This window comes from Molossus molossus, unplaced genomic scaffold (genome assembly GCF_014108415.1).
Source record: "Molossus molossus isolate mMolMol1 unplaced genomic scaffold, mMolMol1.p scaffold_m16_p_12, whole genome shotgun sequence".
NCBI lineage: Eukaryota > Metazoa > Chordata > Mammalia > Chiroptera > Molossidae > Molossus > Molossus molossus.
Genome location: NW_023425347.1, coordinates 16,963,055 through 17,107,233, shown reverse-complemented (window position 1 = coordinate 17,107,233; position 144,179 = coordinate 16,963,055). Strand labels below are relative to the sequence as shown.

General features: G+C 39.8%; 2 protein-coding genes across 5 annotated transcripts in view; one reads left to right on the top strand and one right to left on the bottom strand.

Moving 5' to 3' along the window:
* The window catches only part of F3 (coagulation factor III, tissue factor), a 10,396-nt gene extending 6,911 nt beyond the window's left edge, over positions 1–3,485 (top strand). The window contains exons 5-6 of the mRNA XM_036256403.1: positions 198–357; positions 2,430–3,485. Coding sequence (XP_036112296.1) covers positions 198–357; positions 2,430–2,563 — 294 coding nt within the window. The 3' untranslated portion in view covers positions 2,564–3,485. The remainder of the gene's footprint in view (positions 1–197; positions 358–2,429) is intronic.
* Positions 3,486–28,409: 24,924 nt separating this feature from the next.
* Positions 28,410–123,008, bottom strand: ABCD3 (ATP binding cassette subfamily D member 3). 4 transcript variants are annotated; one of them, XM_036256153.1, is made up of 24 exons: positions 84,834–84,909; positions 83,582–83,618; positions 75,937–76,079; positions 73,760–73,858; positions 69,242–69,330; positions 63,128–63,197; positions 61,734–61,831; positions 60,779–60,902; positions 57,379–57,435; positions 55,317–55,459; positions 53,070–53,139; positions 50,773–50,842; positions 50,586–50,683; positions 50,382–50,473; positions 48,462–48,553; positions 48,305–48,377; positions 48,114–48,177; positions 42,756–42,833; positions 42,587–42,652; positions 42,157–42,246; positions 41,568–41,687; positions 35,047–35,151; positions 32,453–32,509; positions 28,425–29,939 (listed from the first exon to the last, which is right to left on the bottom strand). In XM_036256153.1, exons 4-24 carry the CDS (start codon positions 73,832–73,834, stop codon positions 29,862–29,864), a joined length of 1,809 nt encoding a protein of 602 aa, XP_036112046.1. In that variant the 5' UTR covers positions 73,835–73,858; positions 75,937–76,079; positions 83,582–83,618; positions 84,834–84,909; the 3' UTR covers positions 28,425–29,861. The 4 variants fall into 4 exon arrangements, with proteins under 4 accessions (XP_036112049.1, XP_036112047.1, XP_036112046.1 ...); XM_036256156.1 differs by lacking the exons at positions 75,937–76,079; positions 84,834–84,909 and adding an exon at positions 122,847–123,008 and having other exon boundaries at positions 28,410–29,939; XM_036256154.1 differs by lacking the exon at positions 75,937–76,079 and having other exon boundaries at positions 28,410–29,939; positions 84,834–84,896.
* Between the last annotated feature and the right edge of the window lie 21,171 nt (positions 123,009–144,179).

Below are 144,179 nucleotides of genomic sequence, written 5' to 3'. Positions count from 1 at the left end.
TAAAGGGGCTCATTGGATTGAGGGTCTTGGAAAAAGCATCCTCAGCAGTTATCACAGGGAACTATTTAGCACAGTCATTTCTGATCATGTGTGTGTCAGATGTGTCCATGTAGGTTTTTACTTCCGTGGTGATTTAGTGAAAGAGAAAGAACTCACTTGGAGCCCCGGTGAATTAAGAACTCTTTATCTTTTAACAGAAAACAGCCAAGACAAACACTAATGAGTTTTTGATTGATGTGGATAAAGGAGAAAACTACTGTTTCAATGTTCAAGCAGTGATTTCATCACGAAGGGCTAACCAGAAGAGTCCAGAAAGCCCCACTGAGTGCACGAGCCAGAAGAAAGGCGTGTCCAGAGGTGAGTGGCTCTGCCCGCAGCTCAGATGCACAGCTGCCTCCCAAGGACTAGCTCCTCCCTCAGAACAAGGATGTACTTTTTTTCTTAATCCTCACCTGAGGATATCCTTCCATTAATTCTTAGAGTAGAAACGGGGTGGCGGGGGAGAGAGAAACATTGATTTGAGAGAGACTCATCGACTGGTTGTTTCTCACATGAGCCCAACCAGGGCCCGGGATCAAACCTGCAACCCAGGTACATGCCCTTTGGTCTGTGGGCTGACGCTCTAACCACCGAGCAAGCTGTCCAGGACAAGGATGTACTTTTGTTGAGAGGAAAACTGGCCTGGTTTTTCTTGGTTTTGTGTTTTTGGGAAGTTACTCATAATCTTTAAAGCATTACAGGAGAATTGTTTCAATTGAAGTGAATGCCAGTCAGAGTACCATGTAGCTCCTAAATCAGTGCTTTGAGTGTGTTCCTCTGTAAACGCAGGTCAAATTAACTTTACAGTAACAATAAAGCAAAAATAACTACATAGCAATAGTCTACCACTGCCAAAAGGGTAACGAGGTCACAGATATTTCATCCATCCCAAGTTTCCAGCGATCATGAGTTTAGGTTTCTAGGAAGCCCTCCCCTCAGACTTATGGAACCCAATTGGCACACTCCTGCACACTCGCCTTCTTTCCCATAAAGAGGGAGGAGTGAGGTGCACTTTGAATAGGCTGGTAGACAGCAGCCTGGTGGACAACTTCTCCATTTTTCCTGGGCAATTTGGGTTGATTCTGTAAATCCTAATATGGCCAGAGGAAGTCATCTTTCAGGTAGGCAGTAACTGACCCCTCTGCAGGAGATGTTGTTTATGCCTTGTTTTGTTTAAATTGTGAGAAACCACACTTTAATAAGTAAAACCACGCTTTTAGAAATGTTTCTATGTTGTTCCCTTATAGTAGCAAGTGTTTTCTTGAGCACCTACCTTGTGCTCTCTGCTGAGTACTGGGCACACAGTCCATGTTTGGGGTCTAGCATCAATCTCAGATTTCTCTGGACACGTTTTCATACTTAAATTCTAATCTTCAGGGTTTGGAGGGGAGCATCCGGACCAGCTGTGAGCACCCACAATGGGCTGTTGCCACCCACAGAGGATATAAAGTCTAACCCATGAAGGGAAGGGATTCAGTCTATCACATATACCCATGTCTGTGTGTACATGCATATGCACAGAGGGGCCCACACACAGTGAGGAGTGTTCCTAATTGGAATTGCTGTGTGTTCAGACACGTACCCGAGGCTGAAAGCCTAGGAGTTTCCCTCCAGGCCTTGTCAAGAAAGTGCTCTGGGTACTTTCAGGGATAAAAGTCAAAGGATAGTAATGATGACCTAGCTCCTTGCTAAGAAGAGATTTAAAAATTTAAAAACACTTCAAAATAAATTATCTTCCATTTATTGACATTGACAGAAGGAAAGGACTCTCCTTCTCTCTGGTCCTGCAGCCTTCGGGCCATCACACCCACAGCCTTCACATCTGTCTTCCTAAAGCCAGCTCGAGTTCCGCTGCCTCTGTCTTCACGCACACCCCGACCGCTGCTTCCCAGGCCTCTCCCTCTATCTGCTGAAGTCCGTCCTTTGCGAACCATTGCAAATACCACCTCCACCAGGAAGCCTTCTTATTGCCCCCAACTAGTTTTCATCTGTGTTCACCTGAATTCGGGTGGCACTCGGTGTCTCTTTGCACTGATAGTTCATCTTCTACTGTAAGCGTGGCCGCCAAAGTCAGCATTATTCTTGGCCACGTTTCTAACAGCTGTTCCTACTTCACTCTGTGCGTACCTTCCCTAGACCATGGACACTATCCAGTTGACTAAATGGCTCGTTTAATGCGTTTGGGCCACTGTCAATTGCCCTAAAACATCTAGGGTGTGACAAATTCTTTCCTAACCAAAACGCGTTGTGGTGGGAAGAGTGGAGGAAAGAAATGTCAAATTACACAAAAGCAGGATGGTGTAATTTGGAGTGAAGCCCTCAGTTCTGTCCGTGGAGAAATGGGATCTGAGCTGTCTCTCCATATTGATTTGGCACCTTTTATTTTTCAGACATGTTCTTCATCATCGGAGCGGTGGTGCTCGTGGTCATCACCTTCATCGCCACCCTGTCCCTGAGTCTGCACAAGTGCAGGAAAGCCAGAGCAGGGCGCAGCGGCAAGAACGCCCCCTTCGGTGTCGCATAAAGCACGTGGCGTCGGAGCTGCCGACTTCTGCAGAGTTTACATTGCACTGTGACCAAGACCTTTTACGAGAAAGGATATATGGAAACAAAAATGAATGTTTTGGAGCATGGAGACCCTTGGGCCCAAAGAAAGTTCTTTATCTGACTGTTCTCACGATTAGCATTCTGGTTTCAACACCAGCACAAGTCACTTTGGAATGTAATGAACGGTACACCCAATTCCAAGTTTTTTAAATTTCTTTTTTTTAACACTATGGCACCTTTTGCACATATCATGCTTTAGACTTTATGTTCTATACTCAAGATGAAATTAGGTCATCTAAGCAAAAACAAATGAAAACATGCCTTAAAAAGTTCTGGGTGGACTTTTGGAGAACTTTCAAGAGGCTGACTTCAGATATGTGGGAGAGTAAAATGGAAATTGGGTGGACTTTTCTAAAATAAGTCTGTCCTTTCTAAATGTGGTGTTTAGGTTCTCTTTTCTTTTTAAGAGTTCTTTTGGAGGTTCAAAGCAGTCAGCAAACCTTTGCATGACTATGTTCAATGCAGGAGACTTCTACTTCGGGTACGTTCCTAACTCATGACGGTTTAGCACTTTGAAATGCTGTTGACAGCTAGCTATATTTTTATAAGACTACTATACAAACTACATAAAGTATATGATTTAAGGTACTTCAAGCTTATATGGTCAACATTGTATATATTTATGTGATATTTTTAAATGTTATTTGTCGATAATATTACAGATACCCCCCAATATCTCCCCTTTACTCCCTTTATCCCAGCCCCTGCCCCACCCCAGGCTATTTATATACATTTTTAAAGGTTTTGTATGTGAGGGTTTTCTATTTATAGAGGTAATATAGTTCTGTTTGTATATACTGAGATAATTTATTTAATATACTTTTATATAAATAAAGGTGACTGGGAACTGTGACTATTGCATTTATTGTATCTTCCATTTATTGTTCTTGATTTGGTCTTTGTATTCGTTGGCTCAGCTACAGTAACAAAAGACCCTAAACTTCTCAATGGCTTATGACAACATTATTTTTATATTATTTTTATTTCTCACATTAGTTTGGTGGCTGTGGGTTGGCTGCAACTCTTCTCTTTCTTTAAATATTTTAAAAATTCTCACCAGAGGATATGTTTTTATCAATTCTAGAGTGAGAGGAAGGGAGAGGGGCAAAGAGAGAGAGAAACGTCAGTGTGAGACAGAAACACTGATCGGTTGCCTCCACACACATCCCAGCCAAGGATTGAACCCAAAAGTTAGGCATGTGCCCTGACTGGGAATTGAACTTGTGACCCACGAACCCACTGAGCCACACCAGCCAGGGCAGCAGTTTTTCTCAATGTCTTCTCATTCTAGGACACAAACTAAAGTGAAGCCTGTACTGAGATCCGGGCAGAGGAAAAGCAAAAAGAGCTGGTAGAAATAGGGCAGCCGCATCTTCAAGCTTTAAGCCACTTCTTAAAATGTGTGCTCCATACCGGCCCATGGTCACTTCTCGCATGACACTGGCCCAAGCAAGACACATGACCAAGCTTGACAACACTGCCCACAGGGAGGGACCACACGTCCTGCGACAGTGGGCAGGGACGTGGTGTTACAGGGAAGGCAGAACTTACACAGTCTACTGCGGATTCAGAGGGAGAGACTTCTTGCCATAGGCCCTAGTTTGAGTCACAGATAAAGGTTGGAGAGGAGAAAGGAAGATCAATTTTTATCTTCTTGTCTTGAAAAAAAATTGGGTGACAGGGCGACAGAGAAAAGTAGAATGGAGTCTCTAGAATTAAAACCTCTTTGCGGGCAGAACCGGGTCCATCTCGTGCTCACAGCTCCTTTAAGTGGCGGTGCCAATGGGCACACGGGCGTTGGTTCATGACTTCCCTCTAGAATGTGAAAACAGTGAGTCCTCCATTCAAATACGGATAAAACATAGCAGAACAATCTTGTTCTCTCAGCTGGATTGAAAGAGGATTCTAACTGGAGATGAAGATGCGGCTCCTGGCACCTACGTGGGCACAGCTGTATCTGCTTCCTGCCGGGGACGCTGGGCCCGCGCGGTCTAGGAGAAGCATCCAGGCGCCACACCTACCCGGCCACGTTCCCACAAGGAGACGCTGAGCAAACATTAACATCTGCAAAGACTCGGTTCCCTGTCCAGCCGTTCATACATTTTAAATGCATTTTGTTCCTTTGCTCAAAAGAACTAAGTAAGAATTGGTAACAAGCCCTGGCCAGTTGGGCTCAGTGGCTGAGCGTCGGCCTGTGGGTCACAGAGACCAGGGTTCAGTTCCCACTAAGGGCACGTACCTCGGTTGCAGTTTGTTCCTGGCACCAGTTGGGGTCATGTGGGTGGCAACCAGTGATATGTCTCTCACATTGATGTTTCTCTCTCTCTCTTCCTCCCTCTCTCCCTCCCACTCTATCTAAAGATAAATGCAAAAATGTCCTGGATGAGGATAAAAAAAAAAATGGTAACAAAACCCTAACCATGAAATGTTCAATACAACATTACGTTCTAAGGAAGAATGAGCAAAACAAACCTTTCTTTGGTGTTCCCTAAAAATGGCAATGCAAAAGGAAAAAAAAAAAAAAAAGGTAAACATTTTGGAGAAACTAAGGGAAAAAGAGCAGTGGTTGACCAGGCCGGTACTTTCGGTGGGTATGCAGTATCAGTCTGTGTGGGTGCTGAAGAGGATGAAAGGGCGAATCTTACTCTGTTTTGTTGTATGTTGCGCCAGAAAAAAGGGGGTAGGTTTACAGTAGAATCAACAGAAGAGGCTGAATGGGGCATGTCCGGGAAGAGGTGTGCTCTGGCCATTGCCTTGAATTCCTGCTCAGGTAGGGCTCCAGAGACAAAACGCTCAGCACTGCAGCGGGTAGACCAGGCTCCCTCCGGCTGCATCAGGGGGTAGAACAGGCTCCCTCCGCCGGCATCAGGGGTAGACCAGGCTCCCTCCGCCGGCATCAGGGGTAGAACAGGCTCCCTCCGCCGGCATCAGGTAGACCAGGCTCCCTCCGCCGGCATCAGGGGTAGACCAGGCTCCCTCCGCCGGCATCAGGGGTAGACCAGGCTCCCTCCGCCGGCATCAGGGGTAGACCAGGCTCCCTCCGCCTGCATCAGGGGTAGACCAGGCTCCCTCCGCCGGCATCAGGGGTAGACCAGGCTCCCTCCGCCTGCATCAGGGGTAGACCAGGCTCCCTCCGCCGGCATCAGGGGTAGACCAGGCTCCCTCCGCCTGCATCAGGGGGTAGACCAGGCTCCCTCCGCCGGCATCAGGTAGAACAGGCTCCCTCCGCCGGCATCAGGTAGACCAGGCTCCCTCCGCCGGCATCAGGTAGAACAGGCTCCCTCCGCCGGCATCAGGTAGACCAGGCTCCCTCCGCCGGCATCAGGTAGAACAGGCTCCCTCCGCCGGCATCAGGTAGAACAGGCTCCCTCCGCCGGCATCTGAGCGGCATTTCCATCCGGCTGCCAGGAATCAGTACAGCTTTATGTAATCCTGAGGCCTCACAATCTATGGAATTTTAATGGTCCCACTAAAGAAAGTTCTGGCAAAGTGAAAGGTCTGAGTCGTAATGAGAGGCGTCTGGCTGTTCACAGGAAAGGAATTCACTGCAGACCGAAATGAGGCCGCATTGCAATGACCGTAAGCTTCGAGGCTACAAGCGTTGACCCTGCCCGGTTGCCTCACCTCTCCTTATCGCCGGACAACAGCAGTAGTGAAATCCACCCGTCCTATCAGCCGCTGGTTGGTGCCCAGAAACTACCGCCCTCCAGTAGGCCACATTCTGCGGCATCACCTGCTCTGGTCCTGAAGGAGCCCATAAATCTAATGGTCATTAAATTTACATGCTTTGAAGAGAGATTTTTTTTTACCATCTCAAATTATTGACCAAGTTTGACTTGCATATAAGAAAGTAGAATCGAAAGACATTTACCCTCGTTACTGCTGATGGCCTCCAATCTAAGTTCCTGTCTCTTGGATAAACAAAGGAACAGTGATCTCTATCCATCTAATGGTAAATACATTCATTTCCAAATGTAATTTTTACCTGCTTTAGGATAGGTGTATTTAGCGTGTGTTATTTTTCTCCAGCGGTTGCCTGAGGTTTATTACTGTTACAATGTGACCTTTCATTCAGACAGAGTGGAGCTTAGTCCTTCCCCTAGCCCTTGCTTTTCGGCTCCGTGTCAGGGAGACTCTGGCTTTGCTGTTCACCGCTTTCCTTTCTTGCGGCTGTGGAAATTGGTTTGGGGGTCGGTGCATGAACTAACCTAGTCTAGGAAGGGTGAACTTTGGGGCTTTTTCTGGGAATATTGGAATACTCTTTCTTAATGAACATAATGAAGAAACGTAGCCCCAGGAGCTGCTGGCAAGTTGTCTTGAGACCATAAAGCAGTGGTTCTCAACCTTCCTGATGCCGGGACCCTGTAATGCAGCTCCTCCTGTTGTATGTGGGCGTATCTGCATGTGGGCGGACCCGCCTGGAGACAGGAGCTGTGTCTCCGTTCCTAAGACCATCGGAAGTATGTGTTTTCCGATGGTCTTAGGTGACCCCTGTGAAAGGGTCCTTCGACCCCCAAAGGGGTCGCGACCCACAGGTTGAGAACCGCTGCATAAAGGGAGCAGTCTTAACTGGAGCTGACACATTGGAGAGCAATGCAGAGTAATGGAAAGAAACTAAGTCACCAAGCCGCTGGATCAAGCCTTACCTGAGCTTATCACTACCGGTGGACTTCTCACTGGATATAAGCCAGTTAATTGTTTGCACAAGCTTGATTCGGGTTTCCTTGACCGTTTTGACTTTCAGTGAAAAGCACCCTAACTGACGCTGTGTAAGCATTGATCACGGAATATAAACATTGAGGAAGGAGGTACCTATAATGTCAGCTTATAACGTAAAATAACATTCCATTCTCAACTAAAAGATTTTACACTGAAATTATCCCCTTTTCAGTACTATCAGACTATTCTTTTCTGTTCAATCATTCCTACAGAACACAAACATATTGTATTATTTTCCCTCTTTAAAAAATAATCTTCGCCCTGGCCGGTTTGGCTCAGCGGTTAGAGCGTCGGCCTGCGGTCCTGAGAGACCCGGGTTCGGTTACCGCTAAGGGCACGTACCTCGGTTGCAGTTTGTCCCCGGCCCTGGTCGGTTGTGCGGGTGGCGGCCACTCGATGTGTTCCTTTCACATCAATGTTTCTCTCTCTCTCTGTTCCTCTCTCTCCCTCCCACTCTACCTGAACAAAAAATGGAAAAATGTCCTCGGGTGAGGATTAAAAAATAATCTTCATTTGACCTTATAAAAGCCCTCATCCGGATTTCCTCCTCACTCACCATTCCTTGGATACCATCCTCTTCTCTCTGACTTCTTTCTTTTTATCCTCACTCGAGGACATTTTTTGCATTTATCTTCAGATAGAGCGGGAGGGAGAGAGGGAGGAAGAGAGAGAGAAACATCGACGTGAGAGACACATTGAGTGGTTGCCACCCACACGACCCCAACCGGGGCCGGGGACAAACTGCAAGGGATGTACGTGGCCTTAGCGGGAACTGAACCCATGACTCTCTGGTCCACAGGCTGACGCTCTAACCGCTGAGGGCTCTCTGACTTCTAAATGTTGGATTCCCTTAGTGCTCCAACCCATTCTCTATCAGTAATCACTCTCTGGGTGATATATCCAAGTCCGGCTCTATCATCAAACTCTATCATGCTACACACCCCCTTCCCTCTATATGCTGATGACTCGCAAATGTGTATCTCAGCCCCCAGGCTCTTTCCTACACTCCAGGCTTGCACTGTCGATCCAAGTATTCACACAACATTTCACGAGGATGTCTAACAGGGATTTCAATTTTAATATGGTCGAAGAGAGCCGTGGTCGGTTTGGCTCAGTGGTTAGAACATCAGCCCTCGGACCAGAGAGTCCCAGGTTCGGTTCCCGCTAAGGGCACATACCTCGGTTGTGGTTTGTCCTTGGCCCCAGTTAGGGTCGTGGGGGTGGCAGCCTCTTGATGTGTCTCTCTCACATCAATGTTTCTCTCTCTCTTTCTCCCTCTCTCTCTGAAGATAAATGCAAAAAAAAAAAAAATGTTCTTGGGTGAGGATAAAAATAAAAATAAAAATAAATAAAATGCACTTAAAAAAACAATAATATGGCCAAAGAGAACCTATTCCCCCCCAATCCCAAAACCTGATTCTCCCCTAATTCTTCCCATTTCAAGAAATGTTACCACTATTGGCTCAGGCTAGAACCCTTGGTGTCATCATTGACCTTTTTTCTTCTCCCACGCCACATTCAGCCCATCAGCACAGCCTAACTCTACCTCTAAACTACAGCCCAGTTCCAAACCTCACCTTCTCTGCCACTCCTCTTGTTTGAGGCTCTCTCGTCTCTGACGGCATTATTGCAATAGTGTCCTGGCTGGCCTCCCTGTGTCTACATTCGGTCCCCTGCAGTCTGTTTTCCTCACTGCAATCAGAGTAATCCTTTAAGAATATATAAATTATGTTTTTATGGATACTGCTCTCAACCCTCCAAGAGGGTTCTGTGGGGGATTTTGCAGCGTGTCAGCTTGGCTAACCTGGAACCATGTCTCCCTCCATGGCTCTAGAGTTAACCGAAAGAGAAACGTACACAAGATTTGAACAGAAGTAAAGCAGCAGCACTAGAAGGTTGGCATGGTTACAGGTGGGGCTGCGCAGATGCAGAGGTCCCAGCAGATTCCAGAGCTTCTTCCTCTCCTCTACTCTGCCACAGGCTTGCCTTCCTGACATTCCCACTGGCCAGTGGCCTCTGCACCAGACGCAGAGAGAGCGATTTTCCATGGGCTCTTCCACTAGGTCCTTCTCTGGGAGTCCAAGGAGGGAATGATCACCTTCTTCTGTGGGGACCCACAAAGGCTTTGAGGAAGAGGGGGGTTGAGCTGCCACCGTTCCTTCCTTCCACGGTCTCCCCAGCTCGCAGAGCAGAGCGCTCAGTCCCTTGGTGGCTGCCCTGGCAGTGTGAGGACCCAAAGCTGCTGACAGAGGCCAGCCTGTGCCCTGCAGCCAGCTGCCCAGCCCTTCACCACCTGGCCTCAGCCCGTACTCCGAGCCATGAGGCCTGACGCCATCCTGCACACAAGGCCTGTGTACTGGAATAAGTGACAATACATAGCCCATGAACACAGTCATTGTAACTTGCTTCATTTTTCTAACACTTGGTTTAATTTTTAAATTTAGGTTCCCTTTCCACCAGATGATAGAAATCATCCCAAGCAATTTGGAGATCTCCCCGAACATCCACATTTTCCCTAGAGTTGTGGTCAAGTTTATCACCTCAGAACCACGGTTCCTCCCTCCAGCCCCCTCCACATCCCCTCCAACTGGCCTCTCCCACCAGCTTGGAAAAGCCTTTCCTAGTCGGGAGGCGTTGGGCTGGGGCGGGAAAGCCTCACTTGTTGCCATTTTCTTTAAATCCTCACCCAAGGATATATTTTTCATGGATTCTAGAGAGAGAAGGGAGAGAGAAAGAGAGAGAGAGAGAAAAAAAAACACTCATGTGAAAGAGAATCATTGATCAGTTGTCTCTTGCACGTGCCCTGGCCAGGGATCAAACCCACAACCTGGATGTGTGCCCTGACTGGAATTGAACCCTCGAATCTTTGCTCTAATCAGCTCTAACCAGCTGAGCCACGCTGGCCAGGGCTTTTTTATTATTATTATTTTATATTTGTTATAGGTGTATCGCATAGTGATTAGACAATTACATAATTTACAAAATGATCCCTTGATAATGCTAGCATACATCTGGCCCCCACACAGTTATTAAAATATTATTGACTATATTCCCCATGCTGTACTTTACATCCCATGATTATTTTTTAACTACCAATTTGTATTTATTAATCCCATTACCTCTTTCATCCAGTTCCCCAACCCTCCTCCTCTCTGGCAACCACCGGTCTGATTTCTGTATCTATGAGTCTGTTTCTGCTTGGTTTGTTCATTTATTTTGTTCCTTAGATTCCACATATAAGTGAAATTATATGGTATTTGTCTTTCTATATCTGACTTATTTTACTTAGCATAATACCCTCTAGGTCCACCTATGTTGTCATAAATGGTAAGATTTCATTCTTTTTTATAGCTGAATAGTATTTCATTGTATACATGTACAAACATCTTCCTTATCCAGCTGTCTATTCGTGAGCACTTCAGTTGCTTTTATACCTTGGCTATTGTAAATAATGCTGTAATGAACATAGAAGTGTATGTATCTTTTCAAATTTGTGTTTTGAATTTCTTCAGAATTCCAAAAGTGGAATCACAGGGTCATAAGGTAGTTCTATTTTTAATTTTTAAAGGAAACTCCACAGTTTTCCACAGTGGCTGTACCAATTTGCAATCCCACCAACAGTGCATGAGGGTTCCCTTTTCCCCACATCCAGGCCAACACTTGCTGTTTGTCGATTTATTGACTGTGGCCATGTGACAAGTGTGAGGTGATATTTTATTGTAGTTTTAATTCGCATTTCTCTGATTATGGGTGACACTAAGCACCTTTTCATATGTCTGTTGCCCATCTATATGTCCTTTTTGGAGAAATGTCTATTCAGGTCTTCTGCCAATATTTTAATTGGATTGTATGAGGTGTTGGTTTTGTTTTGTTTTTGTTTTTGTTTGTTTGTTTTTTGTTCATCCTCATCTGAGGATATTTTCCCATTGACTTTTAGATAGAGCGGAAGGGAAGGGAAGGGAAGGGAGGGAGGGAGAGGGAGAGGGAGAGAGAGAGAGAGAGAGAGAGAGAGAAATATCTGATAGTTCGTTATTGGTGTATAAAAACACAACCTATTTCTGAATGTTTATTTTGTATCCTGCTACTTTCCTGAATTCCTTTATCAGTTCTAATTGGTTGTTTCTCTCTCTCTCTCTCTCTCTTTTTTTTTTTTTTTGGTGGAAGTTTTCGTGTTCTCTATATATAGAATCAGAGTAATCTGCAAATAGTGACAGTTTTACCTCTTTCTTTCGATTTTGGATGTCTTTTTTAAAATATATTTTTTAACTGATTTTTTAGAGACAGGAAGAGAGAGAGAAATAGAAACATTGACGTGAGAGAGAAAAACCTATCAGCTTCCTCCTACACACCTCCAACTGGAGATCAAGCCCGCAACCTGGGCTTGTGCTCTGACCAGGAATCAAACTGGGACCTCTCAGTCCGTGGGATGATGCTCCATCCACTGAGCCACACCGGTAGAGCCCATTTTGGATGTCTCTTTCTTCTTCTTCTTCTCCTTCTCCTTCTCCTTCTCCTTCTCCTTCTCCTTCTCCTTCTCCTTCTCCTTCTCCTTCTCCTTCTCCTTCTCCTTCTCCTCCTCCTCCTCCTCCTCCTCCTCCTCCTCCTCCTCCTCCTCCTCCTCCTCCTCCTTCTTTTTCTTCATTGCTATGGCTAGGACTTTCAATACTATGTTGAATAAAAGTGGTGAAAGTGGACAACCTTGTCTTGTTCCTGATCTTAAGGAAAATGCTTATAAATTTGACTATTGGGTATGATGTTAGCTGTGGATTTGTCATATATGGGCTTTACTACATTGAGGTATGTTTCCTCTGTTCTCACTTTGCTGAGAGTTTTTAATAATAAATGCTAGATTTTGTCAATAGCATTTTCTGCATCTATTAATATGGTCATGATTTTTATCCTTCATTTTGTATATGTGGTATATCAACTTAATTAATTTGCAGATATTGAACCAACCCTGCATTCCAAGAATAAATCCCACCTGATCATGGGCATGATCGTTTTAATGTACTGCTGGATTTGGTTTGTTAGTATTTTGTTGAGGATTTTTGCATCTCTGTTAATCAAAGATATTGGTATATTATATATATATAAATATATATATAAATATATATAAATAAATATATAAATATAAATATATATATATATATATATATATATATATATATATCTCATTGTCAGATTTTGGAATCAGAAAAAAATGAGCTTGGAAGGCTTTCCTCCTCTTAGATTGTTTTGAATAGTTTGAGAATAGTAGGTGTTAATTTTAAATGATAGCCTTGCTGGATAGAGCAGTCTGTTTTAGGTCCTTGTTTTGCATCACTTTAAATATTTCATGCTGCCTGGCCAGTGTGGTTCAGTGGTTGAGCATTGACCCATGCATCAGGATGTCACTTGTTTGATTCCCAGTCAGGGCACATGCCCAGGTTGTGGGCCCAATCCCCAGTAGGAGGTATACAGGAGGTGGCCAATTGATGTTCTCTCTCATCAATGTTTCTATCTCTCTCTCATTCTCTCCCTTCCTCTCTTTTTAAAATCAATAAAGAAAAAATGTTAAATAAATAATTATTTTGTGCCAATCCCTTCCAACCTTAAAAGTTTCTGTTGAGAAATCAGCTGTTAGTCTTATGGAAGCTCCCTTCTAAAGAACTGTCTTTCTCTTGTGGCTTTTAAGATTCTCTCCTTGTCTTTAACTTTTGTAATTTTAATGATGTGTGTTGGTGCGGGCCTCTTTAGGTTCATCTTGTTTGAGACTCTCTGTGCTTCCTGGATTTGTGTGTCTGTTTTCTTTATCATATTAGGAATGGTTTTAGTCATTATTTTTTCAAATACATTCTTGATTTCTAGTTCTTTTTTTTTTTTTTCCTGTGACTTCAATGATGCAGATGTTGTTATACTTTATGTTGTCGCAGAGGCTCCTTAGAATATTCTCATGTTTTAAAAAACATTGCTTTTTCCCTGGCCAGTTTGGCTCAGTGGTAAAGCATCAGCCCAGGGACCAATGAGTCGCAGGTTTGATTCCAGCCAAGGGCACGTACCTCGGTTGTGGTTCTTCCCTGGCCCTGGTTGGGGTCATGGGAAGGCAGCCAGTTGATGTGTCCCTCTCACGTTGATGTTTCTCTCCCTCTCTCTCCATCTGAAGATAAATAGAAAAATATTCTCTGGTGATGATTAAAAAATAATAATAAAAAACATTGCTCTTTTGCTGTTCTGATGGGATATTTTCTGCTACCCTGTCTTATAAAGTGCTGATTTGATGCTCAGCTTAATCTAATCTGCTGTTGATTCCTTTTAGTGTAGTCTTCATATCAGTTGTAGACTTCATTTCTAATGGGTTCATTTATTATGTTTTCTATGTCATTTTTTATGCTACTATCTCTTTGTTGAACTTCTCACTAAGTTCCTTGAGCATCTTTATAACCAGTATTTTGGACTCTGTATCTGGTAGACTTTTTGCCTCCATTTCATTTGCCTCTGTTTTGGGAGATTTCTCCTGCTCTTTCATTTGAGACACATTTCTTTGTCTCTTCATTGTGGCTGCCTCTCTGTGTTTATTTCTATTTATTCGGTAGATCTGCTACATTCCTCAGTCTTGGTAGGGTGGCCTATGTGGTAGGTGTCCTATGGGATCCAGTAGTACAGTCTCTCTGTCCACCTGAGCCAGGTGCTCCAGGAGTGTCCTGTGTGTGGGTTTTGTGTGCCTTCCTCTTGTGGTTGAGGCTTGATTGCTGTTTGCCTATCAATGGGTGGGGTTAACCCTCAGGCTGACTTACTGTGAGGGTCAGCCACAGCCACAGTGTATGTGCTGCTGTGGAGGACCTGACACCGGGATTCACCTCAGAGTAGTCTGTGGCCTGCTGAGATCTGCTTTTGGGTGTGCCACTTGTGGAATTAATTGGGTGGCGTTCTATTGTGGTCTGATGCTGACCATTGAGTGTTTTGGTTCTGGGGCCTCTTGGGAGGGACTCTGGTTCAGGTCGATATCAGGTGCTGCCTGTGACCAGCCTGGGATTACCTATTAGGAGCTACAAAGTGATAGTGATTGGTAGCTGCCCGTGCCGGGCCTTGATGTGTGTGGGAGGGGCCATGCTGCAAACTGAGGTCCCACCAGTACAGAGCCTGGGACAGGTCAGTAAAAGGACCAAGGTACCCTGTGACCTGCCACGGTCTGCCAGCTGCGTATAAAGCTCAGTTGCTGAAAGATCCTCCAGGGAAATGCGAGTTGTGTAAGGCAGGTGTTGGGGAGCCATCGGGGTGGAGCTAGAGACGTTCACCAGCTAACACAGAATTCGGTCTGGCTACATGGGCAGATGACCCTACACAGAGACAATGGTGGCTGTCCCTCCAGCCCTCAACCTGAGGCCGCACAGTTCAGTTTTTCTCTTTGTGTTTCTGGCATCCCCAAGCTTGACCAGAGTTGTTAAAGAAAGACTGCAATGCAGGCCCAGCCTGGTTGCCCCCAAAAGACACTTGGGCCATGAACAAGCTGTGCGGGGAGGGATCTGAGGGATTCATTAGAACGGAACTAGTGAAGTTCACCAGGCTAATGAGGGTTCAGATTTGGCCACTCGGCAAGGCCTCGACACAGGAAAAAGGCACCCTTCAGCCATGTGGAGAGAGGGCTCAACAACAGGGACAACGGCAGCCATCCCTCCAGCCCCACCCAGAAGTCACCCAACTCAGCCGTTCCCTGCAAGTCTCCAACACTCTCAGGTTTGACCAAAATTTCTCAAGTGTTTAAAGAAAGCCTGCAACATGAGCCCAGGCTGGTTGCCACCACTGGTAAGTTGGGTGGGGTGGCGTCTCAGAGAGTCACCAGGATGGAGCGAGCAGAGTCCACCAGACTGCTGTACGTTCAGATTTAGCTGGTCGGGGTTGGGGGGTGCCCGGCACAGGGAAGATGGCGTCTGTCAGCCAAACAGGAAGACAGCTCAACTCAGGGACAGTCATCCCTCAGTCCGTGCACTGAAGCCACACAACTTCGTCTCCCCTGCATGTCGCTGGTGCTCCCCTTACACCCTGAGCCACGGTCCCTCCTCCAGAGCCAAGGTGAGTACCTGTGAGGGAGAGTTCATGCACTGGCCTTGTAAGAGGGTGCCTGGCTTCCAGCAGCCTTCTGTCCCACGGGGACAGACAGAGGAAGCCCTGCTAATGGGGGCTTCTCTTCCTGGCACTGGTGTTCCAGGCCGGGAGGACAGGGTGGGGATAAGACCCCTTGCTCCTCAGGGGGGACCACTGCAGCTGAGACATCCCTCTGGATTCCCGACCTCCCCATGTGGGAGTGGGGCCAGGCCATTTCATGTCTCCATCGCTCCTACAGCCTCGACGTGGCTACTTCTTTATACCCTTAGTTGTAGGACTTCTGTCCAGCTGGTTTTCAGATGGTTCTCCAGGTTGATTGTTCCATGATTTAGGTGTAATTTTGGTGGGGGAAGGTGAGTGAAGCATCCACCGATCCCACTGTCTGGACTGGAACCTCCATAAATATCCTTTTGCCATGTTCTCTTCTAAGTCTGTTATCCTGCCCTAATCCTGTCCTGAACCAGGGGAGACTCCACTTTTCTCTGCTCTCACCGCCATATCTCTTCCCGGGACAACGGTCGGGTAATCAGAAGGGTGGTGGGTAAAAGAACAGACCAGGGGAAAAGCATAGACTGATGTTTCAAAGGACATCCTTCCTCCATTCCAACTAAAGAAAAGATTTAAAAATCACTCGTGTTAAAATGTCAATGGCTCATAATATTTTACCGGAAATCATACTTTTCAAATAAAAAGAATGAGAGAGTAATGGTGGAATTGCACTCGTGGTTGTTGAGAGAGGGTTTGGTGGGAAGACAGAGGGAGCCATCTCATCGCTGAATCTGAACTCATGCTGTGGGGCAGGCCATGCCTCCCTGGAAACCCTCCCCTGTACCCTTGATCCTGCTTACATTGCACACCACACTCGGGGTCCCGCTCGTCCGTCCACACTTTTCATATCCTCTTACTTTCCCTCTGTGAAGAGCTAAGCCATGCTATTTTCTTTTAAAGGAAAGCTGTCTGCGTGGTGGCAAAGATTAGATCTTGGGTCCGTATCTGATTCCCTGAAGAAATGTGTTCATTTTCCCGGACACCAAGCAGCTGCTCTGTTACATTGTTAGTTCAAGCCAGTGGCTCTCCGTGCAGTCCCCTGACTGCATTCGCATCCCCTGGAGCTCTTGGAAAAGCACCTTTGTAACCCCGACCTCAGTTTACTGATTTAGCAATCCGTGTGTGTTTGTTCAAGGTTTGAGACATAGTTGCATACATCGCTAAATCTAAGGCTTGCGGCATGATGGTTTGATTTACACATACAGTGAAATGATCACAACAGGTTTATTTAACATCCCTCATCTCATACAGATACAGTCAAAAGAAAATTTCTCCTTTGATGAGAACTCAGGATCTACTCTCTTAACAACTTTCCTATATATCACACAGCAGTGCCAACTATAGTCATCACGCTGTACGTTTCGTCCCTAGTACTTACTTATCTTATAACTGGACGTCTGTACCTTTGGAATAACTTCCTCCAATCTCCCCTGCCCCCACCTCCTGCCTGTGGTAACCACAGATCTGGTTCCTTTTTTTTCTTTTCTTTCTGTGCTTGGTGTGGAGTTTTGTTTGTTTTTAGATTTCACATATAAGTAAGATGATACAGTATTTGTCTTTCTGTGTCTTACTTATTTCACTTACTGCTTTCAAGGTCTATCCTTGAAGATGATAGAATTTGTTTTTGAAGATGATAGAATTTGTCCTGGCCAGTTTGGCTCGCAGTTAGAGCGTCAGCCTGCGGACCAGAGAGTCCCGGGTTCGGTTCCCGCTAAGGGCACGTAACTCGGTTGCAGTTTGTCCCCAGTCCCGGTTGGGGTCGTGTGGGTGGCAACCACTCGAGGTGTCTCTCACGTCGATGTTTCTCTCTCTCTTCCTTCCTCTCTCACTCCTGCTCTATCTGAAGATGAATACAAAAATGTCCTCGGGTGAGGATAAAAAAAAAAGAAAATGGTAGAATTTCCTCAATAACATTCCTGTGTGTACATATATAATATATATCTCAACTCTTCTTTATCCTTCCTCTACCCATAGACAGGTTGTTTCCATGTCTTGGCTATTGTTTAGTTTTTTTTAATAAAAAAAAAAAAAAACATTGTTTAAATCCTCAACTGAGGATATGTTTTTATTGATTTTTTTTTTTTTTAGAGAGATGAAGGGAGAGAGAGAAACATCAGTCAGCTGCCTCCTGCATGCACTGGAACCGGGGATCAGACCCCCACAGGACGGCGCTCCAACCAACCCAGCCACCCAGCCAGGGCCCATGTCTCGGTTACTGTAAATAATGCTGCTATGAACATGAGAGTGTAGATATCCTCTTGATGTACTCCCAGAAGCACAATTGCTGGATCATATTGTAGTTCTATTATTAATTTCCTGAGGAACTTCCATACTGTTTTCGAAAGTGTCTGCACCAGTTTACAATGCTACCAACAGACCACAAGGGTTTCCTTTTCTCCACATCCACACCAGCATTTTGTTACCTTTGCCTTTTTGATAATAGCCATTCTAACAGATGTGAGGTGATTTGCCATCGTGGTTTTTTGTTGTTGTTGTATTTTTTTGTTAATCCTCACCTGAGGATATTTTTTCATTGATTTTTTAGACAGAATGGAAGGGAAGGAGGGAGGGAGAGAGAGAGAGATTGATTGCCTCCTGCACAATCCAAACTGGGGCCAGGGATTGAACCTGTAACCCAAGTACATGCCTTTGATGGGGAATCAAACCTACAACCCTTCAGTCTGTGGGCTGATGCTCTAACCACTGAGCCAAACTGGCCAGGGCTCATTGTGGCTTTAATTTGCATTTTCTTAATCACTAGTGATGTTGAGCTCCTTTTTATCTGTCTTTTGGCCATACATATATCTTCTTTAGAAAAACATCTGTTCGGGTCGTTTACATGTGCACATTTTAAAATTGAATACTGGTGGGGTTTTTTGCTACTGAGTTAGTTGTGTGAGTTATTTATATGTCAGATATATGGTTTGCAAATATTTTTTTCCCATTCCATAGGTTGACTTTTCACTTTATTGATGGTTTCTTTTGCTGTGCAGAAGCCTTTTGTTTTTATGTAGTCCCACTTATATTTTATTCTGTTGTTTGTGCTTTAGGTATGCTTCCCAAATTCATTACTAAAAGCCATGTCAAGGGGCTTTTTCCTATGCTTCCTTTGAGGAGTTTTCATGGTTTCAGGTCTTACATTTAAGTCTTTAATTCTTCTCAAGTTAACTTTTGTGAGTGGTGTAAGATGGGGGTCAGCAGTCTGTGTTCAACAAGAAGCCCTTCCAGGGATTCTCATGCACAGTGAAGTTGGCGAACCACTGGCTGATGGTATCATTTACTGCCAAGAGCGGCTGGGGCATTCCAGGCTGTGGAGTCAGAATGCAGCCTGCTGTGAAGCCAAAATCAGACTCAGAACACACAAAGCACAGACAGGCTTCTCGGTCGGTAGACTGCACGTAAGAGTCTGTGAGGATTATTCCTGTTGCAAGGAATAGAAGCTCTTTCCCGAGAACTGAAGCAAAACTGGAAAGACTGTTTTCTCTTCCGTCAAGTGCACTAATTGGTCTAAAGCTCCTAAGCCCCTCTTAGCCTAAATTTCATCATTATACTTCAGAGCATCAATAATTAACCATTAAAAATAATACTTTCCCTGGGGAAAATTTCTAGAAAAATTTTAAATCCAGGAATTTTGAAACTGAGAAGTTGCAATTCATCTTGAATATACAAAATTTAATAAACTTTAAAATAGGGTACTAAAATTAGATTGTTTATATGTATCACAACCTTCGCATTCAGTTGTCTATGGACGGGCACTTAGGTTGCTGCCATATCTTGGCTACCGTAAATAACATGCAGTGAACCTGGGTGCATATATTCTTCTGAATCAGTGTTTGGGGTTTCTTCTAATATATTCCCAGAAGTGGAATTGCTGGGTCATAAGGCAGTTCCATTTTTCATTTTTTGGAACTGTTGGAATATTACTTGGCCATTAAAAAAAGAAGAAGAAGAAGAAGAAATCTTCTCATTTGCAACAACATGGATGGACCTAGAGGGTATTGTGCTAAGTGAAATAAGTCAGAGAAAGACAAATACCACATACTTTCACTTATATGTGGAATCTAAAGAACAAAAGTAATGAACAGAATTGAAGCCGACTCATAGATACAGAGAACAGACTGATGGTTGCCAGAGAGGAGGGGAGTGGGGGACTGGGTGGGAAGGTGAAGGGATTAAGGAGTATATATTGGTAGTTACAAACAGTTGCAGGGGTGTAAAGGACAGCATAGGGAATTTAGTCAATAACATTATAACTATGTATGGTGCCAAGTGGGTACTGGAAATATTGGGGGCATCACTTTGTAGGGTATGATTGTCTAACCACTATGCTGTACACCTATAACTAACACAATTTGAATGCAAATTGTAATTAGAAACTAAAATTTAAAGTTCTTTAAAAAAAAAATAGGGTTCTAAAAGAGCTTTTTAAAAAAGTTTCTTAACATAATCTTTTTTCAGCCTGCTTTTCAAAAACCACCGACTAACTATGCTCCATCTGCAAAGTAACATGTCTTCTCTGGCGAACACCAGGCCAGGGAACACGAAGTGTAACATTCGCAGGACAGGACGATGCTTTTCCTTTGCAGGTTAACCTCTGGGACGGGAAGTGTCCTTTATAACTAAGAACGTGGCGCCATCTTCAGTCCCTGCAGTGGATCGACAACTCAACCAGAATGCTTAGATGGGATTATAAAAGTAGAGGAATTATAAAAACAAACAAACAAACAAAAAGTAAGACCTGTAAATGATCAAGAATGAAGGAATACGGCAGGAGGAGGGGCCCGAGTCACTGAACCGGAGAACCATTTCCAAGTTGCTGCAACTCGACCTGTGAGGGTCTCTTAGTCCGCAGTTAGATCTCCCACCCCAGATCCGTTTCCTTAACAAGTGTGGTCTGGGGACAGCAGCTCTGGTACGATGAGAGCTGGTTGCAGACGGACATTCTCAGGCCCCGCCAGGCCCTACTGGAGCAGAACCTGCATCTGCCAGCTGAGGCGTGTGCTTGGGAAGCGAGAAGCTCCGCTCTTCTCCGCGCCTGTCCCCACCACCTAGCCGGCTGTTCCCGACTTCACAAAAGCAGGGCAGGGGGTGGGGTGGAGAAGGAACACAGACACCAATGGACAGAACTGCACAGCCTTGATAAGACGATGGTATTTATTTATTTATTTATTTATTTATTTATTTATTTATTTATTTTTATCCTCACCCAAGGGTATTTTTCCATTTTTTTTACAGATAGAGTGGGAGGGAGAGAGAGGAAGGGAGAGAGAGTGAGAAACATCGACGTGAAGGGACACATCAAGTGGCTGCCACCCGCACGACCAACCAGGGCCGGGGACAAACTGCAACCGAGGTACATGCCCTTAGCGGGAACCGAACCCGGGTCTCTCCAGACCGCAGGCCGACGCTCTAACCGCTGAGCCAAACCGGCCAGGGCGACGATGGTATTTATTAAACTTAACTATCAGCAAGTTAATAACCTATTACAAAGGTAAAAGCAGAGCCATGAGCATTCTGCAAATACTACACATTTCCCGAAGACTTTGACAACCTCTGCCTCCATCTGCAGCTTCCTAAAGACCAAAAAGTTCTACTGCCTCAATTCCACTGATTCACGTGCCCTGCTTCTACTTACCCCTCCTTCCAGACCATTCATAGTGCCCCCTGGGTCCCACCCAGGACCTCTCCTCTCCCAGATTCCCCGCGTCCTCCTCCTGCCTCCTTACCACACTCTCAGCTCCTCCTGCTCTTAATACTGTGCGGAATAGTTCTTTACCTGTCGTGGCCCCTTGACTAGATCATAATTTCCTTGGCAAGGACAATGCTTATGCATTTCGATTCACGCATTTATTCATTATTTTATTCTAATACTAAGCACATACTATGTGTCAGGCATAATGGATTTGATGAAAATACAACGGGCATAATCCCAGCTCTCTATGTGAGCTCATGTATGGATAAAATGACAAACAAGTAACAAGAATAGAAGAGAAATATTATGGGGTGTTTTGGGACAGTCACATAGGCCATCGAGCTTGGCCTTGGAAAGGCCATCTGAACGCCCAGCTGAAGGTCACGGGGTTAGTCGGCAGAGGGGGAGAGGAAGAGGGAAGGATGGGAAGTGTTCATCAAAATCTTACCTTGGGCGTAGGATAATACCAAAAATATGTGTGTTTGACAAAGTTTGGCGTTTTGTGTTGCCTCAAGCATCTAAAAGCCAAAGCTATTTGGGAAATGCCCTTGGCTAGAGAGAGAGCTGGACCGATTAATTTATCTTTTCCAGAAAAGTCAGCGTTTAAAGTACAGTCTGCTTGGAGACGACATGGAGGGACCTGGAAAGTATTATCCTAAGTGAAACAAGCCAAGCAGAAAAAGACAAATACCACATGATCTCACTTATATATGGAATATAATGAACATAACAGTCTGAGGAATAGGGTAGACCCAGAAACATGGAAGTGGGGTACAGACTGACAACCCTCAGAAGAGGTGATGGGGGAGAGATAAACCACAGAACTTATATGCATGTTTGCATAACCAATGGACATGGACAACAAAGCTGGGGACGGGACGGGGGTGGGGTGGGGAGGACGGTGTCAATGGGGTAAAAAAGGAGAAACATCTGTAACAAAAATAAAATTTTTTAAAAATAATCAAAATCATGAAACACAAAATAAATAAAGTACACTCTGTACCTATTTTTTATTTAGGATGATTGCTAATTTTTAAAAAGCATTTTCAGAGAACCACATGACCAGATCACCGAGTCTCCTCTTCCACTCTAAGAACTAGCAAAAGCAGCTTTACCCGAGTCAACGCAAGTTTAAGTCTAAGAAGTTAGACATGGTGCGTGTGCTCCACACAATCACTGAGACACGACTCCAACCACATTGCAGGACCACGGCCCCGTTATTCCTTTTGTTTTCTGAAATACATTATCTCCTTTATTGCTAAAATGTGCCATCTAACGTGAAAAAATACGTAAATATAGGGACTTCAAAAACACTACATGGACTTCCAGTTAAAGATGAAACACGCGTTTCTCCTCTCCTTCCTGAGACCCTACTAATAAGACACTAAGTAAACTTAAAATGTTCCAATCCGTAGGGACAAAGAGAAGAGAGGAAATGAATGGACTAGCGGTTTCAGTAAACAATGAACAAAGAAACAGAAAGGTGCACATGGAAAAAGGAACCACCTTCTGTGTGAGAGGAGGAATGGGGAGGATTGGTTTGCCTTCTTGGAGAGCAGGGTCCTTCCAGGTGCGGCAGAGGCACAGGAATTAGAACACTGGCCTTTTCAACAGCAGCCTGGATATAAGAAAACAAATAGAAGAGGGACAGGACTATAAAAATTTAAGGGAAAATGATCTTCAGGTTAAATTCAGCATTCCAGCTACACTTCCCGAGTGTTACAGAAGAAGGTATGTTCAGACACACAAGACTTCAAAGGATTTCCCGCCGGGCAGCCTTCCCCAGGAAGCTCTGTGGGCCGGGTCCAGTGCACAGAGTAGACCCCACGCAGAAGATGTGGGTGCAACGCAGAGAGTTCCCCTACAGACCGGAGTGGAGGAGGACAGAAGACCCTGGGAAGAACATCTCTGGGAAGAGAGAACGTTGATATGACGGCACAATGGAAAATAATTAAGAATTATGATCTGTTATGAAATTATGGCAGAGAGAGCAAAGCTTTTTTTCTTAAAAAAAAAAAAAAAAGGGCTAAGGGCCCGTATCTCGGTTGCAGTTTGTCCCCGGCCCTGGTCGGTCGTGCGGGTGGCAGCCACTCGATGTGTCCCTTTCACGTCGATTTTTCTCTCTCTCTCTCTCTCTCTCTCTCTCTCTCTCTCTCTCTCTCTCTTTCTCTCTCTCCCTCCCACTCTATCTGAACAAAAAATGGAAAAAATGTCCTCGGGGGAGGATTAAAAAAAAAAAAGGAAGGCAGAGATTAAAGGGAAAAGACTGTAAGAAAGGAACACACTTCACCCTGGCTGGTTTGGCTCAGCGGTTAGAGAGTCAGCCTGCAGATCAGAGTCTCGGGTTTGATTCCGGTCAAGGGCACGTACCTCAGTTGTGGTTCGGTCCCCGGCCCTGGTCAGGGTCATGCGGGAGGCACCCAGTCGATGCGTCTCTCTCACATCAATGTTTGTCTCTCTCTCCCTCCCACTCTGTCTGAAAATGAATGGGAGAAATATCCTTGGATGAGGACTTAAAAAAGAAGAAAGGAACACACGATCGGGAGGAGGGTGTCAATGGGGGAAAAAGGAGAAGCATCTGTAACAAAAATAATGAATCTAATTTTTAAAAATAAAATAAAATGTCATGCAAACACAAAAAGGAGCACAGTTCTCTACTTGGCTGTGCCAAGACAATATTATAGAACAGCCCCCCCTTATCCACAGGGGATACCTGCCGGGATCCCCAGGGGTGCCTGAAACCACAGCCAGCACCAAGCCCCATGCAGCATCTGCTCTCTCTTCCTACACATTCACACCTTTGCGCGCCAGGGAGCACTTGACGGCTCTCCCTGGCACGTCTGAACCGCCAGCATCCCTGCTCTTGCACTTTGGGGCCATTGTTACACAGAACAGGGGTGACTTGAACACGAGCACTGCGATGCCTCCAGCGTCGGTCTGATAACTGACGGCTACCGAGTGGCTGACGGGCGGGTCGAGTTTAGTGCGCAGATGAGGGACAAGGGGGTGATTCAGCCCTGGGGGGGGGGGGGGCAAGCAGGATGGTGCAAGATTTTATCATGCTACTCAGAATGACACACAACTCAAAATTTATGAAGTTTATTTCTGGAACGTTCCATTTAATATTTTTGGACTGCAGTTGGCAGCATAACTGAAACTGTAAAAAGCAAAACAGGGATGGGGAGGGGAATACTGCACACTCATCAAAAAGCAAACACTGATTGTTCATTTTAAATGATTTAATGGAACTTGCCCTGCATTCTTTTGGTTGCAGAAGTATCCTAGATGGCCTGGAGACCGTCCCTCTGTATTAGCCTATACTGGCCCCCATGGTGTTTACTTCTTCACAGCAGGCTAGGACCGTGAGCCCAAACCCAAATCTTCACACACCCAACTGCTTGATAGTCCAAAACACCATATGCCTAGCCAATCAGAGCCTACCTGTTTTACACACCCCACAGAACTGAATCGAACATCTGCTAACCACAGACAGGACAACCCTGTAGCTGAAAAGACCCCAAATCACTGCTGTCCTTCACAGCAATTGTGCTGGGCGACATTACCTGGACACATGGGCCCCTCTTTCTCCTGGGAGTCCCCTTGTTCTATTCCCCTAATAGGTGGTGTCCCACGCCGACATCTCTGTAACTGTTTCCCTAGTTCTGTTTGTATGTGTTCTGAGCCGATGTTACTGGGAGGGACTTCCCCTCATGCAATCCTGTCCGAATACCACCCAAAGAAAGTTTGTGTTACTGCCTCTCATGATCCCATCTCCTTCTTCGTCAACTGCCAGACCCCCGAACTTACCACAAGAAATTACAGGGGTTCCAGGTTCAAGGGGAGGCAATGTAGACCTGACCTCTCCACAAAGGATGCTGATACCACACCGTAACAGCGTGTGGGATGGACTGTCTCTTCAGGGCACTGTCCTTGGCAAACACTCTGTCACTAAGGTCAATCTACAAAAATTAACTGCATTTCTCTTCCGTAGCAACCATTAGAAAATAAAATGTTAAATAGGTACAATTTACCCTAGAATCAACAAACATTGAATACCTAGCAGTAAAGCTAATGACAGAAAACTAGAAAACATTCCTGGCAGAAATGAAAGTAGACGGAGGCACGTTACCATGTTGGGACTGGGAGAATTCTGCAGCTGCAGGGCATGCAAGTCAATTAAGCTGGTTACTACACTGAAGTATTGATATGGGTCTTCATTTTTTTTTTTAGTGTAATTGTTGGATCAATCTTTTTCGCCATTTCCTTAAAGCCTACCTTGTCTGACTTTAGAATATTTATCTAATAAAAAACTCATATCCAGAATATATAAAATGTCTGTGATACCAGGGCCAATTTATAAACAGGGACCCGAAGATTTAAATGCCCATTTCAAAAAAGAGGATACACAGCCCGGGCCAGTGTGGCGCAGTGGATTGAGCATTGTCCTGTGTAGCAACAAGTCTTCAGTTCAATTCCTGGCTGGGGTTGCGCTCGATCCCCAGTAGGGGGCGTGTAGGAGGCAGCCACTCCATGTTTTTCTCTCACATTGATGTTTCTCTCTCTCAAATCAATAAAAACATTATATATTTTTTTTAAAAAAAAAAGGAGGACATACAAACGACCAGTAAACATGAAATGAGTTCAAGCTAATTACTGATCAGGGAAATGCAAATGAAACCAAATTTTACTATTGATGGCTAAAAATACGTAAGTAAAATAAAATAACACAATACCAAGTGTTGGCAAGGACTGAGAAAACTGGAAGTCTCATACATTTATGGCAGGAGTGTAAGAATGGTACTGCTTTGGAAAACAATTTAGTAGTAAATAACAAAGCTGAGTATGTTCCATTCCAAAAGTGCATACATGTGTGCACCAACAGACACGCATAAGAATGTTTATATGGACCATTCATAACAGCTCCACACAGAAGATCCAGTGCCCGTCATTGGTGAGATGAACCAAGTACGGCCTATCCATGTAATTAAATATGAGTCAGCAATAAAAGTGAAGGAACTCTCACCACATCTACCATGGAGCAGTTTCAATAAACTGAGGGGCAAAGGGTATCTAATACATATGAAGTTCAAAAACAGGTAAAAGAATGAATGTGGTAAGTCAAACTAATGGCTTTTCAGGGCTAATCACTGGAAGATGACGTAAGAGGCCTCTGGGGTGCAGCAGTGTTCCTCTTCTTGATTTGAGGACGGGGGGAGGGGTGGTAATGAGCATGTGCACTTTGTAAAAACTTACGGAACTTTTCTGCATTATGTATTATAGTGCAATAAAGTGCAAAAATTTTTAAATTACTTAACTATATGTGGGAGATGAGGCAGAAATAGGGGCAGTAGGAATGTCTAAACTGATAGATCAAGTAATAGCTATACAGCATATTGTTTAAAAATAAAAAGTAATGAACAGAATTAAAACATTAGTGATATTAAGAAAAATAAATAAAAAACAACTGCCACAAAACAAGAGTTAAAATGACTGCCCCAGGGGGTGGAAAGGGCTGCTTTTCAGGAATTTTTGGTACCAGATGTTTTTTGTGACATATATATGTTTGTAGGTCAAAACATTTCAATTCTCCACAAAGAAAAAATTACTGATGTGGGTAAAAACATACAGTTTCCTACAACTAATGACGCTAAAGTCTGTCTGATAGAAGAAAACCTCACTGCTTTTAGGCAAATTATAGTTTTAAACACCGAGTTTAAAAGTTAAGAAATTATATAAGAAAATGATAGATACTATAATATCACCTCAGTTTAAAGCCAAATGCTAATTAAGAAAGGGGAAAAGAGGTGAAGGGTGGCAAAACACGCCACCCCAAAATATGCCACTTTGGTATAAGGACTATTTTGAGCTAAAGGCACTTAAAATAATAAATAGGTAATAAATAGCAGGTAAAAGAAGGGCACTCTGACTCTGCTCTTTCTTCCTGAAAACAGGAGATAAAACCCCCATATGGAAGATGCCTTCCCTGTACCAGAAGAGAAGTAATGTTCTTAACATCAAGGACAGGATGTTGAGACTCAGAGAATTCTATACAAATCTCATTAAAATAATTCTTACCTTCCTTTAGCCTCCTCACAGTTCACTTTTCCACAACTGCCTCTCTTTGCTCCACCAAGTATAACCTTTAGGTTCTGCTACTTCTCTAGGTCTTTATTTCCTTCTGAGGGCGCCTGTGTCACATAAAACTTAAATAAACTTGTATGACTTTCTCCTGTTTGTCTGTCTCATGTCAACTTAATTCTCAGGCCCAGCCACAAACCCTAAGCGGGGAGAAGCAGAATACTGTCTCTCCTGCAGAGGCAAACCCTCGGCACATTTTGTTAAAGCACAGCAAACAAGCTGCGTTGTCTACATCCCTAGTTCCTCACTGGCATGCAACACAGAATGATACACTTCATATGCCATGTGTTGCTCATGGATGGAGTTTCTAACTCTTCAGTTCATTCTTCAGATTAAACTTCAATTTCCCAGTGCACTTGATACAAGATGCTCATAGGAATTAAGGAGAAGACACTCCATGGTCAATCATGTTTTGGAAACGGATTCCTTCGTTGAGGGCCTTCTTGGAAACCAACACCCTTCTGCTACTGTATGCACTGACTCTCAGGAGGCGCTTCCTCCAGGACTCCAGGGGTGAGGCACCTGAATATTTGTTAAATTAAAAAAGAGTCTGGCCGGTGTGGCTCAGTGGTTGAGCACTGATCCATGCACCAAGAGGTTGCTGGTTCAATTCCTGATCAAGACACATGCCCAGATTGTGGGCCTGATCCCCAGTGGGGGGCATGCAGGAGACGACCAATCGATGTTCTTTTTCATCGATGTTTCTATCTCTCTGCCTCTCCCTTCCTCTCTCTCTAAAATCAATAAAATAAACAAAATTTAAAAATAAACAAACAAAAAAGAAAGAAAATAATTTAATGGTAAGAATCCATTACAGAAGGAATTGGGAGGCAGCTATTAGTAGGTTTAGAGTAATCTAGAAATCTGAACTTCCCTCATGCCTTAAAATCTTTCCCACAACTAATAATATATTTTAAAGTCTCCTTGCTATTTGGCAGCATTTGTGAGGTACACTAAAGGTTTTAACTGGCTTTTCTAAAAGAGAAATTCATTTCATTAAAACCACGTTTGACGCAACTTTTCCAAACAAAAAAGAGACATTGGGTGCAAAAACAGCTTTCTGAATGTTAATTTATTTTTGTATTTTTCAAGTCAAGACTGTATGAACTACCCATTATTTAGATACCAGAGTAAAAAGAATAAGTAAAGGATGTATAGGATATCTTATTTTTTAAAAATCTGAGCTGAAATTAAGTATACAAGTTTGTTAAACAGAGTGGTAAAATTGAACATTATGTATTATGGAATCAGTCCATCAAGTTGTACCTCGGGAGCCGAGAATTCTTAAAACTAATTCTGCAACAAAACCAAACCAGTTATGCAGAAACAAAAATTTAAAAAAGTCCCTTTCTGAACCCCAGTTTCATAAGACTGATTTCATATCTAGCTTACTGATAACATTCCATTTCCATTCTCCCTGTGTAAATAACACGTGCAGTCATCAATGGAGGTCTGGTGAGGTGAAGCTGATCTCTCTTAGGATAGCTCAACATAATAACCCAAATATTAAGTTACAAAAGATTCATGGAGCTAAACCAGTACTGAGCAATCATAATTCACCCATGTGTATAATAGTTTTATATGTTTCTACACATAAAGTCACATAAGACAGTGATAACGTTGCATATTCAGTGCATGAATTCATGTAGTGCATTCCTTTAGCTCATTTGGAGTTTGACACCATGTAACCGCATTTCTAATGAACGGGTTGTAATGTATACAAATCCACCCAATTCTTTAAAAAAATATAAATATCTTGTAAGACCTTGAACTTGACATTAAGCACTTTGTATTTTAATATCCCAAATGCTGGGAAGCTAAGGTGTGAAAGAGCCACCTCTTGTAAGCAAGACTCGTATGCTAGTGTATCACCACAAAGACCCCTCAGAACAACGCAACGCTGCAGGCTGAGAGGGACACATTTATTATTTGGCCAAAGAAAATTCAAATGGCTTTCCTGGAGTCAAATGTACCCCAAGACATATACAGGAATGAGTATACCTGTGGCAGCTAAAGAAACCTGCCACTGTGTGATAGATGCGATTATGTAAGGATGCTGTACATTTGGATAATACACTATGATCTGTTGTGTCCCACCATCATGGGGCACAAGAAAATGAAACTCAAGACTATCTTGTTACAACAGGACATGTGATGACCCCAGTTTTAAACAGGGTTCTTCATTGAAGGAAAAGACAGAGCCATAAGAGTCAAATTAGCTGACTTCCAATGGCTTACATCCCAGGATGAATCAAGTTACACTGATTTAAGCCCAATTTAATTTAGGCAGTTTTCAACCACAAGATAAGGTCATTCTTAGTACATATTAATAATTAAACCAACATATACACAATTAGCAATATCCTATATAATATTAAATGTTTTAACAACTTGTTTTCAATTACTTTATATTTAGTTAATTTGTTGATTTGTTTTTGTTTTTTTTAAAAAAGCTCAACATTATTTTACAATGTACTTTGCATTTCTAAGTGTGTTCTGTAATTATTTCATCGAAGCTGGTACAGTTCTCTGGATTCTAAGAGCCAAACTCAACTGTATCTTCTGTTATCCGTTTAAATTCATAATTGCCTCTGCCATCCATATGCAGGTAGTACTATAGGAAAGAAGGGGGGAGAATCAATGAGTAAGTTTCAGCCACTAAAACTTTTAACAGTTTATACACAGAAGTGCATATAGCTCTCCAAGGTAAGACTAAATAAAGAAGTCTCTTCTCTTAAAAAATAGCAACAATATAACTCTGCTTGGAATTGAAACATTAGACTTCCTCACTGTTTTAAAGGAATAAAAGTTATAAACATCCCACAAATCAGAATGTTTCTATAATTCCACAACCAAGGATCTGACCTCCCTACCGTGGGTCAAACTGCGTGAAGTACGAGTCTGTTCAGTCAGGTAGTCTTTCCTTCTTTCCTTCTTTCCTTCTTCCCCTCCCTCCCTCTCTCCCTCTCCTTCTTTCTCTCTTGCTCTCTTTCTCTCTCTCTCTTTTCTTTATTTTAGTGTGGATTAAGTCAACTTTTTAATTAATTTTTTTTAACTCACCTTTATTGTTGAATGTATTACTCATGTTTCCCCCTTTTTGCCCCATTGACCCCTCCTCCCCAATCCTGCCCCCTCCTGCCTTCCCCACACTATTGTCAGTGTCCACTGGTCACACATATATGCACAGTTCTTTGGTCTACCTCATCAGGCAGGCAGTCTTTAATACGTCCTAATAACCTTTCCTGAATCAGCTCTACCTAAAGGCTTTTTGTGTGTTTCTGGATTTGGCAGAGGAGGAAAAAAGCTATACAGGGAGCCTGTGTTCCCACCCTATGAAGACACTCAGGACAGTGATTCATAAAGCCTTCTTTTTAGTTTTATTTACAGAAAAGACCTTTGTTTTCCCATTGTCTGTATTGTTATTTCTTAGCTATTCTGGCCTATAACTTTGCTGTTCTCCCTGTCACCCTCCTTCACATGATCACTGGCCCGGTGGTTATTCTGCAATTTGTCTATAGGTACCTCCAGAAGAAGAGGAGAGGTAAAACCCAAGTCCTCTCACTGTCCTGTGGCTGTTAGGTTTGAACTTCTAAGAAAATACAAAGGCTTGCCCTGGCCGGGTGGCTCGGGTGGTTGGAGCATCATTCTGTACACCAAAAGGCTGTGGGTTCAGTTTCCGATCAGGGCACACACTTAAGTTGAGGGTTCAATCCCTGGTTGGGGTGCATATGGGAGACAACCAATCAATGTTTCTCTTTCTCTCTATCCCTTCCTCTCTCTCTAAAATCAATAAACAGAACCTCTGGTGAGAAATAAACACACACACACACAAGTATGGATATATTTTAAACTGCACTGATTTCTAGTTATTCAATTTCTTATTCAATTCATGAAAATATGGGCAAATTAAAATGCTGTAAGATAATAAAAACTGTTTTAAAAAGTCACACAGCTGCCCTGGCCAGTTTTGCTCAGCGGTTAGAGCGTCGGCCTGTGGTCCAGAGAGACTCAGGTTGGGTTCCCGCTAAGGGCACGTACCTTGGTTACAATTTGTCCCCGGTCCTGGTTGGGTTGTACGGGTGGCAGCCACTCAATGTGTCCCTTTCACATCTCTCTCTTTCTCTTTCTCTCTCTCTCTCCCCCTCCCCCTCCCATTCTATCTGAACAAAAAAATAGAAAAATGTCCTCAGGTGAGGATAAAAAAAAAAAGTCACACAGCTATAGCCTAGCCAGTGTGGCTTAGTGGTTGAGTGTCGACCCATGCACCAAGAGGTCGCCAGTTTGATTCCTGGTCAGGGCACATGCCCAGGTTGTGGGCCAGATCCCCAGTGGGGGGCAAGCAGGAGGCGGCCAATTGATGTTCCCTCTCATCGATGTTTCTATCTCTCTCCCTCTCTCTTCCTCTCTCTCTAAAATCAATAAAGAAAAAAAAAAAAGTCACACAGCTATAAAGAATTTCACTGTGTTTATTGAGTCCTTCCATATAGGCATCCCTCTGACCCTCGAGGTAATCAATCTATGAGAAGCAGACAGGGGTCAGTAACTTTATCACACAAAGGAAGCAACTGATGCCAGAAGCAGTGGTGTCTCGACCCAGGTTTTCTGACTTCAGTCCCCTGCTCTGCATGTGACCGTTGCACAGTGTCATCACAACCACAGGTCCTTGAGGGTGAAGACAGTACTCTGTATCCTCAGACACTTGGCCCAGTACTTGGCACAAAATGTGCTCATTAAGGTGTGTATTTTTTTTAAATCCTTACCCAAGGATATTTTTCCATTGATTTTTAGAGAGAGTGGAAGGGAGGGAGGGAGAAACATCAATGTGACAGAGACACATCAATTGGGCTGGAATTGAACCCAAGACCCTTCAGTGCACAGGCCAATGCTCTAACCACTGAGAAAAACTGGCCAGGGCGATCAGGTGTGTATTTCCTTTATCATTGCTCCGGCTTTTCTCAAACCCTTTCTTTTACCTAAAATTTCTGTATCATTTAGAAAGGAAAGAGGGAAGGGAAAATTTTAAAAAGAAGGAAATAATATACACCAAGAAATCTCAAACCACAATCCCCTGAATTTACATATTTAAATAAACTTTCACTGTATCATTCAATGTTAAGAAGTACAAACCTCATGATGCTTCCAAAGAGACTTCCTATGTGACACGGTGAAGAGAGTGATGCCGACCTAATACACAGAAGATGACTTAGGTTTCTGTCAGTGACACAGAGTACAACTGAAACACTCTACATATTTTAAGCTATTAAGATAAGTCTTCAGTTGCTATAGTTAAAAAAAATCAATGTCAAAGAGAAAAAATTACAACTAATGCCCAATGTTCAAGGTAATACAAAGTATAGGTCATCAACTATATAATAAAAACTAACAGGTGTCAATAAAGTTTTTTAAGGAAAAAAAACCTAAACTAACAGGTACTAGCATTGTATAATATGTTTTGGGCAAAAAATATATTTCCTAGTATATTTTCTATTTATTGTGAAAAAGGAAAAAGTATTAAGAATGATAGACATAGCAAAAGGTCAAGATCAGGAAAATTAAATCAATACAGCCCTGTCTACAGCCAATTTGCTTTTCAAATACAGGGTCATAATCCGTTTTGGAAACCGCTGTTCTGGACTGTGTCTTAGAATTCAGATTTTGGAAAAGCAGTATTTACCACTCCCAGAGGGCTCTGAGGCAAATTCCATAATTAAACACACGAATCCTTCTATAGCAACACACGTGGATACTGACGAGACGGTTAAAGGATTTTTAAGTACCTTTTGTTAGTTCAGTCCAGGTCTGGCTACCCAGTGAATAATGAAAATAATGCCAGAAAATAATGAAAAATCTGTTGGTTTTAAAAGCTTACTGGATTTGAGACTGGGACTAAGCTTCCACAGATCTGAACTTCAGGTTTTCAAACAAAACACTAACTGATATAACAATGGTTGCTTTGGATCAGTGGTTCTCACTGGAGGTTGGGGTTGGGGGTGATTTTGTCTCTTAGGGAATATTTGCCAATGTCTATAGACATTTCTGACTGTCACAACTGAGAGTGCTACTGACATTTAACAGGCAGAGGTCAGAGACACTGCCAAACACCTCTGGTACACAGCCCCACAGCTGAGCATTATCCAGCCCCAATGTTAACAGAGCCGAGACGGAGAAATCCTGCTCTACGTCACTGTTTTCAAAACGGACCTCCCACAGCCGGCAGATACATGCTGGGGGACCCAGGGACTTTCCACCATGAGTTCTAGATTTTATTGTCACTTGATAATTTTTAAAATCAGCGTAAGTATATTCTGGATCACTTCTATCATGAGATTTAAGTGCTCAAGTTTGTATTTACACTTCTGCAGTACAAAATAATGACTTAAAGTAATATCACTTAAAACTTTAAATGTGTCATAAGTTTGGCTGCTCAGATTGGTTAAGAACTGGAGGACAAAATAAATATATTATCAGTTGTTAATAAAACATACATTTCAACAGTACAACAATTACGTTTGACGTTTGAAAGCTCATTTATCATCTGTCTTTTCATGATTCTATAGTAACTGAATTAGATCTTGACTCAGTGAGGCATTCTTTATAACAGAATTACTAAAGTCAAGATACAGAATAGGAGAACTGCATCTTACGTGGGGACGTAGCTACAGCTAGATAAAAAGGAAATCACACAATCAAAGTTCACAGCGAAGAGCCTCTAAGTCACTGATCAAATAGAGATGACCTGGTTTTAGGTGTGAGAAAACACCACGAACACCTCCAATACCAATGAGTCTGAAATCCATACAAACAAATGAATGAAAAATTATCAATGACTGATCCAAGAATAGAAAATAAATCATTAAAGAAACAAAATCAGTAGTTAAAACATTTCATGAGTAGGTCCATGCTTCTCAAACATGCATGCGTATTTGAATCATCTGGAGCTTCTGTTGAAATGCAGACTGATGCAGGAGAGCCGGAGAGCCTGCGCTTCTAACAGGAGGGCTCACAGTGGTGTGGATGCTGCTGATCCATGACCACACTCGAACTAGCAGGAATTCTTACTTGATGTGCAACAACTTGATGTGCAATATTTATTGTAAATTCCCAAAGAAGTTAGAAATGTTAAAAGACTCCTGTTCTTCATTTACTTATGTAAAATCTTGTTGGATCTTGCTCAAAATTTTGAGCAACAGCTAACAAGAGTATAGATGGTAGTGACAATCCCTCATAGTCCACTGAATAATTACTTAAAGAATGGAACCAATGTAGACAGTCTCAGAAAAGGTTACTTAACAGCTTTGGTAAAAGACTGCCCAGGCCAGAGAAGAAAATGGATAAAAGTGAAGTTGTCAAGTTATTATTAAGTTTTCTTGATTTAAAAAAAAAAAAAAATCATATCTAGGTAAAGTTAATGAAACAAATTAGAAAATGCCACTTGTTAACTCTGTGTCTAGGGAACTAGGCAAAAGGGAAATAAATTTAAATATATTATCTGTTTCATATCTAAGATGTGACTAATGAGAATTATATACAGAATTCATTTACTTTTTCTTTTACTCCTATCTGTGATCAGTCTAAAATCTCTGCCAAAATGAGATAACATTCTTTGACAGTACTGTTGTTACTTACCTTAGACTCTTCTCTGTGGACACAGATACCTAGCTGGACACAGAGTGAACAGGAAGAGGCACAGGGCCCTTCTTGCTGAGACCCGTCCTACTCACCTCGCGACAGTGACTGTAAATGTAGCCTTCCACGTCCACACTCACTGCACTTGTGCATTCATCCAAAATGGCAAACTGGGGTTTATGATAAAATAATCTTGCCATCTGAAGCATAAAAGGAAGTATTTTGTATAATCACACTCAGAGGTTAATAAGCTAAACTAGATTTACTTTAAATTAAGTATGCACTTACAGTCTTATAAAGTATGAAAATTATTCTAACTCAAAATATCTATTTCCCAGAAAAGAAAACAATGTAAATAAACCAACTGTTTTTATTGTCTTCCCAAAAAAGAGAGAAAAATGCATGGGAAATATTGTTCAGAGTAAAACAAAACTTTTAGGTAAAGTTGAGTTTTGAACTAATATTAAAGAAAGTTCTTGCCCTGGCAGGTTTGGTTCAGCGGTTAGAGCGTTGGCCTGGGGACCAGAGAGACCTGGGTCTAGTTCCCTCTAAGGGCACGTACCTCGGTTTCAGTCTGTCCCCGGCCCTGGTTGGGGTCGTGTGGGTGGCGACCACTCAATGTGTCTCTCTCACATTGATGTTTCTCTCTCTCTCTCTTCGTCCCTCTTTCCCTCCCACTCTGTCTAAAAGAAAAAAAAATTTTTTTTTTTATCCTCACCCGAGGACATTTTTTTCATTTTTTGCTCAGAGTGGGAGGGAGAGAGAGAAAGTGAGAGAGACACATCGACGTGAAAGGGACACACTGAGTGGCCGCCACCTGCCTGACCCAACCAGGGCCGGGGACAAACCAACTGAAGCATATGCCCCCAGCGGAAACCGAACCCGGGTCTCTCCGGACCGCAGGCTGATGCTCCAACTGCTGAGCCAAACCGGCCAGGGCTAAAAGAATAATTTTTTAAATAATAATAATAAAGTTCTCTACCCAAGTTTAAAGGGTACATATTTTAACCAAATCTCAGAATTCAGACTTACAAATAGCTCAGGTACAAAAATGTGTCTATCTTTAAATATCCTGTTGCTTAAGTAATGGCCATTAATATTAAGCTGCCAATTAATATTCCCATCAATCATTTTTTGAGTGCCTCCATTTTATAGGCTTGTTCATTTTTTAAAGCCTTTGCTAATTTTTTAAGTAAAAGTTAACATTAAGATTGTTACAGCTTACACTTCTTTGATTAGCAGGAATGCTGAACATTTTCTCATGTTCACTTTCCATATGTGTTTTATTTTCTGGGAATTATTTATTCTGATCCTTTGCCTAACAGATATTCCAATTCGTCATCTGCCCCTACCTAGGATCTCCATGTTGCAAGACCAATGGCCCCTTTCCATCTTTACCCAATTTATGTTCTCTGCAGATGTCAACGCAAGGTGACCACTCCCCCCTCCTTGAGAAAGTGACAGTGAAACCATGGTCTTAAGTTTCTTCCCACTTCCTGGGCAGCTTTCTCAGTTTCTTTCCAGCTTTCCTTTTCCATTTACCCATTAAATGTTGGGGTTTCTCAGGCTAACTCCTAGGTCCTCGTCTCTTTCCTGTATTGTATCTCTCTGATTTCATCAAATCTCATATCAAATATTATTATTTGCAGCTTCCAATATATGTATCTCTCATTCATATTTCATCTTCTAATTTCCAGACTGATATATAAAAATCCCTATTTGATCTTTATACTTGGGTAAGGATTCTCAGACCTTAAAAATCTAAAACTCATATGGATTTCCTAGATTTTCCCCTTAAAATCCATTCATCCATCACTCCCAATCTTAAACATTTCGGAAAATGACCCTATCACGTAGTTGCTCAAGCCGGAAAGCCATGAGTCCTTCTTGATCTTTCCCTATTCCTCCTCCCTTTCACCTCCCCAGACTCCTCATTTTTCGTCTGTTTGAGTAACTCCTATTGCATGTATAATCCACTCACTTTCCCCACTTCCACAATCATGCTTTTAGCCCAGAACACAATGACCAGCCTGGATAACCATAATTAGCCTCCTACTTCCTCTTGCTCTTCTCCAATCCATTCTCCATGTCACCAGAGAGGATCTCCAAAATGTAAATCACAGAATTTCACTCTTCTGCTTAAAACCATTTAACTTCTCATTTCACTAAAAATGAAACTCCAGTTACTCACCAAGGCCTACAAGGCCCTGCACAATCTCATTCCTACCGCCCTCTAACCTCCACAGCTAGCCAACATCACCTCCTCTCAACGACCAGGACACAAGGTCTGGTCTCAGTCCTTAGAGGCTTAGCACATGTCACTCTCCTTATGTCTCAAATGTCTAACTTTCCTTTTTGCATCCTTCAAATTTCTGCTAATGCCAAGTCCTCTGACAACCTACCCTGACCCCCCCCCCCAATCCAAGTGGGTCCCCTGTATAACCTCTCTGCAGCACTTCATACACTGTGCCTTGTATGTTGCCTGTTTGTCTGCTTCCCTAGGCTAGAATATTCACATAAACAGAGACCCCATTTTAGTCAGTACTACACACCCAACACTTTATAACAAACATTCAACTGTTTTACAAATGAATGACTAAAACATACAAAACAAATTTCTCGGCGTTTATATCTATTTGTATAAAGTGAGAAATGAGAAGCAAGTATAGACTATCAAGAAGTTCAGCTGTACAGAGGAAAAGAGGTATAAACTACTTGGTTAAGGCTAAGTTTGCTCTTTTGATCTGAGAGAACCGTGTGTGTGTGTGTATGTGTGTGTGTATACATGCCTGTTTAACGGAAGGAAAAGGTACGATAAAGTCAGAGGAGAAAGGGTCCAAAAACACAAATAAAGACACTTAGCGTTGTTAAGACAAAGGATAACACACCACAGGCAGTGGAAGCAGAGGTCGGACGGCCGTGCAAAGCTGAGACGAGGGATTACCCGAGGGCACTCCAAACGCCCTCCCCTGTTCCCGCGGACCTCCCTGCACTCCTTCACCACATCTGCCAATTCCGTGGAACTTTCCTCCTCTGTGTCTCTCTCCACTATGCTGTCAGCTACTTGATACCACAGTATAAGACAGCACAGTGAATAAGTACTGGGTGGGACAAAGGTAGGTTTCCAGTTGTGAGTACATGAAACAGAGTTTATTCTTGTATTATTACTTGTTATTGTATTATTTTCCCTACAAACAACTGTAAACCTACTTTTTCCCCACCCTTATGAACACTTCAGCCACACTGCTCCCGGAGCTTGACAGGCAGCCCCACCCTACCAGCTCTACTTTTATTGGCTGGATTATTAAGTCTGTACTAGACAGGAAAGGAGGCAGAGTCAGAAGAGAACTGATCAACTGGAAGAAAAGGCAGTGGTCACTATTCACCAGAGTTTGAAGGAGGGTAGTTTACAATTAGGTAAAGGAAAATTTTCTGCAATTAAATGGATTGAAAAACAAGGAAACTTTTATGGTTATCATTGCTGGTAAGAGGGTTTTCACCTTCTTTATCATTTTATAAATGTTCCAACTTTTGTATCATATATATTTTTTTCATAATCCACAGTAAGAAAATCCACTACTAAATAGAAAGAACAAAAACAGTGGAATGGGAAAGATAACTATTGGCCAGAGAAATAAGATGTACCAACTTAGACTACCAGGTGGAGCACCCCTGGCTGATGATGGCTGGGCCAATGGGTGCAATGAAGGGAAATGTCACCTGCCACTTCAAGAGACAGATGGTCCACCTGCACACTGAAGGCTCTAATGTACTGGTTAAGAGCAAGCATGCTGCTATCAGTCGCCTGCACCTGAATCTCAGTTCTGCCACTAGGGGGCTTTATGACACAAGGAAGCTGCCTCAGCTCGCCAAGGCTTGCCCTTGTCTGTACCTTACTTCACAGGGCTGCTGGGAGAACTAAACAGGACCTACCATCCAAAATCAACTTTTCCTCCTCATTATCCCAGTGCACTTTCTTTGTAGTTATAAGACTGCCTTATATTAAGGTTAGTTGAGAATACTTGGATCTCCTAACTAGATTATAAGGAAAAATACCTGGCTAATACTGAACTCTGTGGAAATTATATCATAATTAAATTAGGTTTTTTTACTATTAAAATAATGGGATAATAATTTTATTTCTCTACATTTATACTGAAGGGACTTTTAGAAATGAGTCACCAGACCTCCCTTTATTCAAAAGTAGTATTCCATTCACTCAAATTCAAATCCTGACTTTCCTTACCCCAAAGTTCCTTTGGATCATTTGTTTTACACAAACCTTCCCTCTTAGAAATGCACTACTTTGGGTGGTTAAACCTTTTAAGTCTGTTCTTCCTAAAAATTATGTGTATAATTTATCATGTAAATTTTTATAATTTATAAAAACTTCATTCTCTTCCCCCAACTTTTTACTTTGAAAATGTTTAATCCTACCAAAAAAAATAAAAGGATTGCAAAATGAACACACATACTGTTCACCCACATCATTAATACTAGTATTTGTTGCATTAGCCTTCTCTCTCCCCACAAATCCTCTGAAAGTAAAGAACAATATGCTGTCTTCAGACACCGGCCCACACAGAACACACCTTGTCGACAGCTTGGTCATGCAGCAGAGTCAGGGGTGAGCTTTCTCCATCCCCCAAACTTTGCCATGGTCCATCTGGTTTGACAGGATTCCTTCCTCCACTCCCTTACTCTTCAAGGCCTTGAATTTATCTTCAAATAAAAACTATCCTCTTGTACCTTCATACCACATCCACAGGATTCACTACTTATGCACACTTGTTTTTCTTTCTCTGAGTTTCTATTGTGTGCATATATGAATCTTGACTATTCTTCCATTTTCTCTGAAGTCACAGTACGGAAATTTAAATGTGTTGTTTTGACCTGCAGTCATTTCTATAGCCATCCTCTAAACTGCCTTAAGAAATGCCCAATCACTCAAATGCTCACTCCTTCAGCCCAATTTCCATTTTGAGTATGGCTGGCATCTCTCTTTCCTTTTGTTTATGGTTTATTCTTCACTCTAAATTAATTTCATGTTACAGCACTAGCCAAACGAATCACAGTATTAGGTTGATATTGAGTTCACATAGGATGGGTACTGAAAAGGTTAGTAACATTTTAAAGGGTAGAGGTAAAAGCTTGCAAAAGACGGAAACTGTGAAAAAACGTGTTTCTTGCATGACCTTTGCTCAGCGTTCGGCTGAGTACGGATAAAGATAATCTGGATTATCCACAAGGCAATGGATCACCCAGCAGGTGCTGGACGAGACACCAGACCAGTCCAACAAAGTAGACAATGGGCCAGGCAGAGTATGTCAGCAGGAACTGACAGAAGCTAAAAGTAGAGTGTTTAGCCTACACCCCAATTGTTATGTGAGGCTGAACCCTTTTCGGCTCAACCCGCCTGCACTCAGGAACATGCAATAAAGCCACCTTGCGCTACATTAGCGTTGCGTTGTGGATGTGATCACCCGCCAGCTCAGACCTTTTAGGTATGATTTTGGAAAAAACAACATGCAAAATCAGGGAGCAGGAGCAACAAGAAAGTAGAATATAGCCTGAAGGGAATAAATAAGAAATCCTGCATTGAGCTATGTCCTTTGCCATCTTCCCCAGGCTGCAGTTTTCTCTAATTTCCATAAAATTAACATTGTGGAAAGAAAAATTCCTCTAAATCTGCTCAAACTATGGTACATACAGTTACAAAATGACTCTTGAAAAGTTATCCCTCTTAACAGTGTACTCAGAGTAACACTCTTAACATGTAGTGTTCTATAGTCAAGGTTTGCTTAGGGATAAGCTGTCAATCATAAAATTAAAATAGTTCTCGAATGCTTTTTTTATAATAGAAATATGTTTTAAATCTAAATAAATTTAGGCAGTAGATACTGAGTCCTAAAACAAGGATACATATAATGGCAGGGGAAATGGTGAATAAAGAATAAGATGGCCCTGGCCGGTTTGGTTCAGTGGTTAGAGCGTCGGCCTGCGGTCCACAGAGACCCTGGTTCGGTTCCCGCTAAGGGCATGTACTTCGGTTGCAGTTTGTCCCCGGCCCTGGTTGGGTCGTGTGGGTGGCGGCCACTCGATGTGTTCCTTTCACATCGATGTTTCTCTCTCTTCCTCTCTCTCCTTCCCGCTCTATCTGAGTAAAAATGGAAAAATGTCCTCGGGTGAGGATAAAAAAAAAAAAAAAAAAAAAAGAATAAGATGAAATTAGGGTTGGTCATCTCGAATATCTTAGCTACTTCGTAGAAAATAGTCTGACTAAAATAAAGACATGTGTATAGACAAAAGATAATAAACAAGATCTCATAACCCAACCAGAATTACCGTATGTCCCAAGACCAATGTGGTACAAAGTTTCCTCAACTTTTACAAAAGTGAATTAATGTATATAATTGAATCTGCAGCTTTTCCTTTCACAGGAAAATTCAAATTTTTTCAGAATTCCAAATGTACATGCAAATTATTTTCAAGCACTTTTATTATCATTTAAACAGATCTATACTATAACAATTCCTCCTTAAAAAGACTAAAATAAAACTGTGCTTGATTAATCCACCAGTTGCATTGTTGTGCAATGTCTTCAGAGTACACTTACTGCCATTCTTTGCTTCTCTCCACCACTGAGCACATCCATCCAATCCTGAACACTGTCCCAGCCTCCTTCACGGTCAAGGATATGACCCAGCTGGACATTATCTAAGTATTCCTTCAGTACCTTTCAGAAAAATGATTAAAGATTAAATCAAGCTTAATATAAACCAACATTCTCTATCTTGCTTTATTTTTTAAACTAAAATCACTACAATTCTTTTGTCAATATCATTTAAAGAGACACAATTCACACAAAAATGTGGCACAAAGGTAGCCCTGAACCCTTTACTTCCTATCTACACTAACTTTGACAAAATATATCTAGCAGCTTAGGGAGAACACTATTGTACATAGTTAAAGGATAAAGTCAATGAGAAAACAAACAATACTGTAAACAAGGTTCAACACTCAAGAAGTTATATTTAAGCAAAGTGGTTAACATCTTACCTCAACTTGGAAATGATAATGCATGTCCAGGCTTTCAGGTTTTACAGGTTAGGGTAAACTACCTGGCATTTAAAATGCTAGCTGATTAAGAAAAAGAATCAGAAATGGAGTCTTTCCAGCAAGTCTAGGACAGAAACTTTACGTACTAAGTCAGATATCCCCTTCCTTTTCTGGTCTTCTCTTCCATCTGGATATATCACCTGGTCTCGAAGTGTCCCAAGGGTCATATAAGGTCTCTGATAACAGTAGAGCAAAAATCATTACAAGTGAATTTTTTTTTAAATCCTCACTGAGGATATTTCTCCATTTATTTTCAGACAGAGTGGGATGAATGGAGAAAGAGAGAGAGAGAGGAGAGAGAGAGAAACATCGATGTAAGAGAGACACATCAATTGGTTGCCTCCCACAACCAAGGTACATGCCCTTGACCAGAATCAAACCCACGACTCTTTTGTCCTCGGCCAATGCTCTAACAGCTGAGGCAAATCGACCAGGGCAGAAGTGAATTTTTAAACAATAAATAAAAGTATCTTTAACCGAATGATTACAAAATAACTCAAGGTCTTGAGGTCTTACCTGAGGAACATAAAATAACATTCCTCTCTCGGGTTTAGTTAGACGTCCTCCAAAAAGAGGCCATAACTAGAAAAGGAAGGAAGTGGGAAGAAGCAGTTGTAAATCTCACAATGTGGTAGATCATTAGGCAAAATAAAACTGCAAAATTCTGAGGCCAATCTGTACTCACTTCACCAAGAACACGGAAAAGTGAGCTCTTCCCACAGCCATTTGGACCACAAATTAGAACGTTGGCCCCAGATCGAACCTGAAAGAAAATTATGAATTAATGAATAATTTAAATAGGTTTAATTTATTAAATGACTTAGAATCTATAAACAAGAACATTTCCTCAGAGTCCAACTGTTTTTTGCTAATGATAAGCTTTCCATGTTGTCTATAAATGTGATATTAGGTAGAAGCAGTGGAGAATATGGTTGAAGGAGCCCTTTATTTTTGTTTACTTTCAAATCTTACTCATTCTTTTTAATTTAAAAATCATTATTGATATTATCAACTAAATCTCAATCAGAATACAAAGAGCTAAAGCTTAAAATTTTGAGAATTCTTGAGAACAATATGTGTGTATATGGGTTTTGGTTTTTTATTTTACTTTTCAATTACAGTTTACATTCAATAGCATCTTATATTAGTTTCAGGTGTAGAGCATAGTGGTTAGACAGTCATACTTTACAATGTGATCCTCCCCGTATTTCTAGTACCCACCTGGCACCACACATAGTTTTTATAATACAATTGACTATATTTCCTATGTTATACAGTCTTTTTATAAATAATAATAAAATCATACTATAAATGTTCTACATCTGTTGTTATTTAATAATATATCATATATATACTTCCAGGTCAGTATATTCAGATTCCTCTCATTCTTTCTTTTTTAATACTTGCAGTGTATTCCATAGTAAGGATGCACCATAAATTATTTAAATAATCCCCTTCTGTTAAATATTTAGGTTGACTGCATTTTGTTTTGCTCTTTTAGATAACAGTTCAAAGAACCTCTGAGACAGTGAGCAAATTTATACACTAGTGAGAAATGTTTCTATATATCAGAATCTTAGAAATAAGTGTTGGATCAAAGTATAAATATTTATAAGTGCCATCAAATTGCTCTGCAACAACATAAAGTTAAATGAGAAAATGTAACAAAGTCTGGTTAAGTTCTAACCTTAAAGTCTTGTGTTCATCACCCGATGAAGACTCAGAAAACCTGGGCTATAATCTATCTTATACCATCACACAGCAATGCTCACAGCAGGGAAGAGACAACAAAGAGAGGCGTTACTCAGGTGTGGACCCTACCTTAGACAAATCTTTTAACAGGTTCCTATTATTTATTAAATTCTCAGTGTGGAGCTCTGTTTTAGGCAATGAGCTATATTAGCTTTTTTTAAAAAAAAGACTATCCTCAACCCCACAAACAAAATAAATGCCCTAAACCCTCTCCTTACCAGTCTACATGCTAGTGGAAGAGCTAATATGCATAATAAATGAGCTAATTAAACAATATGTTAGAAAATAAGTACTATGGAGAAAAAAACAGATCATAAGCAAACTTGAGAATCGCGAGGGAGGTTACATTTTTAAGGTGGTCAGGCCAGGCAACTGGGCAAAAATTGAAAGAAGGACTGAATTTAGGAATTTATCTGAAGGAAGTCTCAGCCCCAACCATGTCACAAAAAGCTGATTCAAAGTCACTGAGGCAGGAATGTACCTGATTTATTAAAAAAAAGCAGAAGGTAGGCTGATTTGACTGGAGAAAATGAGCTCAGGGGTAAGAGGTGGGGGCAGGATACCGGCAGGCAAACGCTACAGTGAGAGCACTGTAAGCCAGTGAAAGTTTTGAAGGCTTTTGCTCTGATGGAACGAAGAGCCATCTGCATTACTCAAGATCCAAGAGAATGGATGAACAAAATGTGGCATATATATACAATAAAATATTATTTAGCTTTAAAAAGAAATGAAATTCTGAAACATGCTACAGTTTGGATGAACCCTTTAGACATTATGGTAAGTGAAATAAGTCAGCACTAAAGGATCAGTATTGTATGAGTCCACCTACATGAAGTACCTAGAGTAGTCTTATTCGCAGACAGAAAATAGAACAAAGGTTACCAGGAACTGGGGGAGGAGAAAAACAAGGAGCTACTGTTTAACAGGTACACAGTTTCTGTCTGTTATGATTACCAGGTTCTGCAGATCAGGTCATAGGCTGCATGACACCAAATATACTGAGTGCCACTGAACTGCACACTAAAACACGGTTAAAACAGTTAAATTTTGTGTTATGTATATTTTACAATAAAAACAGAGAAAGAATGAGCTTCTAAAATAAGGTTGAGAACTCCTGGCCTACCACATAGCTGACCACATCTTAGGCAATCAATGTTAGAGAACAAACTATTCTGAATGAACTTTCCAGATGAATGAACTGAGAAATTATTTTAAAGAATCATTTTGATGGACTTCTTTATATGCAATTACCTATTTCCTTTTCCTGTAAAATGGAATATAACGAATACTCCTCTGACAGTCCAAGGTTAATACATATAATAATTTTACTCTACTAAAAAAACGATGTCCTTACAAGCTCCTATAGTTCAGACAGCAGTTAATTAAATGATTCCCTACTCCTATAATTATTTGAGTATCATGTTTTTTTCTGCTCCTCATTGTTCATAATCTTCACTGGTATATAATACTCCACACTGTTTGTTTTAATATGCCAGGAAACTCTAAAACCTAGTTTGTAATCATGTGTACTAATAACAACTAGACTTACAGACATTCTTCAGTACTCTCTAACTTTTCTTTATTCCATGGCTGTGGGTAATGTTAGACAACTAGGAAACAAAATAAATTTGTTTAGGGCTTCCTAGTAAGACAGCAATCACAGTAAGTCAGTGGTAATTTTTCCATATTAAAGATTTATAAAAATTTATTTTTTTCTGGGTTGAACTAAAATTAAAAGCTAAGGATAGCCCGGCTGGTGTGGCTCAGTGGTTGAGCATCAACCCATGCACCAAGAGGATGCCAGTTCGATTCCTGGTCAGGGCACATGCCCAGGTTGTGGGCCAAATCCCCAGTGGGGGGCCTGCAGGAAGCGGCCAATCGATGTTCCCTCTCTTCAATGCTTCTCTCTCTCCCTCCCCGTTCCTTTCTCTTTAAAATCAATAAACGGAAAAAAAAATTTTTTTAATTAAAAAAAAAAAGAGCTAAGGATAACTTTCACTGGAAACTGAATTTGTGGTAGCACCGTTGTTACTGAGGCTACTGGACTGGTTTCATGGGCCAACAAATGCTTTGAACCACCATATTTTTACCAATGAAAATATTCCAAGATATAACACTTTATAAATCCTACCTTCGATCAATTTATCATAACAAATCATAAAAAAAATCTATTCATAAATATGATTTAAAGAGAGATTACATTAAAAAATGCTTTTTATGAAGATTTATAGGCTTTTTATACACTATAAATGTACCTTACTAAAAGGTAAAAATTTGATTTAGTTGCATAGTACTTTTTTCATGACCACATTATAATTTACAAGTTATCTCTTAGGGTCTTTTCACTCTACATCTAGAGAGATGATAAATATGTCTGTGCTGGGGAGTTTTTATAGGAATAAGTATAAAATATCCTATGTCAAAGAAGCTTATATTATTTGCTTTGTGATTAAACTAATCATAAAAAATAAAACATTTATTTTTGGTGGCTAAGTCTGTTTTATTAATCCTCGAACCAGGAGAAAAAAATTCTTATTTTCAAGTAAGCCAGATGGGTAGAAAATAATTGGAGGTAACAATATTTGTTGAATAAAAGAAGACTATATTAAGAATAGCAATGGAATGGATAAATGGAACAGACTGACAGATCTCAGAGGGGAGGAGAGGGGGGAGGATGGGACGAGATCAACCAAAGAACTTATATACGTATATGCGTAGCCCATGGACACAGACTATAAAGTGGTGAAGGCCTTTTTTCAGAGGCAGGGGGCAAAGAGGAGGGAAATATGGGACATCTGTAATAAAGTCAACAATTTAAAAAAATGAAACAAGCAAACAAAAAGAATAATGGAAAGACAAAATAAATGAGAAAAGTAAAGTCTAACTTAAAATACCTTAAGACAGAGACAGACAAGGAATTCATTCCAGCAGTTCAAAACGACAGAAGTCAAAGCAACAGCTCCCAGTGGAGGAGAAAACAAACCAAGAATCACAGGAGAGACAACAGGTGGTATGAAATATGGTCACAAAGTAAAATCTTGAACAAGTAGGGGAGTAACTGGGTACTCAAATAAGACTTTCCAAATGAAACTAAAATAAGAGCAAACAAGTAAGGGCCTTTCTGAGACTATAAAAGTGAAGTTACAAGAACTGGCTAGAAGTACATTAAATCCAAACATAAGGGCTTTAAAGGGAAGGGCATTCGAGCTGAAAGAAAAGCGAGAGCTTTAGTGTCGTGACCTTATGACAAAAGTGGGTAATGTTACAGACCATAATCCTCATCTTATCTATTCTATGTACCTGTGCACACAGGCCCCAAGTCCTTTCTCCCTACGCTTAAGGCATGTGTTCACCTGTATTGCTGGATGAGCTGTTTCTGCTTAAAGACAGAGTGAGGGCAAGTGGAAGAAAGGGCCACGAGGATTCTTGAAGGAAGAAATCTGATGACCCTTTTAACCCTCCTTGGGTTGCAGCAATAAAGGGGCTACTGAAAATCTAACAAAGAGGGGTTCTGATCTGTTTTATCCCTGAAATCAAACCTAAGAGGTACACACCAAAATGACTGAAGTAGCTATAGCTAAATGAGAAAACACTTCTGTAATACTTGTACTCATTCAATATTTACCAACTATATTTACATTTCCTCTTGTGTTACTTGGCTTTAAAATAAATACATAATACTCATTATTAAATAAGTTCAACTTTGCACAACTAACATTTTTCATTTATAGCTCCTTAAAAGTGGAGCTATAAAAGAAAGTGGTAATATATTTAATAAACATACATTTCTAAGCCTAGGAAAATTGAAGACTTACCTAAGATTATAACAATTTAGAAACAAATCCAACAATTACAACATTCTTTATTTTATAAACTATCAGACAACATTCCTTCAATGAAAGCAGTTGAAAAGAGCCCCTACACTGAAAAATTACAGAAGGCCACGGACCCAGGCGCATACAGAGAGGGATTCTAGAGCTATGCTGTCCGCTAGTCACATGGTTATTTAAGATTAAATTTATTAAATTCAAATAAAATTTAAAATTCAGTTCCGCAGTTGCATTGGCCATGGTCATTGCAAAAGATTTTTTGATAGTAATATTTGAAACTTTAAAGTCCTGTCAATTAAGAAAAATAGATTTCTAAGTACTTCAAACACTTATGCTTTAAAGCAATTTTGTGGATTCAGAGATTAACTCAAGTCTTAAAATTATTTTAAATATTCAGACAACCATATTCATTTCCCACTTTGAACAGGACTTATGCTTTATGTAATCATTTAAAAACTTACTTCAAAATTAAGGTCTTGGATCAAGATATCTCCATTTGGCGTTGCTAAAGGAACATGATCAAATCTACAAAAGAAATTAATTAAAGAAGGAATAATTTTACATTAAACACTAAGCAAATGTAGTGAAAGAAAAGGGTACTATGTAGTTTGACAAATGTTCACAGTGCTACAAAACCTTTTCCTATACGTACTTTATAATGTTATCAGCATTGATGATTTCTCCACTACCAGGGATCAAGGGAATGCTTTGTGCTCCTTCAATACCTTAAATGGAAAATAAGTATTAAAGTATCATAATCATATTATGTATTAAAGAAAAAACTTAAACTATAAGACATTCATATTTACCCCTTTCCTGTTGTGAGACCATTGTGCGCTCATATTTTCCATCGTTTAAATCCTTTAGTACTTGCATTAATTCTGAAATCCGAGCAGTAAAACTGAAATTTAAAAAAAGCTATGATCAAATTTCCAAAGGCTATATTACATCTTTTACATTATTTACTTACTTACTTTTTTGATTAAATTAACATACAACATTGTGTAAGTTCATAAGTTATCTTTTTTTAAAATTATCATCTGAGAATATGTTTTTATTAATTTTTAGAAAGAGAGAGAGAGAGACACAGACAGAGAGATATTGATCGGTTTCCCCACCAGGGATCAAACCCACAACCTAGGTATGTGGCCTGACAAGGAATCCAACCCACCATGTTTTGTGTACAGGATAACGCTCCAACCAACTGAGCCACCCAGCCAGGATCATATCTTTCCTTTTATACAAACTTACCTGAAGCTTCTAAAATTATAATTTAGCTTAAATAAAAAACCAAAAGAAGTCTCATTAACATAAAGTATTAGTGATAGTATGAATGTTTTACTATTATAATTCAGCAGGCAAGCAGAAACATGAAAATAAGGTAAGAAATTTCTCAGGATTCCTACCTCAACAGATACTTCTTTAGTAGGTAAGTCAAGAAGGTTGCTTCCTGCTAAAAGTTTCTAATAGATACCACAAAGAACTATTACCAGTGCACTCGATAAGGCCCAGGAAGTGTGGACCCTGAGTTCACACTGAAGTGAGCTATAGATCCTTGTATAAAGATGGCTTTCTATCTGATGGTCCTGTTTTACATTATCATGTTTTGTATACCATACCAACCCTTTATATTAGAGCTTGAAATACTGAAATATATACTTCCATTTTAATACTAGACAATATGACCATATTTACAACTGTACCTACAGATACCACAAGACAACTGTTTTTTGTTTTTGGTTAATCCTCACCCAAGGACATTTTTCCACTGATTTTTTAAAGAGAGTGGAAGGGAGGGAGGGAGTGATAAGGACAGAGACAGAGAAAGATAAAAACATCAATGTGACAGATACATCGATTTGTTGCCTCCCACAAGTACCCCACCAGGGGCCGGGGACCGAACCTGCAACCCGGAAATGTGCCCTTGACAGGGACTTGAACCTGCAACCCTTCAGTGCATGGGCCAATGCTCTATCCACTGAGCCACACCAGCCACAGCAAGATAACTTTTCATTTTTTTCCATTAAAATCAACCTTGCCCTGGTCAGTGTGGCTCAGCGGTTAGAGCACTGGCCTATGGGCCAAAGAGATGCAGGTTCAATTCCGGCCAAGGGCATATACCTCAGTTGCAGTTCATCCCTAGCCCTGGTGGGGGTCATACAGAGGCGGCTAGTCAATGTGTCTCTTGCACATCGATGTCTCTCTCTCCCTCCCTCTCCCTCTCCCTCTCACCCTCTCGCCCTCTCGCCCCCTCCCTCCCACTCTATCTGAAGATAAATGGAGGAATGTTCTGGGGAAAGGATAAAAAAAAAAATTAACCTCATCTTTGTTCATCTTTTGCTAGGTTGCCAGTATCAAAGATTTAAGAAAAAAATATATATATGGTGGAAGACAGAAAGTAAGTTCAAATAAGACAATTCTTTTAACTTAATTTTCTGTGAATAAAAGACTGTTATGATTCAACATCTCCCAACTTACTGAATACCAGTGTCCATGAAGCAGTCCGAGAACCCCTAACCTAGTTTAAGGCTCTAAACAACTATTTAAAGGAAACATGAGAAGTTCACTAACAGAGAAAAATTTTCCTTAATTCTTTATCAAAACCAGCTTCCAGTAGTAGCAGCTTCAGTTATCACTGATTTTAACCTCAACTGGGCACAGTCATTAAGGATAACATATCTTTTAAAAATTATTCTCTGCAACTGCTCATTATTACTAATCTTACTTACCCAGCCAATCTAGTCATTTCACGGCCAGCCAAAACTATTCGACCCAGAGCTTGAGACATTCGCAAAAGCATCCTCCCACTTTGGTAGTAATCCTTAAAGAGAAATAAACATTAGATTTCACTTATATTCCTAAGATTAAAATCTAGGTTTTCTTTACTTTTATATTTAAATTTCAATGTACGTTTATTATTACTACCACTTTACCTCCAGAAGTTCTGACTGTGTACTCTTCAGATGTCGAGGATGAGACAAATCTAGGAATGGACGGCTGACGACGAGGTAACCAACTACCGTGGCAAGATCTGAAACAAAACAATTAAGATTTAAAATATTACCAGACTTCACTTTTTACACAAATCTCACTGGACCATCTCTTTTAAAGCATACTTACATTTGGCAATTATGCTATCAATGAAGCCCATAGAAAACCTAAACAAAATGAAATTATGTAGGTGTTCCACCTGGTAGAAATCAAAAACAAAAAATAATTATTTTCTATGCATAGAAAAACGAATCTACCATAAGGATAAAAGAAACCATATATTTTCTCAACAAATATTTACTGAGTACATATGATTTCTCGCTATACTGTACATTACATTTCATGGTGCACAATGATGATCACAGAGAGGGTGCCAAACAAATACTTCATGAAACCACTTTTATACAACAGAATGGAAATTACATAAAGAATGTGGGGTCCCCTGCATGTAACAGTACAATGATATTTATTCACAGTACTGTCAGGTACATATCAATAGTCAAAACAAAAGAAACAGAAGAATGAGTTCATTTAGGTGAAACAGTAGCGGTCCAGATTGGCACCCAATGCTTTGCTTTAGCTGGAGACATCTGTTCTGTGATGAATTATATTACATGAAATCTGAGCCAAGTGCTAATGTAAATTAATGCACACAGCCCAAGTCTGTAGCTTTAATCTGAGCATGCATTATCTCAAAATAACAATTCTAAATATGTTTTTTATTCTGCATTTTTAGTGTTCTCACATTTTCCATCTATTGGATTATTCAAGGCCCTGTATGATCTGGCACTGAGCTCTATCTTAAACCTCATCTGCTTCTACTTGGCCCCTTCCCAATGAGTTCTGCAAACATGCTCCTGCCTTAAAGTTCTTCTCTTGCTGTGCCCTCTGCCAGAAGTACTGTCTCCCTAAACACTGGCATTGTGCAACTAACACCCCCCCACACTTCAAGTAGGTTTCTGATGAAATGCTACTTCCTCAATAAAGACCTTCTTGACATCCTAGCTACAATACCTAAAAAATTGCTTCCATCATACTCTACCATTTCATCCCATTATATTTTTGGTCATAGAATTCATTCCATCTGCAATCATAAAAAATGTCCAGTTGTTTACATGTTTATTGTCTCCTCCACTAAGATAGTACAGGGGAGGTTGCTCTTACTATCTTCTACAAAAGAACAATGGCTGGAACATTTATTCAATGAATGTTGTGTGTTACATGCTGTGCTAAATACTGAAGATATAACAATGAATGAATAAAACAAAGTCCCTGAGCTCATAGAGTTTACATTCTAATGAAAGAGACAAATAAACAAACCAGATAATTATAAATTAAAATATATGCTTTCAAGGAAACAGATCATTAAAATGGAAAGTAACTGGTGGAGACCATTTCAAATAGACTAATCAGAAAAGGCAAGACCTCAATAAGGTATAAACTTTTGGGCTGAAATCTAAAGGATAAGTATAAACAAGCCATGTGAAGAGTGGGGGCTGGTGAATGGCAGTCCCCCGGAAAATCACCTTAAATGCATTTTAGTGAGCACTATCAAAGTTGAGTCATGTTAAATATAAATAAGGCAAAATTCCAATTTATAAAATAATTTTAAATGAGAATCACTTTAATCTTTTTAAATCACTTCAAATATATATATTTAATTTCACCAACTTCCACTAAAATGTAAGCTCCATAAAGGCAGACATTACCATCACATGCACTACTAACACACTAGCACCTGGAATAAGCACAGGTACCTAGATGGCACTCAGTATCTTTTGAATGAATAATAAAGTTACTTGAATTCAAATTTTCCAAGTAGCAAGTAAATAAAAACTGAAATATAGTTTATATAAGAAACAATGTTTATCAAGGGTCAACAAACTATGTATGGCTCACAGTCCAAATCCAGCCTGCCACTTATTTTTGTTAATTTTTTTTAGAACCTAGCCACACTCATTCATATACATATAGTATATGGCTACATTTGAGTGGCAGAGTTGAATATTTTGAACAGAGACTGAAAAGGCCTGAAAAGCCTAATCTATATATGCATTATCTTGTTCTTTACAGAAAAAGTTTGTTGATCCTTGCTCTACATAATAATCTTCACAGTATTTTCATGAATGCTACCATAACAAATTTTCTGTAGGAATAACTAAATTTATCACTAAATAAGACTTCTATGCAACTCTGTAAAAATATACTAATAATTATTTTAATAAATCGACCAATTTATAGTTAGGCAACAATATAGTGATGTGATAGTTTTTATTCTCATATTTTTTATAAAAATACATTATTAAAAGCCTATACAGCTACTTAAAAATAAATATCTTAAAAATTAAAGATACATATTAGTATCTTGGTATAAGCTAAAAAAAAATCTTTCCATAAGTACATGAGCCCCAAGCATGTTATCTTACCAGTTTTTGGAAGACCATGTAAACTGTCTGCTTTTCTCTTTTATTCCCATTATAAAAGGCAATCTCTTCACTATTAAAAAAAAAAAAATTTAGCCATTAATTTTGATGTTATCCAAGCCTGAAAAATACTTGTAAAACAGTATTTTATGGCTGAATATTTTTATTTAAATGGACATTTTGTGACTAAGAACTTACCAGGTACGTCTCAAGCCATGGTCTACACTTGAGACCCTGCTCCTACCTCAGCTGACCAGAGCACAGGATTACACACCCGACTAGATCATAGACTGGACTGCAACCAGATGCTGCATAGGCCATATGTAAATGGCTGGGGAAAATGTGCTGGGCTAATCCTCAGAAATCAGAATAAATAAGTAAGAAATAAGAAGGAAGCTGCCATGATATATAGAAGACAGGGAAGGGACAGCCATCATAGACTACAAATTGAGTACAAACCCAGATAGGAAGGAGAGGGGAAAACAGCAGCTAGAGAAAGGTAGTGATGCCATGACATACAGCCTTCGAAAGACAGAAAAGCAAACTAAATCCTCACGGCTTCACAGTGCCAGCTCCCAGGAGGCCTAGCTGATCATGGCTCTTAGTCCTGGAACCCCACCATATCCTCATGACTCTCGTTTTCGTGAGCTGGTGTGAATGGGTACACAAGGGCCACATGGATCCTGACCAGAAATAAAAGGGTGTTTTTATAGATGAAGAAAGGCTCCGTGTAGTTAATTGACTAAAGTCATACAGCTAGCAAGTCAAGTAGCTGAGCATATCTGACCCTAAAGTCAAGTCTTTCCACTTTGTTCAGTATGATGTAAACTGTCCCAGAAAAGCACCTCTTAGAACGGAGGAAAGTAAAGATTTACATAGGAGTCCTAAAGGCACAGTTAAAATAGCCTTCAATAAACACCTAATATTTCCTTAAAGTCTCCTCTCCCTTAATAATTTATGTAAATTATATATTCTACTCCAAAATATGCCTGTATTTTCTCCATCATAAAAACAAGGCAGCTCCTATTTCAACACCTTCAAGTAAAATTAACTTTCCATAAAGATGCATTGTGTTTGACCTGTTTCATGATTCCCTTGATACAATGATAGAGTCCCAATGATAAGAATCCCAGTTTAAGAAACACATTCTGCACCTATAATTAGTTTTCTTAATTCTTTCCATCTCCTCTGCACACTTAAGCCAAAGGAGGAAGATGAAGTGAGAATTCTACTTCTGCTCGACTGACTCAGGTTAGCCCCACTCTAAAACCTGAAAAGAAAACATCCTCACGTATGATGGCTGCCTATCCAACATCTGTTCTCTTCCTCATCCTTTTTCCTAAGAGAACCCCAATTTTCTTACAGTTATCTATCCTTTTCTGTGTATCCAAATGGTTTGGTAATGGCCTCAACCCCATCCACTGGGGAAGAGTTCCACGTGGTCTGAGCCAATAACTTTGTTGTAACTGCTTTAGGCATAAATGAGCAAATGACAATTCTGGCCAATGAGATGTGAAAGGAAGTCTATTGTAAGGGTTCTGGGGAAGTTTCCTTGCTCTCTTACAGCAGAAGAGATGGTCCCATTTTTGTTTCTGAACTTTTTGCAGGAGAGGAGGACTAATGAGATCTGGAACTGCTTCTGACATCTAGTCATCACAAGAAGGAGTAGTCTAAAGAAAGGGGCTACATACAAAGGAGTGAAGAGAACATCAAAGAGGAACCAGAGTCCCAATCATGCTGTCCCTGGGACTGCTCTACCTTAAGAGTTATGGGAATCAAAGTTACTACATAGTTAACTAGAAAAGGGTTATAAAACTAATATCTTTCAAAATGTATATTTTGAAAAGAGTTTTACACACACACACATAATTTTAGTAACTGGCCCTGGCCGGTTTGGCTCAGCGGTTAGAGCGTCGGCCTGCGGTCCTGAGAGACCCAGGTTCGGTTCCCGCTAAGGGCGCGTGCCTCGGTTGCAGTTTGTCCCCGGCCCTGGTTGGTCGTGCGGGTGGCAGCCACTCGATGTGTCCCTTTCACGTCGATGTTTCTCTCTCTCTCTCTCTGTTCCTCTATCTCCCTCCCGCTCTACCTGAACAAAAAAAATGGAAAAATGTCCTCGGGTGAGGATTAAAAAAAAAAAAAAAAAAATTTTAGTAACTGTTACTAGATTTTTGAAGTCAAATTACATGACATTAATATCCATAAAAATACATTTTTGGTACAGCTAAAGACATTCAATACACTTCTCCTTACCTGTTTGTGATGAGCCGGGAATTAACGTATCTATACTCTCCTTCATATTTCTGCTCAATTATTGTCATCTTACCGACGGGTCTTCTAAGTCGAGTTAGGAATAGCCCAGAAACAAGCAAGTAGGCCATCATGCTCGCTGGGCCCTATTATTATTGCAAGAGAAAGACACAAAGTTCAAGGATATCTGATAAACTTAGTGAATGCAACATGCACAATTTCTATAATTAACTCATGACTTTGAGAGAAATTGACCTTTTGACTAATTTTACTCCTTATTTCTTTTCTAAAAAAATACAAGCTAGACCTCTAAGCTTTCATTATTCATCTACTCCTCCCACCACTGCAGCTCATCCCCCAGATCTCCTGAATAGGCTCACCTAAGAACTCCTAACTGCAGTCATTGTCACTCTTTCCATGGCATCTAAAACTCTTCCAATGGAACTCTTCTTGATATTTTTTTCAAAATTCCACAATAACTCAGACCTCCTTTTTACCTTCTTTGAATGTTACTCTTCTCTGGTTTCTTCCTTAGCTCTCTTCTCCTAAATTAATATCCCTAGTCCCAATCAGCCCCAAGAATCCAAGACATTATTTCCAAGTAACTACTATTCACCTTCACCTCACTGCTATGTAAAGCCTCAAGCTTATTTCCTCCAAATAAGTTCCATCTGTCTTTCCAATTCATACATCTTGCTTCCAGCTCTGTACTTTCTAACTTGGTAAGTGATCTCATTGCCCATTGACCATTCAACACAGAAGCTTCAAGATGACCTTTCCAAGCTCATCACAGGCACTTCCCTCATTCCCATATATGTTATGTTCTGCCAAACTAAAATAATCATTTCCTGAACACATCTTTCAATGAAGTTTTTCTTATGTCTGGCAAGTCTGAAATAACTAACGGATGTCCACTCATCCTCCTCAAAGCGGCTCAAATATCACCTCCAAGTCTTACAACACTAAACACTTTATTCAAATTTCTATTATTGGACTTATCACTCTACATTATAATTGCTTGAATATTTACCTCTTTTACCAGATCACAATCCCTCCTCAGTGAACCTGTCCTACTCATCATTTTATTCCTACTTCTCAGTACAATATGTGTGAAACATAGTGTATATTCAAGATTTTTAAAATTAAATGTGATTGATTCAATGCAGTTCAACAATTACTACACGGATGGGTAAAAAGATAACTAAAACATAGTTTCTATCTTCAAGAAATGTAGAATCGGATAAAATGTAGTAAGTGCCATTAAAAACATTACAGCATAGAGACAAGAGGGACTAGGCCTTTTTACTTCTTATAACAAAAACATGCTGTACAAATTATTAAATCTGGATCGTGAAATAGCAAAAAGTTAGGAAGGTAGACAATGAAATTCAAATAAAAACCTGCTTTTCCCAGCTTTTTGGAAAGGAACAAAAACCACTAATTATTTATTAATCAACTACAAAATGTGTGTGTGTGTGTGTATGCGTGCACACATATGTATGCACATTTATATGTAAATCAACCACACTATTATATGGTTAATTTAAAAATATATAACGTAACATTATATATTAAATGACTGAGTCAAACTTCAATGAAAATACTAAGAGAAAATTTAAAAGTCATTCTTACCAACCCAAGTATCAGAGGATAGTTAGGCTCATGGGATAGTCAACCATTCATATTATCATAAAATATCCTTGAAGCTGGTAAAGCCATCCTAAAGGTACTCTTGTTATCTTACATTCCAATTCCATATTAAAATGGCTGAGTCCAAATCTCTTTTTATACATTATTTTGCAACAGTAAGTACATGTATGTTCAGTGTTAAACACTGTACTTATGGTTGTTAATACCACAAAAGTTTTCCAAGTATCTGACTTAAGGATAATTAAAGATAGATTAATTTTTAAACCTCTAGTACAGTATTATTTTATAATCAGACTTTATTAGGTATATCTTGTGAAGACATGTTCTTCAGATATAAAAATATCCTTACAAACTACCCAGCTATTCACAGTATAGCATTACAGTAATTTAAAAGACAGAGTAAAAGTAAACTCACCTGAGCTCCTATCGCACTTGTTAACTTGTAGATATACAAAACTATGTCTAAAAATGGCTGTAAAATAAATATCAGAAGGTACATAATTAAAAGTAGGTTTATCTAGATAGCTAGTTTATACAACATGTTAAATAAAAAAATGCTATTTAACCTCTAACATGTACTTGTTAACATGTAGAGTTCCCACATGTATAATGTACTGTAATAGCATGTAGATTAATGATTAAATGGAAGACACAGTTCTTATTGTCAAAAAACAGAAAATGGAGACACTGACTACTGACAAGTGGGAAAATTATTTATTGTTTTCCATCAACTAAGGTAGCTCTACTGTGTTAATTAACCAGTAGTAACTAAGTAATTTCTCAAGGTAATACAAAGACACTAAATACAATGAGCCAAGTTGTAACCCCAAATGTGCTACCAACTTTTCTGGTTTCTATATATCTTCACCTGTAAAAACAAGAGGTTCTTCCTGCTCTTAATACTGTTTGATTCTATTATTTTATCACAACATCTATTTGTTGAAATAAATGAGTGAGCAATCTATGAATATAATGTTCTGATATAAAACTCAAACTTCTAGAACTAAAATACATTAGGTCCTCACTCAGGGACAGCTCAACTGACATGCTAAAAGTGTTTTTGAAGTGTTTATCAAGAAACCCAAACTGTGTTCATTCACTTAAGTCTATAGTCACCCCTTTCTGACTAATATCTACATTACTAGGATAGATGGCTTGGTTTATACTAAGATGAACCTTTTCTTTTTGTCTTATAAATTATCAAGAAGCTTGTGAAATACAAGTGTATTTAAAAGTTGATCAGAATAATGACATAATTTAAGAGTTCAATAAGTGCATAACACCACTAAAATTAATTAATTCTATATTTTACCCTATTGCAGATGTAACAACACCTGAGCTATAGACTTCAAGTGCCAAGACGTAAAAACTATACAAGTCTGCCCTGGCCGGTTTTGCTCAGCAATTAGAGCGTCGGCCTGCGGTCCGGAGAGACCCGGGTTCGGTTCCCGCTAAGGGCACGTAGCTCGGTTGCAGTTTGTCCCCAGGCCTGGTTGGGTCGTGTGGGTGGCAACCACTCGATGTGTCCCTTTCATGTCAATGTTTCTCTCTCTCTCTCTCTCTCCCCTCCACTCTATCTGAACAAAATATGGAAAGATGTCCTCGGGTGAGTATAAAAAAAAAAAAACTATACAAGTCTATAAAATTACATGAAAAATTTTATATATACCTCCAACACACACTCACATCATAGAATATACTTTTTAAAAATGTTTACTGATTTTTTTAAAGAGGGAGAGCTAAAAACATGGATGAGAGAGAAATATCGATTGGCTGCCACCTACACGCCCCCCACTGGGGATCGAGCCTGCAACCCAGGCATGCGCCCTGACTGGGAATCGAACCGGGACCTCTTGGTTCATGGGTGACACTCAACCACCAAGCCACACCGGCTGAGCCAGAACACACTTTTAAGTGTGGTAATAGGAGCAGAAAAGAAAGCTGAATTACTGAATAACTTTTAGTTGTCAGAGCTCCTAGAGTTTGGATTCAGTTAGCAAGGCTTCTAGAAAGCAGAATAAAGAACAAAATTTGGCATGAAAAGAAAAGGTATCTCAGCAGTGGACCTAATCAGAGGTGTTTTTTTTTGTTTTGTTTTGTTTTTATCCTCACCCGAGGACATTTTTCCATTTTTTGTACAGACAGAGTGGGAGGGAGAGAGAGGAAGGGAGAGAGAGAAACATCGACGTGAAGGGACACATCGAGTGGCTGCCACCCGCACGACCAACCAGGGCCAGGGACAAACTGCAACCGAAGTACGTGCCCTTAGCGGAACCGAACCCGGGTCTCTCCGGACCGCAGGCCGACGCTTTAACCGCTGAGCCAAACTGGCCAGGGCTAATCAGAGGTTTTTAATTAATTCTTCACAGCTGCGAAGACCAGGCCCGAGATGGGCCACCCAGAATCACCTGATCACTGTGGCTCTGAGGGGAGAAGCTTTTGTGGACACATATCCCTTTTCTAAGAACTGCCTCCCTCCAGCCACGTGGTTGAAACATAGCATTCCTACTCTTACAATGTGACCACGCCCCTTACACATGGATATCTGGATCAACTGTGGCCAGAGGCAAAGATACTGTAAATGGTCCAGTCTGAGGCAGGCCCACCCCAAACCAAGAGCAGTCACGTGCACTGAAGTGAGAAACGGAGCGTCATCTAAAATGAAGAGGGGAGGGAATGCTGTGAAGATGGTGTCAAGGGTGCCCACCACATCTCCTAGTCAATGCAGCAGGTAATGGCAAAGAAGAAGGCCTAATGAGAAGACAAGAGCAAAAGCTGCAAGGGTGGTGAGAAGAAAGACCTGACCCTGGCCGGTTTGGCTCAGCAATTACAGCATCAGCCCGCAGACCCCAGAGTCCCGGGTTCGCTTCCCGCGAAGGGCATGTACCTCAGTTGCAGTTTGTCCCTGGCCCTGGTTGGGGTCATGTGGGTAGCAGCCACTCAGTGTGCCTCTCTCACATCAAAGTTTCTCTCTCTCTCTCTCTCTCTTCCTCCCTCTCACCCTTCCTCTCTATCTGAAGATAAGTACAAAAATGTCCTCAGGTGAAGACTAAAAAACAAAAACAAAAGACCTGAGGAAATTAGGAAAAACTGGTGCAGGCCTAGCTGAAGCAACAGTTTTGGCAATACTATTCTGGGAAGGAGGAGAAACAGTAATTAGAAAACTGAAATAAATTAATTATCTTATGAAAGTTCTTTGACTATTATTTAAATAATCTAATAGAATTAGAGATACTGAAGGAGAGAAATGGGCAGAAAGAAGTGCCAGCCTAATGTTAACAACTGCCAAAAGTACATAGGTCAAAAGATAAAAATTTAAATTTCTGTTGTTTTAATTAAATCAACCCACACCATTCTATTTTTTTATCCTCACCCGAGGACATTTTTCCATTTTTTGTTCAGATAGAGAGAGGGAGAAACATCGACGTGAAAGGGACACATCGAGTGGTTGCCACCCACACAACCCATCCAGGGCTGGGGACAAACTGCAACCGAGATACGTGCCCTTAGCGGGAACCGAACCCACGTCTCTCTGGACCACAGGCTGACGCTCTAAATGCTGAGCCAATCTGGCCAGGGCAGCCCACACTATTCTTATGAAATCTTTGTAATTCTCGGTTCTTAGCTAAAGCACCTCATAAAAATAATATAAAAACATAATTGTAGTTAAAATTAATACAACTCTAATTTTTTAATAAAAACATTAAATATTTATCTGATGCTATTATATCCACCAAATCAATTCTACATAAATTTGCTTAGATTCAAAATTCAACAGATTAACAAATAATAAAAAAAGAGAGAGAGAAACTTACCTTACTAAGATTTGAATACAGATCAACTACACTGTTACAAAACTTTTCTACATCTTGTGTAAGCAGCTGGTCTGGATTAGCTATTCTGTTGTCCAGATTTCCCATTTTATAATACGTGAAAGCTCTAAAATAGCAAAAAGAAAATGACTTTAAAACAAATGACATTTTTTTAAAACTCACTGTATACTATAGTTCAAATTAATACGAACATAAGAGTTTGGAGATGGAAGAGGCCCCAGAGATTATCCTAATTTACTTTAAAGATAAAGAAGCAAGTCTAGAGAAGGATGACTTACCAATTAATAGAAGAACCAGAATTTTTTTGAATATGTTTTTATTGATTTTTTAGAGAGAGGAAAGGAGAGCCCGGCAGGTGTGGCTCAGTGTTGAGCATTGACCCGTGAATCAAGAGGTCATGGGTTTGATTCCGGTCAGGACACATGCCCAGGTTGTGGACCTGATCCCCAGTGGGGGGCATGCAGGAAGCAGCCAATCGATGTTTTCTCTCATCTATGTTTCTATCTCTCTCCCCCTCTCACTTCCTCTCTCTTTCTCTCTAAAATCAATAAAGGGAAAAAAATTTTTTTTTAAAAAAGAGAGAGAGGAAAGGGAAAGAGATAAAAACATCAATGTGAGAGAGAAACATCAATTGGCTGCCTCCTGCACAACCCCTTCTGGGGATCGAGCCGGCAACCTGGGTATGTGCCCTGACCAGGAATCGAACAGGGGCTTCTCAGTCCATGGGACAGTGCTCATTCCAATGAGCCACACCAGCCAGGCAGGAAGAACCAGAATTGTAGATTCTAAATACTGAGTCTTTCCCTATATGTTTCTGGGTGTAAGAGCAATTTTCTTGAAAACATAACCAACACAAAAGAAAAACTTCTACATCTCAGTATCTTAAGTAATACTGTTCAATTTAAGTATTTTAACATAAAAATAGGTTATTACTTACTCGAGATACTCCTCATAGAGGTATTTAGTTAGCCTTACTCGGAAGCACAGTTTGAGCTCATTTAACCCAAACTTCAAGAAGTTATTAACCAGAGCGATCTAAAACAAACAAATACAAATTATTGGTTTTGATTCATTTCTACTTATTAAATGATAATTTATTTTTCTGGCATTGGCTATATCCCCAAGTCCTATGATTTTTATAATTAATAGTCCAAATTTATATAATCCAGTTCTGTTTTACTTAAAATTTACAAAGATAAAGAGAACATGCTAAACCAAAGGCTCTATTATCCTGATATGCTAAACTTTATTTGGAACTTCATTTTAGAATATGTTAATGTCATTAATTACAAGAAGCCTCCTGCTAAGTTTTTTCGGTACGGGAAAAAAGCCAACTCTGTCACCTTTCTATCTAATGTAAAGGACCTGCTTTTAGAAGTACTGACATTTACATTTATGTTCTCTGCTTCCTACCAGCCTTACAACCCCAGACAACAGAATTCTATATACACTGCACTTGCATTTGTTTAAAAAAGTAGTATAAATCTTACTTACTAATGCCATTTCCAAATTATTTCTAGAGTCATTATTTACTACTCTTTCTCATCATTACATTAAAATTAATTCTTCCACAGTTCCAAGTCATATTTACATAAAATTTTTATCAAGAAAACACTGATTTTCTGCTGAATCTCAATTTTTGACTTATTAAGAGGCCTAAAAACCATGTACGTATGTCCATACTCAAGCTTTATGAAATCTGACACATAATCTAATTAATTGGATTTTATAATCAAACTCTTCCTTTTAACTCCCACATTTAAAATACTAAAATTCTTATAGTGCCAATAAAATAGAATAAAAACCCAAGCTTAGAAAATCACATAATTTAGATCAATACTCACCTTTATTTTTAATAAATTCAGATAATAAATTCCAATTTAACTTAAACTACATCAGTGGTTTAAGTTACTAAAATATTGGGCCTAAAGCAATAAATCTAAATCTGGGCGATTTTGCTCCCCACACACACACACCCCTCCCCCCAACCCAGCCTCAGGGGACATTTTTGGTGTCACACTGGGGGAAGGGGGAACTAACTACTGCCATTTAGTGACATGCTACTAAACATTCGAGAAACCCTGGCTTAACGGTTAAAAAAATACATATGTATACATTCACATATATGTAATTGAACCAAAGATATTTCCTTTTAATTTTTCTATCTAGTGTAAAGGTTTACATTGAAATACTCAACTACATGTTTGAAAACTAAATTTGAAATAGGAACTTAGTATCATAAATCTTTAAAGAACTTAATAAGTAAATATCCTTAAAGATTTTAGAAAGATTCAATTTTTTCCCTGTGCAAATTTAAAGAATTCCACTTACGAGAGGCATGGCAGCGATGAAGTTGAATAAGTATCTCTTGAAATCTTTTCTGCTACGACCAATGATACCACTGCAAACCACCACATGCAATGCATTAGTTGCAAAAGAAGCAATATTTAACACTAAGAAAACTTCTGAACAGCTTATCAAATTACTCTTAGAAATTTTTATTGAATCAAAAGAATCAAGAAAAAAAGATGTAAAATATTTTCTTACAAAAACAAGTTTCTAACTTTTGAAATTTTATCATTTCAAACAGCTTGCTTGAAAATCACTCTATATAAATGGCAATATCAAATAAGAATAACTAGTTCTTTTCTTAGTAAAAATGGCTTAGACTACCACAAAATGGGTTCAGATGGCAAAACAATTAACCCTACAGACCCAGGAATGGATAAAACAAACTAGTATTTCTTTGGTTTTAGACCTACAAACCTCAGAGGAGGGGTGGGGAGGAGGGAAGAGATAAACCAAAGAACTTATGCATATAAGCGTAACCAATGAACATGAACAACAATGCTGGGACAGGGGGATGGGGAGGAGGGTGTCAGTGGGGGAAAAAAAAGAAAAACATCTGCAACAAAAATAAATTAATTTAAAAATTAAAATAAAATATCTTAACATTCTGATTCTCACTTGTGTGATCAAATTTGCGAAATTAATCTCTAGAGAGCTAGACTAACGCAAGATCAAAAACTCTCACTATAAAAGGTCAAGGGCCGCCCTGGCCGGTTTGGCTCAGCGGTTAGAGCGTCGGCCTGCGGTCCTGAGAGACCCGGGTTCAGTTCCCGCTAAGGGCATGTACCTCGGTTGCAGTTTGTCCCCGGCCCTGGTCGGTTGTGCGGGTGGCAGCCACTCGATGTGTTCCTTTCACATCGATGTTTCTCTCTCTCTCTCAGTTCCTCTCTCTCCCTCCCACTCTACCTGAACAAAAAATGGAAAAATGTCCTCGGGTGAGGATAAAAAAAAATTTTTTTAAATAAAAAAAAAAATAAAAGGTCAAGGGCCAATATTTTAAGTTTTGTGGGCCATGGAGTCTATTGCACACACTCAGTTCTGTTGTTGTAGAGCAAAGGCAGCCAGAAATGAAATGGGCTCTGTCCTAATAAAATTTCATCAAAACAGATGGTATTGGGATTGACCTTCAGGTCTACTTTGCTGACCCTGGGACTAAATGATAACTGAGAAAGTCAGTAGGGTTCGTCAGAGCCTCAAGGTCTGTTAACACACTTCAACTAAATTGGCTTCTCTTTTTTTAAATCTTACAATTTTACATAATTATTTGTTTTTAAAATATCTAGTAAGAACTTTTAAAGTAAGGGGTCTACTACCTTTTTAGAAAGTTTGAAAGTCATATCATGTAAGTAAAGAATCTTTGAGTACCGTATGCCTATGATCCAATAAAAAGATACAATTTATTTGATCACATACTCTTTCATCAAATAACATTTATTAAGACTCTCAAGTATAAATAAAATACATTTTGAAAAACACTGCACTAAATGATTTAAACCTAACTCCACACACACACACAAATGATGGGTATATGATAGAGAAATAATTTGCTTTTTATGAAGGAGTAGGTGAATAATGCCAAGTAATGTTAGCTGGTCTTTTAGAGCAAAAAAATTCCATGGTGAAATAAATTTAGGAAAACCTGCATCAAACAAAGCTAACAATGTCTTGACTGAAGACCTTCTCAAAGAGCTTAATGCATCATATGTGCACTGGGACTCTCTGGGAGGGTTTTGTAGCATGTAGCGTAACCAGCATGCCACAGAACATACTTTGGGATATGTTACTTTAAACTAATAGAAAAAGTAATAGTCCAATTTTGATATAACTGCTAAGAAGTTAAAAAAAAAAATTTTTAAGTTGAACCAGTAAAGCAATGAAATAGTACCACACAAATACGTTGTTTATAGCAATAAGAATATTAGACACAAGAAGCATTTAAGACAGAACAAAAAGTTTAGAGATTTAAAATTGTTTAAACCAAACTACGTAAAACCAAATGCTTTAGTGCTGCCCAAGCTGCGAAACACACAAAATTATAAAACTTTGGTAAAACACATGCCATCATTCAGCAATTGTTTACCACTGGAATAGCAGCTATAAATTTAAAAAATGGTTTCTTGAATAAAGCCTTATTTCTGCTTATTATTCCACTGCAAAAAATAATAATAATAATATTAAAGAATAATTTTATGGTAGCCCCAGTCATTTTTATTTTCAATACATATAAGAATCTTATAAACGATAAAGATACTGCTTATAGCCAAATGGTGAAAGTAGTACACATACACACACATATATTACATATAATGGCAACAAGGTAGAAAGATTCTCCTCCATATCATGGAACTACCACAGTTTCTTAGAGGAAAGTTCTGTCCAATTAAAATTTGCCCACACTCCAAAGTCATTAGCCACTGCTAACAAATCAGCCTAAAAGGTGTAAAGGATATTAAAATGAAGTAAACTAAGGACCATAGCAGAAACAGATGAATCTAAACCTACTTTGGAAGAGACAAAAGGGAAAGGATGGATAAAATCCATTTACAATGGAGCTTCAGTAGCAAGTTAGAGAAATGTGTAAATTTTTCAAATACATTTGTTCCATATTATGAACTCACAAGTATTTTAAAACTTGTAATTTGACCAAATATCAACTATTTCATATTTCTGCTGTAGCAGAAGTTCAAAAATATTTATCAAGGAGAAAGTTAATTAACTTTAAAATGACCATTTCACAATTGATGAATTTGGGTTAAGAGTATAAGAAAGTTCCTTGCACTATTCTTGCAACTTTTCTAAAAGTTTAAATTGAATCAAAATACATTTTATTAAAATTTAATTTTTTAAAAAAATTTTTTCTACATCTCCTAACTAAAACTGAAAACTTAGTACCCAACAAGACAAACACCCTAGTAGAATTACAAGCTAGCTAATGCTACATAATAACTTTTCTCTGTCCATCATCACCAATTAAATTAATGCACCACATACTCCTGGCAATGCATTTTCTACAGGACAATAAGTCTTTGAGAAAATATTTATTAGCATATATTCAATTAATGTTAGAAATGTCTAGTTTAGAAAAGTAAACATTATTCTTTTGGATTACAAAAACATGAAGTCACAAAATCTGAATAAAAGGTAGAAACTTTAAAAAATAAACTAATTTATACTATACCATGATTGTGCAGGGTTTTTATATGTAATATGTGACAAACATATTACAGAAACATTTAATATGATATTGCTCACACTGGATGTAACCTATATATTTTTGCCACAGGTAATTAACAATGCTATAATTGGGGAGTCTGTATTTTTATTAACAGATAAGACATTTAAATAAGAAAGCTATCAAAAAAAGTACAAAATTCTATAATAATGTAAAAGAGCATCAATGTTTTCTCTACATTAAATATACAAAGGACTCAAATTACTTGCACACACAGCTCATAAAAACAGAACTTAGCAATGAAATCGATCCTCCTAAAGCTGATATGCTAGCAACAATGAACATCTGAACTATGTTTACGCTGAAATTCTTAGTTTGTGAGAAGATTCCTCACTAGGGCAGACAGACACAAAACTGACCTGACTCTGCCCATAAACATCTACAAACCTGGGAAACCAGACACTCAACAAGCCCTCAACTTGGCTTTTAACAAGGTATTTAAAGCCTTCACTTTACCATGTTATGGAAATAAAAATGTTTGTATCATGAAGTTAGACTTAAAAAAAAAAAAAAAAAAAAGCCTTCACTTTTAAATATGAATACACACCAAGAGTGATAAACTGCTTGAGGACAGTCTCTAATGAGGACAAAGATTAGAACAACAAAGGATCATGAAGAAAACAAAGTCGCAGACTTGAAAGAATGCTAGAAAAATGAACATCCATACAAAAAGATAACTGGATGATCAAGTTAAAAGAAATTTCCTAGAATATAGAATAAAGATCAGTAATAAAAACAGAATAGAAATTATAACAATCAGGTGATCAATCCAGGGGGACCAATACTCAACTAATAAGGATTCCAAAAAAAGTATAGAAAAAAATGAAGAGGAAGAATGAAGGACTTTATAGATTGAAAAGAGCCCACCACATGCCCACCACAATGAATTAAAAAAAAAAAAAAAATCACACCAACATTCAATAAAATTTCCAAACACCAGCAATACAACATCATTAACAAATGATCATAAAAACCTCCAAAGGCTGAGAACCAGTGAGTTCTATAGAAGACAACAGGGTGATACTTTCCGAATTATGACAAAAAGTAATTTCCAACTTGGAATGTATAAATACAGATATATTATCAATCAAGTGTTCAAGTAGAAGACTTTATCAGACCTAAAAGGTCTCAAAAATGTATTTCCCTTGTACCTTTTCTCAGAAAAAGACTGCATCTACCAAAATGAGAATGTAAACTGAGGAAGAGAAAAACAAAGATCCAGAAAACAGGTTATTTAATACAGGAGAGAAACATGAAAGAAACTCCCACGATCATGATAAAAGCAAATTCAAACATGAGTGCTATTTAGTGGGCCTAAAATGCAATCAACCCTGTTTAGAGCAGGAAGACAGGAAACTAACAAGTACAGGCTAGGTGGTAACAGAGAGATAAATATCAACATATTATCTGGTGTGTTTGACCATACTGCAATACTGAGAAGATTTTATGGTGTTGTCATAAGCTTGAGTTGAATTAGTAAGAAGTAGGCAAAAACCTAAAGCACACAAAATCTTGCAATTTATAAATGCCAAGAAAAGCAAAAAGTTGTATATAAAAGTATATGCCATGTGGCTCAGCTGTGAACAATAGTCAAATCACGTAAACAATAAATTACGATTTAACAAAATATTGCAATATAACAACATTGAGAGAATGAGCATGGGCATGAGTAAGAGTGTAAAGAGTTAATTCTCATCTTCCAAAGTAGGAAATAACTACATACTCTCTAAAACTGAAAAATCTAGAAACAGTAACACAAGTATGTCACACTAAAATCCAAGGATAAAATAAGAGATGAAACAGTTTTTTTACACACACACACACACACCAGAAAATAAATGGCTCCAGGAATGAGAGTTATAAGCGTCAGAAATGGTGCACAGGATTGATCGGTTTGTGACTACCTCCTGCAAGACTATCTGACATTAACCTATGTTCACATATTATTTTTAAGCTGCTTATATATTACTTTAATTAAATTAAAAGGCCCGGCACTGGAGCCTACACAATGTACATATATTCAGAGGCATGTGGTTAGGTCTTTCAGTTTGTGCAGATAACCTTTATACTCCTAGACAGATGATTTAAAAAAACATGCGCGTAAAGAAAGCATTCTTCTCTTCCTATAAATCCTCAAGAATATGAGGGGGAAAAAATCTTAATTTCAAAATCTGAGCACCTTTCAAAATTTTAAGTACTATAATTCAAAAAGTTTTCTTAGATTAAGTATTTAAGGCATTTTCTGATAAAATATTGCATACCAGTGAACAAAGTCCCAAGAAAAATTTTACTCTGACTTTCAAATTGGTATCATGAAGAATAAATATTTTATCAACAGATAAATTTTGTTTTTAGACCCAAAATGATCAACTGCAGTAATTAATAATTAATATGTAAAATGACTATAATAAAAAAATTTATAAACACTAACTTCAGAAACTGAAGGAAATGTCTAAGAACTGTTTTTCCTTTTAATAACATTTTCAATGTGATTCCTTAAAATGGTTTGATATTTTCCTCCAAATTATCTCATTAATTTTAGCCATCCAACTTGGTGATTTTTTTAAAACACTCAAGAAAGCATTTATTACACTGCACATTAACTTTCCTCTTACTTGTCTCTAATCCTCTGTAAACTGTCAGCTTACAGGGAGGGTCTCTCCCGCTCACCAGTCCATCCCTATCACAGAGCTCCTGGCAAAGGGGAGACACTCAACAGATATCTAAGTAAATGAACTGAGACATAATCTGACTAAAGTACTTACACCTAATTTAGAATCTATTTCTTGCACATTAAGATATTGTTTAAATAGGAGACAAATTAGTATTTCATACATATGGGAGGAAGGTGAATGGAAAAGTACCTTTCAATGAGTGTCCCATTTTGAATCATCCAAACATCACAATATGTTCGAGACAACAGCATAACAGCAATAAGTATCAAGTAACCTGTCTAAAATAAACCAAGTATAATAAATTAAATAAATACATTTTAGAAAGTTAAAAAAAACATTACCTTGGTAAAGATTTTTTATTTCTAAATTCAAGGCTTTATTCTAGCTATAATACAGTTGGTAGATATTTCACCTACAGGCAATTTTACAATATAATTTAAAATATTTTTTTAAAATATAAATGAAAAAGGCCTTATAGATCATTTAATCTAACTTTCTTATCCAGAATTCAAAAGTGAATCCCAGGCAGGTCAAATGACTTGCTTTCATACAAATGGTCAATGAAAGAAACTAACAGTATAACTTAGATTACCTGAATCACCGTGTACTGTGATTGTCTTGTATTTTTAATATATGACTAATAAAGAAAAATGACAATAACTGTGAATATACAATTAAACAACAAATAATGAAACCTAAAATTTTGTGAGGAAAATCTCTAAGAGTGCCCCTACCCTCACAGGGCTTTCAATTTAGTTATTAAGGCAAGATTTGCACTTAAAAAAAAAAAGAAAACAGACCAATGTAGGTATCACCAATGTAAGTAACGGGATGGGAAGGTCTGGGGTAGCAAAAGAAGGCTATGACATTAGAAATACATTATACACAGCTAGTAAAACAAAGGAAAGAATGAAGATTATGAGTAGAAAAAGATGATTGATTTCATGGAAATAAATGGATTAAAACCATATGAATTATGATATAGCATATCCAGCGGAGTTTAGACAATATAAAACTATTCAAAGTTTCTAGATAGAACAGAATGTTTGAAAGCGTCGTTTAGAAAACATTACTGAAGCAATGCTGTGCAAGATGGATTATGAAGGGGGAAAAGATGAGACACTGAGTAGCTGGCTAGAAATCAATGATCTCTGTGCAAGATGAGAATCTACCCTCCAAACTCCAACATACAATCAAAGCTGACTTAAACTTTCTAAACTGGAGTATATGACAGTAACAGAAGCTAAAGTCAGGGAAGAGGGTGGGGGGGTACATTTGTTGGATAATGTGCTTAATTTCAAAGTTACAGAATTAAAGGGCAACTGCATCTAATACTTATATAATTCTTGCAAAACAAATAAAAGGTACTAAAAATATAGCCCTTTAAGTGAAAGACAAGGCAGGGCGCCATAAATATAGAATAAACAAAGACAACTGTCTGTGATAAAGCTGTGACAGCTGCTACCCTAATGTTTGCTGGCAAAAACATACCATCTTTCTATTCTATCCTACCATCTCAAAGTAGGTATTTACTTGGCAATAGAAGAACCTACTGATTTTAATGAATGTTGTCGGTATGTCACTTTAACTGTAATGCTAACTTTTAATTCAGACCTTACATACAGTCTCAATCCTAAATTAATCATTTGGGGTATAAAGGTAACATTAGACAAAGATAGTTTAATTTTTCCTTCATTTTATGTTCGTGGCTTAATTTATCCTTAAAGTATCAAGTTTACTTGTCTCACTTTAGCAAAATCTGGCAAACTTTAATTAGTAACAGCCCTGAAATGCGTTTATGCAAAGGATGTCGTTAGAATCATCACTGTTCCCATTATTAATGGGTTGGCTCACTATGACAGAAATTGAAGATCTGTACTGATTTAGGCTCTCTCTCACCTTATGACATATATGAACTTCCATATATTCATATGTAGTATTTTCATTTCTCTATTTCATAAGTTAATTCCTCTATCTACCTCCAATCTTTTGTGATTTCTATAGAAGTTTATTTCACTTTTTCTAACTGGGGTTAAACTTGGATTTTCATATCCCTCAAAAATGGTTCATAAAATAACTCTGTGGCATGACTATACCTAGACAAAACTGGGAGGCTGGCCAAGTTAGGCACTTCTACCTACTTACTAACTCCAACTCCCAGAGATCTATCCAATGTCACACATTCATTGGATAGTCAACAAACCCCTGATAAGCAGTTAAATGAGCATATGCTGTTAACTGATAAGGGGGGCAATATATGAATCTTTTTTTGTTTTGTTTTGTTTTTTTTAATCCTCACCCGAGGACATTTTTCCATTTTTTGTTCAGGTAGAGTGGGAGGGAGAGAGAGGAACAGAGACAGAGAGAGAAACATCGATGCGAAAGGAACACATCGAGTGGTTGCCACCCGCATAACCGACCAGGGCCGGGGACAAACTGCAACCGAGGTACGCGCCCTTAGCGGGAACCAAACCCGGGTCTCTAAGGACTGCAGGCCGACGCTCTAACTGCTGAGCCAAACCGGCCAGGGCAATATATGAATCTTTCCAGAGAAGCTTGTATTTTAAATACGGATTCTCCAAAGGCAGGTACATTGTAGAATGAGAAAATGATTAATTATGCCTGAAGAGTAATGGGAAATATTCACAAAGAAGACAATGAGCATTAAGTTCTTTTTTAAACAAACATGTTTTGTTGGGGATGGGGACCGGATTGTCACAGAAAGGAAGCCATGACAGCACAGTCTGACTAACAAGGACAAAGAACCTTCTAAGCAGATGATATTGAAAGGAAGGTCAAAGTCAAGTTGTGATTTAGCCTAAAAGAAAAAAGCCAAATATTTTATTAGGGTTTCAGAAAGAAGACTAGTTAGAAAAAGAGAAGAAGCAAAAAGACCAAATTAAGAGAGTATAATAATCCAGTAGAAATGGAAAGAATCTAATTTAAAAGAAACTCAAGGATACTTGGCAAAACATTTAAAATGTAAGAAAGGAATGCCCTGGCTGGTTTGGCTCAGAGGTGAGAGCATCGGCCCGTGGACCAGAGAGTCCTGTGTTCAGTTCCCACTAAGGGCACTACCTTGGTTGTAGTTTGTCCCTGGCCCCAACTGGGGTTGTGTGGGTGGCAGCCACTCGGTGTGTCTCTTGCATCAATCTTTCTTTTCCTCCCTCTCTCCCTCCCGCTCTATCTGAAGATAAATGCAAAAATGTCCTCAGGTGAGGGTCAAAAGAATAAAATGTTAAGAAAGGGAGATTTGTCAAGTTGCAGTGGGATCTCGTTTTTATTATATGCTCACTCACAAGATGACTATACACCAAAATAATGATAGAAGTTCTCTTTGAGTGGGAGGCTAATGGACATCAAGAAAAAAAAATATCTATCTGACTGTCCAATTTTTCCTCAAGGAACACATATTATCAACATCTAATCAGAAATAAACAAGTGCCATTATTTGTAGTTTCTTAGGATGGAGTCACCACGACAGGACACTGCAGCGAGGGGAAGGCGAGCAAATCCAGCGTGATGGAGGAATGCTCGCTCTCCTCGGGAGTTACAGTGTCTTTGGAGCATCTTATTCTTTTCTTGCTATTAACAGATTATAAGGCAAATGCTTTTTTAAATTTGAACATGGGAAACATTATATGAAGATAACTTTGGCAGAAAAGATTAAAAGGGGAGATTCTTTGAAGTGAGACTACTTAAAGAACACTATGACATCCAGGCAAGAATATTTAGAAGAAAATTGTCAGATCCAGTGATAGAAAGGATGAAGTGTGGGGAGAAGAGTCAAAAGTGGTATTTTTGTATAAAAGGAAAATACTGAGATGACTATAGATGGAAAACACAGCATTATTTTATTTTTAAAATCATTAAAAATACTTATCAAATAAAGATAATCTTGATAAATGGGCAAAGGAAGAGATAATAAAAGTTTATTCCTACAACCAGCTCACTTTCTGAAAATACCTGAAATATTCAAATATCATTTTGGTATCTTGAAAACATATTTAATAATTTTATTAACCAATGTCACCCCAATAAATTCAATAAATAAATTTAAAAATAAATAAAACCTATTTAGTCAAATATGAAGTAACCCTCAAACATATTCCATATCAATGTGATCTGTTAACATCTTAACAAAATAAAACAATTTGTCTTTCTAAATTTAATCTTGTTTTCATATTACAATAAAACAACACTACTTAAAGTAGCTGCCCTGAAGTACTCTAGAATGTTACACAAAATATAATAAAATAATATTTCATAAATAAACTATTTTAAAACTAGCACTGAACAACAAGGGTACTTGTGCAACAATGGCTTAAAGACAAAAAATGGCCCTGGCCGGTTTGGCTCAGCAGTTAGAGCGTCGGCCTGCAGTCCAGAGACCTGGGTTCAGTTTCCGCTAAGGGCATGTACCTCGGTTGCGGTTTGTCCCTGGCCCTGGTTGGGTCCTGCGGGTGGCAGCCACTCAATGTGTCCCTTTCACGTCGATCTTTCTTTCTCTCTCTCTCTCTCTCTCTCTCTCTCTCTCTCCTTCTCCCTCCCTCCCACTCTATCTAAACAAAAAAATGGAACAAATGTCCTCAGGTGAGGATTAAAAAAAGACAAAAATGTAGTAGTCTTCATTACCTATACAGAAAACATCTGACCTGTAGTATAACAAATTTTATTGTTCTAATTTCCTATAATTTTGTGTCTTACCTCTTTACAAAATGTTCTAGGGACCAAGATTTTCAGAATCCGTGAGAGCCTTGAAAAAAACACCTTGTTCACCATAGCTCGCTCTTTTTTTCCCTCTTTCTACATTAAAAAAAAGGAAAGAAAATAGCTTTTAATATAGCTATAACAAATCTACAACAAATAGGATTAAAGAACCGTGTATCACCTAAGTCAATATAAATAACTATTAAGATGATATTACATTTAGAGAATACAGACTTATCCTGCTCTTCATATTCAAACATGCTTTCAAGAAAATAAGGTGTTACCAAAAACAATTATTTTATTTTTTACCTTGAACATGAATTTCCCTGATATCAATTACAGGAAAACTTTTAGATTCCTAAATTTATCATTTAGCATTTCTAATATGCAATTTACCAATTCCTCTTCCTTATAAATTCAAAGACAGACAAGGTTTCCTCATTCATACAGCTGAGAGAGCAGAGGAAACAGATAAAAATAAACAGCTACAGACAGACTAGGCAGGCTCATGAGAAAATGAAGAATGATTCAGACAAGATGATAAGAAAAGTCTCTTTGGGGAGGTGACATTTAGGCTGAGACATGAACAAAGTGAAGCCATGTGATCATCTTAAAGGGGGGAGGGTAGTAAAGCACAGATCATACCAAGCAGAAGAAGACAGTGGCGGGAATAAAACTGGAGCAAGATGATAGCAGTGCCAGAGCAAAGTGAATAAAAAATGAGTGCAGCTGAATGTAGGCAGGGGCCTGTAAAGGACAGAGGGTTAAAGCCGTAGTAAGGACTGAGTTTATTGTCAGTTTTGTAGTGGGAAACCATGGAAGATATTTAAGAGCAGTAATTAATCTTATCGCAATCTGACATTTCTTCATTTTGACTGGTTTGCAAGAATAAGAAAAAAGTGCCCTGGCCAGTTTTGCTCAGCGATTAGAGCATCAGCTTGCGGACCAGGAAGTCCCAGGTTTGATTCTGGCCAAGGGCACATACCTTGCGGTTCGTCCCTGATCCCAGTGTCAACCAATCATCAACGTTTCTCTCTCTCTCTCCCTCCCTCCCACTCTGTCTGAAGATAAATGTAAAAATATTCTCGGGTGAGGTTAAAAAAAAAAAGGAAAAAGTGATGTGAACTAAGTATGGTATATTTAATTACCCTTGAAATGTTTGGAAGAACAGGCAGGAGGAATTTCTTGGAATAGGCAAGACACTCCACAAGGAACCCATTCCCTACCTAGCCCCTTCCCACAACTCTCATAATCACAGCTCAATTATTTAACTACTGTGCTACTGATGAACAAATACCCATGACACAGTAAATTCTGTTAGACAAACTTTAGTATAAGTATGCTTTAATTATATTAGTATTTAATTTGATTTCCTTAAGTGAATAGTTTTTGTACTGAATTAGACTAGGAATAATCTACCATCTATATGTCAGACACTGTGCTCAGTGCTTTATAATCATAACAGGCACTGAATGTAGTACAACATTACAGACCAAGAAAGGAAGTCTTAAGTCTATGTTTGTAAAGTTACATCAGGAAGACTAAGATAGAAAGAACTGGATAAGAATCAGACGACCTGCAACTGCTGGAATAGAGGTCAGGTCTTTCAAACCTTAATGAAGGCTGCAGACCTCATCCTACAGTTACAGGCCCTGTTTACTTCATTTACACATGCACGTATTCATTGACTCAATCTTTAGTAGGCCCAAGAAACTGTTCTAAATGATGGGAACACACCAGTAAACAAAACAAGACAAAAAGCCCTACTCAGTCTATTTATTTACCTAGCCTATTCTCCTCAAGGCAACCTTACAACTTTGACCTAAACTTTCCCTTTTACTTACCTGAATTGAATTAAAGAATAAAGAGAAGGCAACACACACCAACTACCATTTTAAAAAAAGTTAAAATTCTACTCTCAAATTTTTCTTCCTGTCACTGCCTCCCTACTTCACCTCAACCCATCAATAACCAGTTCTCCATTCCTAACTTGAACCTTAGAATAATTCCAAAGTGAAATGGCCATCTTCTGACTTCAGCAGAGCACTACCTATTTCTACCTGGGCTCAAAAAAAAAAAAGATCTAGGGCAAACAATGAGGAAGGTTTAAAAAAAAAACAACAAAGTTACAAGATAGTGACACTGAAGCATTTTTAAAAAACACACACAGCTACCTGGTATATAATTCCTCCTCTTTTTTTCTGTTCCTGTTGTCACTGCTCCTATTTCTTAAGCTGTCTGAAAGCCTGACTTGACTTTCATTACATTTCAATCCATGAAGGGAACTATATACTTCTTAAAGTTGTCACAGGGTTTTCTGCAAAAAAAAAAACACCTGGACTGGAAGGCTGGCTCAGAAGGGCTGAAGAAACAGGTGCTCTACCATTCTTGAACCATAATAAAATTCATTCCTGAAATCACTCTAAATGAGAATACCTGCAGAGACAGTACATTTTATAAACAGTAAGAATTCATTTTAAATTTACAACTGACTTTCCCCACCTCTAAATTTCCCAGTAATTTTTGAAAATACAAAAATGAGTTTATGCTATAAAGTTAACATGTAAATTATAGAGAAAGATAAACACCAGTTAAGAAGCTGAAGTAATAATGCAACCAGAAAAATAATACCTAATATTCAGGAGGTAACAAAGTCAAAGGGCATTGAGAAGTATATATTATGTGTAAATCAGTTAGAATGATGAGATGAACTAGAATTAACCACCCCTCAACCAAGCATTGTTCTCTATGTCCAATGGATACACATACATACATATAAGTTCTTTGTTTTCTCTCATCCCCTCCCCCCACTATGCCTCTCTCCTCTGAGGAACTGTCAGTCTGACCCATACTCCCTTCTATGACTCTGGGTCTATTCTGTTCAACACCATAATTTGTTCATTATATTCCACAGATAAGTGAGGTCATGTGGTGCATGTCTTTCTCTAATTGGCCTATTTCGATTAGCATAATACTCTCCAGGTTCCTCCATGTCATCACAAAGGGTAAGAGATCTCTCTTTCCTACGGTTGTATAGTGTTCCATGGTGTACATGTACCACAGACTTTTTTATTTTTATTTTTTTATTTCATTTTTGTTACAGATGTTTTTCCTTTTTCTCCCCATTGACACCCTCCTCCCCATCCCCCCACGCTGTCCCCACCTTTGTTGTCCATGCCCATTGGTTATGCGTACATGCATATAAGTTTTGTGATTTACCTCTTCCCTTCCCCCACTACCCTCTCTTCTGAGGGTTGCCATTCTGTAACCTACTTCCATGTCTCTGGGTCTACCCTATTCCTCAGACTGCTATGTTCATTATATTCTACAAATAAGTGAGATCATGTAGTATTTGTCTTTCTCTGCTTGGCTTATTTCACTTCGGATAACACTTTCCAGATCCCTCCATGTCATCTCAAAGGACAAGAGATCTTTCTTTCTTACAGCTGCATAGTACTCCATTGTGTATATGTACCACTGCTTTTTTATCCATTCGTCTACTCATGGACACTTGGGCTGTTTCCAGATCTTAACTATTGTAAATAGTGCTGCTATAAATGTGGGGGTACATATATTCTTTCTAATTGGTGTTTCGGGCTTCTTAGGTTATATTCCTAGAAGTGGGATCACTGGGTCAAATGGAAGTTCAATTTTTAATTTTTTGAGGTAACACCATAGTGTTTCCCACAGTGGCTGCACCAGTCTGCATTCCCACCAGCAGTATACGTACTAGAGTCCCCCTTTCTCCACACCCTCGCCAACACTTTTGTTGATGATTTGTTGATGGAGGCCATTCTGACAGGTGTGAGGTGGTACCTCATTGTTGTTTAAATTTGCATCTCTCTGATGATTAGTGATGTTGAGCATTTCTTCATATGTCTCTTGGCCATTTGTATGTCCTGTTTGGAGAGGTGTCTATTTAGTTCCTTCACCCATTTTTTAATTGGGTTCTTTGTCTTCCTCTTGTTGAGTTGTATGAGTACTCTATATATTTTGGAAATTAACCCCTTATCTGATGTATCATTGGCAATGATGCTGTCCCATACAGTGGGTTCCCTTTCCATTTTGATGGTTGTTTCTTTTGCTGTGCAGAAGCTTTTGAGTTTGATGTAGTCCCATGTGTTCATTTTCTCCTCTGTTTCTGTTGTCTTAGGTGATGTATCAGTGAAAATTCTGCTGTGTATGATGTCTGAAATTTTGTTGCCTACATTTTCTTCTAGGATGTTTATGGATTCACGGGTCACATTTAAGTATTTTATACATTTTGAGTTTACTCTTGTGGATAGTGTAAGTTGATGGTCTAGTTTCAATTTTTCAAATGTAGCTGTACAATTTCCCCAACACCATTTATTAAAGAAGCTGTCTTTACTCCATTGTATGCTCTTGCCTCCTTTGTCAAATATTAATTGAGTATAATGTCTTGGGTCCATTTCTGGGTTCTCTTTTCTGTACCATTGGTCGATATGCCTGTTCCTGTACCAGTTCCAGGCTGCTTTGATTGCAGTAGCATTGTAGCATAACCTGATATCTGGTATTGTGATCCCATCTACTTTGTCCTTCTTTTTCAAGATTGCTGTGGCTATTCAGGGTCTTTTTTGATTCCATATGAACTTTGAAGTATTTGTTCTAATTCTGTGAAGTATGTTGTTGGTATTTTGATGGGGATTGCATTGAATCTATAGATTGCTTTGGGTAGTATGGATATTTTGATGATGTTAATTCTTCCAATCCATGAACAAGGTATGTGCTTCCACTTTTTTATATCTTCCTCTATTTTTTTTTTCAATGTCCTGTAGTTTTCTGCAAGTAGTTCTTTACTTCTTTGGTTAAGTTTATTCCTAGGTATTAATTGTTTTGCCACAATGGTAAATGGGATTGTTTTTTCAGTTTCTCTTTCTGTGAGTTCATCATTGGTGTATAAGAATGTCTTCGATTTCTTTTTTTTTTTTTTTTTTTTAATCCTCACCCGAGGATATTTTTCCATTTTTTGTACAGATAGAATGGGAGGGAGAGAGAGAGAGAAACATCGACGTGAAGGGACACATCGAGTGGCTGCCACCCGCACGACCAACCAGGGCCAGGGACAAACTGCAACCGAAGTACATGCCCTTAGCGGGAACCGAACCCGGGTCTCTCTGGACCGCAGGCCGACGCTCTAACCGCTGAGCCAAACCGGCCAGGGCTGTCTTCGATTTCTTGACGTTAATTTTGTATGCTGCTACTTTGCCAAATTCATTTCTTAAGTCTAGTAGATTTTTGATGGAGTCTTTAGGATTTTCTACGTATAATATCATGTCATCTGCAAATAATGACTGTTTGACTTCCTCCTTTTCAATTTGGATCACTTTTATTTTTACTTCATGTCCAATTGCTGTGGCTAAGACTTCTAGTACTATGTTAAATAAGAGTGGCAAAAGTCGGCATCCCTGTCTTGTTCCTGCTCTTAAGAGGAATGCTTTTAGTTTCTGCCCACTGAGTATGATGTTGGCTGTAGGTCTTTAATATATGGCCTTTATTATGTCGAGGTATGATCCCTCTATTCCCACATTGCTGAGCATTTTTATCAGAAATGGTTGCTGGATTTTGTCAAATGCTTTTTCAGCATCTATTGATATGATCATGTGGTTTTTAGGCTTTATTTTGTTTATGTCGTGTATTACATATATTGATTCGCACATATTGTACCAGCCTTGCATCCCTGGGATGAATCCCACTTGGTCATGGTGAGTAACTTTTGTGATGTATTGCTGGATCCGATTTGCTAGTATTTTGTTCAGGATTTTGGCATCTATGTTCATCAGGGATATTGGCCTGTAGTTTCTTTCTTTGTAGTGTCTTTTTCTGGTTTTGGAATTAGAATTATGCTGGCCTCATAAATCGAGTTTGGAAGTCTTTCTTGTTCTTGAATTTTTTGAAATAGTTTGAGGAGAATGGGTTAGTTCTTCTTTGAATGTTCGGTTAAACTCCCCCACAAAGCCATCAGAGCCCAGGATTTTGTTTGCTGGGAAATTCTTGATTACGTCTTCAATTACCTTAGTTATTATAAATCTGTTTCAAGTTTTCTCTCTCTTCCTGGTTCAGTTTTGGGAGTTTGTGTGTTCCTAGAAATTTGTCCATTTCACCGAGACTGTTCAATTTGTTGGTGTATGATTGTTAATAGTATTTGTTAATGATCCTTTGTATTTCTGTGGTGTTGGTTGTTACTTCTACTCTTTCCCTTCTGATTTTGTTTATTTGGGTCCTCTCTCTGTTTCTTGGTGAGTCTAGCGAAGGGTCCATCAGTCTTGTTTATCTTTTCAAAGAACCAGCTCTTTGTTTCATTGATCTTTTGAATTGTTTTTTTAGTCTCTATGTTGTTTATTTCTGCTCTGATCTTTATTTCTTTTGTTCTTTCTACTTGCTCTGGGTTTTTCTTTTTGCTTGCTTTCTAGTTCTTAAAGTTGTGAGGTTAGATATTCAATTAGAAATGTTTCTTGTTTCCTGAGGTAGGCCTGTAGTGCTATAAATTTCCCTCTCAGAACTGCTTTCACTGAGTCCCATAGATTTTGTGTTGTGTGTTCATTTTCATTGGTTCCCAGGAAGTGTTTGTGTGTGTGTGTGTGTGTGTGTGTGTGTGTGTGTGTGTATATACATGTATGTGTGTATATATATATGTATGTGTATATATGTATATATATGTATGTGTATATATGTATATATATGTATGTGTGTATATATATGTATGTATGTATATGTACATATATAAGTATGTGTATATATATTTCAGTGTTCCTACATTGAGTGAATATATATTTACCAAGGTTATACCTTCCTGTTGGATAATTCCTTTCTATATTATGTAGTGGCCTTCTTTGTCTCTAGTTATGGCCTTCATTTTGAAGTCTATTTTACTGGATATGATACTGCTTTTTGCCTTTCCGTTTGCTTGGAAGATTTTTTTTTCCATCCCTTCACTTTCAACCTATGAGTCTTTTATTGTGAGGGAGGTCTCTTGTAGACAACACATATACGAGTCATGCTTTCTTATCCAATCATCTACACTGTGTCTTTGGATCAGAGCATTTAATCCATTTGCATTTAAGGTTATTATTGATATGTATTTATTTACTGCCTTTTTTTTAGTGTGGTTATATATTTTCTTCCTATTTCTTCTACTAATTAAAGCAGTCCTTTTAACATTTCTTCCAGTGCTGGTTTGGAGTTAATATATTCCCTTAGCCTTTTTTTTTCTCTGGGAAGCTCTTTATTTGACCTTCTATTTTGAATGATAGCCTCGCTGGGTGGAGTAGTCTTGGATTCAGATCTTTGTTTTCATGACCTTGATTATCTCATGCCATTCCCTTCTGGCCTGTAGTGTTTCTGTTGAGAAGCCAGCTGATAGTATTATGGGGGTTCCTTTGTAGGTAATCTGTTGCTTATCACTTGCTGCCTTTAGGATTCTCTCTTTGTCTTTAATTTGTGGCATTTTAATTACTATGTGTCTTGGTGTGGGCCTGTTTGGGTTTTTCTTACTTGGAGCTCTCTGTGCTTCCTGAACTTGTATGCCTTTTCCTTCTCCAAGTTAGGGAAATTTTCTGTCACTATTTCTTCAAATATAACCTCTAACCCTTGCTCATTTTCTTCTGGAACTCCTATGATGCAGATGTTATGTTTCATATTATAACACAGGGTGTCTTCCTGTTTCTTCATTGTTTTTCTTTTTGGTTCTCTCCTTGGGTGACTTTTTTCTACCCGGTCTTCTAATTCACTGATCTGATCCTTGGCATCCCCTACTCTGTTGGTTATTCCTTCCAATGTGTTCTTTATTTCTGGTATGCCATTCTTCATTTCCAGTTGGTTGGTTTTCAATGCTTCTATATCTATAATCATGCTGTTGAGCTTCCTTATAATTATTACCCTGAACTCTCCCTCTGATATCTTGCTCAACTCCCTCTCACTTATTTCATCTTCTGTCAACTTATCTTTTTCTTCCATTTGAGATTTGTTTCTTTGTTTCACCATTTTGACTATCTCTGTTGGTTTTGAAGCCTGCCAAATTTTCCCTGGGGGTGTTGCTGTTACGCTGGTTTTGGCTTCCTCCACTGGGTTTGGGTAAGTGTGGGAGGATCCATGTTAAACACCACTCTCAAGTCTTACTTTCCTGGATAGATTTACAAGCCCCCAAAAGGATCAGTTGTCCTCCAGCTTTTTGCCTGGAGGCTAGTATTCTCAGTTACTTGATGAGCCTTGGGTTGCAGTCCAAGCTATTCAGGGTAAGAGGATTTCCAGAGGATACGGCAGATGCTTGCTGGCTGTTTATAAGCCTTAATCTGCATTTCTCTGGACTGCCCAAGTGGTGTTAAATTCCTGAGGTAGGGGCTGTTGCTTCTCCCCAGGGCTCTGGGAAGGGGTTCTTTGAGTAATATGGCTAATGTCCTATGAGAGAGTGATTCAGCACAAAACTCTCAGTGCCCTCCCAGCTCTCCAAATCCCAAGTCTCTCCACACAGTTCTAGTCCAGTCTGCCTTCCCTCTGCCAGAGCCCAAGGTGAGGGGCTGTAGCTAAATAGTGTTCTGTCCCAGCTCTCTGCGCTGTGGAGTCAGCTTGGGATGTTAACACTGAGGGAGCTGCTCACAGATAAAACAGCTACTGTCTGTGGGCTCCCAACCTCCCCTCTCATGCCTCCACAGTTCCTACCAGGCTTGATTTAATGTCCTCTTTCTCTCCATGGTTAAACGGGTCCTCTTCAGCTGCTTTTCTATTGTTTTTTTTTCCGATGGTTTGTCTTTATTATAGTTGTAATTCCAGTTTGGTCCTGGGAGATGGTCTGTGTAGCTTCCATTCACTCTGCCGCCATTTTGGAATCCCACTTCTAGGAATTTATCCATTTCTTCCAGATGTCCAATTTGTGGGCATATAGTTATTCACAATATTTTCTTGCAATCCTTTGTGTTCCTTTGATGTCAGTTGTTACTTTTCTTTCGTTCTGATTTTATTTATTTGATCCTTTCTCTTTTTCTCTTGATGAGTCAGGTTAAAGGTTTGTCAATCTTGTTTATCTTTTCAAAGAACCACCTCTTGGTTTCACTGATCTTTTGGTTTTTTTGGTTTTTTTAGACTCTATTTCATTTCTTTCTGGTCTGACCTTTATTATTTACTTCCTTCTACTCACTTTCCACTTAATGTAAATAGCAGTTATGGTTAAAGAACTAAAAGCAATTTTTGGCTGACTTTTAGCAATATGGTATTCATATCAGAGATCTAATTGTGCTGATACATTCCAAGCTAGTAGGACCATGTCTGGTCAACTACATTGTATTCCAAATATAATGTCTAGAGAAACTAATGAGAATAGGTCCAGAGGAATGAATACAGAATTGACAAAGGGTAAGAAACCATGTCACATGAGAAACACTTTTTAAAAATTAGAGTTGCTTAGCATGAGAAATAAAGACTCAGAAGATATACCTATCTTCAAACAATATAAGAGTCTATCAGAGAAAACAGAGTAGATTTATCCCGTGTTGCTGCAAAAGACAAAATAGTCCATCACATAGTGCCAAAAGGGGGAAGATTAACCTCATCATGGGCTAGAACTAAAACAGTTATGTCTGCCTCCTAGGTACTCTTCAACAAATGAACAGATTGAAGTAAATACCAGAAGTCACCTATCAAGGATTCCTATTTCAGGAAGAAGTCCTATAATGTGTAGCACATTGGAGATGATAGTTAAGTCCTCCAATTATCAAAATTCTTATAATTTTTATCCTAATTCAAAATTATATAAGACAATAAATAAATGTGTAAAATTCCAAAGAGTTGATAAATTTAAAATTTTACCTCATTGTTCTTTAATGGTGATTTTCCATTTTTCTTACTGCAGAGAAAAAGAAAAAAAGTGTTTTATTTGCAAACTGTACCCATCATAAAAACTGTTTTAAAATATCAAAAGAATATACCAAATTCTCTACATGTTTCTTCTTTCACATGTCATACACAGAATACATTAAGTATTAATAGTACAGCTGCTTCTTATTAAGTATGATGTACTGAAAGTGTTCAAAAAGTGTTAACTATTATCAGGTAATATGCTAGTAACTTTTATACATATACACCTATTTGGAGAAATGAAGTCTATTGCTCCATCCTTGAATCAAGACTTGGCCACATGCCTGGCCAGTATGGCTCAGTGGTTAAACATTGACCCATGCACTAAGAAGTCGCCGGTTCAATTCCAGGTGTGGGCCAAATCCCCAGTGGGGGGCATGCAGGAGGCAGCTAATCAATGTTCTCTCTCATTGATTATTTTTCTCTCTCTCTCTTCCTCTCCTTTCCTCTCTCTCTAAAATCAATAAAGGGAGAAAAAAAAGACTTGGCCACGTGAACATCTTTGGCATGGGACATTAGTAAAGCAAAGCCTTGAAAATGTCTGTGCACTGGATCCTGTTTCGATGCTGGGAAATCTTTTCCCAGCTGTGTGAGCAATCCCACATTAGCTGCCTATAAAATGAGAGACCACGTGTCATTCCCATGTTACAAATGAAAAAATTGGTGATAGTATGTCCAAGTTTCATACTACTCAAAGTAGTTAGTCTGGCACTAACCCAGGTCTGATCCAAGCCAACACTGAAAACAATATAACAATCGGGTTCTTTTTATAACACACTATCATAGCACCCTATGCTATGATCACATTTTAAATCTCTTGTTTAATGAACATTTCCTCCCAATAAATTAGTTCCATGAGATCAGAAGCTATTGCAGGCTGGCTTCTCCAAAGTATAGGTAAAATGGTATCTGGGGTATAATATGTGTATTGGGGAATCAACACCTATGAAAGTCAAGTGAAAAAAGCAAGTTTGGGCAAAATTTAAATGGTAATGCAGGCCCAACAAAATTTCATCCAACCAGGTGGGAAGCTGTGACATCTAGTATTGTCAATCAGAGTGCTCTGTGACTAACTGAAGTGGTCAGGTCTTTATACGTCTTCCTTGCTCAGTGTACAAATGCATGCTGCTCCAGAGAAGTCACGATCTTAGGAAAGTGGCTCTGCAGTGATGGTAGATACTAAAGTGTGGGCAGAAAGGATTACCTTGTCTGTACTCCTCATGGCTGGACTAGACCTTCTTGAAGGGGAATCTGGGTAGCAAATCACACCTACTATAGGAATCATATATTACTCAGCCCTCTATTTAACATATAGCTCCAAAAATCTATAGAATGAACATTTTCAGTAATAAGATACCAGATCACTGCACAAGGCTAGAAAGCCAAACTACAATTCAATAAGAGTAGATACTCTTATTTTATTTATTTATTTATTTTTTATTAATTTTAGAGAGAGAGGGAAGAGAGATAGAAACATCGATGAGAGAGAACATCGACTGGCTGCCTCCTGCATGCCACCCACTGGGGATCAGGCCCACAACCTGGGCATGTGCCCTGGCCAGGAATTGAACAGGTAACCATTTGGTTCATGGGTCAACGTTCAACCAGTGAGCCACACCGGCCAGGCTACATACTCTTATTTTAAAAGTGCTTAGGTTTATTATTATTTCTACTCTCAATCGTCTTACAGGATTATCTGTTTTAGCTTTCTAAAGTCCTCTTTTTAAAGAATTCTTTAAATGTTTTCCACATATGTTCTCAATTTTGAAGATACTACACTAGCATTGTAACTATATAGATAACGCCTAGAATAAATTAGAGCAGTATACTAGAAACTCATTTAATGGGTTATATTTTGTTTCACTTGAAATGTCATGTTCAAGATTGGAGAGAAGTTAACTAAATTCCAAAAACATGATCTACTTGGTAGGCAGATTCAAGTCTAACAAAAATTCATTATTTTCCTTTTCTAGATTTTCATCCTATGAAATTAAAAAGGCTCTACAACAAATAAACATGTCTTCTACTTTTGTATTCCTTTTGGCTACCAAAAAGATCAATTTATCAGCTAAACAGATTAAAATAAAGGTATTCAACATGTTCAAAACATATTACTGACATGCCTACTAATAGCAAGGTATCTATAATATCTGTAATAATCACTAAATATCAGTTGTCTTGTTACATGTCATAGTATAATCAACTAAACTACTTTAAAATCTAATTTTGTGACTATGTGAATCATGACCATTTATATAACCCGTCTAGACCAACAGCAATGTCATGTTCAGTCAGGAGCTGCTAATCTATTTTCTTCATGTTCAGTAAATCACCAGACTTTCCAAAATATAATGGCAGTCCCTGAATCAATCCTTTTCACTATTTGCCCAGCAGCCCTGCCTGAGCTGAGGCAAGGAAAATAGAATTACTGTACCAAGATATGGAAAAATTTGGTTGTAAAATATGAAAGAAAGGTACATAGAAAAGATACACATCAATTACATGTATCCTGAAAAGACAGGTAAATTATAAAAGTGATATCATTAAGAATCATTCAAATGTTTACTAATTGCTTCATATATACTAGGAAATATTCTAGATCAGCATCTTTCAAACCTTGTGGTCTCAGGGTCCCCAAAAGCTTTTGTTTACTTGTATTATGTCTAGGGCTATTTATTATATGTAAATTCAACCTCAGTAATTTTTAAAGTATTTACTCACTTAAAGAACACAGACAAATTACACATTAAATAAAATTTTATAAAAACAGCTATATTTTCCCAAACAACAATTTGATTTAAAAAAAGGTAGCAATGATTTAGTTTGGCAAATCTCATTAATGTCTGGTTTAATAGAAGACAACTCGATTCTCACATCTGAGTCTGCATTCTTTCTGGCTACTGCAATACAGATGGGTATTGTAAAACAGGAATATTTTATAATTATGGGTATTCTGTGATACTAAAATGTCATAATGCAGACTGAAACCATATCAATGAACTTTTGTACTCTGATACAATTAAATCCATTGGTCTATGTTCAATAGATCTTTTTTACCCATGAAAAATTTTGTAACATCATGCGTTAGTTATTTGGAAAATACTGGTTCAATAAGCTATGTAGTAGACTTTCTTTCCCAAAGTAATACATTTTATATAATTTTTGTAAAATTACATTGTTAATATTGCCACCAATCTCATCAGAAAAGTCTCACACGTTGGGAAGCTATCAAGCTCATAGTGGCAGAGACAAGTTTTCCAAATTCTAATTTTCACCTGAAAGCTTAAATTTAACAGTAGCAACAAACACTACCATTTGTTTTTCCCTGACAGCCTTACAAGGCTGAATAACCAGTTATTCTTTCAAGTGAAAATGATGTTCCACAAAAAGAGTGGCTGAGCTCAACTCTTGGCTCAAATAATCCCACAAGTGCTTTCCCTCCAGATAACCTCCAGGTACTTTGGTATGCTGCAAGAACTGTTTTGTGCAAACTTCTCATTTTTCTTTGGCAAAGACATTACAAAAAAAAGATAAGAGTGCCTTGGTCAGTTTGGCTCAGCAGTTAGAGCATCGGGCTATGAACCCAAGGGTCATGAGGTTCAATTCCAGTAAAGGCTATGTACCTGGATTGCAGGTTCGATCCCCGTTCTGGTCAGGGTCATGCAGGAGGCAACAAATCAATGATGTTTCTTTCTCTCTCTCTCTCCCTCCCTCCCTCCCTTCTTTCTTCCCTCCCTCCCTCCCACCCACTCTAAAACTCAATGGAAAAATATCCTCAGGTAAGGAGTAAAAAAAAAAAAGACAAGACCAATAACTAACTATTCATAAAATGTATAGGAGGGCTTTATCCAAGAAATAAAAGATAAGGTTAACATTTGGAAAAAAAAAAAAAAATCAACGTAATTTATCTTTAACAATCTAAAAAAAACATATGATCATATCAATAGATACACCAAAGGCCTTGGACAAAAATCCAACACCTATTCATCATAAAATCTCTCATCAAATTAGGAATAAAAAGAAACTTCTTCAATCTGATATTGGACATCAACAAAAAAACCTGTAACTATCGTATTATAAATGAGAGACTGTAAGATGTGGAAAATGGCAAAGATGCCAACTCTCAACACTTCTATTCAAAACTGTTACTGGAGGACACATACAGTACAATAAGGTAAATATACATTGAATGGAAAGGAAGAAGTAAAACCACCTTTCGCAGACTTTATATACATCCACATAGAAAATACTAAGGAATCTACAAATAAAACTAAGTAAGTTCAACCAGGTTCCAAGATACAACATAAATATCAATTGCATTTCTACAAACGAGCAAAGAACGGCTCGAAATTGAAATTTTAAACACTCCCTTTATAAAAGCATCAAAAATAGTAAATATTTAGGGATAAATTTAGTTTGCATGCTGAAAACTAAAACACACTGCAGAGAAATAAAAGATTAGACAGAGATATATCACGCTCATGATCAGAAGACTCAATATTTTTAAGAAGTCAATTCTTCCCAAATTTGCTTAGAAATTCAATGTAATCCCAATCAAAAGCCTATCAGGCTTTTGTTGTGGAGAGTGACAAGCTGGTTCTAAAATCCATATGTAAATGCAAAGGACCTAGAATAACCAATATATTTTTAAAAAGAGAACCTGAATCTGATTTCAAGGCTTACCATAAAGCTATAGTAATGAAGACTTTGATACTGGAGAATAAGTATAGATCAAAGAAACAGAAAAATCCAGAAGTAGACCCACATGTGTATGGCCAACTGATTTAAGACAAAGGTGCCAGGGTAACTCAATAGGGAAAGGATAATCTTTTTAACAAATGGTACTAGATCAACTGAATAGCCATAAGCAAAAAAAAAACCTCAACCCTTACTACTCACCATATACAAAAATTAATCAAGTCTAGGAAATTAGACTCTGTAACTACAACAAAAAGAAAATAATACAAGAAAATTTGTTCTTCCTAGAAAAGAGTAATCTATCTTGCCTTCCTAGAATCTGAGCAAGGCTTATGACTTGTTCTAATCAACAGAATATGGTGAAAGTGTTTCTGCTTTCACCTTCACCTCCTAGAATGCTGACCTGAGCCCTGGCTGGTTTGGCTCAGTGGTTGGAGTGTCGGCCTGCGGACCAGAGAGTCCCGGGTTTGGTTTCTGAAAAAAAAGTGAGATGAAAACATCTTTGCCCTGACCGGTTTTGCTCAGCGGTTAGAGCGTCAGCCTACGGTCCAGAGAATGCTGACCTGAGACTACCATGTGAAGGACCAGTCTAGCCTGCTGAATGATAAAAAGTAACTTAGATAAGAACCAAGAGACCCCAGTCATCAGCCAGCACCAACCACCAGATATGAACCTTCCAGTACAGTCAATCCTCCAGCTAAATGCAGCCTCACAAGCAAACGCAGACGAAACCAGCAGAGAAACTGCCCACCCACCCACAGAATTGAGGATGGGAATAGCTGTTTCAAGCCATTAAGTCTCGAGATGGTTTGTTATGCAACTATAAATAACTGATATAAAGAGATATGCTTGTGAAAAGGCATGAATCAAAGAAATCAAAATATTTTTTGGAATAAATGATATACATAGCAAATAATATATTTCAAAAGTGATATGGCATACATGTCAAAAACACCTGTGGGATGCATCTAAACCAGTGCTTAGACAGAACTTTATAACTTTAATGCATACATTAGAAAAGAAGGTTGAAAATCTGTACTCTATCACAGAACATTAGAAAAACAGCAAAATTAAAAGAAAGTCTAAAGAATAAAAGAATACAGATAAAAACAAATAATAAAAACAGAAATTCAATAGAGAAAAGAAAAAAAAAAGGGCAGCCCTGGCCAGTTGCTCAGTGGTTAGAGCATCAGATCACAGACTGGAGGATCGCAGATTCAATTCCCGGTCAAGGGCACATGCCTGGGTTGTGGCTTTCATCCCCGGCCCTGATTGGAATTGTGCAGGAGCAGCCAATCCATGCGTCTCTCTCACTTTGATGCCCCCCCCCCCTTCCACTCTATCTAAAATCAATGGAAAAGTATCCTTGGGTGAGGATTAATTTAAAAAAACAAAGAGAGGGCACCCAGCCAGTGTGGCTCCGTGGTTGAGCATCAACCCATGCACCAAGAGGTGGCTTGTTCAATTCCTGGTCAGGGCACATGCCCAGGTTGTGGGCTAAATCCCCAGTGGTGGGCATGCAGGAGGGGGCCAGTCGATGTTCTCTGTCATCGATGTTTCTCTCTCTCTCTCCCTCTTACTTTCTCTCTCTCTAAAGTCAATAAAGAAAAGAAAAAAATAGAAAAACAGAGGGCAATATAAGCAATATTGGAAATTGGTCTACCCTGAGAAGTCTAGGGTTTATACCCCAAGCTGGGCTCTCCAGCACATATAAGAAGTAATCCTCATTAAAATCTCAACATGCTGATTCTAAAATTTATATAGAATACCAATGGAAGAGTTGATAACTGAGGTACTTGTCATATTTGGTGTATAAGAGTCACTGCATTCATAAAATAGGTTTCCTCCAAAGCATATATAAGATAGTGAGCATTAAATATTTATGTACTTGGAGTAAATCAACAGACTCATAATGACACTTAAGAACAACTCACTGAAAAAAGAAAAAATAGTAGCAGAGTGAATGGAAGCTACATTGACCATCTCCCAGGACCAAACTGGAATTACAACTAAACTAAAGAAAAGTCATCCAACATAACCAACTGAACGCCAACTGGAGAGAACCCTTATAACCAGAGACATAAAGAAGAGCAAAAACCGAGTCTGGCAAGAGGTGCAGAAGCATGAGAGGGCTGGCTGGGCTCCCATAGGCAGGAGCTAAGGGCTACCTCAGCTGTGAGAAGTCTACCCTGAGAAGTCTAGGGTTTAAATCCCAAGCCGGGCTCTCCAGCACAGAATGGCAAAACAGGAATGGTGCCCACTTAACATCTGGCTGTGAAAAACACCAGAGCAGAGGTCCTGTCTGGCACGCACCTAAGGGCTGGCACACTAAATTTCAGTTACAGCCACTTACCTTGGGCTCTGGCAGAGGGAGAGCTCACTGGACTGGAGCTGCGTGAGGAGAGTCAGGGGTTTGTTGTGCTGGGGAGAGAACTAGGAAGGAGGATATCAGGAGCCCTATGCTGAGTCATTCCCCCACACTACAGAAATCATTTTTCTCAGGCAGACTCTTGCCATCAAACCAGCATTAGCCCCAGGTAGAAGCAACTGCCCTATCTGTTGGAATATCACTCCACTGAATGGGAGGAGTAAGGGCCTAGGACAGAACTGCAACCTGAGGCTCACTAACTGTCAGAGAATATTAGCGAGCCTGCAGGCAGAGACAAGTCTCTGGATGTGATGAGGCTTGGGCCTGCGGTTGTTGGGTTTCGTGGCAATGGGGACCAAGATATGAAGATAGCTGACTGGGCCGCTGTGCTGAGACATTAGCCCACACTGCAAAAACCTTTTTTCTCAGGCATAGTTTTCCCATCAAAGCAACATTAGCCCAGGGAAAAGCAACTGCCCCACACTTGCTGGAAATCCTCTCACCCTGCCTGGGGGCTGAGGGCACTTATGTCCAATTTAGGACTATAATCTGAGGCTCATTAAGTGACTGAGACTAACAGTCAGCCTGTAGGCAGATGTGATCTATGGGATATTTGAGTCTTTGCCTGGCCTGCGACTCTACTACACAGACTAGATGTTGGTGTTCAGCTTGGTCTCTTCCATACACATCCAAAGCTAGCAGAGGGAGCCACTCTGCAGAACATTGATATCCACAGGGAGATTTTGGCAGGCTGAGACGGCTAAAATGGTGAAACAAAGAAACAAGTCCCAAATGGAAAAAAAAAAAAAAGAGAGAGAATTCCCCAAAAGAATGGATAAATGAAATAGAGATAAGCAAGTTATCAGATATAGAGTTCAGAGTAATAATTACAAGGATTCTCAACAGCATGAGAAAAGATATAAAAAAGTGACCAATTGGAAATCAAGAATGACAGAGCAGAAATAAAGACGACATTGGGCCCAGTCGATGTGGCTCAGTGGTTGAGCATCAACCCATGCAACAGGAGGTTGCCAGTTTGATTCCCAGTCAAGGCACATGCCTGGGTTGGGGGCCTAATCCCCAGTGGAAAGCATGCAGGAGGCAGCCAATAAATTTTCTTTCATCGATATTTCTATCTCTCTCCTCCCTTCCTCTCTCTCTCTAAAAGCAATAAAGAAAAAAAAATTTTTTTGCCCTGGCCGGTTTGTCTCAGTGGTTAGAGTGTCGGCCTGCAGTCCCGAGAGACCCGGGTTCAGTTCCCCTAAGGGCACGTATCTCGGTTACAGTTTGTCCCCGGCCCTGGTTGGGTTGTGTGGGTGGCAACTACTCGATGTGTCCATTTCACGATGTTTCTCTCTCTCCCTCCCACTCTATCTGAACAAAATATCAAAAAAGGTCCTCAGGTGAGGATAAAAAAAAAAAGGAAAAAAAATTTTTTTTAAAAAACACACTGGAAGAAATAACCAGCAGATTAGAAGAAACTGAGGATTGGATCAGCAAATTACAACAGGGTAGAAAAAATTCACTCAATCAGACCCCCCCCCCAAAAAAACAAATAAAAAACAGAAAAACAGTTTAAGAAAGCTGTGGGATGATATGAAACATAACAACATCCACATCATAGGAGTACCAGAAGAGGAAAGTGAGCAGTGGTTAGAGAATGTTTGAAGAAATGGTGGTAGAAAAAATTCACTCAATCAGACCCCCCCCCCCAAAAAAAAAAAACAATTAAAAACCAGAAAAAACAGTTTAAGAACGCTGTGGGATGATATGAAACATAACAACATCCACATCATAGGAGTACCAGAAGAGGAAAGTGAGCAGTGGTTAGAGAATGTTTGAAGAAATGGTGGTAGAAAAAATTCACTCAATCAGACCCCCCTCCCTCCAAAAAAAAAACAATTAAAAACCAGAAAAAACAGTTTAAGAACACTGTGGGATGACATGAAACATAACAACATCCACATCATAGGAGTACCAGAAGAAGAAAGTGAGCAGTGGTTAGAGAATGTTTGAAGAAATGGTGGCACAAAACTTCCCTAACTTGGTGAAGGAAAGAGGCACATGATTTTGGGAAACAGGGTGTCCCAAGCAAGAAGAATCCAAAGAAGCCCATGCCAAGACACATCATAATTAAAATGTCAAAAACAACAGAAAAAGAGAATTTAAAAGGCAATAAGAGAAAAGCAACAGGTTACCTACAAAGGAGCTCCCATAAGGCTGTCTGTTTCTCAACAGAAACATTACAGGACAGAAGAGAATAACATAAAGTTTTCAAGGTAGTGAAAAACAAAGATTTGATTCCAAGACTACTCTATCCAGCAAGGTTATCATTCAAAATAGAAAGTGAAATAAAGAGCTCCCCAGACATTCACCAAAGAGCTCCCCGGACAAAAAAAGGCTAAAGGAATATGTTACCACCAAACCAGCATTGCAAGAAATGTTAAAGTGACTGCTGTAATAAGCATAAGAAATAGAGAGAAAAACAGGCACCATAAATAATAGGAATTAATAAGTATATATCCATAATAACCTTAAATGTAAATGGATTAAATGCTCCAATCAAAAGACATAGAATAGCTGAATGGAAAAGAAAGCATGACCAATATATATGCTGTCTACAACAGACCCACCTCAGAAAAAAATACTCACACAGTAAAGGGATAGAAAAAAGTTGTCCAAGCCAACAGAAACGAAAAAAAATCTAGGATAGTAATACTCATATCTGATAAAACAGACTTCAAAATAAAGGCCATGAGGAGATCCAAAATGGCAGCAGAGTGAATGGAAGCTACACAGAACATCTCCCAGGACCAAACTGGAATTATAACTAAAATAAAGACAAATCGTCAGGAAAAAGCAACAGAAAGGAAGCTTTCGAGGACCATATAACCAGGGACACTGACTTGATCCGGGAGGACTATGGAGGCGTGAGGGGGGTCTGGGAACCCACGGATAGCACCGGTCTTAGTTGTGAGCAGCGCCCTTGGGGTTAAACTCCCAAGAGGATCCACAGCGCAGAGATCCAGGACAGAGCACTAAAATGGACAGAACACTAAAATAACCACAGCCACTCACCTTGGGCTCCGGCAGGGGGAGGGCTGACTGGACTGGAACTGTGTGGGGACACTCAAGATTTGGAGGGCACTCAGAGCTTTTGCTGAGTTGTGGCCACACATGACTGTGCCCATCTTACTCCTTCCCAGGGCTCTGGGGAGAGGTGGCAGCCCCTCCCTGGGAGATTCAACCCCACCCAGTGGACCACTGAAATGCAGTTTGAGGCTCATTAGCAACTACCATCTGCCCCACCCTCCGGAAATCCCCTTACACTGAACACCTGAGGGAGTTTTTCATTTAACTAAGAACCCAAAGCTCTTCAAGTAACCTCGACTAACAGCCTCCAGGCAAAAAGCTAGAGAATAACTGAACCATTCCTGGGCTTGCAACTCTACCCAAGAAAGTAAGACTTGACAGTGGTGTGTAACATGGGTCCTCCTATGCTCATCCAAACCCAGTAGAGGGAGCCACAAACAGCAGAACACTAATACCCACAGGGAAAATTTGGCAGGCTCCAAAGCCCACTGAGATAGCCAAATTGGTGAAACAAAGAAACAAATGCCAAATGAAAGAACAAGGGACCTCTACCGAAGATGAGATAAATGAGGTGCAGTTAAGCAAGTTAATAGAGCTAGAATTCAAAGTCATGATCTTGAGGAAGCTCAACAGCATAAGTAAGAACGGCAACACCATGAGTAAAGACATAGAAACGTTGAAAATCAACCAATTGGAAATTAAGAACCACCAAGAAGAAATCAAGAATGACATAGCAGAAATAAAGAACACATTCGAAGGTCTAAACAACAGAGCAGAGGAAGCTGAAGACCAGATCAGTGAATTAGAAGACAGGGTAGGAAAAAAATCAACCAAACAGAAAACCAAAAGGAAAAAACTATTAAAAAACAGAAAGACAGCTTAAGAGAACTGTGGGACAACTGGGAACATAATAATTTGCATCATAGGAGTCCCCGAAGAAGACGAAAATGAGCAAGGGTTAGAGAATATATTTGAAGAAACAGTGACAGAAAACTTTCCTAACTAGGTGAAGGAAGAAGGCATTCAAGTTCAAGAAGCACAGAGAGCCCCAATAAGAAGAACCCAAACAGGCCCACACCAAAACACATAGTAATCAAAATGCCAAAAATTAAAGACAAAGAGAGAACCCTAAAGGCAGCAAGTGATAAGCAACAGATTACCTGCAAAGGAACCCCCATGATACTATCAGCTGGCTTCTCAACAGAAACACTACAGGCCAGAAGGGAATGGCATGAGGTAATCAAGGTCATGAAAACAAGGATCTGAATCCAAGACTACTCTATCCAGGAAGGCTATCATTCAAAATAGAAGGTCAAATAAAGAGCTTCCCCGACAAAAAAAGGCTAAGGGAATACATTAGCACCAAACCAGCACTGAAAGAAATGTTGAAAGGACTACTTTAATTAGTAGAAGAAATAGGAAGAAAAATATAACCACACTAAACAAAAATGGCAATAAATAAGTAAATATCAAAAATCACCTTAAATGTAAATGGACTGAATGCTCCAATAAAAAGACACAGAGTAGCTGATTGGATAAGAAAGCATGACTCATCTATATGTTGTTTACAAGAGACCCACCTCACCACAAAAGACTCACATAGGTTGAAAGTGAAGGGATGGAAAGAAATCTTCCAAGCAAACGGAAAGAAAAAAAAATAGCTGGGGTAGCAATACTCATGTCTGATAAAGTGGATTTGAAAATGAAGACCATAACTAGAGACAAAGAAGGCCACGACATAATATTGAAAGGATCTATCCAACAGGAGGATATAACCTTGGTAAACATATATGCACCCAATATAGGAGCACCAAAATATATTAAAAATCTTCTGGAGGATGTCAAAGGAGAAATCGACATCAATACAATCAAAGCCGGGGACTTCAACACCCCCACTGACATTGTGGATAGATCCTCTAGACAAAAAAATTTGCAAGGAAACACAGACTCTAAATGAAGCAATAGACCACATGGATTTCATAAATATCTACAGAGAATTACACCCCAAAACTACAAAATTCACATTCTTCTCAAGTGTACATGGGACATTCTGAAAGATAGACCACATGATAGGACACAAACCAAATCTCTACAAGTTCAAGAAGACTGAAATTATATCAAGCATCTTCTCAGATCACAATGGCATGAAACTAGAAATCAACTGCAACAAGAACATGCAAAGACGTTTGAACACATGGAGGCTAAACAGCATGTTATTAAACAATTAATGGGTTACCGAAGAGATCAAGGAAGAAATTAAAAATGTCCTAGAAACCAATGAAAAAAAAAAACACAAAACAACACAAAATCTATGGGATGCAGCAAAGCAGTTCTGAGAGGGAAGTTCACAGCAGTACAGGCCTACCTCAGGAAACAAGAAAAAATTTTAATAGAATATCTAACTTCACAACTTAAAGAACTAGAAAGCAAACAAAAAGAAAACCACAGAGCAAGTAGAAGAAAGGAAATAGTGAAGATCACAGCAGAAAAAATTGACATAGAAACCAAAAAAACAATTCAAAGGATCAAGAAAACAAAGAGTTGGTTTTTCGAAAAGATAAACAAGACTGATGGGCCCTTAGCTAAACTCACCAAGAAACAAAGAGAGAAAACCCAAATACACAAAATCAGAAATGAAAGAGAAGTAACAACTGACACCACAGAAATACAAAAAAAGATAGTTAACAACTACTATGAACAATTATATGGCAACAAATTCGACAATCTAAGCAAAATGGACAAATTTTTAGAAACATACAGTCTCCCAAAACTGGGCCGGGAAGAGACAGAAAACTTGAACAAACCAATATCAACTAAGGAAATTAAACAGGTAATTAAGACTCTCCCAGCTGAGACTTCTGGTCAAGATGGCAGCGTAGGTAAACTTGGTATCGCGTCCTCCCACAACCACATCAAAGTTACAACTAAACTACAGAACAATCATCATTCAAAACAGCCTGAAATCAAGTTGAATGGAAGTCCTACAACTACGGAATTAAAGAAGAAACTGCATCGAGACTGGTAGGACGGGCAGAGGCGGACAGGCTGGTCCCACACCCATGTGTGGCAGATAAAAATCAGGTGGATACCTCGGCTGGGAAGGTCCTCCCTGAGGACTGAGGGGTCGCCGACCAACACCAGGTGCCCCGCGTGGGGATCCAGTGCCAGGAAGAGAAATCCCCATAACTTCTGGCTGGAAAAACCAGCGGGAACTGCCATCAAAGCAGCTTGTCATCCAGCATAACCAACTGAGGCTCAGGGAGGCTGAGGTGGCAGGAGCCCCAGGCAGCTCCTCTTAAAGGGCCCGTGCACAGACTTATCAGATTTGATCCCTCTAAGCTTGGAGGGGAGGCAGCTCCAGGGACGCTAGAGACATACAGGGAAGAACTGAGCTGTTTGGCGATGGAGCAAGGGCTGGAGAGGGGACCTTTGTTCCTTTGGTGAGCCCGTCCCTGGGGCGGCGGACCGCATATCTGGGACTCAAGCAACCTGGCTCACAATGGTTGCCACACTCTGGTGATATCCTGAGGCCCCGCCCCACCCAACTTTCAGGCCCACCCAAGTTGTTGCCAGTTGCTTACCCATAGGATTGGCCTGTCTTGGATCCGGCTTCAGGTTTTCCTAAATTCTTTCAAACAAGCAGCATCTGGTCTCAGATAGCCCCATACCACTCGTTAAGTAATACACAGAAACAAACACAGGGAGGCAGCCAAAATGAGGAGACAAAGAAACAGGTCCCAAATGAAAGAACAGAACAAAACTCCAGGAAAAGAACTAAGCAAAATGGAGATAAGCAACCTAAGAGATGCTGAGTTCAAAATATTGCTTATAAGGAAGCTCGGTGAACTTAGTGAGAACCTCAGCGAACTTAGTGAGGGCCTCAAGAGCATTAAAAAGGACCAGTCAGAAATGAAGGAGGCACTAACTGGAATAGAGAATAATTTACACAGATTCAATAGTAGTGTAGGTAAAGCCAAGAAGCAAACCATAGATTTGGAATATAAGGAAGCAAAAAACACCCAATCAGAACAGCAAAAGAATCCAAAAAATGAGAATAGTGTAAGGAGCCTCTGGGACAACTTCAAGACTGCCAACATTTCCATCTTGGGGGTACCAGAAGGAGAAGAGAGAGAACAAGATATCAAAAACCTATTTGAAACAATAATGACAGAAAACTTCCATAACTTGGTGAAGGAAACAGACATACAGGTCCAGAAAGCACAGAGAGACCCAAACAAGATGAATCCTAAGAGGCCCACACCAAGACACATCATCATCAAAATGCAAAAGGTTCAAGACAAAGAGAGAATCTTAAAAGCAGCAAGAGAAAAGCAGGTAGTTACCTACAAGGGAGTTCCCATTAGACTGACAGCTGATTTCTCAAAAGAAACTTTGTAGGCCAGAAGGGAGTGGCAAGAAATATTCAGAATGATGAAAAGCAAGAACCTACAACCAAGATTACTCTATCCTGCAAAGCTGTCATTTAGAATTGATGGCCCTATAAAGACTTTCCCAGACAAGAAAAAGTTAAAGGAGTTCATCACCACCAAAGCGTTATTATATGAAATGATGAAGGGTCTTTTTGAAGAAAAAGATAAAATATATAAACAAACAAAATGACAATGAATACATATATATAGGCAATGGAATCTACAAACAAAATGAACAGGCAGAACAGAAACATTCTCATGAATACAGAGAACATTTTGTTGGTTACCAGATGGGAGGGGGGTTGGGGGAATGGGTGAAAAAGGTGAAGGGATTAAGAAGAACAAATTGGTTGCTAAACTGACACACCTCAAAGAGAAGGGGGTTGCTGGGTGGGAAGAAATAAACCAAATAACTTATATGCTTAACCAATGGACACAGACAACAGTGTGGGAAAAGGTGGGAGGCCGGTTGGAGTGGGGAGGAGGGGGTAAATGGGGGATAAATGAGGAACATCAGTAGTGCATTCAACAATAAAGATTAAGAAAAAAATTTTAAAGTTAAAATAAAAAAATAAAACAGATCATATTTTAAAAAAAAGACTCTCCCAGCCCTGGCCGGTTTGGCTCAGCGGTTAGAGCGTCCGCCTACGGTCCGGAGAGACCTGGGTTCGGTTCCCGCTAAGGGCGCGTGCCTCAGTTGTAGTTTGTCCCCGGCCCTGGTTGGTCGTGCGGGTGGCAGCCACTCGATGTGTCCCTTTCACATCGATGTTTCCCTCTCTCTCTCTTCCTCTCTCTCCCTCCCACTCTATCTGTACAAAAAATGGAAAAATGTCCTCAGGTGAGGATAAAAAAAAAAAAAAAATTTTTTTTAATTAAAATAAAAAATAAAACAGATCATATTTTAAAAAAAAGACTCTCCCAGCAAACAAAAGCCCAGGCCCGGATGGCTTCATGGAGTAGTTTTACCAAACATTCAAAGAAGAACTAACACCTATTCTCCTCAAACTATTTCAAAAAATTCAAGAACAAGGAAGACTTCCAAACTCGATTTATGAGACCAGCATAATTCTAATTCCAAAACCAGAAAAAGACTACAAAGAAAGAAAACTACAGGCCAATATGCCTGATGAACATAGATGCCAAAATCCTGAACAAAATACTAGCAATTCGGATACAGCAATACATCAAAAAAATTATTCACCATGATCAAGTGGGATTCATCCCAGGGATGCAAGGCTGGTACAATATTTGGCAAATCAATAAATGTGATACAACACATAAATAAAATGAAGACTAAAAACCACATGATCATATCAATAGATGCTGAAAAAGCAATTGACAAAATCCAGCATCTATTTTTGATAAAAATGCTCAGAACAGAAGAATCATACCTCGACATAATAAAGGCCATATATGAAAGACCTACAGCCAACATCATACTCAGTGGGCAGAAACTAAAAGCATTCCCCTTAAGAACAGGAACAAGACAGGGATACCGACTTTCGCCACTCTCAGGTTATTTAACATAGTGCTGGAAGTCTTAGCCACAGAAATCGGACATGAAGTAAAAATAAAAGTGAATTGAAAAAGAGGAAGTCAAACAGTCATTATTTGAAGATGACATAATATTATACATAAAAAATCCTAAAGACTCCATCAAAAATCTACTAGACTTAAATGAATTTGGCAAAGTAGCAGGATACAAAATTAACATCAAGAAATCGATGGCATTCTTATACACCAATGATGAATTCACAGAAAGAGAAACTGAAAAAACAATCCCATTTACCATCGTGGCAAAAAAATTAGGATAGCTAAGAATAAACGTAACCAAAGAAGTAAAGGACCTACTTGCAGAAAACTACAGGACATGAAAAAAGAAACAGAGGAAGATATAAAAAAGTGGATGCACACACCTTGTTCATGGATTGTAAGAATGAAGTCTATGTAAGAATCATTAAAATGTCCATATTGCCCAAAGCAATCTATAGATTCAATGCAATCCCCATCAAAATACCAATGATATATTTCACAGAACTAGAACAAATACTTTAAAAGTTCATATGGAACCAAAAAAGACCCTGAATAGCCACAGCAATCTTGAAGAACAAGGACAAAGTTGGTGAGATCACAATACCAGATATCAGGTTATACTACAAAGCTACTGTAATCAAAGCAGCCTGGAACTGGTACAGGAACAGGCATATCGACCAGTGGAACAGAACAGAGAACCCAGAAATAGACCCAAGACATTATGCTCAATTAATATTTGACAAAGGAGGCAAGAGCACACAATGGAGTAAAGACAGCCTCTTTAATAAATGGTGTTGGGAGAACTGGACAGGTACATGCAAAAATATGAAACTAGACCATCAACTTACACCATACACAAGAATAAACTCAAAATGGATAAAAGACTTAAATCCATAAAAATTCTAGAAGAAAAGGTAAGCAACAAAATTTCAGACATCATATGCAGCAGAATTTTCACTGATACATCACCTAAGGCAACTGAAACAAAGGAGAAAATGAACATATGGGACTACATCAACCTAAAAAGCTTCTGCACAGCAAAAGATACAATCATCAAAATGGAAAGGGAAACCCACTGTATGGGAGAGCATAATTGCCAATATATATCAGATAAGGGGTTAATCTCTAATATATAGAGAGTGCTCATACAACTCAACAAGAGGAAGACAAAGAACCCAATTTAAAAAATGGGCAGAGGAACTAAATAGACACTCTCCAAACAGGACATACGAATGGCCAAGAGACATGTGAAGAGATGCTCAACATCACTAATCATCAGAGAGATGCAAATTAAAACAACAATGAGGTATCATCTCACACCTGTGAGAATGGCCACCATCAACAAATCATCAAACAATTGTTGGTGAGGGTGTGGAGAAAAGGGGACTCTAGTACACTGCTGGTGGGAATGCAGAATAGTGCAGCCACTATGGAAAACAATAGGGTGTTACCTCAAAAAATTAAAAATTGAACTTCCATTTTACCCAGTGATCCCACTTCTAGGAATATACCCTAAGAAGCCTGAAACACCAATCAGAAAAAAATATATGTACCTCCATGTTCATAGCAGCACCATTTACAATAGCTAAGATCTGGAAACAGCTCAGGTGTCTATCAGTAGATGAATGGATAAAAATGCTGTGGTACATATAACAATGGAGTACTATGCAGCTGTAAGAAAGAAAGATCTGCCCTGGCCGGTTTGGCTCAGAGGTTGGAGCATCAGCCTGCAAACCAGAGAGTCCCGGGTTCGGTTTCTGCTAGGGGCACATTGCAAGATAAAGAGAGAGAAGAGAGGAGAAAGGAAGGGACGGGAAGGGAGGGCAGGGAGGGCAGGAGGGGAGGGGAGGAGGGGAGGGGAGGAGGGGAGGGGAGAGGAGGGGAGGGGGGAGGGGAGGGGAGGGAAGGGGGAGGGGAGGGGAGGGGGAGGGGAGGGGGGAGGGGAGGGGAAGAAAGAAAGAGAAAGAAAGATCTCTTGTCCTTTGAGATGACATGGAGGAACCTGGAAAGTTTTATCCTAAGCGAAACAAGCCACCAGAGAAAGACAAATACCACATGATCTCACTTATTTGTGGAATATAATGAACATAACAGTCTGAGGAATAAGGTAAACCCAGATACGTGGAAGTATGGTACAGACTGACAACCCTCAGATGAGGGATTGGTGGGGGGAGGGAAGAGATAAACCACAAAACTTATATGCATGTACGCATAACCAATGGACATGGACAACAAAGCCAGGGACTGGGTGGGGGGGCTATGAGGAGGAGGGTGTCTTTGGGGAAAAAAAGGAGAAATATCTGTAACAAAGTTAAATAAAAAGAATAATAAATTAATAAATCCTAAAATGAAAGCATACTAACTTTAAAATAAATTAAAAATAAAAATAAAGGCCATAACAAGAGACAAAGAAGGCCACTACATAATATTATAAGGATCAATCCAACAGGACAGAACCTTAGTAAACATATATGCACCCAATACACACGCAAAAAGTACATTTAAAAATATCTTGAGGACTTCAAGGGAGAGATCGACTCCAATACAATCATAATGGGTGACTTCAACACCCCACTGACATAACTGAATAGATACTGTAGACAAAAATTAACAAGGAAGCAGAGACCTTAAAAGTCACACTAGATCAGACGGATTTAATTGATATATTTTTTTTTTTTATCCTCACCCAAGGATATTTTTCCATTTTTTGTACAGATAGAGTGGGAGGGAGTGAGAGGAAGAGAGAGAGAGTGAGAGAAACATCGACGTGAAGGGACACATCGAGTGGCTGCCACCTGCACGACCAACCAGGGCCGGGGACAAACTGCAACCGAAGTACATGCCCTTAGCGGGAACCGAACCCAGGTCTCTCCAGACCGCAGGCCGACGCTCTAACCGCTGAGCCAAACCGGCCAGGGCGGATTTAATTGATATTTACAAAGAATTACACCCCAAAACTGCAGAATATACATTCTTCTAGGGTGCCTACGGGACATTCTCAAAGATAGACCACATGATAGGACCCAAAGTCTCTACAATTTTCAAAAAGACTGAAATCATATAAAGCATCTTTTCAGATCACAATAGCATAAAACTACAAATTAACTACATAACACTCAAAAACATTAAAACACATGGAGGCTAAATAGTATGTTATTAAATAATGAATAAGTCACCAAGGAGATCAAGGAAGAAATAAAAAGCTTCCTTGAAATCAATGAAAATGAACAAACAACAACACAACATCTATAGGACACAGCAACACAAAATCTATGGGATGCAGCGAAAGTAGTTCTGAGAGGTAAGTTCATAGCATTACAGGCCTATCTCAAGAAGCAAGAAAAATTTCAAATAGGCTATCTAACCCTACAACTTAAAGAACTAGAAAGTGAACAAAAAGAAAAACCCAAAGTACAAGGAAAGAAATAATGGTCAGAGCAGAAATAAATGATATAGGGACTAAAAAAAAATACAAAAGATCAATGAAACCAGGAGCTGGTTCTTTGAAAAGATAAACAAGATTGATGAACCTTTAGCCAGACTCACCAAGAAACAGAGATAGAACCCACATGCACAAAATCAGAAACGAAAGAAGAGCAATAATATCTGACACCACAAAAATACAAAGGATTGTTAGAAAATACTATGAACAATTATATGCCAACAACCTCAACAGCCTAGGTGAAATGGAAAAATTCCTAGAATTACACAGTCTGCCGAAACTCAACTGAGAAGAGTCAGAAAACCTGAACAGACCAATAACAACTAAAGAAATTGAAACAGTAATCAATAAACTCCCTCCAAACAAAAGCCTGGGTCTGGATAAATTCACGGGGGAACTGTATCAAATATTTAAAGAAGAACTAATACCTCTTCTCTTCAAATCATTCCCAAAATATCATGAGGAAAGAAAACTTCCGAGCTCTTATTATGAAACCAGCATGATCCTAATTCCAAAACCAGATAAAGACACTACAAAGTAGAAAATTACAAGTCGATATCCCTGATGAACACAGACACCAAAATTCTCAATAAAATATTAGCAAATTAGATCCAGCAATACATTAAAATAATTAATCACCACAACCAAGTGGGATTCATCCCAGGGATGCAAGGCTGGTACAGTTGCAAATCAAAAAATGTGATATACCACATAAACAAAATGAAAGATAAAAATCATATGATCATATCAATAGATGCTGAAAAATCCAACACCCACTTCTGATAAAAATGCTCAGCAAAGTGAAAATAGAAAGATCATATTTCAACATAATAAAAGCCACATATGAAAAATCTATAGCCAACATCTTACTTAATGGGCAAAAACTAAAACCATTTTCCTTAAGCACAGGAACAAGACAGGGGTGTCACTATCATCACTCTTATTCAACATAGTACTAGAAGTCTTAACCACATCAATCAGACAAAAAAATAATAAAAGGCATCTAAATTGGAAAGGAGTAAGTAAAACTGGTATTATTCACAGATGACATAAAAACCCTAAAGACTCGCCCTGGACAGTTTCGCTCAGCGGTTAGAGCATCGGCCTGTGGTCCAGAAAGACCTGGGTTCAGTTCCCGTTACGGGCGGTACCTCGGTTGCAGTTTGTCCCCGGCCCTGGTTGGTCGTGCAGGTGGCAGCCACTCGATGTGTCCTTTTCACATCGATGTTTCTCTCTCTCTCTTTCTCTCTCCCCTCCCCCCTCCTTCCCTCCCACTCTATCTGAACAGAAAATGGAATAATGTCCTCAGGTAAGGATTAAAAAAAAAACCCTAAAGACTCCATCAAAAAACTACTAGATTTAAAAAGTGAATTAGGGAAAGTAGCAGGATACAAAATTAATGTCAAGAAATAAATGGCATTCTTATATACCAATAAAGAACACTCAGAAAGGGAAACTAAAAAAAATAATTACATTTACCATCATGGCAAAAAAATTAAGATACTGTACCTAGGAATAAACTTAACCAAGGAGGTAAAAAATCTGTTCTCAGAAAACTACAGGATATTGGGGGGAAAAAATAGAGGAAGATATAAAAAAGTAGAAGCATATACCATGTTCATGGATTGGAAGAATCAACACCATTAAAATGTTCATACTACCTAAACCAATCTATAGATTCAGTGAAATCCCTATTAAAGTACCAACGGTATATTTCACAGATCTAGAACAAACACTCCAAAAGTGTATATGGAACCAAAAAGGACCCCAAATAGCCACAGCAATCTTGAAAAAGAAGAACAAAGTTGGTGGTATCACAACACCGGATTATCAAGTTATACTACAAAGCCATCATAATTAGAACAGTCTGGTATTGGCACAGAAGAGGCATATAGATCAATGGTATAGATAGGAGCACTCAGAAATTGAAAAGACATTATACACAATTAATATTCGAAAAAAGAGGCTAGAGTATACAATGGAGAAAAGACAGTCTCTTCAATAAATGGTGTTGGGGAAATTGGACAGTGCATGTAAAAAAATAATAAAACTAGACCAACAGCTTACACCATACACAAGAATAAACTCAAAATAGATAAAATACTTAAATGTAAGTCGTGAAACCATAAAAATCCTAGAAGAAAATATAGGCAGCAAAATCTCAGACATCACACGTAGCACAATTTTCACTGATACATGGCATTGGGCAAGAGAAACAAAGGGAAAAATTAACAAATGGGACTACATCAAACGAAAAAGCTTCTGCATGGCAAAATAAACTAGCATTAAAATGAAACAGGACCTTCAAGGAACTTAAGGAGAACTCTAAGGAACTTAGTAAGAACATCAACAACATGAAAAAGGACTAGTCAGAAATGAAGGATGCACTAACTGAAATAAAGAATAATTTACAGGAAATCAATAATAGGGTAGGGTAAGCCAAGAAGCAAACCATCGAATTGGAATATAAGGAAGCAGAAAACACCCAATCAAAACAGCAAAAAGAAAAAAGAATTTAAAAAATGAGGACAGTGTAAGGAGCATCTGGGACAACTTCAAGCATACCAACATTAGCATCATGGGGGTTCCAGCAGGAGAAGAGAGAGAGCAAGAAATTGAAAACCTATTTGAAAAAATAATAACAAAAAACTTCCCTAACTTGATGAAGAAAACAGACATATAAGTCCAGGAAGGACAGAGTCCCAAACAAGATGAACCCAAAGAGGTCCACACAAAGACACATCATCATCAAAATGCAAAAAGGTTAAAGACAAAGAAAGAATTTTAAAAGCAGCAAGACGAAAGCAGTTAGTTACCTACAAAGGAGCTCCAGTAAGACTGTCAGCCAATTTCTCAAAAGAAACTTTGCAGGCCAGAAAGGAGTGGCAAGAGATAATCAAAGTGATGAAAAGCAACGACCTACAACCAAGATTACTCTATCCTGCAAAGCTATCATTTAGAATTGATGGACATATCAAGAGTTTCCCAGACAAGAAAAAGCTAAAAGGAGTTCATCACCACCAAACCAGTATTATATGAAATGTTGAAGGATCTTTCTGAAGGAGAGGAAAACAAAAATATCAATAATAAAATGGGAATAAATACATATCTATCAACAATTGAATCTACAAACAAAATGAACAAGCAGAACAGAAACAGACTCATAAATAGAGAGAACCTTTTGTTGCTTGCCAAATGAGTGGGGGTTGGGGGGGATGGGTGGAAAAGATGAAGGAATTAAGAAGTACAAATTGGCTATAGGCTGAGGAACCCAAAGGGAAGCGGGGAGGCAGAGCGGGAATAGATAAACCAAAGAACTTCTATGCATATATGCATAACCCATGAACACAAACAATAGTATGGGGAAAGCAGAAGGGGGGGTCAATGGGAGAAAAAAGGGGGGAACGTCTGTAATACATTCAACAATAAAGATAAGTTTTTTAAAAAAATGAAAAGGGAACCCACTCTGCCCTGGCAAGTTTGACTCAGTGGTTAGAGCATTAGCCCATAGACTGAAGAGTCGCAGGTTCACTTCCTGGTCAAGGGCACTTAAAAAAAAATGAAAGAAAGAAAAAAAAGGGAACCCATTCCTTGAGAGAACATACTTGCCAATGATACATCAGATAAGAGATTAATATCCAAAATATATAAAATACTCATACAGCTCAACAAAAGGAAGACAAACAATCCAATTAAAAAATGGGCAGCCTGGCCCGTGTGGCTCAGTGGATGAAGCGTGGTCCCATGGTCTGAGAGGTACCAGTTCAATTCCCGGACAGGGCACATGCCCAGGTTGTGGGCTCAATCCCCAGTAGGGGGCGTGCAGGAGGCAGCCAATCAATGTTTCTCTCTCACATCAATATTTCTCTCTCTCCCTTCCTCTCCCTCTAAAAAAATTAATAAAAATATATTTTTATATAAAATGAGCAGAGGACTTAAACAGGCACTTCTCCAAACAGGACATAAAAATGACCAAGGGATATATGAAAAAAATGCTCAATGTCACTAATCATCAGAGAGATGCAAATTAAAACGACTATGAGGTATCACCTCACACCTGCCAGATGGCTGCCATCAACCAATCATCAAACAACAAGTGCTGACAAGGGTGTGGAGAAAAGGGGACTCTAGTACACTGCTGGTGGGAATGCACACTGGTGCAGCCACTGTGGAAAACACTATGGTATTTCCTAAAAAATTAAAAATGGAACTGCCATTTGACCCAGTGATTCCACTTCTCAGAATATATCCTACAAAGCCTAAAATACCTATCAGAAAGAATATATGCACCCCTGTGTTCATAGCAGCACTATTTACAATTGCTAAGACCTGGAAACAGCCCAAGTGTCCATCAGCAGAGATGTGGATAAAAAAGCTGTGATACATTTACACAACGGAGCATTATGCAGCTGTAAGAGAAAGAGATCTCTGCCCTGGTCGATTTGGCTCAGCGGCTGGAGCGTTGGCCTGCGGACCAGAGATTCCCGGGTTCGGTTCCCGCTAGGGGCACGTACCAAAAAAAAAAAAGAGAGATCTCTTACCCTTTGAGGCGACATGTAGGGACCTGGAGAGTATTATACTAAGCAAAATAATCTAGTCAGAGAAAGAAAAGTACCACATGAGTTCACTTATTTATGGAATAAAATGAACAAAATAAGTTGACAATCAAAATAGATCCAGAGACATGGAAGTAGGGAACAGACTGACAAGGGGGGGGTGGGGGAGTAAACCAAAGAACTTATATGCATATATGCATATAACCAATGGACATAGACAATAGTGTAGGGAAGGCAGGAGGGAGGTAAGAGCTGGGAGGAGGGGTCAATGGGAGAAAAAAGAGGGGACATCTGCAATACTTCCAGTGATAAAAGATTTTTTAAAAAAAGAACTCATTGATCACTGGCAGAGGATAACAAGAAACGAATGTGTTATTTTAAAAACTGTTAAAGAAGCAAATGTTTACCCTGCCTTTCCTAACTGAACTGTATCATTTGGTAACCAAATAGTAGATGAAGAAAAGCTTCTTTTTAAGGAAGCATTCCATCTTAGAAATGAAGAAATAACAGAATGCAAATATCTCCATTCTATAATGCCTAATAAATTCATTGATCTAGGCATCAAATATCAGTAACTGCTAATATCACAAAAAAAGGTTTTTTGTTTAAAAGAAAAAGTCATTAAATTATATATGTGTTTTACACAGTTTTCTGTATTTGTGGTATTATATACAATAAAAAGGTTGAAAAAAAACTTAAAAGTATTACACCATGACTATATGCTTTAATATTAATTCACAACAATTAAATTTTAACAATTAACTTCACTTTGAATTTAACATAAGACTACTTTAACCCCTGAGTAATTCTTGACTGTTCTTTTGAATCTAAGTCCATCTGAAGGATTTGATAAAAATACTCTATTCTGTCTTTTACCTTCCACATAGCTATTTAAAACATCAAAAGTCTTAGACTCAGGTACCATTTCTACCTCTCTTTGATTCCTCATTGGTAAAATGATAAATGTAAACTATTTAGAACAATGCCTAAACTATAACAAGTGCTCAATAGAGAGTTAATAGTATTGTCTCCAGCTTCCTGACCTTGCAGTCCCTTCTCAAACCATAACTCCAGCAACTCCATGGCTTTGCTCATGCTGTTTTCCCTACCTAGAATGTCTTTTATCCCTTAGCAAACACTATATCTATCTATCTATCTATCTATCTATCTATCTATCATCTATCTATCTTAAGGTCAGGTGCAAATGTGAAATTTCCCATGTCACAACCTGAGTAATTAAACATTTCCAATTCACTGCTTCCTCCCACAGATTTCTGTTCCTACCACACAAGTCTAGTCATACTGAGTTGTACACAGTTTCTATGTATTGCCACAGACTTGAGTCAGAAATAATGTTCATTCAATGTGGTATCTCAGTGCCTAGCCTCTTGATATATAAGTATTCAGTACAATGTACTGGACAAATGTTATGTTTCCTCCCACATTGATATTTTCTCCAATGGAGGAAGGGAAAGGAGCTACTTTGTTGACTTAGTGATGAAATACATACAGAAATGTATTCATCCACCAATTGTTAAATTGGAAATTATCTGACAAATAAAAAAAACAGAATCAAACCATATATTCTGTCCTACACTTGCTTCTCCCACCCATTCCTTTCTAAGCAACACATTATTGGTAGCAAATTAATCTTGGCATTATTGGGAGCAAATTAATACCCTGGTTCAAAACACCTTAAGTCTAATTTCCTTATGCAAAAAAACTATACTCATAGGTCAATGGAAAACCATATTGTAAATAAAATATTACCAGGAGATTTAATTAAACCAGATGTGGTGTGAAATGTTAAAACACAGGATTTTTTATATATAGTCTGTGAGTTTCAATGGTCTATGATTTTCTCAACTGTAAAAATCTTGTCAAATTTAATTCTTAATCTTCCCAAATGCCCAATATAAAACTAGCATGAAATAGGTTCTGTCTTCTCCCACTACAAGATCCACCTAGGAAAGAGACCTATCTTATTCATCATTGTGTCCTCAGCACCTAGCACTAAATATTGAATTAAGGTATAAACTTGTATCATATTCCCCAATTATTGAGAATCGGCCCTCTTATTCATCTCTATACTGAACATTCAAAACCCATCATCTAACACACAGGGAACTCAACCTTTTCTGCATTAGAGGATGACTTTGGGGTTCCTTTCTTTGAGTGGTTCACTGATTCCCAGGCCAACCTACTTCCCCCAGTCCTTATTCTAGAATAAAGATCTGATTCTACCTCAATTTCTTCCTTTCCAGTAATTTGAGTTCACCTCCAATATATAACTAAAGAATGACAATAACACTGAATTTGGAGTCAGAAGATTGAGTTTGATGCAAATTGGCATGCAGTATTTTTACAAGCAAGTTAAAAACATGCATAGTAAAAAGTAAATGCAACAATATGCCAATACCATGTTAATCAAAGCTAAAATGCACCAGCTATACATTACATCCTAATTTCAGAGAAGCTAAAATGTGAAAAAGGACATATAAATGTGAAAAGGGTGTACCTGAGAATCAGTGAAATATTACAATAATCAGAGTATAAGTGTTTTGTCCCCACTTTTTTCTAGTATTCCAATTTTTATAGGGTGTCTTTACTTTGATAATGCAAAAATATTTAATTTTTAAAACTATGAAGCATGAAAGTATTTAATTTTAAAACAGAATTTTAATAGAAGTAGGGAACAGGCTGACAAACCTCAGAGGGAAGGGGGGTGGGGGAAGGGAAGAGATAATCCAAAGAACTTATATGTATATATGCATAACCAATGGACACAGATAACAGTATGAAGCGGTGAAGGTGCCAGGGAGGAGGGGGTGCACTGGAACAGGGTGGGTAGGAGGTAACAATGAGGGGGAAAAAGAAAAGATATCTATTTGTTTTTAAATTGTGAGAGTTAAATAAATCAGTTCACATTTGAAAACTCATTTTTAAGAGTCTTATTAAGAACCTTGGCACTGACTTCATTTCAAGGTCATCATTATAATAAATGACACTGAAGAACTTGGAGACTTTTACCATAAGCGAGTCATGTCAGAGATTTCAGTCAGAAAATAACAATATTGTCCAGTTGGTGTGGCTCAGTGGTTGAGCACTGACCCATGCATTAAGAGGTCACTGGTTCAATTCCTAGTCAGGGTACATGCCCAGGTTGTGGGCTGAATCCCCAATGGGGGCATGCAGGAGGCAGCCAATCAATGTTCTCTCTCATTGATGTTTCTATCTCTCTCTCCCTCTCCCTTCCTCTCTCTCTCCAATATCTATAAAGAAAAAAAAAATTTTTTTTTAATGTTAACGTTAAAATATAATAATTTTATGATGAAAGCCATTGTTTTTAAGCAAAGATACGATGCCTAATTTTTTTTGTAGAAATGATTACAAATGACATTTTTAAACAACTCTAATGCTCCATAAAAAGTAATTCTAATGTATGTGTAACCAATGGACATAGACAACAATGCCGGCAGTGGGGGGGGGGGGGGCAGATCGAGAGGTGGGTGTCAGTGGGGAGGACGGGAACATCTGTAACAAAAATAAATTAATAAAAAATAATAATAGCCCTGGCCAGTTTGGCTCAGCGGTTAGAGCACTGGCCTGCAGTCCAAAGAGACCCAGGTTCAATTCCCGCTAAGAGCACGTACCTCGGTTACAGTTTGTCCCCGGCCCTGGCTGGGTCGTGCGGTAGGCAGCCACTTGATGTGTCCCTTTCACATTGATGTTTCTCTCTCGCTCTCTCTCTCTTCCTCTCTCTCCCTCCCACTCTATCTGAACAAAAAAATGAAAAAATGTCCTCAGGTGAGGATAAAAATAATAATAATAATAATAATGCCAAAAGAAATAACAATAGAGAAATACAGTCCCCAGTTTGCATAAAACTTAATTCGGCATATATAATTCTAAAGAAAGCTACAAAGAGCCTGTCTTTCTTCTTCATAATTTCAGCTTATACTTTACTGCAAAAGCTTATGTGTATTTTATTCATCAGGTCATGGGTGAGTTTGATATTAATCCTAGAAAAAAATTACAACTTATTTATCTAAATTGATAGCATGACATAGCTACTTAGAAGAAAGTGGTAAATTCTAGGAGCAAGAATGAATTCACCAAAAAGTCATGTCAGATCAAACTCATTCTCTTCTCTGAAGGAAGTCACGAGAATTCCGTAAACTTAGTTTATCATGCTACAAAGCACTTGATGATGGACCAATCAGGGATTCTCCACCTTTTCCATGTAAAAGAGACCAATGCCAACGTTCAGCTCTAGGGTCTCATATTCACAGCTCCATGACCAGAAAAAAAACAACTCTTACTTCCATAAAGAATCCAGCAGAAACATCCCAAAGGAAGACTCGGAATGAGGCCCAATATGGATTAGATGCCTTGCCCTGTTGTCAGAGTGCCAGGTTATTAACAAAAGGAAAGGTGTGGAAAGGTGCAAGGTAGGTTAAAGACGAGAACCAATACAATACCCAGAGGATGTTACTTAACAGACATTATAGTGGTTTTATACTTAATTTATTGGGTAAAAAAAAAAAAAAAAAACAGAAGGAATACTAATTAAATGTGCAGAATCAAAAAAAAATTAGAGTGAGGAAGTGATGTGCCCAAAGATAAGTGTAATAAATACTTGCACCCAGGTTTAAGAAAAAAATCAAATGCAAAAACTGAAGAGGGGAAAAGAAGGGAAAACAATTGTGTAAGCTAAATGTTGAGTGAAAAATATTGTTTGTCATGAAAATTAAGGTAACCTCACCTATTCTAACAAAAGTTTAGGATCTACAAAGCAGGTTCTACTCTGTCAGTCAGACCACACTTAGAAAAATGAATTTAGTTTCTGACCTCCTCTTTAAGAGGTGGAGAAAGAAAGAATATTATATTCAGGAAGCAGCAACTGAAATACAGAGGCCTGAAACCATGTCACATAAAAGTAACTTAAATACTATCCAGTCCTAAAAGTAAATGATTCTGTCAATTCAAAAAGGCTTCTGTAGAGAGATTTTCATGGGTGCATTTGAGGAAATTTTTAGAAAGGCTCAATAGTTTTCTGAAACCTAACAAGGAGAAGTTTTGCTGTTCTTTTGATACCGTTATAATAATCTGGTTATTACTTATAAGGAAAGGAGCAAAGGGAAACAAGATTATCTAGGCATGCATTGATACAGCTTTCCCAGAAAGCTGCAGTTAACATTCTCCAAGTCTGTTCCTCACAGAACAGTGGGGAAGAGACTGGACATACGCAGTTTAGGCACATGCCCAGTAAGGTGTGGGTGACCTGGGAAGACACTCACCTGTCAGTCACACCCAGGAACAAGTCAGTGGCCAGAATAGGCATGGCCACTGCAAGGGCAGGAAACTTGAACATTTAAACTCCCAAAGTTCCTGCTCTTGCCTCTTGGTTCTCTTGGCACTCTTGGGACTCCGGTACAGGGGGAGCATTCCCCTGTATTCACCCAGGAGGCCCAATGCCATGTGGACTTTACACAATGGACAGATGGACTGAATCTTGCCTGACATTCTGCCGGACCTAGTTTCATCATGGAACAGAAACTTTGGACACTGGCCCTGCTTCTAGCTCTGCTGAACCCCTAGCAACCCCTTTTTCAGGACTGGGTTAAGGAAACTGGGACTTTGGAACCCAAGAAATATAATTTCACGCAAATAAAAAACATTCATTCTCCAGTGCAAGTCTTAGAAAACTCCTTTTCTGAAGATATCACAAGAACCCCATTCCCACTAGCAACAGAGAAATTTGGCCCACTGATTTCTCCTGCAACACTTTTAGTTTTCCTTTAGCAAGCACAGAGAAATCTAAAGCTATCTTTTATATATTAAGCTTTGTTCCAGTTACTGAGTTAAGACATTTTCTCGTTAAATCCTCACAACTACTAACTTTAATATCTGCTATCAACCCTGTTCTACAGATAAGAAAACTGAAGTTCAAAGAAGTTATTAAGTAAACTGACCAAGGTCACAGCTCCAGTAAATAGCTGAATAAAAACATGAACACATATCTAACTCCAAAGACTATATTTTATACTATGCCAAGCTGCCTCCATAATAAAGATCAAGTTGCTGCAAATAAAAGTGTGCATTGTTGCAAATAATCTTGCAATATTTCACACCACTACATTAGTCAAAAAATTAAAACCTATCTTAATGATGATTAGAGAATTAAATTACTATTCATTCATAGTATTCTAAGGCACTACTCTTGAAAAGTAATAAGTGTAATTTGTGTAGCTCAAAATGTTCACACACTTTCCACAAACCCTAAGAGAAGTTCATAACCTTCCATTCATTAATCTTATTTCTGGCAACTTATTCCAAAGAAATAATTCAGCAAAGACAGAAATATTCATTTGCAAAAATATATAGAATTAATTATAAAAATGACAGAAACAATCTAGATGCTCTACACCAAAGAGTAAAATAAATTATTACATAGTCGCACAAAGGAGTATTTATGTATTTCATTAAAAGTATATTTTTGCCCTGGCTGGTTTGGCTCAGCAGTTAGAGTGTCGGCCTGAGGACCAGAGAGTCCTGGGTTCGGTTCCCACTAAGGGCACATACCTTGGTTGCAGTTTGTCCTTGGCCCCGGTTGGGGTCATGTGGGTGGCAACCCTTCGATGTGTCTCTCTCACATCAATGTTTCTCTCTCTCCATCCAGCTCTATCTGAAGATGAATGCAAAAATGTCCTCGGGTAAGGATAAAATAAAAAAATAAAAGTATATTTCTGAAGTTCATATAGAAACACAGGGAAGATGTCTATACTTTAAATAAAAATAGCAAAGTATTATTATAACCATGTAAAAGTATATCCATATAAATAAAAAATAAAAGTAATAAAAATAAAACAATATGTATTATGGTATTGACATTATAGAGGATTTTTAATTTTTTAACTGTCTTTGATGTTTCCACTCTATTATTTACTGTCAAAGCAAGTAAAAATATAATGCTAACATTTTTATAAATTTTTAAGTCTTGCTTTACCCATGCATATAAGAGGGGCTCAGCTCCTAAAGAGCTCATATATGCTTAAGGAGACAACATTTTTTTTTTAAACTTGTTATTTAAAACAACAGTAACCATAGCCCTAAGACATGAACATCTCATAGTTAAAAGTAAAAGTCAGCCCTGGCCAGTTTGGCTCAGTGGTTAGAGCGTCGGCCTGCGGTCCTGAGAGACCCGGGTTCGGTTCCCGCTAAGGGCGCGTACCTCGGTTGCAGTTTGTCCCCGGCCCTGGTCGGTCGTGCGGGTGGCAGCCACTCGATGTGTTCCTTTCACATCAATGTTTCTCTCTCTCTCTCTGTTCCTCTCTCTCCCTCCCACTCTACCTGAACAAAAAAAATGGAAAAATGTCCTCGGGTGAGGATAAAAAATAAAAAAAAAGTAAAAGTCATTCAGCAGCCCAGCCAGTGTGGCTCACTGGTTGAGAGTGGGCCCATGCACCAAGAGGTCCCCGGTTCAATTTTCAGTCAGGGCACATGCCCAGGCTACAGGCCCAATCCCCAGTGGAGGGCATGCAGAAGGCGGCCAATCAATGTTCTCTCTCACTGATGTTTCTAGCTCTCCCTCTCCCTTCCTCTCTCTCTAAAAATCAATAAAGAAAAAATATTTTTTTTTAAAGTCATTCAGCAAACATTTTTTGAGAACTTACTATATGTCAGTCATAGTTTTAGCCAATGGAGCAATACCAACGAACAATCGACCCATGGATCAAGAACTTGCCGGTCAAGGCATGTGTCTGGGTTCTGGGCTCAATACCCATTGGGATGTGCAGGAGGCAGCCAATCGATGTGTCTCTCATCGATGTTTCTACCTCCCTCTTCCTTCCCCTCTCTCTAAAAATCAATAAAAACAAAAAAAACTTTTTTAAAAACACACAAAAATTACTGCCCTCATTAAACTTACATTCTAGCAGAGACATACAAAAACAAGATAAATATGTAAAATAAATAGCGTATTTGATAGTAAGACATGCTCAGGAGAAAAGTAAAGCCAGGAAAGTGGGCAGAGTATGTGTGTGGAGGATGCTATTTTAAACTGAATAGTAATGGAAGGTCTTACTGTGAGATGTCTAATAAAAGACTTAAATGGGGGAGGGAGTAAGCAGTATGGATATCTGGGCAAAGAGCATTCCAGACACAGGAACAGCATGTGCAAAAGCGATGAAACAGAATGTCTGGTCAATGATGCTAATGTGCCTCAAACTGAGAACTGTGATTAATTGAACAGTCTATATCCACTTCCCCACACCAGCAGACCACACACAGTGGCACAGTTCTGAGAACACTGCTTCTGCTGGTTTCAGTACACAGTAGCTTTTCCTGGGAAATCCTTTAAAGCCTTCTTAAAAAGCTTTAAAGGCTGCTTAAGCATCTCCTTTTTATTCTGAGGATCCAAATGGGGCAACGGCCTGCCTCAATAAGACTTACTCTCAGTTCATCATAAGGGTCTCATGCAGCCATAGCCCTCACTTGATTCATGCATGTACTCTACAAAACACTCAGTGGGCCCGTGAAACTGAGAAAAGTGAAACCAGCCCCTTCCAGAGCTTGATTTGAAAGGAGATCTCAGGAAGGGAAAGTATTCAGGAAAGGTGTAGAGAGGTCAGTGGGGAGAAAGTGCATGGGGTAGAAGCTAGAAATATAAGAACATCAAGGAGTATAGAAAACACCCAGCAACAGGCCACAGGGCTGAGGCTCAGGGGAAAACAGTCAACAAATTTCCAACAGTGGGAATGTCTAAAGAACTGAAAATAAAAGAATGTCTCCATTTTAAGCTGTTTACTATGCTGATAAAAATCCCTGCTACCGCCCAGCCGATGTAGCTCAGTGGTTGAGCATAAACCCACACACCAAGAGGTCCTCGGTTCAATTCGCGGTCAGGGCACATGCCCAGGTTGTGGACCAAATCCCCAGTGGGGGGCATGCAGGAGACAGTTGATTGATGTTCTCTCTCATCGATGTTTCTATCTCTCTCTCCCTCTCCCTTCCTCTCTCTCTAAAATCAATAAAGAGAGCCCTGGCCAGTTTGGCTCAGCGGTTGGAGCGTCTGCCTGCGGTCCTGAGAGACCCGGGTTCGGTTCCCGCTAAGGGCACGTACCTCGGTTGCAGTTTGTCCCCGGTCCTGGTTGGTTGTGCGGGTGGCAGCCACTCGATGTGTCTCTTTCACATCGATGTTTCCCCCTCTCTCTCTTCCTCTCTCTCTAGAATCAATAAAGAGAAAAAAAAAAAAATCCCTGCCACTACTTCCAAAGTTTCAATAAAACTCTACTATATATAGCTATTTTGTGGCTGATGCTCAAGGAATGAAGGCAGATACCAAAAAGACAGGCTCAAAAGACAAGATATAAGTGGGATCTAAAACAGAGCAGGAGCAAAGTAGCGAAGTAGGCATGTCTAAGAGAAATGCAAGCTCCCTGAAAAGCCTCCAAGATATGTGGGGAAGGAGACTGCATTCCCATCATTTATAGATTGGAGCTCTGAAAGGATGAAGGATACCATGAGCTGGTGGACTTGGCTACACCCTGATAACTGACAGCTAGATCACACCCAGTCAAAAAATTAATAGATAAAACAAGAAAGGTACCTAAATTCATGCTTCAGAAGGTTAAAAAGGTGGTGATCATCATTGATATCAAGTTGTTAAATAATACTTCATGGAAGGGGTGACCCTGACTAACCCTTAAAGGATAAGAGTTGAAGAGCAGAGGATAAAAGGAGAGATATGCCAGGTATGAGAGATTATGGCTAGTATCATGAATAAAGTCAGGAATGAGTGTGGCCTGTTCAGAGAAAATTGCAGAAACTGGCCTATGTGGAACAGAGACTACCCACTGGCAGGCAGTGGCATGTAAGATTAGCCAGGTAAGTGAGATCAGATGGAGGAAGGCTCAGAAATCCAGGACAAGAAATCTGACCTTAGACAAGCATTCATAAGAAGGAAAAGAACTGCTTTGTTCTGTTTTTGGTTTTGTTTTTGTTTTTTAAGATCATGAAATACTTTGGCAATGTAGATTGGTCCTTTCCCTGCCTTCTAAAATTGGTCCACTGATTTCCCATTACCCAGCTCATGTTACATTTCCCCAGGTACACAACTATCAGTCACTTCTGTGAAGATGTTGTCTACTCATGTTTGTACTGGTCCCACATCTCCGAATGCCTGTCAAACAATTACCATTACAAGTTCTTCAACTATCCTACATCATTCGTGCACCCTATAAACACTTATTGTCCATCAATGACATGTGCAAACTAGGAATTCAAAGATGACTCAGTCCATGCTCTCAGGAAATTCAGAGTATTATGTAGGCAGAGCCAAGAAAATGACCTAATACAATACCAAGTGGTAACTACTAGAGGGATGCTTAACGTATTCTGAGAGCTGAGGGCAGATGATTTCCAATCAGTTTTGGAAATTAGGAAAAGAGAGAAAACACCTAAGAGAAAGTGTTATCTGAACTGAGTCTGAAAGGAAGAGAATCATCTGCGGGTGAACAGAAGACCTGGGGATGAAAGTGATTACCATCAGACTACAAAACCAGGTAGAGTCTGCCATAGTCAGAGATTATTGATCCCATATGGCTGAATGAGTAGAAGCAGTAAAGTACCACAACATGAACACCATTTTTCCATGCTAAGAACTTTGTATTTCAGAATAGTTGAACGATATAAATTTTAAAAAATAACATGATCTTATTTGTATTTCTTAAAAAGTGGAAAATTGATTGAAAGGGCACCACAAAACTTTTTCTCTTTCCTATCAAAAAATACAACAAAAATCTGATAAAGGCTGCTATAAGATTCAATTTATCTCCAGTTATCCATTCCTACCCCCTTTTAAGCTTAGCTCACATCCCTCATAGTCTTCCCTAACTCTCCCCAAACACATTAATCTTTCCTTTCTCAGAACTTCTAAGGAATATCCGTCTGCACTGCATTGTGTCATCACCTTACATTTTACCTAATTTACATTTAAATTTCTTCTCCCTAACAAGTACATAAGCTCCCTGAGAAAAAAATGTTACATATTTTTTTAATGTTTGTGTAATACACACACACATACCCCTCTTCGTCTCATAGCACCAAGCATAGAAATACAACATTCTGAAACAGATGTCTTTGAACTGAATACATGGTGTCCTTTATCCATGAGTAAAAATAATCTACTATTCCCCATATATGAGGAACAAAATAAGATGCATAATTAGGCAAAACTAAGGTGAAAAAAGTTAGTATAGTGACAGCAGGGAATGAATACAAGGGATCTTTCTGGGAAAATGATAATGTTCTAATTTATGATCGGTGTGTGCTACACTGTTGTACCCATTTATTTAAAATATATAACTAAGGTCTGTGCAGTTCAATATATACAAATTTTACCTAAAAGCCTGCAAAAAAAGGAGTGGGAAGTAAGAAGCTATAGCTGAAACAAGACTTGCAGAATATTCACGGTACTCCTTGGGTAAAGTGTCTAGGGCTTCATTACATTATTCTGCATCTACTTTTTAAAAAAGTAATGTGTGAAAATTTCCATAATAAAAAGTCATATGTGGCCCTGGCTGGTATGGCTCAGCAGTAAAAGTATCACCCACGGACCAAAGAGTCCCAGTTCGATTCCAGTCAAGGTCATGTACCTCGGTTTGCAGTTCACTCCGGCCCCGGTTGTGGTTGCGCGAGTGGCAACCAATCTATGTGTCTTTCTCACATCAATGTTTCTCTCTCTCTCTCCTTCCCTACCTCTCTCCTTCCCTACCTCTCTCCTTCTCTCCCTCCAGCTCCATCTGAAGATTAATGTAAAAAATATCCTCAAATGAGGATTAAAAAAAGTTGTGTGTGTGTATATGTATGTGTATACATATATATAAGTATATATGTATTTCTGTGTGTGTGTGTGTGTGTGTATATATGTGTGTGTATATATATATAAATTTAATTGGGTGGGAAAAAAACCTGCACTAAAAAAACAAAACTAAAAAGTAACTCAGAACATTAAATTACCCCTTCTCTTAATGTTTGGAATAATGTGACATTGTAACTTTTAAAGTGGTTTTACTGGCTCTACTGCCCATCAGATTCTTTTTTTTTTTTAATCCTCACCCGTGGGCATTTTTCCAGTTTTTGTTCAGATAGAATGGGAGAGAGAGAAAGGGAGAGAAACATTGATTTGAAAGGGACACATCGAGTGGTTGCCACCCACACAACCCAACCAGGGCGGGGGACAAACTGCAACCGAGGTACATGCCCTTAGCGGGAACCCAACCCAGGTCTCTCTGGACCACAGGTTGACACTCTAACCATTGGGCCAAACAGGCCAGGGCTGCCTATCTGATTCTAAGAAATATCTTCTAAGGCAAATCTACTGTTGATAGCATAGACAACAAAAAAAAAAAAGCTGAGAAGCCACAAGTTCCTTAATGAAGCACCAGATAGTAAAATTAATTAACCCTGTTGCCAAATACACCCAAAAAGCCCGTACAATTTTTTTAATGTTTTTTTATTGATTTTCAGAGAGAGAGAGAGAGAGAGAGAGAGAGAAAGAAACATAGATGAGAGAGAGACATCAACATGGATGGCTGCCTCCTACCACACAACTCACCCCCCCCAGGCTGAGGATGGAGCCCAAAACCCTAGACCAGGAACGTCTCGGTGCATGGGTATACATATTCAACCACCTAGCCACATTGGCAGGCAAAGTCAGTACAATTTAAAGTTAGAATTTTGTAATCTTCAAACTGCGATGCCAAAAATAGCAACTAAGAAGATATTCATAAGGTTCTGGAAGTACATCTACAAAGATAGGCTCAATACCATTCTTAATAGGTTTAAAATAATTCAATCTTTTTATCTCAGTAACTTAAAAATTAAATTTAACAGCTAATAATCTGCATTCTCCTCCCACAAAACAGTTTCTGAAAAGAGATTTTAAAGCATTTTATACAGTGAATAAACATTTAAAATATTTAGTAAGACAGATCCTGTGATATTGTTTTGCTATGTGGCTATTATTTCCCCATAGATTATGTTTAAAACTTCCTTTATTCAATAATCTATGGTCTTATAAATCAGTAGCTACCTTGGTTGTGACTAGAAGGTATATGAAGAGTTTCTGGGATGCTGACAATATTCTTATGTGGGTGCAGATCTAAGTGCTTAGTACACAAGTGAGTTCTCTGTGAAAATTTTTCAAGCTCTGCACTTATGATATGTGTATTTTTCTATATGTAATACTCCAATAAAGAAAATATTTTTTAAATCATAAAAGCAAGCCAGAGCTTTAAGGGTTTATATAAAACACCTGTTCCATGCATTGAAACACTTCTCTGAAAAACTGTAATTCAGAGTTATTTTACAGCATTTAACTTTTTTTAAAAATTTTTTTCTTTATTGATTTTAGAGAGAAAGGAAGGGAGAGGCAAGGAGCGATAGAAACATCAATGGGAGAGAACACCGATCGGCATGCCCCCCCACTGGGGATTGGGCCCACAACCTGGGCATGTGCTGTGACCAAGAATCGAACCCGCAACCTCTTGGTGGACGGGTCGACACAACCACTGAGCCACACCAGCTGGGAGCATTCAGCATTTTCTATAGGCATATTCTCAGACAACAAATAACTTCTCTTTGCAACTGGAGGCTCTGAAAGCACACAATCCCTTAAGGAAAAAAAACTGCTTATACCTCTCAGAATTAATCCTTGTAAAAGCAAGCTAAATAGAAGTGAAAAGGTAGAGTACTCTTTTAGCTAAATAAGAAAATCATTTTCAACTTTGTTAAGCGGATTTAGGAATGTAAAACAAGACCATTGCTTTGGACGTTAGTAAGATAAAGAAGACAGGAAATTAGTAGGAGCTTCATGGAAAGGAAGGCCACTGGTCAGTGTTTTAGTCCGAAGTCTACTACTAATCAGATATTTTAGGCAAACCAAAAAAACAGAAGGCAACAATACCTGCCCAGAGAGAGAAATAAAATAAAGTATATTACAGCAGTATATCAATATAATATGAAATATCCAATCACTGGCAAGAATGCTTGGGAAGTAATTCCATTCATTTGCTGAAAGCAGGTGTCTCCCAGAAAATAAAAAATTGTATCTGTAATCCCAAAACAGTAACTCATTTCTCTGCCTTCCTCTAATCTTACAATCTCCTCAAATTAAACCTAAACAGTAAAACTCTCTCAAGGAGAAAGCAGTGGAGTATACTCAAAAAGGATCTTGCCCTGGCGAGGTGGCTCAGTTGGTTGGAGCGCTGTTCCCTAAACCAAAAGTTGAGGGTTCCATTCTCGGTCAGGGCACATACCTAGGTTGTGGGTTCGATGCGGGAAGTAACCTGTGTGCTTCTCTCACATTGAAATGTGTTTCTTTCTTTCTCTCTTCCTTCTTCTTTCTCCAAAACCCAATAAAACCGTATCCTCGGGTGAGAATTATTCCTTAAAAGGGATCTTGATCCTCACCTAAAACACACTTACACCGGCAGAGCCAAAGGAGGGAACCTTGCTTTCCGGGTTAAACGCCAGAGCATTCACTGACCAACTCCAAGGCGACAGCACTGTAGAAAGCAATTCTGCCCAGTGGATCCAGGACAGTTGACGTGAACCATCCCCCAACTTTCAACAGCTACGACGAGGGAGTTGTGTCAAACCGCGTCCACAGCCTGGTGTCAATCCCTGTCCCCAAACACACACACGTCCACAAAGCATATCCACCGTGTGGCAGGAGATGAGATGGCAAAACTAGAACACACCCAGAAAGTTGATAGCAGAAAGAGGGTGGTCTGGGGGCAGTGGAGAGCGAGCGCCTCGGGACAGGGACACTGATTGCTGGCGGGCGGACAATATACACACCCCCGGGGCGAGTAAGGGGCCCGGTCCCGCCGGCGGCGGGGGCGCAGGGCGCACGGAGGACGCCGGCGTCTCGGGCACACTGACATTGGAGCCTGGCAGCAGCCGCCGCCAGCGCTCTCTCTGACCCCGCGGGGCAAAGGGACCAGTCTGTGCGCCGCCTGGCCGGGCGGGAGAGCGCGCGAGGAGTGCCCGCGCGGGTCCGGGAAAGCGGCGCGGCCCCGGGCCTTCTTACCCCTGCAGGCCGAGGGCGCGGCGCCGCTTGTGGAGCAGGCAGAGCAGCAGGAACGCGGCCCCCGCCAGCGAGGAGTTTCGCGCCGTCAGGTACTTGCTGAAGGCCGCCATGGCACCACCGGAGCGAGCGAGAAGGCAGGGGACGCGGAGGTGATTGCCGAAGTGCAGGAAGCGCGGAGGAGACTGGGAGGGGCGGAGCACAGGGCAGGGCGGGCGGTGCCAGCCGCGCAGGGCCGCCCCCTGGTGCGCGCCCGAGCCCACCGCGCACCGGGCTTGGCGGAGCTCGGGCGGGCACCGCGGAGGCCGGAACTGTCCCGGGCGCGCTCTGCGCACGCGCGGACCCCCGCAGAGTCGCCGGAACTCGGGGGCGCGGAGAAACTATGGAGTTTCGCTCGGTGCCTCCTCACTTCGCCGAGGCCTGGTCGTTACCCCTGCCTGCCCGCTACGCCCGCTTCCACACACGCATACCCAGGCTTTCACAAGAACTGGAAAAGCGGGCAAGGCCTGCGCCGGGAATTCCTGGGACCTGCCACTCCGCCCCCGGACACGCCGTTACCACCCTCTTAAAGGAGCCGTAGCAGAAAGGAGTGGCCCGTCGCGGAGCCTGTCCGCGCGACCGAGCCTCGGTCATCAGACGGCAACCAGGGTCGGGAACACGGAGAAGTGGAGGGAGGTGTGAGAAGAGTGACTACAAATCGAAAACCTTTTTCCAAGCCTGTTTTCCAAACCCTGGGTTATAATTTCGAGGGGATTGTGAAATCAGTTTAGTGGGTCGAGACCACCACTTTATTGTTTGTTCATGTAATCGGGAAGAAGAGAGCACGATATAAAATCTAAGAATGCTTCACGTATAAAGGCGTTGTTTTTCTTCCAGTCTTTTCTAGCTATGTGTCGTGAGTAGTGTAAAAAATGTATTTCTTTATGTGGGTCTGATCAAACACAAAGTTTGAGAAACACTGTGCCTTGCAAAGAAACATTCCGATGTAACAATCGTGCGTTGTGTTAAACTGGCCTTACTCCGAGGATCTGAAGAGCATTACAGATTACAGCATTCCTCTCCCGCCTGGCCTTCATGGTGCAGAAATCGTTCTTCCTAGCATTTTGACTGGCATATGTATAGTAACTTAGTTCCTGTCTTCAGTTGAGGAGACTGGAGAAAAGCAGAAAATGAGTGCATAAAACGTTGCATAATATACACACGTTAAAGTAGCCCACCAAACGGTGGCTTCAGTACAAATTGGTAGTTGCTTAAAACAGATGACAAGAATCACAAGGACCAGACTTAGTAATGGTGTGTGCATGTGTGTGTGTGTGTGTGTGTGTAGGGGTGTTCAACAGTCTAATTCTCTGTTTACCATGTAGACATTACATTACCTCATTTAACAATTAGGTGGTATTAGATATGCCAGGCACAACAGATTATAATCCCTGTTCTCTAGAGGCTAGTGGAGATGAAAAACATGGGTGGGGGGAATAACTCATAAATGCCAGATTAAAGGTATGAAGAAGGCATGATGAAAAAGAGGAAATGGTTAGTTTTTCTAAATCTAGAGCTTTCTATTAAGGCTTGACAGAGAAGATGGTTTTGTAGCTGAATCCTAAAGACCAGAGAAGTTGCTCAGAAGAACAAGAGAGAAAATTACAAATTCGTTAATAAATTGCTTAGTTATATAAAAGTGTTAGGAACCTTGGGAGAAGGTGATTGAATCATTTTGGAGTTTGTAGCAGTGAAAGAACAGCATGCAATGTTAGTCCAAAATGTAGTCTGTTTAGGAAATAGATTATATTTCAGAGGAAAGACATATTTAGGAAGTAGACTATAGCTGCAAGGAAAGATAAAAAATGATTCATTGGGCAAGATATTCTAAATGGTACCCTTGTTCAAGAAGCATGGACAATTCTAAAAAAATTAGTTAATATGAGCTCAAATAATTTTAGATGTTCATAAAGCCCATCAGATACAAACCACCAGGGACAAACCTGTAACCCAACAAAGTTAGGTCTAGTAACTGGCTGCAGCAAAGGACCCCACACAGCAGAGGAATTGTGGGCATGTCTCCAAAATGGGAAGAAATGGGGGTCATTATAGAATTAGGGGGAGAATTTAGGTAGAATCTAAATAAAACAGTACTTAATAGACTCAGAGCTAATCAGATCTGTTGGTAAATGGGTTCATATCAGACCTCAATTGACAAGCAGACTCAGGGTTCCATTTCCTTGGAAATAAAAATTTAAGTTTAATGTAGAATACTGTGTCCCAGACTCTTATCTGAACCTATGCATGTAAATTGAGCCTACTTTTCTAAGTCAAAGTGACTTGGATATTTTACATCCCCCAGGCAAGAAAGTAATGTTCTGCTCTGTTCTCACTAATATGAATTCCAAACAAGTTCCGACAACCTCTTGGATTTTTTTTTTCCACTCACCTGAGGACATTTTCCATTTTTTGTTCAGATAGAGTGGGAGGGAGGGAGAGGAAGAGAGAGAGAAAGAGAGCGAAACATCGACGTGAAAGGGACACATGGAGTGGCTGCCACCCACACGACCAACCAGGGCCGGGGACAAACTGCAAAGGAGGTACATGCCCTTAGCGGGAACCAAACCCCGGTCTCTCTGGACCACAGGCTGATGCTCTAACTGCTGAGCCAAACCAGCCAGGGCCCAACAACCTAGGATTTTAGAGAACAAGGTTCCTCAGCATTATGTTTTGATAACTAACCAAAGCAATTTTTCTGGTTCATAAATTTATAATACTGAATAATTAAGAAAAATATGATTTTTATCGGAAGATCTCCAGGGACTCTGATTTTTATACCATTTAACCTATAGAGAATAGGGAGAAGAGGGCCATATGGAATTAGGGAATCTAGAAAGCTCTTGAAGAGAGGTTGTGTTAGCCAGCCTCCAACACTCCCCCCAGTAGTCCTTGCTCCCTGGCATTCATGTCCTTGTGTAATCTCTCTCACCTCAGAGCTGGTCTGTGTGACCAAAAGAGTACTGTGTGACTTCTGAGACCAGATCATAAAAGGCCTTGTGGCTTCCAACTTGGGCTCTTGGATTGCTTGCTCTTGAGAAAACAGCCTGGAGAAGAATTGAGGACCCCCCGCGAGAACCACCACCAGCTTGCCAGCCTTGGAAGCAGCTCCTGCACCCACAGTCACGCCTCAGACGGCAGCCTCGGGGGCAGACCTGAGCCAGCTGCTCAGCCAAGCTGCTCCTAAATTCCTGACTCACGGAAACTGTGGGAGATAATAAATGCTTATCATTGTTTTAAGACACTAAATTTGAGGCTGATTTTTTTTTTTTATCCTCACCTGAGGATGTTTTTCCATTTTTTGTTTGGACAGAGTGGGAGGGAGAGAGAGAGAGAAACATCGACGTGAAAGGGACACATTGAGTGGCTGCCTCCCGCACAACCCAACCAGGGCCAGGGACAAACCGCAACCAAGGCACGCGCCCCTAGCGGGAACCGAACCCAGGACACTTTGGTCTGTGGGCCGATGCTCTAACCACTGAGCAAGCGGCCAGGGCTGGGGGTGTTTTTTTTATGCAGCTGATGTGATTTGGGCCATGCCTTGAAAAATAGGTGGAAGAAAAGGGCTTTAGAAGAAAAAAAAAAAAGAGCAAATATGTGGTATGGATGGAAGTTTAAGGAAAGTTGTGAAATGGGAGAAAAGGTTGAAATGTTTACTGGAGGTCAGTGTTTTATGGAGGTAATCTTGTAATGTTTAATTCCGTTTTGAGGATGAGTAGTAACCTCGGCTTTTATGTAAAGAAGACCATTCTAGTGGCAGCGTGTAGAACGGATGGAAGGAGGAAATATCAAGTGGAAAGACCAGTTAGAACATTCTTGAAGTAGGTTAACAGGTTGTGAGCTTCTAAATCAGGGCAACAGAGCAAACAAGAAGAAGGGATTTGGGATTCAAATTAGATGGGAGGGTGAGATTGTTATTTAATGGGAAGAAAAATTTTAAATGGACTCTGAGACTTTCTGGTGGAGTGCCTGAAAGAATAATAATATTTACCTGAGGTCAGGAGCAGTGAAGTGGTGGGTGTTTTTTAGGGAAGATAATGAGATGCAAATGAATAAATTCCTCACTTGTACCTCATCAACTCCAAGATCCACTCCAGGATCCTTAGCAACTTACGCAAAGGTGGTTATGACTTGAACTCTGCCTACCTCTTCGGGTTCCCATCTTGGCACGACTTCCCTCCCATAGCTGTATTTACCTCTGCCCCAGGAAACAAAAGCACACTGCTTGCTATTCCCCTCTGTTGTCTTCCCTTGACTATGCTCATCCTCCCACCTGAAATCCATTCTCTTCCTGCCCTAACATCCTCACCCCAAAATCAGTTTATCCTTTGAAAGGAGGCACTGATGGTCTCTACTCCAAGCTCTTTTCTTTTCTTTTCTTTTTTTTTTTTTTATCCTCACCCGAGGACATTTTTCCATTTTTTGTTCAGGTAGAGTGGGAGGGAGAGAGAGGAACAGAGACAGAGAGAGAAATATTGATGTGAAAGGAACACATCGAGTGGCTGCCACCCGCACAACCGACCAGGACCGGGGACAAACTGCAACCGAGGTACGCGCCCTTAGCGGGAACCGAACCCCGGTCTCTCAGGACCGCAGGCCGACGCTCTAACCGCTGAGCCAAACCGGTCAGGGCTCCAAACTCTTTTCTGACCACTTCCCCTATCCCTCATCTCCTGCCAAGTTAATGACGTCCCTCCTTTGCACTACTTCTGTTTCGTTTTTGTTTGTTTTTTTCTTTATTGATTTTAGAGAGAGAGGAAGGGAGAGGGAGAGAAAGAAACATCGATGAGAGAGAACATCGATTGGCCACCTCTTGCATGCCCCCCACTGGGGATTTGGCCCACAACCTGGGCATGTGCCCTGACCAGGAGTCAAACCGGCGACCTCTTGGTGCATGGGTCGACGCTCAACCACTGAGCGACACCGGCCGGGCACTACTTCTGTTTCATATATAATTCTATTAATGTATACTAGGGTTCCGGAGAGGCATGTCTTAAAACTTTCTTTTAAAAGAGAAACTACCAATTATTTCTGACAAGGTAATCACATCAAGTCACCAGGAACAGATCATCTTTGATTAGAAAAGAGTCACTTGAGATTCCCTGAGGCCCTGCCCCACCCAACTTTTAGGCCCATCCAAGCTGTTTCCAGTGGTTTTACCATAGGATTGGCCTGTTTTGGCTCCTGCTCCAGATTTTCCTAAATTCTCTCAAACAAGCATACCTCTCACTAAGTGGCCCCAGGCCTGGCACTAGAAGCAGCCAGCCTTGATTCACAGCTTGTCTTTGCCTGGGCACCTCAAACCCAGCACAAGAAGCAGCCATCTGCAGATCACTTTGTAGCTTATGCCTGGTGGCTCTGGGTAGAACACAAGCAGTGGCTGGCCTTGCCCCAGAGCCAGCACACCCAGCTGGGGTGTTGAATCAGCATGGACAGCTTCAGACCATGTCGAAGCACCAACACCCAACCACCTCCACAAGTGACACACTCAAGGAATGGATTCAGTGGGTATCAGAGCCCTGCTGAAGTAAGCCTTGCTCTGTGTGGTGGGCCCCTGCACAGCTGATCCTCCAAGGTAGTCAGAGGTCAGTGGTTAGTGGGCACAGCCAGTTCTTGCAGCTGATCAGCCTGAGTAAAACCCTCCCATTGACTTGCCAGCAGCAATCAACATTCAATTACAACAGAAGAGTGTAAAGTCCACACAAGGGGTGCACCTCAAGGGCCCAGCTGGATGATCAAGAGGCTGTGCCACTGGACCCTATGGGACACCTACTACACCAGGCCACCCTGGGAAGTCTAGGAGACATAGCAACTCTACCTAATATATAGAAACAAACACAGGGAGGCAGCCAAAATGAGGAGACAAAGAAACATGTCCCACATGAAAAAACAAAACTCCAGGAAAAGAACTAAACAAAATGGAGATAAGCAATCTAACAGACGCAGAGTTCAAAAGACTGCTTATAAGGACGTTCAATGAACTTAGAATTTCAAGGAACTTAGTGAGGCTCTCAAGAGCATAATAAAAATAATAAATGACGAGTCAAAAATCAAGGATACACTAACTGAAATAAAGAGTAATTTAAAGGGAATCAATAGTAGAGTAGGTGAAACCAAGAAGCAACCCATTGAATTGGAATATAAGGAAGGAAAACACACCCAATCAGAACAGCAAAAAGAAAAAAGAATCCAAAATAATGAGGATACTATACGGAGCCTCTGGGACAACTTCAAGCATACCAACATTCACATCATGGAAGTGCCAGAAGGAGAAGAGAGAGGGCAAGAAATTGTAAACCTATTTGAAAAAATAATGACAGAAAACTTCCCTAACTTGGTGAAGGAAACAGACATACAAGTCCAGGCAGCACAGAAAGTTCTAAACTAGATGAATTCAAAGAGGTCCACACCAAGATATATCATCATCAAAATGCAAAAAATTAAAGAGAAAGAGAAAATATTAAAAGCAGCAAGAGAGCCCTGGCCGGTTTGGCTCAGCGGTTAGAGCATCAGCCTGTGGTCCCGAGAGACCCGGGTTCGGTTCCCGCTAAGGGCATGTACCTTGGTTGCAGTTTGTCCCCAGCCCTGGTTGGTCATGTGGGTGGCAGCCACTTGATGTGTCCCTTTCACATCGATGTTTCTCTCTCTCTCTCTTCCTCTCTCTCCCTCCCACTCTACCTGAACAAAAACAAAAAAAAATGTCCTCGGGTGAGGATAAAAAAAAAAAGCAGCAAGAGAGCCTAGCCGATGTGGCTCAGTGGATGAGCCTCGACCCATGAACCAAGAGGTCGCCAGTTTGATTCCCAGTCAGGGTACATGCCCAGGTTGTGGGTCAAATCCCCAGTGGAGGGCATGCAGGAGGCAGCCAATCCATGTTATATCTCACCCATGCTTCTAACCCTCCCTTCCTCTCTCTACAATCAATAAAGAAAAAAAAAATTTTTTTTTAATAAATAAAAGCAGCAAGAGAAAAGCAGTTAGTTAACTACAACAGAGATCCCATAAGACTGTCAGCAGATTTCTCGAAAGAAACTTTGCAAGCCAGAAGGGAGTGGCAATAAATATTTAAAGTGATGAAAAGCAAGGACCTACAACTAAGATTACTCTATCCTGCAAAGTTATCATTTAAAATTGATGGCTATATAAAAAGTTTCCCAGACAAGAAAAAGCTAAAGGAGTTCATCACCACCAAACCAATATAATAGGAAATGTTGAAGGGTCTTCTCGAAGATAAAAAATATGAACAATAAAATGGGAATAAATACATATCTATCAACAATTGAATCTACAAACAAAATGAGCAAACAGAACAGAAACAGACTCATAGATACGGAGAACTTTTTGTTGATTGCCAGATGGGAGGAGGTTGGGTGAAAAAGATGAGGGGATTAAGAAATACAAATTGAGCCCTGGCTGGTTTGGCTTAGTGGTTAGAGCTTGGCCTGCGGTCCAGAGAGACCCTGGTTCGGTTCCCGCTAGGGGCATGTACGTCAGTTGCAGTTTGTCCCCGGCCCTGTTTGGGTGGTGCAGGTGGCAGCCACTCAATGTGTCCCTTTCACGTTGACGTTTCTCTCTCTCTCTCTCTTCCTCTCTCTCCCTTCCGCTCTGTGTGAATAAAGAATGGAAAAATGTCCTCGGGTGAGGATAAAAGAAAGAAAGAAAAGAGTCACTTGAGAAGCTCTTCTGACTGATGCATATAAAAGAAGAGTTTGGTACCCACTGTACCAGGGAGAGTATGTAACAAGACATCCTGGCGAGACCATTTCTCCAGATAGCCCTGGTTAGTTCAAACCGGTACAAGGAAAGTTTGCTCAGGAGAGCCTCTAAGAGAAAAGAGCTTGTGATCTCAAACTCTTTCTCTTTGAGGTTTAATATTATTGGAACCTCTCTGATTGCCTGCCATAGTCCTGCCTCACTGGTGCAGAGTCCTCAAGAGCAACTCTTCAGGAGGAATAGGAAGTCTGGACTGATGAACTGGTTTAAGAGCAGAACCTTGCCCGGCCCGTGTGGCTCAGTGGTTTAGCATCAACCCATGAACCAAGAGGTCACCAGTTCGATTCACAGTCGGGGCACATGCCCAGGTTGTGGGCCCGATCCCCAGTGGGGGGCATGCAGGAGGTGGTCAGTTGATGTTCTCTCTCATCGATGTTTCTGTCTCTCTCTCTCCCTTTCTCTCTCTCCAAAAAAATCAATAAAAGAAAAGAAAAGAGCAGAGCCTCACAGCCACAGGTAGAACTAAATTACGAAAGCCATCCCAATTCAGTCACCTAGGGAACTACCTATATTTGGGGGAACAGTGTCCCAGCGTAGAGAAACTTTGGAGCCTGTGCTTCAGCCACTCCACAACCTGCGCACCTGGTGCAGCGGGCAGTGGAACGAGGGTGCTTAGGACTGACAGAGCCAACTTGTAATGGCAACACCAGCTAGCAGCCAGAGAAGTTTATTAGCCAACTCCAGTAAAAAAAACTACGCAGAAGCCTCAATTCCCTCTTATCTGGAAACAAGTCTAATAACCTCTCTGGGCTGAGCTGGATCCTATGGTTTTTGGTGAATTAGGTGAGAGAGGCAACACCAAGAGCAAAATTGTGGATTTTCTAATAAAGGAATTAATTAGGCAATTAATTGGAAAAATAAATAGATCCAGAGACATGGAAGCATGGAACAGACTGACGAATCTCAGAAGGAAGTGGGGGGCCAGGAAGAGATTAACCAAAGCATTTGTATGCATATATGCGTAGCCCAAGGACACAGACAATAGTGTGGTGAAGGCCTGGAGTGAGGCTGGGCACAAGGTGGAGGGGGCCAATGGGGGAAAAAAGAGAGACATCTGTAATACTTCCAACAATAAAGATAAATTACAAATAAATAAAAATAATATAAAATGATATGCAACTTTTACCCCACACCAATGAGACAAGTCATACTGATTAAAAACATATGTGCATACAATTGTGCCTCTTATTTTTTTACAGTAGGTACATACTCAGGCCCTGTGCCTTGTGTAAATCTTTGTTAAACTAAACAAATTGATTTTGAGGTGCTAAGAGGCATGCCCAGTAGAAATGCCCAGTAGTTAATCAGAAAATGAAGATCTAGCCCTGGCCGGTTTGGCTCAGCGGTTAGAGCGTTGGCCTGCGGTACAGAGAGACCCGGGTTCGGTTCCCGCTAAGGGCATGTACCTCGGTTGCAGTTTGTCCCCGGCCCTGGTTGGTCGTGCGGGTGGCAGCCACTCGATGTGTCCCTTTCACATCGATGTTTCTCTCTCTCTCTCTCCCTCCTGCTCTATCTGAACAAAGAATGAAAAAGTGTCCTCGGGTGAGGATAAAAAAAAAAAAAGAAAAGAAAATGAAGATCTAGTTCTTAGGAAAAAGGATTCATACTAAACATTTATTCATATGAAAATAGTTATTGAGCCCTGGCCGGTTTGGCTCAGCAGTTAGAGCGTTGGCCTGCGGTCTAGAGAGACCCGGGTTCGGTTCCCGCTAAGGGCACGTACCTCGGTTGAAGTTTGTCCCCGGTCCTGGTTGGTCGTGCGGGTAGCAGCCACTCCATGTGTCCCTTTCACATCGATGTTTCTCTCTCTCTCTATCTCTTCCTCTCTCTCCCTCCCACTCTATCTGTACAAAAAATGGAAAAATGTCCTTGGGTGAGGATAAAAAAAAAAAAAAGAAAATAGATATTGATGACTTACTATGTGCCAGGAACTGGGGGTCAGTGGAGAGAAAAACAGAACAGTCCCCTCCCACAACAGTCTAATCAGAGAATAGTTATTAATCAAATAATAAAATAAATATAAAATTCCATATATAATACGAGTTTTGAATATCCATTTAGAAAAATATATATACAGCCCTGGCCAGTTTGGCTCAGTGGTTGGAGCATCAGCCTGTGGACCAGAGAGTCCCGGGTTCGGTTCCCACTAGGGGCACGTACCAAAATATATATATATACAGATCAACAGGCCTTCTGTACACAAAACAGATAAATCCTTGGAACTGAGTGAACTGAATAAGAATTAAAAAGAAGAATAGCCTGGCAGGTGTGGCTCACTGGTTGAGCGTCGACCCATGCACCAAGAGGTCACCGGTTCGATTCTCAGTCAGGGCACATGCCCAGGTTGTGGGCCCAATTCCCAGTGGGGGGCATGCAGGAGGCGGCCAATCAATGTTCTTTCTCATCGATGTTTCTATGTCTCTCCCTCTACCTTCCCTTCTCTCTAAAATCAATAAAGAAAATTTAAAAGAAATAAATAAATAAGAATAGACAGCCCTGGCTGGTTTGGCTCAATGTTAGAGCATGGGCCCGTGGACCAAAGAGTCAGGGGTTTGATTCTGGTCAAAGGCATGTACCTCGGTTGCGATTTAGTCCCTGGCCCTGATCAGGGTCGTGCAGGAGGAAACAAATCAATCAATGTGTCTCTCTCACCTTGATTCTCTCTCTCTCTCCCCCTCTCTCACCCTCCTTCCCACTCTATCTGAAGATAAATGGAAAAATATCCTTGGGTGAGAATTTTTTTTTTTTCTCCAGGACTTGAAGCAGTTCTTACTGGTTCTAGAGCCTCACACTTTTTTTTTTTCCTTTTTTTTTTTTATCCTCATCCGAGGACATTTTTCCATTTTTTGTTCAGATAGAGCGAGAGGGAGAGAGAGAAACATCGATGTGAAGGGACACATCGAGTGGCTGCCACCCGCACGACCAACCAGGGCCGGGGACAAACTGCAACCGAGGTACGTGCCCTTAGTGGGAACCGAACCCGGTCTCTCTGTACCGCAGGCCGACGCTCCAACCGCTGAGCCGAACCGGCCAGGGCCTTGGGGTGAGAATTTAAGAAGAAGGAGAAGGAGAAGGAGAAGGAGAAGGAGAAGGAGAAGGAGAAGGAGAAGGAGAAGGAGAAGGAGAAGGAGAAGAGACAGTTGAGAAGTGGGATGTCATCCTATGAAACACCTACATTTAAAGGACGGAGGAAAGAAATGGTGAGAGGCAGGAAGAAAACTTTTGTTTTCCATGCATGTATGGGTGTTTACTTGAATACCTGTTTGCAATTATTTTTTTTAATTAAAAAAAACCTTTTAAGTTTTTAACCATGTGAATATATCATCTATTAGATTTAAGAACGTTTTTAAAAAAATTTTTTTCTTTATTGATTTGAAAGAGAGAGGAAAGGAGAGGGGGAGAGAGATAGAAACATTGATGAGAGAGAACATCTGTTGGCCACCTCCTGCATGCCCCCCACTGGGGATCGGGCCCATAATCTGGGCATGTGCCCTGACTGGGAATTGAACCCATGACCTCTTGGTTCATGGGTCAATGCTCAACCACTGAGCCACACTGGCTGGGCAAGAACATTTTTTAATGAGGCGAAAATCACATAAAATCTTAAAGTTATCAATTCGGTGGCATTTAGTACATTGACAAGGTTGTGCAACTACCACATCTACCTAGATCCAAAAACATTTTCATCACCTCTAAAGAAAACCTCATACCCGTTAAGCAGTTACTCTCCACCGTCTCCTCCTCCTAGTCCCTGGCAACCACTATGGATTTATCTATTCCAGATTTTTCATATAAATATAATTATACAATGTAACATTTTGTGTCTGGCTTCTTAACCACAGGTTCATCTACATTGTAGCATTTATCAGTACTTCATTCCTTTTTATAGCTAAATAACATTACACTGTATGGCTAGACCACATTTTATTTATTCACTCATCAGCTAATGGACTGTTTCCACCTTTTGGCTACTGTGAATAGTGCTGCTATAAACATGCATGTATGGGTATTTGCTTGAGTACCTGTTTGCATTTTTTTTTAATTAATTTATTTTTGTTACAGATGTTTCTCCTTTTTCCCCCATTGATTCCCCCCTCACCTTCCCTCCCCACCCTGTCCCCAGCTTTGTTGTCCATGTCCATTGTTCATGCGTACATGCATTTAAGTTCTATGGTTTATCTCTCCCCCACAACCCCCTCTTCTGGGGATTGTCAGTCTGTACCCCACTTCCATGTCTCTGGGACTACCCCATTCCTCAGACTGTTATGTTCATTATATTCTATAAATAAGTGAGGTCATATGATACTTATCTTTCTCTGTTTGGTTGTTTCGCTTAGGATAATACTTTCCAGGTACCTCCATGTCGTCTCAAAGATAAGAGATCTTTCTTTCTTGCCGCTGCATAGTACTCCATTGTGTATATGTACCACTGCTTTTTTATCCATTCGTCTACTCATGGACACTTGAGCTGTTTCCAGATCTTAGCTATTGTAAATAGTGCTGCTATGAACATGGGGGTACATATATTCTTTCTGATTGGAGTTTCAGGATTCTTAGGGTATATTCCTAGAAGTGGGATCACTGGGTCAAATGGAAGTTCAATTTTTAATTTTTTGAGGCAATACCATAGTGTTTTCTATAGTGGCTGCACCAGTCTGCATTCCCACCAGCAGTGCACTAGAGTCCCCTTTTCTCCACACCCTCACCAACACTTGTTTGATGATTTGTTGGTGGCCGCCATTCTGACAGGTGTGAGGTGGTACCTCATTGTTGTTTTAATTTGCATCTCTCTGATGATTAGTGATGTTGAGCATTTCTTCATATGTCTCTTAGCCATTTGTATGTCCTGTTTGGAGAGGTGTCTATTTAGTTCCTCGGCCCATTTTTTAATTGGGTTCTTTGTCTTCCTTTTGTTGAGTTGGATGAGCATTCTATATATTTTGGAAATTAACCCCTTATCTGATATATCATTGGCAATTATGCTCTCCCATACAGTGAGTTGCCTTTCCTTTTTTTTTTATCTTCCCCAGAGGACATTTTTCCATTCTTTATTCAGATAGAGCAGGAGGGAGAGAGAGAAAGAGAGAAAGAAACATTGACGTGAAAGGGACACATCGAGTGGTCGCCACCCTCACGACCCCACTAGGGCCGAGGACAAACTGCAAGCAAGGTACATGCCCCTAGCGGGAACCGAACCCTGGTCTCTTCGGACCACAGGCCAACGCTCTAACCCGTTCTAACCACTGAGCCAAACCGGCTAGGGCTGCCTTTCTATTTTGATGATTGTATCTTCTGCTGTGCAGAAGCTTTTGAGTTTGATGTAGTACCATGTGTTCATTTTCTCCTTTGTTTCTGTAGCCTGAGGTGATGTATCAGTGAAAATTCTGCTGCGTATGATGTCTGAAATTTTGTTGCCTACGGTTTCTTCTAGGATTTTTATGGATTCATGAGTCACACTTAAGTCTTTTATCCATTTCGAGTTTATTCTTGTGTACGATGTAAGTTGATTGTCTAGTTTCATTTTTTTGCATGTAGCTGTCCAATTTTCCCAATACCATTTATTAAAGAGGCTGTCTTTATTCTACTGTATGCTCTTGCCACCTTTGTCAAATATTAATTGAGCATATTGCCTTGTTTGCCATTCTTTTAGGTATATACCTATGAGTTGAATTGCTGGAACATATGGTAATTCTATGTTTAAATTTTTTGGAGTGCCACCAAACACTCCCCCCCCCCACTCTAAAAACCAATGGAAAAATATCTTTCAGTGAGAATTAACAAAATAAATAAATACATAAATAAATAAATAAATAAATAAATAAGTAAATAAATAAGAAGAGCACCTGGTCAGTGTGGCTCAGTGGACTGAGCATCCTCCCATGACTTGAGAGATCCCAGTTCGATTCCCAGTCTAGGCACATGCCAGGGTTGTGGGCTCAATCCCCAGTAGGGAGGGGGTTATGTGGGAGGTGACTGATTGATGTTTTTCTCTGATATCAATGTTTCTAGCTCTCCCTTCCTCTCTCTCTAAAAACCAATAAAAACATATTTTAAAATAAATAAATAAAAGAGCTATAAAAAGGCCAATGGAGCTTTTATTATTTTTATGTATATAATTTTTAAAGACTGCAGTGAGTACAGTTTCACCAATATAGCTCTATATTGCAGTGATAACTTTTCAGATAAGAAAAATATAAATTGGCTTATAATAAAAATACGGACCTAAATTTGTGGGAGACCATCTGCATGGCATCCATCTTGTTAAAGTCTGCTCTGCTGTCTCTGGCCCCAGGGCGGGGTCTCTCTGCATACAGTGTCTGCATTCCTCTAGGTAATTGTTTACTCCATTCTTTGCTTATCATTTGTTCCACCTGGGGTATTTACTGGAATTTGCTTCAGGTGGGATACTCATTAACTGTTTCACCTGGTTTTCCCCTATATATTATGTGAACTCCCCCTGAATAAACGAGACTTGATCAGAATCCTGTTTTGTCTCCATTTCTCGTGTCTCTTGTCCCTCCTCATCCTCACTCCCCCTCTAGAGACCTCGTTGCTCGACCTGTGGACGGGTCATAAATTAATTCATATTATATTATATCAATTGCCTATACTATAAAACTTATCAAAATATCTATCAGTAGTTGATTTTTTTTTTTTTTTATCCTCACCGGAGGACATTTTTCCATTTTTTGTTCAGATAGAGTGGAAAGGAAAGAGAGGGAGAGAGAGAGAGAGAGAAACATCGACATGAAAGGGACACATCGAGTGGTTGCCACCTGCACAACCCACCCAGGACCGGGGACAAACTGCAACCGAGGTACGTGCCCTTAGCGGGAACCGAACCCAGGTCTCTACGGACCGCAGGCCAACGCTCTCACCGCTGAGCCAAACCGGCCAGGGCTATTAAATTATTATTATTTTTTTTTTTGATACATGCCCCTAGTGGGAACCGAACCTGGGACTCTGGTCCGCAGGCCAACACTCCAATTGCTGAGCCAAACTGGCCAGGGCTAAATTTTATTTTTATACTTTTATTTTCTTTATTGATTTTAGAGAGTGAAGAAGGGAGAGGGAGAGAGAGATGGAAACATCAATTACAGAGAACATCAATTGACCACTTCCTGCATGCCCCCTACTGGGGATTTGGCCCACAACCTGGGCATGTGTCCTGAGCAGGAATGGAACTGGCGACCTCCTGGTGCATGGGTCGACGCTCAACCACTGAGCCACACTGGCCAGGCAGTAATTAATCTTTAGGGAGAAAAGACTGAAACATAAAACAGCTAAGAATATAAGGTGACTTCTGACTTAGTGTAAAAGGGACCATAGGCAAAATGCCAGCAGTTATGATAAGGAGCAGATTAATGGGCAGAACTAGTATGGGGGACATTTCTCTGTTCTGTTACTGTTCCTTTTATAGAATCTTATCCTATGAATGATAGTTCTTTATTTTTAAGTTGTTTTGTCTCTCTATGATCCTTTCATCTAAGTTGTTATTTCTACCATATCTTTGTCTTCCATGTAAGAGTTTTTTCTTGGATGCCTGATAAGTCTTGATTATGTGCTTATGTTCCTTGATTGTGTGGAACATTTTTTTTTTTTTTTTGGTACATGCCCCTAGCGGGAACCAAACCCGGAACTCTCTGGTCCACAGGGCGATGCTCCAACCGCTGAGCCAAACCAGCCAGGGCTGGAACAACTTTTAAAGCCTAAAACTATCACTGATGGAAAGGAAAATTACCTCCAACATTTAGGGATTGTACTTTATTCAACCAACTTAATTTACTTGGTATCTATTCTTACATACTTTGTTCCTGTTCTGTGAAACAGGTACCAGAAGATGGTTATTATCTAAATAATAATGATAACCATGAGGGGGGAGCTCTAAAGAGCCAAGCACAGCGGAAGATTTCAGGGCTACAGTGGACCTTTACATCCAGACCCGTGGCCTTATTTATAGATGAAGACACTGAATTAGGGAGAGGTGAAATGATTTGGCCAATGTTTTATGACTAATTTGTGGCAGAATCAGTATAATCTTTCCTATTTCATCATGTTTCTATACTTCCTCTATAGCAGCAGTTTTCAACCTGTGGGTTGCTACCCCTTTGGGGGTCAAACAACCCTTTCACAGGGGTCACCTAAGACCATTGGAAAACACATAGTTCTCATGGTCTTAGGAACCGAGACACCGCTCCTCTATCCGTCTCCAGGCGGGTCCACCCACATGCAGATACGCCTGCATACAGCGTGAGGACCTGTATTAAAGGGTGGCAGCATTAGGAAGGTTGAGAACCACTGCTCTATAGTATAGTTACCAGAAGACAGACTCATCAGAGTAGTAATGTATTCAATGTTGGTACCGACTTCAATTTAGATATTTCTGTTTAACATTATTAACTTAAGGCTTTAATAATCAAAACAGAGTTATTTAAAACAACAGATAAATAATGATGAGTTTCATTAAACAATTTTATTTAACGTTATTTCTTGCAGCATTATTTGAAATTACAAAATCATGGAAACTAATCAAATAATCAGAGGACATGACTGAAAAATCTTTGGTACATGCACACAATGAATTCTATGCAGCTGTAAAAAATAACAGAGATCTCTGTGAACTGAAATGAAGTAATTTCAGAAGGAATCATTAAGTTACATAAAGCAGAAGAGCTTATAGAGAAAGCTACCTTTTATGTACAAAAGAAGGGAAAATAAGGATACATACATACATGTTTGCTTATCATTTAAAAAGAAACACCAAAGGAGAAAACAGGTAACAATGAATTGGTGACATACAGGGGTGAAAGGAAACAGGGTAGAAGGGATGTGAAGGGAGAAGCACTTCTTTGAGAATATCTTTTCACATAATTCTGACTTTTGAAGCATATTTATGTTCTACATATTATGGAATTAAATTCAACCATTAAGAATGAGGGTGTTGCCTTGCTGGTGTGACTCAGTGATTGAGTGTCGGCCCACGCACCAAGATGTTGCCAGTTCGATTCCTGGTCAAGGCACATGCCCAGGTTGTGGGCTCAGTCTCCAGTGGGGGGGCATGCAGGAGGCAGCCAATCGATGTTCTCTCTCATCAATGTTTCTATCTCTCTCCCTCTCCCTTCCTCTCTCTCTATAATATCAATAAAGAAAAAAATTTTTTTTTAGCCCTGGCCGGATTGGCTCAGCGGTTAGAGCGTCCGCCTGCGGTCCGGAGAGACCCGGGTTCGGTTCCCGCTAAGGGCATGTACCTCGGTTGCAGTTTGTCCCTGGCCCTGGTTGGTCGTGCGGGTGGCAGCCACTCGATGTGTCCCTTTCACATCGATGTTTCCCTCTCTCATCGATGTTTCCCTCTCTCTCTCTTCCTCTCTCTCCCTCCTACTCTATCTGTACAAAAAATGGAAAAATGTCCTCGGATGAGGATTAAAAAAAAAAAAAGAAAACATGTTTGCCCTGGTCGGTTTGGCTCAGCGGTTAGAGCGTCGGCCTGCGGTCCAGAGAGACCCGGGTTCGGTTCCCGCTAAGGGCACGTACCTCGGTTGCAGTTTGTCCCCGGCCCTGTTCAGTCGTGCGGGTGGCAACCACTCGATGTGTTCCTTTCACGTCGATGTTTCTCTCTCTCTGTTCCTCTCTCTCCCTCCCACTCTACCTGAGCAAAAAATGGAAAAATGTCCTCGGGTGAGGATAAAAAAAAAAAAAAATTAAAAAAAAAAAATTTTTTTTAAAAGGAATGAGGGGGTTTCTTGCTTTATTGATAACTTTATACTAACAAAACATATCTCCCCTGTACAACTCTGCTACATTTCTAAAACTATTTTTTGTTTTTTTTTTGTTTTGATAAATATGTTGTGCTTTTTTTTTTCCCCTACTGAAAAATGAAGTTTTCTAAAGGGGGGGGCGGGATGAGGGGTAAATGAAAAACCAACAGGAAAATGAAACAAATGAACATAATTGTATTTCAAATGAATATCATAACCAAAACTGGGAGGAAAAAACAATAAGAAAAGAGTTAAGTGAGGAGAGATGGAAGGAAGCCAAGTCAATTATGAACAAATATTTGACCATGTACCTTCAGTCTTGCCAGGGTAAAGGGTAGGAAAACATTACAAGTGAATCCTGAGCTCATGTTAGAAATTTGTTGATTGTAGTAATACAGGCAAAGTGATTCTGAAGCTATTTTAGAATATATTATAGGATTGAGCAGATGCATTGGTGTTGTTGGGAACTATAGACCTCAGGAAGGAAGAAGGGACATAGAAATATGAAATGGAAGAAGACAAGAAAGGACCCTGAAGGTATGGATTGAAATTGGAGATCTCAGGTGTGAATTTATGATTTCTAAAATATGTATATAGTTTGTGTATGCATATATCAAGTGCATGTGTATGTGTGTATATATATATTTGCAGGTATTGGAAAGAAAGAAATTTTCCTCTGCCCTTCAAGGTTCTTTTGGCTGGTCTAATAATTAAATCTACATGAGACAGATTAACAAGAGAAAATTACCAAATTTAATTACATATGTATGTATGAGAGTCAGAGACCCTATATATATATGAGGATCAGAGGTAGAAAGAAAAAAAAGAGGTATGTATAACATTCTGAACTAAGAATGAGGTAAGGAGCTCTGGGGCTTTAGAGGAGAGGAAGGTCATTTGTAGGACAATAAGAACAGAAGTTCAGTAATTAGTAGTTTGCCCTGCCCTAGAGATAGGTCAAAAATTTTATCTCTGATAATCTCGTATTATGGGCAATGCCCCAAATTAAAATTCTTTTTTTTTTCAATCCTTACCCAAGGATATTTTTTCATTTATTTTCAGCCAGAGTGGGAGGGAGAGATACAGAGAGAGAAACATTGATGTGAGAGAGACACATTAATTGGTTGCCTCCCACAGGACCCCGACCAGGGCCAAGGACCGAACTGCAACCAAGGTACATGCCCTTGACCAGAACTGAACCCATGACCCTTTGGTCTGAGGGCTGATGCTCTAACTACTGAGCCAAATGGGCCAGAGCTTAAAATTCTTCTAGGTAGTTAAGGTGGGGGGGTCAGACAGAAGTTTATCTTGAGCCCATAGTTGCCTTTAGCTCAAAATAATCCACATACCATGGAGGCACATCTTAGGGTCACTCATTCTGAACCCCTACACAGGGTACATTTGTGTGTGTGTGTGTGTGTGTAATACATTTATATATTAATTCTGTCTACTAGAAGGTCCAAGAAGCAAAGACACTCTCATAGCAATGATCATCACACCTAGTACCTAGATCTTGATCTTTAATACCATTCTTTACTAAGAAAACCAGGGCTCCTAAAACAAAACAAAACAAAATCCCAGCTAATTTAATGGATGGGCAGGTCAAGTATAAGATAAGCCTGGAACATCTAGTTATTCCAGAAAATAAGGAAATGATTTTAAAAATCATGGGACTCAGCCAGTGTGGCTCAGTGAATTGAATGTCGTCCCATGGACTAAGAGGTCCCGGTTCAATTCCTGGTCAAGGCACATGCCCAGGTTTCAGGCTCAATCCCCAGTAAGGGGTGTGCAGGAGGCAGTGGATCAATGTTTCTCTCTTTTTTTTTTATTTTTATTTTTTTTTATCCTCATCCAAGGACATTTCTCCATTTTTTGTACAGACAGAGTGGGAGGGAGGGAGAGGAAGAGAGAGAGAGGGAAACATCGATGTGAAAGGGACACATCGAGTGGCTGCCACCCGCACGACCAACCAGGGCCGGGGACAAACCGCAACCGAGGTACATGCCCTTAGCGGGAACCGAACCCGGGTCTCTCCGGACCGCAGGCGGACGCTCTAACCGCTGAGCCAAACCGGCCAGGGCAATGTTTCTCTCTTATATCGATGTTTCTATCTCTCTCTCTCTCTCTCCCTTCCTTTCTGTCTAAAAAAATCAATAAAAATGTAGTTAAAAAAATAAAAAGAAAAAATTATGGGGATGTGTCACACAAACACAAAAGCCATCTATAAGTGACTCCTTTTGCCCAAATCTTGTTTAATTTATGTACCAAAATAGGTACAGTGATAAATTATAAACCATTGAAGAAATAAAAATTAATAACTTCATACCTATAATAAGTAAATAATGCAGAGGAGAGGACTCTTGATACAGTTGAAGGCTGAGGGCCAACTGGTGAATGTGAAGGAATATGCAAGTGGAAAATAATCATTTTGCAATAATCATAGTAAGGATTGAGTCAGGCAAGAATCACCAATGGGTGCTAAATCTAGGAGGAAATTTTGGTGAGAAACAGGATATTTTCATAATTCTGAATTACCTTTCCATAGACCACCTATTAGTTACAATAGAGAAAAAACAGTAGTTTCATAGTAAGCAGAATTAGGCAGTCCAAATTAACCAAATTAACATCACCAATGTGGGACAGATGGACATCTCAGGTTTCTAAATAAGCTACTCTGAAAGAATATATCTGTTATGCAGGACTGGGATCTAGAAGGCATAATGTGAATCTAATCATGAGGAAACTCAGAAACTATATGAGGAACATTTAAAAAGAGAGAGAGACAGAGAGAGGGATGGGGTTCTGTATTTGTCAAAAATGTCAATGTTGCAAAGACAAGAAAGGCTTTAGAAATATTCCAGATGAAAGGAGGCTAAAGAGTAGTGACAACTAAAAGCGATAGCCAACCCTAAACTGGAATTTGGATTGGGCGAGGTGGGAGTAGGGGACTTTGTTAAGGACATTGTTGGGTCAATAACTGGATCAATAACTGACAAAACTGGAATATGATTGGTAGATTAGAGTATTATATTGATGTTACATTACTGAAATCAATAATTATACTGTGATTATATTAGAATATTTATATTCTAAGACATATACACTGAACTTTTAGGAGTAAAGGGCCATAATTTTGGAGTAAAAGTCCTTCAAATGGTTGCGGTTCTCAACATGTGGGTTGCGACACCTTTGGGGGTCAAACAACCCTTTCACAGGGGTCACCTAAGACATAACAGTAGTAAAATTACAGTGATGAAGTAGCAAAAAATTAATTTTATGGTTGGGAGTCACCACAACATGAGGAACTGTATTAAAGGGTCACAGCGTTAGGACGGTTGAGAACCACTTAGGGAAACACACACACATATATAAATATACAAAAAGAGATAGCACACACACAAATGATAAAGCAAAGGTTAAATATTTACAATAGATAAATCTGGATAAGGGGTATGAGTTTTTGTGTTACTTTAATTTTTGCAACTTTCTGTAATTTTGAAATTCTTTCAAAATAATAAGTTTTTATAAGAAGAGAAAAATTAAAGACTAACTGAGAAATATTCATAGCAACCTTATTCACAACAGCTCAGAACTGGATACCCCAGTGTCCATCAACAAGAGAGTGAGTTAACACATAGCGGTATATTCATTATGATGGCATACAACTCAGCAATAAACAGGAACTATTGATAAGTACAGCAATATGGATGAATCTCAGAAACATTTAATGAAAGGTATATGTGTACATGCACACACACACACAAACATACTT

Bases quoted from the DNA above. Each gene is read 5' to 3' on its own strand.
- ABCD3 (XM_036256156.1), bottom strand. From the start codon at position 122,956: ATGGCGGCCTTCAGCAAGTACCTGACGGCGCGAAACTCCTCGCTGGCG. The intron at 57,436-60,778 runs GTAAGTTTCTCT...TTTATTTTACAG, and splicing joins TGTATTCAAATCTTAGTAAG to CCATTTTTAGACATAGTTTT. The intron at 42,834-48,113 runs GTAAGTTTTTAA...ATTTTCTTTCAG, and splicing joins TCCAAGACCTTAATTTTGAA to GTTCGATCTGGGGCCAACGT.